The sequence below is a fragment of the Venturia canescens genome, chromosome 8 (assembly GCF_019457755.1).
Source record: "Venturia canescens isolate UGA chromosome 8, ASM1945775v1, whole genome shotgun sequence".
Lineage (NCBI taxonomy): Eukaryota > Metazoa > Arthropoda > Insecta > Hymenoptera > Ichneumonidae > Venturia > Venturia canescens.
Genome location: NC_057428.1, coordinates 10,319,426 through 10,443,549, shown reverse-complemented (window position 1 = coordinate 10,443,549; position 124,124 = coordinate 10,319,426). Strand labels below are relative to the sequence as shown.

Sequence of the window (124,124 nt, the reverse complement as noted above, 5' to 3'; positions counted from 1 at the left end):
CAAACCGTGTCGAACATATTCAATTTCGAAAATTGCAGCTATCTCTCTCGCACTCACGGTGGCGAGATAGCGACTGCTCCATCACCTTAAAAACATCCTCATCATATTTTTAGTGTTCCGAACATCTCTCATTTCAAAAAAAAATTTTTTTCGAAAATAAACGTCGTGTTTTGAAAATGTGAAAAAGTTCTAAAAACACCATGATACCATATAAAAAATTTCAAGCCATCACCCGTATATAGTGGGCATATTATTTTTTCAGTGTTTTACAAGCTATTAGCGTTCTTGAAGTTCCGGAAATTTCTCAAATAGTTCACCTTCAGCCGATACTAAACTATTTTGGTACTCAAATTAATTTCGTTGATGGTTTTCGAATAATCTAATACGAATTATAAACCTTAAAATGAGCATAATGCCTAGGTGATGCCTGAATAATGCTCCACAACATGATATAGCATCTGGAGTTCTTGATGTTTTTTTCAGAATAGGTATAAAAAATTCTATTTGTAATTATTATAATTATATAATTATAATAATTAATTATAATTATTAGGTCAGATTAATTCATGAGAAATAGGTTTTTATCGCAGCATGCATGTGCATGAAGGAAGGCATGTTACTTGAAGTATATTTTAAGGTATAGCTGGATGGATAGCTCGACCAAAAATTATATCTGATTGGAATTTCCATACTTCGTGATGCAATAAAAATCTGAAAAAAAGCTATGAACAACAATGATCAATAATAATATTGCCCAAAAGTTAATAACAAATTGTTTAAACAATTAATTATTCAATAATTTTGCGGTGACCCATTGTTTTTTTTTTACGAATCAAATGTGTGTATTTTTCCGAATGCTCATGAATTTTTTCAGAATTTTCATGGATTTTTGAAATTTCTTGAAAAAATTTTGAAAAAAATTTTAAAAAATTTGAATTTTGGGTATGTTTCAGAAGACATATTTACCATCAGTTTTGAAAAGTCTCAAGGTTACTGGATCAAAAATGTACAAATAGAGCTACTTAAAAAATTTAAAAAAGGCAATTTCAAAAATCCACGAAAATTCTGAAAAAAATCATGAGCATTCAGAAAAATGCGCACATTCGATTCGTAAAAAAAAACAAGGGTTTACTGTAAAATTGTTAAAAAATTATTTATTTATACAATTTATTAATAACTTTTGGGCAATATTATTATTGATAATTGTAGTTCATAACTGTCCAAACGTTGCTGATTTTTTTCAGATTTTTATTGCATCACGAAGTACGGAAATTCCGATCAGGTACAATTTATCGGCTGGGCTATCCATCCAGTAATACCTTAAACCTGACATACAGCATGAATATTGTAATAAACTATAGACAAGTACATTTATGGTTTTTGAGCAGTCACCTGTAAAATCATGGAAATCAATGGTTGGAAGACTTTTCATTCAAGAAAGAAAACGTTTTTAAATAAATACAAAAGTTGCCAAGTACATGGGATTACGAACATGAATATGATTCCATTTTTCAAAAAAGTTTATATGGTTAATGTGTGTTTGATTCAATACGACTATACTGAAAACTCCGTAAAGTAGCCACAAAAAAAATTAGAAACACTGCATCATACATTTTTCAATATCGAAGCACTTGGGGTTGTGTCATATTCGGCAGGCTGTAGAGAGTGATGGAAGTTTGGGCCAAGCAATTCCTCGAAGCGGGTTGTTCTGGATATAAAGAACTACTCTCACTTGAATTTTTGTGAACATCGGAGTTGATAGAAATCCGTGGTGGACGGTCAAAGTTAGCGACTTTTCATAAAATTTCAAAAAAGACCAATTTTAGAATGATATTTCTCTAAGCTTCTTTACGTGATCCAAATTTTCCTCATGACTTACTTAAAAGACGAAAAAAATGAGCCATATTAGAAGTTAATTAAGCTAGAAATAAGCCTGTAGCATCAATTTGAAAAAGGTCATTTTATTGAAATTTTCAATTCATTTAACTTGATCACAATAAAAGGCCTCTTGATCTGGACGACTGAACCACGTTTTTCTATAATCTAGATGGTATACTAAAGGAAATGGAACCAGTATTATTTGACTTGAGCGTAAAGTCTTCGTGAACAATCATCTTACGAGGCAAAAAATGGACATTTTTTCAACTTTATAAGGCTCGTTCCCGTGACCTTGAGCACTTAGAGAGTTGAAATTTGGTAATTGAGAATAGTTTTTGAGGTACTTCGAAGTACTCAAATTTGAGTAAAATCGAAAAACCCCTCCCGAGAAATTGGGCGAAATTCAATGGATCTACTCATATATATATATATATATATATATATATCGGTTCTCACCTGACAGTTGACAGATACCTAGCCTCCAAACTCGCCGGCTATCACGAAAAGTATACATATATATATATTAGGGTGGCCCTTAATATGGGTGAAAAAAAAAATTGATCGCGCCGCCCCCCAAAACGGTTCCAAATGATAAAAAAAAAATCTACGCAAAGCCGTAGCTATGTCCGGTAAGAGGAAGACGTGCCTGTAAGCATGAACTTGGATTTAAATATCAATTTTTCTGCATGATTTAGTAATTTTTAAAAATGTTGTATTTCAGTGAAAAATGGTCGTATAGAGGTCTAAAAAAAATGCATTTTGAAGCTTCAGGTTTCTATTTTCAAGATCTTATGACGAAAAAAATGCAGAGCTACATGTTGTGCGCAATTTTGAGAAAAAGTGCGAGAAAAAAACAGCAAATTTGTATGCTTTTTTATCAATCCCACAAGCGTAGATTTATTTTTTTCAACTAAGCCATGGTATGGACCGGATAGCTAGTTTATTAAGCTTCAATTTGCTTTTTTACAAACTTCGGTAGAACCATTTTTTGCTGAGATGTTGAACTTTGAATTAAGAAGAACTCTTTTGTCTTTGATCGACGATATCTCAGCAACCAATGGTCGCACAGGAAATTCAAGGGCAGTTCTGAAAACTGGAATGAATGTCCTACAAGATTCCGTTGGGATCTTGAAGGTGAAATTTTCCTTTCATCCTTGTCGTGAATTTAAAAAAATAGGAAAAAATGTATTTTATGGTTTTTCAGAAAGTCAATAGCCAAATTTCAAATAATCATGAAATGACTGATGTTGAGTATGCCATTTACAGCTCAATATACCCCCAAAAACCCTGCCGAAGTTACATTTCGATCTAACCAATCGTTTCTTCGTTGCAACCGATCAAACATTAATCAAATTTGAGGGTCACGTTTTTTACGTTAAACGAGTCATGATCATGACAAAAATGAAAAATGAAAAATTTCCAAGTTTTTTCTACATTTTTCCCATAAATAAGGTTGAAATATACAAAAAAAAAATTCCGAAAGTTTTTGATGAAAATTGATTGTTTTTCTTAAGGCTTCCAACATTGAGAGCTTCTAAAAAACCATAAATTACCTTTTTTTTCCTATTTTTTTAAATTCACGACAAGGATGGAATAAAAAATGGATCTTCAAGATTGCAACAGAACCTTGTAGGACATTATTCCAATTTTCAGAACTGCCCTTGAATTTCCTGTGCGACCATTGGTTGCTGAGATATCGTCGATCAAAGACAAAAGAGTTCTTCTTAATTCAAAGTTCAACATCTCAGCAAAAAATGGTCCTACCGAAGTTTGTAAAAAAGCAAATTGAAACTTAATAAACTAGCTATCCGGTCCATACCATGGCTTAGTTGAAAAAAATAAATCTACGCTTGTGGGATTGATAAAAAAGCATACAAATTTGCTGTTTTTTTCTCGCACTTTTTCTCAAAATTGCGCACAACATGTAGCTCTGCATTTTTTTCGTCATAAGATCTTGAAAATAGAAACCTGAAGCTTCAAAATGCATTTTTTTTAGACCTCTATACGACCATTTTTCACTGAAATACAACATTTTTAAAAATTACTAAATCATGCAGAAAAATTGATATTTAAATCCAAGTTCATGCTTACAGGCACGTCTTCCTCTTACCGGACATAGCTACGGCTTTGCGTAGATTTTTTTTTTATCATTTGGAACCGTTTTGGGGGGTGGCGCGATCAATTTTTTTTTTCACCCATATTAAGGGCCACCCTAATATATATATATGTATACATTCTTGGACGTCCGTGGTCGAGCAAAGCTCTCATGCGCGTATATATGCTGTAACGACTTTTTCCATAAGTCGCACAAATACTCACTCTCGACAATTTCTGGGCGCCAATTTACGAGATTTCGTAAACAAATTTTATTCGAAATTATCGAGAATGAGTTCTTTAATTTTTCCCGGTCGTAGGCTGTAATTAAATATCAATTTGGTAGAAGGGCGAGATCACGATACTTTCGACAAACAAATCACTTCTGAACCAACAAGATCCGGAATTACAAATGTGATTTATTAATTAGAACAATTTACAATAAAAGAAAAAGTTTCCGAAAAATTTCGTTTCTGTAACCATTCAAGGTCTCTGTTATAAATTACATAATATTCCAATTACAATTTTTGACGATAAATTCGAGTGACTTGATAAATCGATACGTAACGTACTTTTTAACAATTCATGATCGCAATATCGAAGCAAAACATAACAGAACATTCAACTTAAACTATGGATCTTGAGATTGAACACAAAAAAATAAAATAGAATTGCTCTCGGTAATTCAAACTAATAAAGACAACGACTAATCGCGAAAGATCAAAATCGCATGACAAGACGTGACTAGAATTTCCAAAACGCGTGCGTACCTCGAAACAATATCGCTCTTTTTACTCTCAAAATTTTCTCCAAATATTACTCGCGAGTTCAACGAAATATCGAACGAAACGATACGAAATAAGAGCGAAACGACGACTCACCGGTACGGTTCCAGAAGGACGAGATCCGGAAAAAGACCACGGACTCGCTCCATCGTCGGGGCGTCGAATTCTTGATCGGGTACGGCAACGAACGGTACGAGAAAAGACGTCTTCCGTCATTGCTATCCAAAACTCGAGTCCTCGATAATTGCAACGAGAGCATGTATACGAACCGAGGTTTTTACCCTCCACCTTTAGCCTATACTCGCGAGAATAATCTCAACTGTCTCTTCTAAAATATTCGAGAGCCTTCTCTCGCTGACCTGATCTCAACGATATGTTTTGAATTCGACGATTATTATAGCAATAATTTCGACGTTACGCTAAGCGACATTTCCTTGTTTCGTTGAGTGGCTATTTCGATGATTCATTCCATTTTTTTGGAGATTTCGGGACGAAGTACGGAGATCCTCTAGATGCTGAGAGACGCATCCTGAGTTCGGCAGCTAGGGTGGAGGCATGAAGTTCTCGTTGATCTTGAATTTTGTTATTCAACATGCCAGGAAATCCAACTTTCGGGCCTAGGGTCGTAATATACTATTTCTACATTCCGAAAGGTTTGACGTAATTATTTTTTTTACTTTTGACGTTTGACGTTTGAACTGATATTGCTTACGTGTTTTTTGAAAGCAGGTTGTGTCTAGTCATCCGCAAACCGTACGAATAAGGTTATGTTATTCATTCGAAAATATGTTATGGAAATGCCATATTATTTCCAAGCACTATTATCAAAACAGTACTATACTGCTACAAATCCGAACAAATAACATACATTTATCCTTCCAGATAAAATCAATGTGAAAGCCAAAAATACAGTAACCAGACTGATAAAATGAATATAGTCGTTCGGAATAATGATCTATTTTCAGGTTCATAGGAATGCAAATATTCATATTAATTATCTTTGCTAATCTTGTTTTTTTGATGCCTGCCCCCCTGACCAGCAGCACTCGCTTCGCTCGTGCAGCAAATGTCGGGGCAGGCTTCAAAACATCTTCTATCGATACATGCATATTACACACCTAGGGCAGGAAAATAAGGAAAGTCCCGAGGTGTGTATACGATTTTTCTGTCCGACGCAGGCGGAATGCGGCAACTTCGGCCCGGAGGGCAGAAAACGTACTTTCGACCGGTTATGAAGAAATAGTATATTACACCACAAGGGCAGAAAGTTTGATATTCCTGCACTGCGCGTCACAATGCCCGAGGCGAAGCCGAGGGCATTTGACGCGCAGTTCAGGGCTATCAAACTTCTGCCCGTATGGTGTATACTATTTTTCTTCATAGCCGGTCGAAAGTACGTTTCTTCCGAAATACGCAACTATCGATAGAAGATGTTTTGATGCCTGCCCCCGACATTTGCTGCACGAGCGAAGCGAGTGCTGCTGGTCGGGGGGGCAGGCATCAAAAAAACAAGATATTAGCAAAGATAATTAATATGAATATTTGCATTCCTATGAAGCTGAAAATAAATCATTATTCCGAACGACTATATTCATTTTATCAGCCTGGTCACTTTATTTTTGGCTTTCACATTGATTTTATCTGGAAGGATAAATGTATGTTATTCGTTCGGATTTGTACTGTTTTGATAATAGTGCTTGGAAATAATATGGCATTTCCATAACATATTTCCGAATGAATAACATAATCTTATTCGTACGGTTTGCAGATGACTAGACACAACCTTTCAAAAAACACGTAAGCAATATCTGTTCAAACGTCAAACGTCAAAAGTAAAAAAAATAATTACGTCAAACCTTTCGGAATGCAGAAAAAAGTTTTTGCTCCCGCCGAGACAAATGAAGCGCATGCAGCTTTGACAGCACAGAAATGTTATCTTTCGACTAAGGTGTGCAGAGAAAAATTTTTGCTCCCGCTGTCACAGCGAGCGTGTTTTTTTTTTACCAATGCAGGAATGTTGAACTTTCGGCCCTGAAATCGGGGCCGAAAGTGCGTACTTTCGACCGAGGTATGAAGAAAAATAGTATACACCACATGGGCAGAAGTTTGATAGCCCTGAACTGCGCGTCAAATGACGCGCAGTGCAGGAATATCAAACTTTCTGCCCTTGTAGTGTAATATACTAAAAATTTTGGAACGTGAGCTCTGCGACGGGTTCAAAAACGACTCCGATGTTCTCACCACCATAAAGGGCTTCCCGTAGGGGATAACGAGGTTCAGTGACATACTAATTTCTTCGTTTTTTTTACAGCGAAGACAATGGTGCACGATAAAATCGTATTTGGTGGAGATTTAATGATGAAAAATGTACGAAACTAGAAAAGTTAAACATTTTTTTTCACCCTTGCCGGTTTCTCGATTTTTTTAAGATTCTATCATCACGCTATTCAATTGGGAGTCACACTGGGAATAACGAACACCACTGAATCATGGAAAAGCTTTTTTTTATTGCGCTGTATATTTGTGTATAAATGACTTATTTTAATATTTTTTATTAGCAGCCACAACTTTGGGAGCGCGCTTACTTTCCGCTCCGCTCCGAGCCTCCGGCCTCGAGGTCTGCGAGACCCGGTTATCCTGCGGTTTTAAGTATCAACAAAACCGGGTCTGTTTACATTTTTATTAAAAATCAAACCAGATATTCGAAGTTTGGGGGAATAAATATTCGTTGGTTAGGAAATCGAGGGATTTGCGTCTCTCCGGGTCTCTCAGACCCGAGACAGCTTTCCTACACTCATAATTATGGACTGAGACGGGAAACGTGATGATTGGATAAAACTTTCGTTGGATTATCGACGGGACATTTGTTGACTCAACGACCCTTTCGTTTTCGTGAGCAATATTAAAGCCAACGCATTGAGCGATCGAGTCAATAAAATTTTTGTTGAGTCTATGAATTTAATTGACATTGATTCAACGGAACTTTTGGTGATTTGAACCAACAAGTTTCTCGTCTCGGATTGAAAAAACTCGTTCTGCACCGTACTTGACTTGTACATTGATCCTTGATTCGCAATAATCAACGAAAAAACATTAAATTATAGAAAAATCGATGATTCCTTAAGAACCTTCATTCGCAACTGTCATCGACGATGAAAACAAAACGAACTGAATTAAAAATCAAGAATGCGATGATCGAATTACTCGTTCAACTAAATCGATCTTACGAAGTCTACACTTTTTAGCCTCCGACGAATTTTTCCACCTTAAATCCAAATGAACGACCAGTACAAAATATTGAATATGAGGAAAGCAGCGGGAAAGACGATCCTGCTGCGCTTGTCGATCCATTGGGCGATTTGTTGAGGCGTCATCGTCGTAAAGTTGTGAAGCTTCGCGAGTGTCGGTCTCCGTGCGAATGATTTCGGTGGCGGGGGAGCCGGCGCTGGCGGTGAGCTCGACTCTATCGTCAATACGCTGCCGTTCGAAGTATCCTTATCTTTCTCGTCTTCCTCTATTTTTACCGACGGAATGTTGATCGTGCTGGGAAAACTCTGCCAAAATTATTCGGAGGATCAAAAACCGCACTTTTTTCTATCCACGCTAATTCGTCAAAATAGATGCTTGAATTTAAAAAATCAGCTGACCGTGGTCAAACACATAACTCCCGGCTTTTGCCCGTGCGGGTAGACGCGTAACCGTGCAGTCGGTTACGTGTTTAGAATTTTTTTTGAGAATATCAATTTTGAAAACACGATCGAATATTGAGCAGCGTTTCAATGCTCGAGGTGAAATTAAATTGAGAAAAATGATAAAAACGATCCAAAAACGCGAATATGGTGAATTTCAGCATAATCGATGCTTCTATTTAACCCATTGACGCCCAAGCGTCCCGATTTTTAAGCAAACTTTCAACGCGATTATTTTTTATGTTATCGGGGTTGAAAAAATGTTGTTTTCAGACATATCGACGTAGAATTTTGTGCTCTTTCAGACTACTGGTTCAAAATTCCGATTGGACAAAAAGAAGAAAAAAAATATGGCCGATTCAAACGTGAAAAACGTGAACATTTTTGAAAAAAACATTTTTCGCATTTTTTATGACGGCAAGAACGTAAATATGCTACAAAAATAAGTTAATTTTTTTCTCGGAAACTATATCGAGTTTAGCACAAATTATTGAGGAAGAAGAATATCTTAGAATTGGTCAAAGAATACCCTCAATTTTTTTAAGAAAAAAATGAAATTTGTCAATTTTAATTTTTTTTTGATATTTTAGAAAATAAAAAATCATCTCAAAAAATTTTTTAAAAATTTGAGGATATTCTTTGATCAGTTCCAAGACATTTTTGTACTTGCATAATTTGAGCTAAGCTCAATAGTTTACGAGAAAAAAATTAGCTTATGTTTTTGTAAAATATTTACGTTCCTGCCGCCATATTGTAAAAAGGAGTGATTCAATTATTACATGAAAATTCCTTGTTAAATTTTAACTATCGTAATCATTGCTAAAAAAAAATACAAAAAAAGTTTTTTTTCAAAAATGTTCACGTTTTTCACGTTTGAATCGGCCATATTTTTTTTTTCTTCATGTCTAATCGGAATTTTGAGCCAGTATTCTAAAAGAGCACAAAATTCTACGTCGATATATCTGAAAACAACATTTTTTCAACGCCGATAACATGAAAAATAATCGCGTTGAAAGTTTACTTAAAAATCGGAACGCTTAATGGGTTAAGAAAATGAAATTTTCTCTCCTTTGACTCGCAACTGCACGCACGTGCAATGCTGATTTTTACAAATTTTGCTAATTATTTTTCATTTTAGTAAAAGTTTTTTTGAAAAATTTCAATTTTAAAAACACGATCGAACGTTTAGCAGCATTTCAATGCTCGAGACGAAATTGATTGGAAAAAAAATGGCAAAAACGATCGAAGAGCGCGACTGTTGTGAAATTCGTGAGGAGAAAAATGTTTTTTTCTTCATTTTTGTCGAGTGATACTCACGTGGACCGTGAGGTAATTCTGATAGGTGTAATCCTGCTCCATAGAATTAGCGTTATCGAGGGACGACCAAGATCGTGATCTCTCTAGTCCGGTTGTGTTTTTGTGGAATTGTTTCCTCGCGAGGCGTGGGGTGAGGGTCGATTTGAGGATATATTTGCTGTTGACCTTTTTCAGAGGCACGTTTTTCCTGAAGGTACGAAAAATCTTATCATGAAATCGGACAAATTTTGGAGCCAGTGAAAAAAGGTTCTCCAGCTACGTTCTCGAAGTAACTCACTTCCTTCGATAAATCGTGTTGACGAAAGCGAATTCGACCATCGCAGCGAAGAGAAAAATAGTGCAGCCCAGAAACCATATTTCGCTCGCTTTTATGTACGAAACCTTGGGCAGCGAATTTTCCACTTTCGAGGCCAGTGTCATGAACGCCAAAATAGTGTTTGTCCCTGAAAAGCGAATCCCTTAATTTACGATTTTTCGTTCGAACCGAATTGAAATTTCGAAACGCTTTTCGATTAAAATAATCCAACAATAAAGGAGCAGGCACCCGAGGCTTCTTTTCTTAACGATCTCCCATGAAAAAATCGCGTCGAATCGCCTCGCGATTCGAATTAAAGAAAAAATTGGTAGGCTTTAAAATGATTTTTCTGTCCACGTTGAAACTCGGCGTTAGTCCCTCGCGCTCTCGAACTCACCGAGCACAATTCGTGGTGGGCCAGCGTCCATGTGAAGCCAGAACGAGACCCAGGATATGACAACGATGAGTATCGAGGGGATGTAATAGTCCATCATGAAGAAGCCCATTTCCCTAGCGAGTTTGAAAGTGATGCTTATCGAGCTGAAATTTCCAGCTGCAATGCAATTCGTTAAGTAAAACCGAAGAAGGAAATGCGGTGAAAAAAGTGTGTCATTCAGAATTTAAAGGAGGTAACGCGAGCGTTTGAAATTGTATAGAGCCTATTCGGGGGAATCCAATTCGTGTGAGCAAGCGATGGCATCGGAAAGCGTTCGAGTTGTAAAAAGAACGAATAAAAATCATCGAAAACGCCGCTGAAAAAAGTGGCACGAATCGTTACCCTCCGCGAGTGGATGGTAAACAACGATAAGAGCGCTAAATAATTACGGAAAAAATGCTAAAATCCCACCAGCAAAGAAAGAGAAAATAATTCAAGCGCGAAAATAAATTTTACTCGTCAAAATAATGGAGACCAAGAATAACGAGGAACTAAAATCGGTAGACGAACATTACGAGCGCAGCTCAATTACCGAAGTGGCCGTAGTGCTGTTGCGCCGCAGTGTAAGAGACCGCGGACTTATTGACCCATTTCTCAACCAGTCGATATTCGGTCAGATGCAATTCATCGGCCAGGATTATCGGAGCCTCGTCCCAGTCCAGTTTCATTTCCTGGATGTTGTGGGTCCCTTTGGAAATCAATGCAACGAAATAGTGAAAAAAAAAAAAATAAAATAAAACTTCAGGCTCAAAAACCATTTGAGAATCGATCAAATACTATAAAAAATATTTCAAAGACGAAAAAACTTCTTTGTGGGTTGATTGAAATGGAAACAAAAATTCGTACAGCTCTCGAAAACCAGTGGGCACTCTTGAACATCGAATGGAAATTTTTCGAGACGCAGGCCACAGTTCAAAATCGCCTCGAGTCTGTAATCAAATAAAACGACAACCATGGGAGACGTGAATGAAAATCGTTGGAGTCATGAGAGAATAAAATTCATTAATTGGAGGCTTTTTGACCTCGTATTTAGGACAACCATTCCCGAGGGGTCGATCGATATCAAGAGATCTTTAACGCTGTTTCCCATTATGACGGAACTGCGCTCGTTCGCAACGAATACTGTGGGCGTCCATATTAAGTCGTGGGCCGACTGACCTCCAAAGATTTGCGTGAAACGAGGCGCAATGTCGGAATATTTTAAGCGGGGATCAAGATAACGAAATTGTAGCATCATGTGGACGTCGAATTGCTGGAAAAATAGAAATTTTATTAAAGAATTATTGTGATGCCAGGCTCCGTATAATTCGCCATTTAAATTTTTAATAAATTTTGAAATTCTCGACAGTTGGAACGCGGACCCTTAAACGGCGTCGAAAATTATCGGATTTTTTTGTGTCAATTTTTTATGACGGTCACTTTTTTTTCACGTTTTTTCAATACCTTTTTTTCATTTTATGAAGTTTCCATAGTTACTTGTTCACCAAAAACGTCTTCTTAGTGGACCTTTTTATTCGTCATGAAAAAACTAATAAAATTTTGTACAATTCAATCGTATTATCGCATTCACGAATTATATTATCCCCCACAAGATTTCCAACTCTTTTTCGACCCCTTTCAAGAGCCCACGTTCCCAAAAATCGATTTTACACTTCCAAGTTTAGCTTTTAACCATACTAGCATCGATTATCGTCTCGAAATCCAAGAATTCTATGAAAATTGAAACAAAATGAATTTTAAGGAGGATCACGCGTTATTTGCGATACAAAAAACCAACTTTTTTGTTCTTTTGATGATCGAGAAGAAACGATCAAAATTTATTCTCGCAATTATTAAAAGTATGTGTAACTTATTTGTTGAGATTGATAAATTTTTAATATTACGATAGCGGTTTAAACACTTTCGTAGTAAAATCGTCAAGCAAAATGTGACAGCAGCCATTTTCTATTTACATGTGTATTAGGTTGCTTAAAAAAAATCGATTTTTTTCGTGGGCCGAAGAAGATTAAAAAACAAATATTTAGCGGTCCCTCAAACGATTTTTCTATGTTTTTTCCTATTTTAAGGAAAATCGTCATGGAAAAACTCTTAAAAAGTCATGAAACGTTATGCAACCATAAAATGCACTTTCTTTCTTGAATAGGGGAAAGAGTAGGGCAAAGCGGAACTCCCACCCCCGCCACACCGAAAATTTAGACCATTTTTTTCCATCGAAAATCTGCGAATTTTTATAATTCGGCTGAGATCATGCCAGAACATTGTATTCTCTTATTCTCGTTTTTGGCTCTCTAAAGTTGGGAGGATCCTGTTTCATGAAATCCAAATGCTCGCCAGGAAGTGCGCCTGCCATAAGAGCTTTACCCTTTGAAAAATGTGATTTTCGTTAATTGTTTTCTCGACAACTAGACGGTAGATCTCTAGCACATTTAGAAATTTCAACTTTTAAAGTTGGATTTTTCGATTTCCATTAGATTCGCGTGATCTTCCTTAAGCTTCGAAGTTTTTGAACATCGACAATCGTCTAGAAATACAATAACTTTGTAAAAATGGAAATAATTTGAAAAAATATAATTTTCTATAATTTCAGGAACAAAATATCACTGAAATAATAACCAATGTCTTGGCCATGTTGGATTTGATGGTGTAAATATAAGCCCTGGAAACCACGATGGTCGGATCACTAGCGTTGACTTCTCCAGGCGGTCGAACCATTTTATCATATCGACAGTCGTTTGTGAGTTCCTGCAAAAGCTCCGTCTGAGTCAAGGTACTTGCCATGGATATCGCGGGACAGCTTCCATCGCTGTGAATAATCATTGCAAAATCCCATCATTTTAGTACTCGAAATAATGAAATTTTTCGTTCGTTTTTGCTTCCTCATAGAGGAAGCTATCTGACGATGAAAATTTTTTCTTCCCAGTTTTCAATGTCAATGTGCTCAAAATGTCCAAAAACATCAAAAAATCATATCTAGAAAAAATGGCCGGATGCGTGTGTGTGTGTGTCATCGCACTGCAAAATTCAAACGCTTATAACTCGAAAACGATTTAAGATACAGGGCCACCGTTTTGCATAGATGTTAATCTGAACAAAGCTCTTCGTTCTCTGATAATTTTGTCAGTATTTAAAAAAAAAATCCTACGACGTCTTACGACGATTTGGAATTTTTAAAAAAAGGGTGTCGACGCTCAAACTCCCGGAAATTTTAAGATTTATTACTAATTTTTTTTTTATAAATAGATTATCATAATAGGAAGGTTGGTATTGAATTTGAGAAATATATCGGTTGAGCGGTTTAAATTTTATGATTTTTGGAATTTTACGAAAATATGAGTTTCTCGTAAAATCGGCTTTAATTTTTGGAAATTAATTTGGAGAAGTTAAAAGTCGATTAATAAGTTAAAATTTTATTAAAAAAAAAACTCAAAAGTAACAAATTGCTTTCTCAAGCTTTTTTTAGAACAATGCTTGAAGCTTCCTCTATGAGGAAGCCAAAATGAAAAATATAGCATCTCATCGTGCATCTTGACCATCTTGAGGAAGTATTTTGCAAATTTTACCTTTCGAGCATTTTTTTTCTAGAATTTTTTTGTAGAAAAAATCTGAGAGTTTCGTGGCGAAGAGAAAAACAGGAAAAAGTAACCGAAAAGCCGTCAGTTGGGAAATTTTTCTTGAAATTCTTTGCAACCCCTCAAAATTGGCGCATTCTTTAGGGTCGACAACGCAACAGTGGAAATACTCCCGAGGGATGACGTTCAGGCCAAAAGTTGAAATCCTCGGCCCCCAAGACTGCTGAATGTTGAGCCAATGAAAAAAGTTTGTTATCGACGTTGGAGGAAGAAGAAAATAACATAGTTGGAGTGTTTACAAAGTTGATGTCGTCGGAATTGAGATGCACCAGCTGTCGAGAGCAAAAGTTTATTGTTCGCATTGTTTGTCTGCGGCAGAGGCACGCGCTCGTCGGGACAACAATGAGACAAGTGGTGGAAATTGGAAGTGCGCGCGGAAGAGGCTCGAGGGCGTCACATGTTTCGTAGTTGCGGCAGCGCGAGGCGCTGACGACTTAACGGAATATTCGATGAATTATTAATACGCGACACAATGAGCTATTGAACGGAGACAATGATCTCGTAAATCTCGTCGGTAAAAATTGCCGGAGAGGAGGAAGGAAATTCCTCAGTCACGCGGACCCGTACAAAGCGCCGCCGCTGCGCGGATAATAATTTTCTCGTCTGTATTTATTTGACACACAAACGCTTTGTTTTTCGCTCCCGTATCGGGGCCGCTTCTTCTCGCCTTATCACGCGCGATATTTAAACTTTCAGCGGCTGAGATTTAAAGGGCACCGCCAGCCGAGCCTTTCCGATGTCTCCGCGACAACGAATTACGATTTTCCTTCATTTTCTATGTGCATAACGCTCGATTTGCTTTTCTCACGGACACGAGCTTGTCAACTGACATTTTTTTGTCTCCTCGGAATAGTGTTTTGAGGTATCCGGAGACGAAATTTGTCCTCGCAACAAATTGCTTCATTGTTGTAACGAACTTTCGTCACAGAAACATTCGGAATTTCGTTACCCGAATCAACAAATTTTCCTGAATTTTTGCAATAAAATATTTCGGTGATTCAATCAATTTTATTCGGGTGGGGATCAAATGTTGGAATGACTAAAATTTCGAACAGCTAAAATCTCGAGTTTATAAATTTCGAATGATAATATGGAGACAGGTAGATTCGACTAGAGGTTTGAATGCCGAAAATAAATAAAGCAGAAACTGCAAGGTTCGAAGCACGTTTACATCGAAAATAGAATGTAACAATCGCCCATAGGACGATGACTAAAATATCGATTTTTCGAAAATTCGACTATCACTCTTTCGATTCATAAATTACTACGGTCAGTGATACTGTGAAAATTTACAATTTTGAAAATATCATAACGAAAGATCAAATATTACTGAGGTTGAAATACTGAAACACCAAAAAGTCGAACAGTCAAAATAGCGAAATGTTAGAAAGTCGATCGATCAAAATCAAGAAATGCAGCGGAGCTCCAAATACACGCGTCTCACTCACTCACTTACTCAGACCGGTGATCTCCAATTTTAAACATCGCCATTTCGACTTTCGCCTTTTCGAGCTATCGTTATTCTGCATATCTAAGCTTTATAGGCTCGAAAAATTCACTTTCGATTTTTTGCTACTCTATATTCTGGTCTGTCTGTAAAACAATTACTCTCCATTTTGAATTCGAAAATATATGAACTTTTGATATTCGGATGGTCTGTTTAAATTGCATTCGAAATGAAAACATTCGAAATATATATTTTCGAGTAAATACGAATTCAAAGAAGAAATTTTTGATTAAACACGCAATCTGCTGAATAGTCGATCGGGAATAAGAATTTCGAATTACTTATTTTTCTCCAAACTGATAGGAGAACTTTAAATATTTCGAAATATCGACCGTTCTACAATTCAGTTATTCGACGTATTGAGCCCCACCCTTTTATTCTCAGGGCTTAGAAAATTTGGTTGGATTTGTGCAAAAAAAACGTCAAAGTTCAATCGGATTTGAGTGTTCCGAAATTTCGATACTTCAAAATTTGAGCACGTGCAACAAAATGTTTCAACATTTTACCGGAATTTTGTTTTTACTGCTCGAGTTTGAATAAAAAATTTTTGTCCAGGGTTCATGGCCATGGAATTTTCCTTAATTTTTGGTTCTTCGCTCCCCGTCAAATAATTTTGAAAAATTCTCAAGCCAGCAAAGAGACTTTTCCTGGCTCAAATTTTATTGGAAAAATTGCCCGTTCGTCTCAGTGTTTTTCGATCCACGTTGCTCTAGTCAGTCAGAATTCTCGCACCGTAAACGTCAGATTTCAACAATAAAAAAAATAAAAATAAAATTCTTACTCGCAAATCTTTGCATAAAAATGTTTTTTCGCATAAAAAGAATCACGATCTTCGAACAATTTTTTATTTTCCAGTAAAAAAATCATTATATTTCTACGTTTTCAGGAAAATCGGTCGAAAATTGTAAATTGAAAATGAAAAATTTGCCCATCTGCATGCAATCGTGGAACACGAGTTCGAATAAAATTATGATTTTTGAGAAAAAAAAAATATTTTTTTTTCCGCCAGAAACTCGAGAATAAAGAAAAAAATAAGTTCAAACCCGTTTGCACGGCGAGGCTCCAAAGGGGTGGAAACGCTCGAACAGTCACACGAAGGAGCGAAACGCGGCTCGCACCTGTTTTTGTACGTATCCCGTACGTCATTCGAGTGGATTAATTAAATATCGACGAAATCTGTTTGACTTGGGTCGACGTCGTAGTCTCGGATGATTTTTTTTACGTTGCCCTATCGAGGTGAAAATTACTACGAAGTTGGGTTGAGTCACGAGATAAAGGCATTTGCCTACGGAATTATATTTGCGTGCTTGACACAGTGATTCATGGGCCGGAGAGAGGGAATGCGTTCATGCTGACACGATGAACATGACGTGCGGTCTAAGGCACGTTTGAAATTAAAATTATTATAATTATCGTTGAAAATGTTAATCGTCATTTTCTGTTTGGTTTTGGGGCGCTACGTAATTAATCAACCTTGAATTCCATCGATTGCATAATGTGTAAAAAGCGGCCTGATTTTGATCATAGAAAAAAAGAGGGGAGATGAGAAAATCGGACGATTTTATCAGCGCTGCATGGTTATAATAAATTTTCGAACCTTTATCGGTCTCGGCACGAGGCAAATTTATTGCCCTTAAATATTCTCCCGTTGACAGAGACGGCGATGCTTTTTCGATTTAAAAAAAGCCTTGTCGTGACGTTTTACGGAATTTATAAAAAGATAATAGAAGACTTTGATATTAAATTTATTTCACTAGCAATTATGAGAACGATCGCACGACGCTTCGAGGCTACACATCTTCGCAGGCATCCATATATAATGGCTCGTATCGATTGATCAAAACGGAAAGCAAATGTCTATTTCGTTACCCTCATCGTTATACCTACTCCGGTGTCAAAACTGTCGTTGATTATTTACACGTCTTTTGTTGAACGAGAACGAAAAATATGGAGAAATATTTCACAATTAAATTCACAGGAACGAATTACCGTGGCACCGCACTATCGATATGTTGAGGATTTTATGCATCGTCAGGGAATGAACATATGTTCCAATTTTTCTTCGTTTTATAAAATTAAACATGACTTCAATTCGGTAGTAAACACGGAACAAAACAGGCTGCCATTTATTCATTTCATTTATTCAAAACATTCGGGTTTTATAGAAATCGTTTTTATTCAAGCTTTTTTAATTTCGGCTCATTGAAATTTAATCACAAATGATCAACGAAAATCCTACCGAAAATATTTTATTTACACATCGCGACTCTGGGGAGAAGGAACGTTACGCGTTGCTTCCGCGCGCCATCTGTGCAACAGCCTAGATCCCTATAACCGTTTTTTGCGGACGTGAAACGTATACACGAGCTCGAAAACAACCCCCCAAGCTGCCCAAGCGTCTCGAGCTCGAGATGTTTTCTGTTCGTGATAATAAAATTAAAATTATAATTAAAATTGATTTAACGGAGCTTTTGATGTTTCAACGATGTTTTCATCGCAGTGAAAAATATTGAGCCAACGAATAAAGCGTTCTAAACATCCAAATGTTTGTATGGGTTTACGGATTTCATCTTTTGTTTGCCACAAAATTTATAGATGCCGTGTTTGGTGAATCAGCGAACCGATTTCTTTGGAGCATTCTTCGTCTTTGAGCGAAGAGAAGCAAGCGTGATTGGTTCGCTTCCGTAATGGATATTCTATGCCTCGTACTTGCGGTGAAGTGAGAAAAAAGTGCCGAAAAAAGACGGAAAAGCTTTTCCACTAAAATAAATGGAAACCTAATTCAAAAATTTTGTAAGAAGAAAAATAAAGAAATGAATTATTTCATAAGATTAAAATTCTTATTTGCTACCATTTAAAATGACGTTTAACTCTTTGACAGGTTATTTTCATCACTTTACGATATTATTCTTGACATGATTGTAATTAATAAATTGATTGGTATACGGTGATGATGCAGCATTTCCCATTTCATATATAGTAGCTTCCCTCATCAACCTCCGAGATAAAGTATTCCAATGATTTCATTTAAAAAATAACAATTTTTTTTCTCGAGTCCTCGACTATAGTACGCTCCAATTATTAGTTTTCCTTTTAATTGAATTTTCGAGTTGTACCGAAATGTTCCGGGTACGGAGTGTGTTCGATGCACGGATGATCGAACACGAATAAGGAGCGCGTCGCCTCTATTAGGCCTTCGGCTTCCCGCTCTCCCTCGTTCTTTGTCTTTCGCGATAATCCGTCGTCACAACACTTCCAAGGAAAAGAACAACGGTTTTGCGGTTAACCAAAAATTTATTGCGGGCTTCATATCTTCTTTTTTGTTCATCCTCTTTTGCAATCACAACGAGTTACGATAATCTTGTGGTCTTGAAAAATAAAGGCTAAGTTGTAAATCACGAGGCCGAATAGGAGGTTATGGATCATTAAGACGAAGTTTCTTCGATGTTTTGTCATTTTTTGCGAACTTACGAGGGAGCACTCGGTTACGAAAATTTACTTGGCCTCGACCAGCACGTTTTATGTTTGTTTTTGTCCCTTCACGATTGTAGTTGACTCCATTTCACATTTCATTTATTTCGCACGATTTTTTCTATCAACAACAATTTCTCGGTCGATTATTTTCGACTACGCAATTCCTACAAAGTTTTGTCATTCCCGAACATCTTGTTTGTCATGATTTTGCGAGAACCTTCGATACGCCGACCGTAAGTATCGTACCGTGATACAATTCCACGTTGAATCTATTGCAGTGGCAGGACAAGAGCGCTTCCTTTGTAAGCGTGCACCACTTGCGACGACATTCATACCGAGATAATTATTATAAAAGCCCATTTACAAGATACATTAAAGGTGCGTTCCACTTATCGCCCGTAACGCCCAGACGACGGCTACTGGGATAGGATATTGGGGCATTTTGGGCGTTTTGGGCGATAAGTGGAACACACCTTAAATAAGGCACTTTTAACAACCGAGAGCAAATCGTATAGCAGAGAAAATGTGAATTCAAAACAAATAAAAAATGATGCATATTCATATATTGAAATTGAAATTTTGCCCTGAATAGTGTTTTTTAAAAATGTATCTTACTCAATTTTATAAATTTCATATACAAATATTCATTGAATAATCTAATGACATTCAAATTATTATAACCTATAAATATTCATTATGAATTCACATTCGTTATGAGTGATTCGTCCCTCGAAATTTTATTTCCTTTCGCATATATTACTGATAATAATCATTGTAACGAATACCATAACTATTATTGTTTCGGAATAAAAATAAGGTAATGAGTTTTATCTGGAAAACCATTAGAAAAACTGATCGTCCGTGTCGCAAAATTATTTGTCAACAACTTAATTGTTTTTGCAATTAAAACGTAAAATAAATGCGTAATATAGAAAAAAATGGGAAAAATATTCCGTAGAGATAAGTGATTTGAAAAAGTACTCGCGACTGTGTTCCTTGACCGGAATATGCAAATGAATGAAGCGGTGCGATAAAATAGTGTTATTTAAAATTCGAATACTTACAATTTCGTGGAAACACCAGTGACTCGTGTTAATCCAAGAATCGTGGTTAAAGCGAAGGAAAAAGTAAGGGATTGGATACCGAGAGTCATCCTAGGCTCTCCCTTGACAATGAACCGACGATTCGCCGATCGTTCGAGTCTCGCCGTTTCTCTGCGCGAGAAGACAAAAGTGGTTGAAACAGAAGCGTTCGAGCTAAACACGCGGTTTGACTCTCGCGAAAGACACAAATTTACTGAAAACCCCGAGACGTCGAAATACAAAAAACCTTGCGCTTGAGCTGCTCCCACTTGGATCTCACAATTACAAACAGAATTCATCGGTGGCTTTTTTACCAGCTCGGTAAATACGCGCAAGAGCATACAAGACTTATCAAGAATTAAGTGTGCGTCTACATATACAATTATACGTAAGTAACCTCAGCTTCACCAAAGTTTGATTAAACAATTAATTTAATAATAGCAAAGTAAACTGCTGTTCGAGCTTTAAATTACTAAGTCATACAAACTTCCGATTTTTTTTCACTTCAATAAGCTGCTCTCGTGATTTTTTTATTTCGTTCAAACCGTTTTAAAGGGAAACTCGTTCGACGACTGGAGTTTGATTCTCTTCTCAGACTGACAAAGATTTTTAGCATTTTTTTCTTCGAAAACGTCATTTCCTCATTTTTTATCATAATATGTTGCAAAAAATTTAAACGTTGGCTCTGTGAGTTTTTCCATGAACTTTTAGGTTCAAATGTGGAAAAATTGTTGAAACCTCCCAGACTGAAATATCCAATGGATCACATTGGACGACTAAAAAATTGTTTTTATCAGGGTAATCGCTTTTTTTGAGCATTTTGAATTGCAGAGTTTAGTACTTAGAGTAGAAAATGTACGCTTTCGACAGTGAAAGTCACGAAATTTTTTAGAATCGATTTTCCTCATGAGTACATTTTTTTCTTCTCGAGAAGCAGAAGAGAGAGTTGTATTACCGAAATAAGGGAATTTTTAACCGGATCACAAACAACACTGATGAAACAATTTTTTCAACACTTCCCAAAAACTTTGTGCTCCGGGACTTGAAACGAGGATTATTTACAGTGAAGGAAAAAATGGGGTTGTTTCGTTTGATTCGAATAAAAAGTAAACTTATAATTTTATCATTTTTAAGATATAAAAAAAAATAGTGAAAGTGGAAACCAAATCATGTGTGTTACGAGTTATTATTCCCGCTTGTTCTGTACACAAAGGAGGAAAAAATCGTGTAATAAATTCCTCTCAATTAGTTTTTTACTTAACATGTAGATAATTTCGACGCGCAAACCGAAACACGATTAATTGATGAATATATGAGCACCCTATTTTTTCGAAATGTGTTTTAATGACTAGACAAGTGATATCTGTAGCACAGGCACATTTGAGGTCGCTCAGGGTGAGTAAAATCTCGGAAGCATCAATTAAGTACATTTTTTTGGCTTTAAATTATGATCACACGTCGGAATGATTTGTAAAAGTTGCAATAAATGTTTGGTTTTGGAATGTTTTATGGAAGTTTTTCAAATTATTCCTCATCGAGATGAAAATTGCAAGTTTTTTCAAATGATTTTTTAACGAAATGGTATTCGACACGTACGGCGATATTCGTGAACCCATTTTCGAGTACGCCACGTGATATTGTTTTAGTGGAAAAAACAAACTTGAAAATTTGACTTTGCGGAATTTTCTTGGCACGAGTGAATCAAGGATTAATTTTTAGTGCGCGAAAAATGCTTCGTTTCATTAAGGTCAACTGAACTAATGATTATTCTTGTTGCAGATTGTTTTGGCACCAATTTCTTCACTCGAAACACCTCAGCATCGAAGCCTGATTGCAGTACGTGATTATGAACTCGCAGGGATTCTGGTGCCAGGGCTCACCGTCAATTTGGACGGCGCAGGAATCGAGTAGCCTCACCTGAATGGTTTAAGAAAATTCAATTAACAAGTCCAGATTTTTATAAGATCGGTTTATATTAAAATTCTCATTATCAATCGCACAAAAACGTCAATTCCTTAGCCGTTTTGTTTTATGAAAATTCTCAATGAGGAATTGAACGATACATTTTTTTCAGATAGCAACAGATATTCGAAATGCTTCAGTGCCATCTTTCGTTCATTATTCAAGGAACATCGACAACGACAAATGCTTGAGGATAAAAATGATGTTTTGCAAACTCAAGTGGTATGCGAGCCCTCAAGAGTTGTTAACGTTTCTAAAATACCATAAAAATCCAAGTTGATTTACCTTGACTGTGTGTGCTTGACCGAGTCGGTGTGGTTGTGAAAGTCCTACTTGCAACTGGGCAATGTGAAACGACGAATAAATAGCCACAACTTCTAATTTTCCATCGCTGATACTTTGCACGCCAACACCTTCCGTTCCTGTTTATACGGAAAAAAATATTCGGGTAAAACCATATTTTTTTGAGCGAAAAGTTACGAGTTTTTTTGACAGTTGAGATGGAATATTCATACATACAGAAACAAGAAACAACCGCGCATTTTTATTTCAGTATTATGTAGAAAAATGTAAATTTTCGCAGCAATAAAATGAAATCTGTGAATAGAAGGCCCAAGGAAGTTTGCAATTCCTCGGAAATAGTGATAAACGTTCCTATTTTTTTTTCCAATTTCAACTCGATTTATGTTTTCTACCTTCGAGGCCCATGTCCCAGAGCTTCACTCCGGCACCCCAATATGGAATGTTCAAAATAACGATGCTCTCTATCGAGGGAAGTTCAATTTGTTTGCCGTCCAGGTAAACCTCAATTCTCTTGTCCAGATCTTTGCATTCTCGCTCGACGACTTGCTGAGTACCAAAGCCAAGATACAGCAGCTGAAATGAAAAGTGTTGGGTTCAATTTTCATAAGATACTCGAACGTTCATGCTGAAAATAATTGGTATGGAAAAGAAACTTTGTATTTGGAAGATTTTGTTGGGAAATTGTAAAGTATTTGAAATTTTTCTAATTTTCGTATGCTCATTTTCTGTGATACGCGAGACTTTAAGTTTTCATTATAGCGAAGGAGTTGGTCGTTTTCAACGAAAATAGCGATTTGACTGGAAAATTTCGATTGAAGAATTTTTCGTGTCAAGCAATTTCATAACGACATGATCTGAAGATATTGTAGTTGCTTGAGTCACATGGAAATGAGCTTGTGGAACTCGCAAAGAGGGTCTCGGTTAATGAAAAGCGTCCTGACGCCCGCAATAACTTGATGGTTCATCAAATTACGTTGTACCTTGTTGAATATTCTGTGACTGAAGATATAAAAACGACTTTCCCTGGTACGATGAAAATTCAAGGTGACCTGGGCGTCAACGCCGACGCTCATGTAGTTGTACATAAAGAGGCGTTGCTGGGAGCCCCTGAAGCCTAGGCTCCTTGTGTCAGGTTTTATCGTCACAGCCCACCTTGAAAAATACACTTTAAGTAATATTACATGATTTTTGTAATAAAAAAAATGAAATATGGATATTTGAAGATTTTTTCGATTTTAAGTGTCTGCATCCGGCCACAAAAATATCTATTGCCAATATTTTCAACCGTTCAATGTTCTCAACAAAGGTAATCGGTAGCTCATTGTTCTAGTATTCCACGAACTTACGTTACTTAACAAATTCAAGCAAACTAGAATAGAAAACGGAAATAGTGATGTTGAGTAAACAAAAATCTGAATTGCAAGTCTAAAATGGATAAGGAGAGTTTTTATTGGTACCTGTCCAATTTGACGGGTTGGGCTGTTTGTACCCGATGCAAAATTTCCGTGGCTTCGAGATCGGAGCAGTAGCCTTTGCCCCATCCAAGGACGCGCGAGAGATCATTTCCGGTTCCGAGTGGCAAGATCGCGACCGACGGCACGGGCTGTTAATGGTTTTTTCGTTCGTTTGTTTTGTTCTTTCGTTTGCGTGCAATATTGGCAAACATTTCACGACGTATGACATTTATCCTGTTTCGTTCGAGGGACTTTGCTATTGAATTACCTTCAGACGAAGTTTGTGAATGGCGTTGAGGAGCCAAGCGACCGTTCCGTCGCCACCAGCCACGAGAACTTTGCAAGGGTTTTCGCCGAGTAAACGACACCATTCGAGAGCGGCCACCGGATCGCGCTCCGAGAGATCAACCACTTGTGCCGGATTCACCAGACGTCGGAACATCGACAAAATTGTAGCGCCATCGTTGTTCCCAGATTTCCGATTCGCTACACATTATTTCATCATTTACTTTTTACACTCTCGATGCTCTTTTCGTTTGTCATGCGTTTCGGTTACGTTCCTTGCAAGAAATTACTTTCACGCGATATTCTCTTACGGTTTTTAGTTTTCATTGATAAACCGTACCAACGATAATGAGTGGCTTCCAATTGGGCCAAACTGGGGGAACGATCGATCGAAGTCGCAATCTTCGTCTCATCGTGCTACGTTTGTTCACCACTTCCAAACTCCCCGGGGGTATTATCATCAACTTGAATTCCCCAAAATCGCATTCCTGAAAACAAAATTATTTTTACTTTCTCGTTGTTCGTCATTTGAAATTGAATTAATTGAAAATCCAAAGGTAAATAACGAGATTTGAGACTTGCCGAAGAAATTCGTGACACACAAGATTCGTGGACAGAGCGTTGACACCAGCAACAACTATAATTCACTAGTCCAACTTCAGCGTCACATTCATCATCGCAGACTTCGCACATTGCCAGAGGTGGGAGATTACCTGAGGAGAATATTCAAATTTAGATATCTTTGGATTTTTCTCCATGAATGAAGTTGACTGAATTTGTGTCACGGAATTCGTCTGAAAAAATTTCTGGAACGATAGAAACTAAAAAACATTTGAAAATTCAGTCAACTCGAAGTTGGAGATAATAATTTCATACAGTAATTAATACTAATATCATGCTTGGAGCAAAATTAAATGTATGCAAAAAGGAGGATGAGAGTTAGTCAACGATAAAAGTTTATACGAAAAATGAATTCATTTGGGTTGGCCAGCAGCTCTACCTTTCACCCAATGATGTTTCATGGGTTCGTCATGTGATAAAGTTATGGCTTTACATTTCAAGCTCTTGTCTGCAATTTTTATACAACCTCGGTCTGAGCAAACGCCGCATGAATCGCAAACTACACCATCCATATTGAGAATTAGGGCTTCGCAAATACTGCAGTAATGAGCCTATAACGTGAATAAACTCATGAAAATACAATTATCTCAAATTTTGAGATTCATCTGTGTACAAGTATGTGTTCAAAGTTTTCAAAGTCCATGAAATGGTGAGAAAAAAATCAAAATGAAAGAAAAATATTTCAGATTCTAATATAACTTGTAAAAAAAATTTAATGTCAAGGGTTGAACTTGGAATTGAATTCTCGTTGTAAAACTTTCGTTGTGAGCTTTTTGCCTTAAGCGCCATTGAATTTTACATTAATCAAAAGTACTGAAACTTTGTTTCGTTTTCTAATGTTCAGTTAAAATGAATTCAGTTAATAATGCATAGACTGAAAATAAGACATAAGTAAACCAAAAAAATAGATGTATAGAAATAATTTTAGCAATTACAAATAGAATCGAGTCACAATATTAATTATTTGTGAAATTCTGGCGTACAAACTTTAGTACCAATTTTTCATATGAAATAGATTTTATTGTATCCCAAATCAGAAGGTCAATTGCAATTTTTTTCATCACAATTATGGTGATTGAGTGTCTTAAAGGTGTTTGGTTATTGAATAATATATTTGAAGTAGCAAATCAAGAAAAATTACCTTATTGTTGCCTGCTATAGTAGTCCAGTTGTGCTCTTTAGAAACGTCTCTTAATTGCAGATGAGAATCGCACATTAAATATTTCACTAGATTTACCGTAATAACAAAAACAACGAGTGTCGAAACAGTCGGCAGAATCACCGTACCGAATCCTGCTTCCCACATCTTGACGTATCTTCAGTTGTTTCGAGTGCACTAAATATTTTTCACTGTATGTGTGAAAATACTTATCTCGTTACAATTTCAAATTTAATCGAAGCCTCCTATAAAAATAAAATCAAGCAAGCATACAAATATTACCGAAAATCAATACAACAAAAACAAGTACTCGATGTCTTTTAACGTTACTACAATTAGTTTTTGTGTAAGAATTACGCTGAAATGTGACGGCCTAGGTTGATTATAAATATTTTATTGCTAAACAAATTGAAACGGTTTTCGCGATCATTTCGACGGATTTGTGTTTTCTTTCACGTCGTTTGAATATTGCCTGTCATTTGTATAGTACACGACGAACTGTCAGTGTCAGTCTACGGTATGAAATAAGCAGCTTCTGAAACCACCTTCAAATCGTAGGAAAAGAAAGAAAAAAACATGCGTGAACGAGGTGGAATAACAACAATAAAAATTATCATAATTATACAGAGATGGTAACAGAACGTTCATTTTTGTATCTCGAGTATACAATCATATTTTTGTTTCAATCGACAAAACAATTTAAACTGTTTGAAAGTATTTATTTATTTCGGATATTGTGGACTCACTAACGATCAAACAGAATTTCACCGCTACTATTCCGCACTCCGTTTTATAAATTTTTTAAATCGAGCTACGATACATACAAAACTCTCAGCCAAGTTCGTGGAGGTAAACTTTCTACTAAAGTTTCATTTCGTGGCGATTGATACGCCACCTGTCACATGGACCTCGATCCCGATAAGTTTGAATTTAACCGAACATAACGTATTTGTTTTGATATGTGTGTTGTATGTAACCGTCGAAAAGACCGTGGTCGAAAATGATGCTCGCCGGTCAAAAATTTGACACGATGAGAACTTTGGAGCGTCCCAAAATGACCTGCACCGGGGGTAAATACTTGTCTGGTATTTTTACAAAAAAATTTGTAAGAAATACTGAGAAAATATTCAATCAAGTGAACTTTTGACAGTATTGTTTTCGTCCTTGCTTTCGCTGTTTTTTTTTTATTACCTTGTGTATTTCTTATCGCCCAATAATTTACGATGATCAGATTCCCCGAATCACTTGCATACTCAACAAGTATTAAAGTATCAAATAAATATTTTATCAGCAAACGATGCCCGTCAATCTGCCGAGGAAATGGACCAACAAAGACAAAAGATGATGGCTTATGAGTACCTTTGTCATTTGGAAGAAGCAAAAAAGTACGTCTTCCCTCCAAAAATTTTACTGTCAACATTATCGATTTTGTTTCATTGTGATCACAATTTCTGTAAACTTTCAAACTTGTTTTTTTTTTATCAATTGCAAAGCATATAAAAAAATGTATATACGCAACGATATATACAATTTGGTATCTCTTTCAAAATATAGAACAAAACATTCCATGTTTTTTCTGAGCAAAAAAGATTGTGAATTCCACATTGCATTTAACATTTTTATTAACTCATGCAAACATCGGTGATCCTATATCAATGATAATTATTTCAGAAAATGTAAATTGAAATCATGAATAATTTAAAAATATGCTGTAGGGCATGGTGCAAAGATATTAATTGGTCATTTATGCACTCATAGTTGGATGGAAGCTTGCTTAAAAGAAAAACTCCCGCCAACTACGGAGCTTGAAGAAAATCTACGTAATGGGGTGTATTTGGCAAAATTGGCTCATTTCATGGATCCTAAGATGCTGCCTCTGAACAAAATTTATGATGCTCGACAGCAGCGATACGAAGCAGCTGGTTTGCAATTTCGTCACACAGACAATATAAATCACTTTTTAAAGTGCTTGAAAACGATGCAATTACCACTGGTATTTTTTTTTTTCACTTACAAATGCTTGGATTTAGTACTTGATAAAAACTATTGATTCAAAGAATTCATTAAAATTTGACATCTTCCAAAGCAATTTTTTCCCATTTTCTATCGGATACTAGGAATATCTTGACAATATATGCTACATAAATGAGTAAAAAAATTTCATTCGCCTCACAAATTAGAGCTAAAATGGCTTTACCTGCATGAAGTTATGCAGGTCAATAATAAATTATTCTGTACATGTCAATTGGCATGTTTTGTCTTTTTTTCTATTCGAGACAACAGTCAATAAGAACCAACGAACTAGAATTCGTCGCACTCGTACGTAGCAACTGCAAATTGAAACTGATCTTTATTGAAAAATATTGAATAATATTTTCTTAGCATAAGATTTACAAAAATTTTCTGTTATTCGAAAGTATCATTTTTGCAGACTTTCCAACCGGAAACGACGGATATCTATGACAAAAAAAATATGCCTCGCGTAATTTATTGCATTCATGCATTGAGTACACATTTGTTTAAACTCGGAAGAGCACCGCAGATTCAAGATTTGTATGGCAAAGTCAATTTCACAGGTAACAAATATACAAAAACAAAATTTTAGCTGTTATTTCTGAAGCAAATGCCAATGATTTGTACTTTTTTAATTTTCCAGATGCTGAGATTGATGCTGTCAGCAAAGAATTGAAAAAGTATGGAATAGAAATGCCTGCATTCCAAAAAATTGGTGGCCTCATGACAAGCTGTATGGCAGGAGATACAGCAGCATTACACGCAGCTACGATAGCGATCAACCAGTCTCTTTCGTCGTACGATTCATCGGGAGTTCTTGAAAATTTACAAAACGTTGCAGCACGTTTGCAGAATGTGGTACCGGAACATGCGACGTATTATCACGAAGCGTTGAAAGAGGCGAAAGAGATGAAAACTCAAGCAGCTATGAATCGATCACTCAACGATAGTTACGTACCGGATGCGTATGACGAATTGCTAACACCAGCAGAAATTCAGGGACATATAAATAACGTAAATGCTCAATACGCGTTAAAGAATATTATCAAATGTTTGGACCTTTCTCAACAAAAATTCATTGCTGCGATCTCTACACCAACTCTGCAAATTCAAAACATTTATCCTGACAATGCGAAATTCTATAAAGAGGAATTGACCACATTGAAATCGGAGCTTGAGGACGAATGCATGGAAAATTATCGTCACTGTCAAGAATTCATTCAAGAAAGAATCAACGTTGCGAATGAGATTGCAGAAAAAACGAATAACCGACAAATTGTCGTTAACTTGTTAAACGATGCATTAGAACAAGGTTGCTACGAAACATTCATAGAAGCACTGACGAGTGGGAATTTGGGGCTTAACGATTACGTGGATAATTTCGCTCTGCCGCTTTATTACTCTGAGATGAAGGTCGATCGCGCTGAATCTAAAAACGATTTATCGTACAGTGACATTGTCGTCAGTATTCGAGTTTTGTCAGCAATTGCCTACATTACGAAAGCTGTTGATACCGGCGATCCTGAGTTGACATACGAAGCACTTTCCGATCCGGAAGCTCACATAATGGAATTGGAGCCTGAAAACAAAGTGAAGTATTATAGAGCTTTGGTCGCCGTTCGTTCTGACAAAAAATTCGCTAAAGAAAATTGTACTTTGTTGAATTACATCGATATTCAGGAATGCGTTGATGTCGTTAATCAAAAATGCAGCAAAGACAACGAGATTCTTATCGCTTTGGAGCAGTTGAACCGATCAGTACTGATGAACAATCGTGATGATTTGATGTTTGCATTAAACAATGAATCGCTTAAATTGCAAACGCCGATTTCATCAAGCGATGTCTCGCTTTATTTGAAGATGTTTAAAATATGCTTGAATGAAAAAGACGAAATGGGCTCTGAATTGTGGCTCCAAGACGTGGAGAACGTGGTTCAGTTCGTCGCTAGTGAAGCCGAGCAAGTACAAACAGCGTGCACGCTGCTATCGAACATCAACACAGCATTACAGAATAACGATCCTCAATCGACTTTGGAGTGTCTCGAAGCTGCGGGACTCGGAATACCGGAAGAGCAGCAATCCGAATACTTTACGCGATTAAAAAATTTGAGCGATCATAAGAGAGCCCATTATGACTATCCTTATGTTAAATACGTAACCCCTGAGGGTAATGAATCATTTCTCAATTTAGAAAATTGCAGTTACACTTGGGAATCACCGAGAAACATTTCCGAGAGTCTTTACGTCACGAAGGAAGATATCGAGAACATCATTAAGGACATTGAAACGGAAGAGAGCGATCGTGAAGATGCTATGTTCGATGAACGAATGATCGTCAAGTTACAAGCGATTGCACGAGGATATTTGTTACGGCAAAAAATTGCATCACGATTTACCCATTTCCACGATAATATCGACAAAATCGTTAAAATTCAAGCGTGGTGGCGAGGCGTTTTGACGCGGAAAATTTTTGCGAAAATATTGGAAACCAGATTTAGACGATATCCTAAGAAAAATTTGCACTACAGACGCGTGAAAAACAAATATCAAAACACTTTTGATTTTTATCAACAACACGAAGATAAAATAATCAAAATACAAGCCTTGTGGCGAGGACGAACCGCAAGACGCGCTTTCCATGCACTACTCCGATTGGAAATGCCACCGTTTCCTGTTGTTCGTCACTTTTCCCATATTCTCAATTTTAATGCCGAGGATTACGACAAAGATCTCCAATTGCAACAACTCAAAAATGACGTCGTCCAGACCATAAGACACAATCAAAAACTTTCGCAACAGTTGGACGAAATGGATATCAAAATTGGGCTGCTCATACAAAATAGAATCACGCTTCAAGTAAGATTATCTCAAAATATTAAAGATTATGGATGATAAGATGTTGGAGTATGTTTCAGTTCACTGTGATTGAAAATTACGGTGTGATTCAGAATTATCAGTTATCGAAGCATTTTGCAAAATTTTGAAGCAAAAGGTCACTGCTAAATCTTAAAACAATCAGTCGTTCAGCTGACAGTTTCATTTCCTTTATGACATGGTTGAAATAGGCAAAACGGAAAAATTTCGTCAATTTTCATTAAAAAAATTTGTTGTGAACAATTTTGTCTTTTACGTCTTTTTAAATAGAAATTTAATGAGTTTTATCCAAAGCAACACTCGCTGAGGAAACTGTAAAAGTAAACGCAGAAAATAATCAGCCTCAAACTGTGAATATTGCATCAATTCGTTTTTTTTTTAATAACTGAAATATTTCCCAGGATGTCATTGCTCACGGAAAAAATCTTGAATTGTTGGCTAAAGATAAAAGTGGCAACAGATCACGAAAAAATTCAATATCGGAAATGGTGACATTAAAAGGATTGAAATCTTTGACGAAAGAAGGACGAAAGATGCTAGAAGGTTATCAGCATTTATTCTACGCGTTACAAACAAATCCTATGTACTTGTCGAAATTGTTACTTTGTTTGCCGCAGAGCAAAACTAACAAGTTTTTGCAAAACGTCATTTTCACGCTTTACAATTTCGGTTCTAATTTACGAGAGGAATACTTGCTCCTGAAACTGTTTGGGCGGGCACTGGAGGAAGAAATAAAGTGAGTTTCATCGTGATATAATGGGAAATAATAATCCATTTTATTTAAGAATTTATTTTAATAAGTAACTCTGATTTCAGGTCGAAATTCGAGAAACCATCGGAAGTTGTAACCGGAAATCCTCTCGTATTAAAAATGGTCGTTAATTATGCGAGGCAACTCAACGGTCAGAGTGCCCTGCGTCAAATCCTTGGACCGATAATTGAAAAAGTTTTAGCCGATAAAAGTATCAGTATCGAAACAAATCCTGTCGATATTTACAAATGTTGGCGCAATCAATTGGAGATGAAAACTGGCGAGACGCTGTAAGAGACAAGATTCGTTCGAATCGGCTGAAATATCGTTTGAAAAGTTATAATACTGCGATTAATTTGATTGACCTAAAAATTTTACAGGAATCTGCCATATTCAGTAACGCAAGCTCAAGCCTTGAGTTACGATCAAGTTCGGAAACGATTATCCAAGGGAATAGAAGTGCTGCAAAACACGGTACTTGTATTCCTTAAAAAAATAACAGAATCACGAGACCTGATACCTTACGGAATGCTGTACATGGCCAAAGTGTTGAGCGACACGTTGTCCAAAAAATTCCCTAGAGCTCCGGAAAAGGACATTCTCAAGGTCGTTGGTAATCTCATATATTATCATTTCATCAATGCTGCGATCGTCGCTCCTGATGCTTTCGAAATCATTACGTTACCGATTGATCGATCGCTTTCCACGGATCAGAGAAGAAATTTAGCCAGTATCGCTAAAATATTGCAGTTCGCAGCTTCGAAAAAAGGCGTAAGAGTTTTTGTACACCTCGCATGATAGATTTTTTATGAAAAATTTGAGATGACAGAGAAATCAATTTATGAATAGCAAAGAAACAATGTCTCGAAATTTATCCCACAAATTTTTTTCAGTTTGGTGAAGAAGCGCCTCATCTGATGTGCCTGAACCCTTTTATCATCGAATGTCACGAGCGTTTCAAGAAATTCTTTCGTTCCTGTTGCGAGATCGAGGCTCTCGACGAACACTTCAGTATCCATGAATACACCGAAGCGACTTTGATACATAAACCCGAAATTTACATATCTCTGCAGGAAATATGCGACACTCATTCTCTTGTACTGGAATATTGTGCCGATATAGTGTCTGGTCCGAATGATCCTTTGCACGAGTTATTGAACGATCTCGAATGCCTGCCCACCGTCGCTTCTCTGTTGGGCATAAGTGAGTAACATAAAAAAAATATTTTCAACGGAGTCATACTTTTCTATAGTGGGATTTAAGGATATATTGCACAGGCGATACAATGTTGCCATGCTAAACCATGCTAAAAACATAAAAAAATTCAAAATGATCAGAATTTTATAAAATTTGGTGAACATATTCTTTAGTGCCAAATTTGACAATACAAATTTTTTAAGATTTTTCTTCTGTACAGTTATCGAGTAATTGATCACTAAAATTCACGTGTATAAGCATAGCGTTTCCATATATATAGGTATACATTCCGGGCATAAGAAATCTGCTTTAATGCGTAATTACTTGATAACTAAGCAGAAGAAAATTTTGAAAAAATTTGTGTTTTCGCACTTGATGTTGAAGAACATTATCACCAAATTTGATCAATTTCTAATTATTTCGACTTTTGTATCATTCACCCTTAAGACCTTTTATCAGTCGTGCAGGACCGCTGATAATTTAGCTGCACATTTTCATTGTTCAATTTTCGAGAATATAAAAAATTATACTTTTGTTTTTTATTTTAAAAATTTAAGAAAATCTTTGAAAAATCATGAAAAATACAAGTCACAGAAACGTTGTTTTGAAGACAAAGCTGCTTTGCTAAAAAAAGTACTCGAATCATGAAGAATTCCGAGTCCTGTTTGACTCAAGGAAATTGAAAAATACCCGAATACCAGGATGTCAGAGACGAAAAAACTTCAATTTCGTAAATGGATATAATGGAAAGTGGTTCTGGTTCTTTTCACAGCCGATCCAAAGGGCGAAGCTAATATAGCTCGCATGGGAAAAACTGAACTCTGTCTCGTACTTACGAACAAATTCGAAGTCCCAGAGAGCGATGATCAAAATCTCAATAAACTTTTCATCAAGACTAAAGAGTTGTTGGTTTCGGTTTTGCAATTCTTAAAAGGCGACACCCTCGTTGAAGCACTCGAAGCTACTTCCTCGCCGATACAAGAGCGACTTTACGACGCTAAATGCTCTTCAATGACCAACGCATTGAGTCTCATAACTCGCAGGTAAATCGTTAGAAAAAATAAAACGTTTTTGCCTCATTCCCTGTTTTCGGCTCGTAAACTCTTTAATTTTTATTTTCACGTCAGAAAACTAGCGAACTTTATTTTATATCTCGTGTATGATCCAATTTTCCGGGCTGATAACATATTTTTATGCCTGAAAATGATTTATTTTAAATGGTAATTTTTTTTTCTCCACTCGGTATGGTCCTTCAAATTCGGACAAACAGCAGCTCATCCCTTAACGACTGTAAAGTCCAACTGCGTGCGTATCTCTACAAATTGGAGTTGGGTAAATGGGTTTCCCAAAACGATGGATATCAAAGTATCGTGACAGCAGTGGCAAAGGATTTGTGCAACAAAGGAAGATACCGTGTTGTTAGAAACAAAGAGTTACAAACACTGCGGGCAACGAAACAGAGACTGCAAGAGAAAACGAAATATTATCAGGAACAGGTCGACTACTACAATGAATATACTCAACGGTGTTTAGAAAACTTGCATACAGGGAAAGGGTACGTAGAAAAAGTTGGTTTCGTCGATAAAAAGACCAAAAAAAATGTAAATTGGAAAGTATCTGAGAATAAATTTCGAAATCAAATGTTATTTCAAAATTTTGCAGATCCCTTTGGGCGGTGAAAATTCTCCAAAAAAATACCCACGGGAAGCTAAAATCGAAGATAACATTAAAATATTCAGCAGCAAAATTACACGAAAAAGGTGTTCTATTGGAAATCGATGGGCTACCTCAATCCCAGTTTAAAAATGTTCTATTTGAGATCAGTCCGACAGAGAGCAACGGTATTTTTACGATAAGAGGAAAATTCATGGGCATCGAGATGGAGAAAATTGATATCGACATACAAAATTTGTTGAAGCTTCAATTTGAGGGAGCACCGATAATGGATATATTCGGTAAGGCGAAGATCAACGTAAATCTCTTGTTGTATCTGTTAAACCGAAAATTTTATGGAAAAACTTGAATCGAACGATTGCACCAACGTAAAAAATGGGCTTCAACGCCAATTTCCGGTTTTCATCCGGAAGTTTCCATAGTTTTCTCGTCAAGTTTCCATAAAAAAAAAATGCTCCGCGTATGTCAGTTACTCCTGAGGAGCATTGTTGTGTAATTAAAGAGACAATTGAAATTTTAAAAAACATACTGATTCAAATCTAAATATACTGGGAGTGACATTTTTCCCAATAATATTGTAACTAAGAACGTGTTATTTCATACTTGTAAATATCTCTATTAATAAGAATTTGTATTTTTATACTACAATGTGGTCTTATTCGATGAGAAAATTGATAATCGTGACAAAGAATCATAAATAATCGATAAAATACGACAATTTCAACGTATTTCATTGTTCCTTAAAGAATATCATACTACAAATTGAATTCTACAGTAATTCATTTTAATTTGAACGAGAGAAAAAAATGACAAATGTCGACGATAAAAATGTTTGCGTAAAAAAAAAGAAATGATTGACAATATTATTTTCAGTATTTAAATAGTTTTGCTCATGATTTAGAAACTCCTTCAAGATGTACTCTGATCAATTGAACAGCGAATAATAATCAGGCAGATGAATTTTAGTAATCGCGATTAAATATTACACCTTTGACAAGTAGAATAAAGCGTGTCCTTATTGTAATACGATGTAATAATTATTTATGTGTATAAACTATCGCATTACGTAAATCCAATTAAATTTATCATTTTGTTTGAATGGCCCAGTCATAAATTTCTCACGGTCACAATTTTCTCTCTGTGTCTTGAAGTCCTTCTGTATTGTTTTTATTCATTTATTTTATTATAAAAATTCAAGGTATGCCATGAACTTGTAATCTTCGTTCAATATTTATAACGTGCATGTAAGAATGTATACATTTTTATATATCTTTCAAGTGGACGTCAATAATCGAACTTACACGCCATCAGGCTTATCTTTATAAATTAATATCCAACATTGAACTGTGCTTGTCATTTTTTTTTTCATTTTTCATTCTCTATACAAGTGGACCAACAGTATCAGTTATTTAGTATATGTTAAATCTTCAAATATTAATCGAGCAACAGGGAAATAAGGCTTTTCAATGAAAGTTGCATCATTTATCATCCATTGAAATTGAACTTCTTTTTCTTCTAAAATTCATTTTAATTAGATTTACAACTGAAAATGTGCAAGTGTAACCTTTATGACAAAGCCTCGATTGAAATGTGTAGGGATTTCATTCCATCCCGTAATTAAAATCATAAACGAAGTGTATATTTGAGTGCATATATTTATTTATATAAATATAAATGTTTTCATTATATTTATATTTATATAAATATATACATACCAGGTTTGTTAACGATATCCACAATAAATAGCACGATAATATTAACTTTTTTATTTATATACGGCGTCGGATCTTCACTGAGATCACAGCCGCACAGCGTAGGTAATACCGGATGCGCGCGGACACAAAATTTTTCTCAAGGGTTATCGCTTGTTCAAAACATTTGCGAATTGCCTTATTTTTGCTTGGAATTCCGAAATTTCGCATAAACATTCCTCCATTGCGATACGAATTTTGCTCAAATCTGGCATCTCTTCGCAAGACTCGACGTTCAACAGCTGCGTGAAAAACATTTCCCACACTGTCTTTTTCGCATATCTATAAAAAAAATTGAAAAAAAAAGAATAAATTAAACATGGGATATCATTGTGAAAATTAAAACTTTTCTGCCACTTATCGATCTTATATTACAATTGAATAATTGGCCCGTTTAATGGTAAACGTAAATGTTTTAAGGTGATCTATCAGTTACAAGAGTGGGCGACTGGTAACTGAAAAGTATACACATGTTTCTATTGGACACTTGATATTTCGAGGAAACAAATGGTTAAACATTGTTCTCGTTTTCTCGAAATATGAAGCGTCTGGGAAAAACCTTCGAGAACTCGCCCGGGTTCTCGCGGCTGATAGATAATGTCAAAAACCTATCTAACAAATATTGAATGATTTTTCGAACGTCAAATAACTTCAGAGCTACATTCACCCTACTTAGAACACAAAAAAATTCTATAACAAATCAATATACCTTGGTAGTTTGGAGTTTATGGACCAACGGTTACCGTTGTGAGAAACCCTCATGTAATTTCCGAAAAGCAAACAGTGGCTAGAACCAGCTAAGCAGTAAAGATCTGTTTGATAAGTCCACGGCCTTCCGGTTTGCATCTCGATACAAGTGAAGTCCTGAGTTTTTATAATTTGATGGAATTTAGTATCTTCAGGTAAAAGACTCATGTCTATACTGCACCCAAAATCTATAAGCTGTATTGTTGGTCTGGCGTCTTCCGTAGGTCTGTAAAAATGAAAATTCGCAAATTAAGTTTCATGACACGCGAATAACTCTGAAATATTCGTTTCGTTTTTTTTTGTTTTTGCGAAACAACGTACAAGTGCATGAGGAGGAAATTATCGGGCTTTATATCACCGTGGATGATTTGACACTTGTGAAGATATTCAACAATTTGGAGCATCTCGATGGTGAAAAAAATTGCCAGACACTCGACCAGTGGCTTTCCCGTCGCTATTTTCACTTGATTCGTCACTGCCAACAGTGTTCCATATTTTGAGAATTGAGAAACCAATACGCTGCCGTTGTCCGTCACATACGCTTTTGTTATATCCATGAAACCTCGTAACTGCAAATGCCAATGTTTTTCACAACCACTTTTTTCTATACTCTTACGGACATCAATTTTGTATAATTGTCTCAAAAAATATTCAATGTTTTTAAATGATTATCACTATTATTATAAGTGAAAATCAATAATTATTAAAATCAGAAGAGTATTTTCAAACAAATTGGCTAATCGCAAAGTTTGGAAATTTTCATACAGTGATATTCTTGGCTGGGATCGTATTGCCTAATGCTAGATTCTTGAGAAATGATTTTTTACCATGTGAGGATTCGAGAGTCGCGCCTTAATTTCTCGGGCGATGTAGAATTCCCACACCCATGCAGGTTTTTGAGTTTTCAAAGCGACGACTTGTCTCGTTTGTAAATCGGTCGCTTTCACAACTGTTCCGTAAGTTCCTTTTCCAAGGCACTTTTCCACGTCATACGCTTCGGTCCCTACGGAATAATATGAATAAATTTCACTTTGAACCATAAATTTCTATCCAGAAGTTGAATAGTGTAAAACAGCACTAACCCAGCGTAATCATACTAGAAGGCACAATTTTGTTTAAATTAATGTGTAATCTGACGTATCCGTCAGAGTGTTGTGACTGAGGGAATTTAATTTTTCTCAAAAGACCAGCAATCAAGCCTTTATCAAAAGGATTAATATCACCAGTTGGCAATACGAATTCTTCCTCCTCAACTTCTTCCATGGGCTCCTGGAACTCGCAGTCCATCGTGTCGACTTTTGGCTCTTCAGTTTGTGGTTCATTATTGAGTTTAAATGGAATTCTGAGGTCACAATTGTTCTTGATTTCCGAAGTTATTTGATCAACATTGCGCTGCACCGTTCGGGGACTCTGAGCGTGGACCGCTTGGATTTTGGCACGCATCTGATCATCGTAACTTTTTTCAGGCACATGTAAAGTATCGCTGCCTTCGTTCTCTGCAGGAACAAATTAAAACCAAATTATCAGCTTTAATTTGACATTTAATTTTCGTGACCGAAGACAATCTGGATTATTTAGCAATTATTTCGAGAAATTCGATTGAATTCTGAATTTATTAACGAAACCGTTGATTTCAAAGAAAAAAAAAACGGAGCAGGGGCAGATAAATTGAACCTTGAGTCGTGGATTGCTCTTTTATGGGCAAAAGTTCTTCTCGAGCAGAGGCGAATCCCATTCCCGCAGTTCTTGTGTGTGCACTGCTTCCGGAACTACTGGAAACGTATTCTCTCGTTGATTCCATGATAACGCTCAACTTTTCAGGTTCACCCGCTGTTGAATCGGATGGTCTACGCAAAAGAGAAATTTTTCATGAATAAATAAAAGTCATTTAAGAATAACTGCGTCATGAAATGAGGTGAAATTATGCAGTTGTGGACGAATAATACGGTCAAATAAATTGATTACTTGATATAATAAAGGGAGTAAAAAGCTTTCTCACCCTTGTTGCGGCATCATCGAGACGTTTTGGGTTGGATAAGAAGGCGCAACTTCTTTCGTTCTATACGAAGGTTTAAATTGGCTGGTTAAAGGTGTTGAACTCGTAAGAGGCGTGGTAAAAGCCTCGGTGAAGCAAGTATCATTGGCACCTGCGAGCGGAGCTGTACCAAGGCTTTCGTCGACGTACAAATTTTCCTCGGTTTGTTTGGGTACTTCAACAGAGTTGTTGAAATCAACGGGGACACTGGAGTTTTCTTTGTTGTCAGCATTCTCGAGATACTTTAAGTCACGACGATTCATACCGGGGGATTTGATATAAGGCAATTGATCAGGCATTCTGTAAGGTTTGTTGGAATCCGCCTCAGTTTCGATATACGGAGTGAAGTGGAGCGACTGTTTTTCGTTTTCTACGCTCTGTTGATTCGGAGAGCATTGCAAACCCATCGTATACGGTGGCTGGTGATAAGCGTTCATATTTGCCGGTGGCATAGACACTTGCCCGTACATGTGTTGTTGGTGATGAACGTGAGACGCTGGCATGTGCTGCGAATGTGGAGATTCGAGAGATTGTTGGGAATGACGCGAGTGATGCGCCTGCTGTTGCAGGTGCGACGAATGATGATGAAGATGGTGATGAAGCTGCGGAGATTGGTGAATCTGCGGAGGCTGATGCATCTGCGGAGATTGGTGAATTTGTTGCTGGTGCTGACTATGCGAAGTGTGATGCAGCTGATGATGCTGCTGAGATCCATGAATTTGCATTTGCTGAGACGGACTGTGATCCTGGTGCATCAGGGAATGCTGTTGATGTGGTGATAAAATGTGAGCTTGATGCTGATGGTGTTGGGCCTGAAAAACAAAAAGAAATGAAACAAATCCTACTGAAATATTCATATTTCAAAGTCATTACTGTCAACATGAGAATGTGTAATGATGGAACTTGCAACATTCGAACCCCCTTTTTAGCCTTAAGTTCCACAGCGCCCTCAAGCATTTATGTGAAAAGCAAGAAGCTAGTAACGCTTATGCGTTCCCACACCAAATAGCAAACACGAATCAATGTCTACCCGATAGACGCTATTTTTATTACGATAAAAGGATTTTGTTCTGCATATTCGGGATTCTGCAGAAGTTTGATGACGAAAAATTTTTCTAAATAACTTTACACGTAATTTCGGAGCTATGACTGTATTAGGTGAATGAAACTGTACCGCACGACGAAAACAATTATACGGAGCGGAAAAACATTCAAACTGTGTGAATGAGCAGAATTTTTCTTCTCATACAGAATGAATAAGTGACTACTTACATTTCTATCGTTGTGTTGGTGGTGATGTTGATGCTGATGATGAACTCTGTGATCGTGATGTTGCAAAGGTACCTGATACTGATATGGATCCGGAATTCCATGGGTCGTATAAGGCTGAGGTTCGTGATTGGAATAAGAATTGTGATAATGTTGATGATTTTCTTGATCCTGATAACTTTGTACGCGATAGCTCGGAGTGCTGGGGTGATGTTCACTTTTTGTAGCAGACATTGCGTGTTGCTGGGTCATAGAGCTGTCCATGTGTATGTCGAAGGAGAGTTTGGTACGAGTTTCAGGAATCCTGTGAGTTATCGGACGATTTATTATCGGTCCAGGATTTTGTAAGGACGGTGAATGCCAGAGATCTTGGACAACTGACATTGCTTCTTTCGTATTCACAGTCAAACTTTGTCCGAGTAAATGTTCTTCGGATTCAGCGGAAACGGAAGGAGTGTGATGCCGATGAAGCAAAAAGCTGGCAGCTTGCGGTTTTCGCTGAGAATTTTGTAACTCAGCCTCCATTCGTTGGGCCTCGATGCGCTCAGCCTCGATTCTCTCTGCTTCTATGCGTACAGCTTCCAGTTCTTTGAGCTGTTTTGCTTCGTACCTTTGTCTCTCAAGTTCGGCCTCGCATCGTTGTCTCGCAAGTTCGGCCTCGCGTCGTTGTCTCTCAAGCTCCAATTGCTCGTTTCTGCGTCTCTCGATGTCCAACTGCTCGTTTCTACGTCTCTCGATCTCCAATTGTTCGTTTCTACGTTGCTCAAGCTCCATTTGTTCATTTCTACGTCGTTCAAGCTCCAGCTGTTCGTTTCTGCGTCGCTCAAGGTCCAATTGCTCGTTTCTTCGCCGCTCGAGCTCACGCTGTTCCGCCTCTCGCCGTTCTTTCTCCATTTTCAAAGTCTCCGCTTCGTAACGTTGTCTCTGTAACAATTCCTGCTCTGCCTGTAACCTTTGACGCTGTAACTCGTATTGCTCCAAATCCCTTCTCTGCTGTTCCATTTGCCGTTGCTGCTGTCGTCGCTGTTGCGCTATTTCCTCTTGCTCAAATTTTCTCTTTTCCCGTCTCTCAATTTCTTCCGCCTCGCACACTTGATTTTTCATACTGTTCCCACCGTTCGCTTCCCTTTCATGCCCCACCACTAAATTCTCCACCAAATTTTTCCCGTCACAATTTTTGGAGTACCTTTGATGAACAGATAGAAATTAATTTCATAACCGAAAATCCATGTCATTTTTCCACGACAAATGGAAAGGCTTTTTCGAAAAATCATTCCATACCTTTGCATATATCTTTCTGCGCGTATTTCCTCCATACTACGATCAGCATTATTCATATAAACTAGTTCTTTGGGATAGTGAGGCTTCAACATAAAACCAGCGTTGGCTGTCTCTGGCACGAATACCGGAACCAGCGCGTGCTCCGAATAATTTGAGCCGTCAAAAAATGGCGTATGATTCGGAAACAACCGCACGTTTTCCATGTCAAAACTTTCGTCCTGCTGATCTTCGTGAACTAAATAACGAATAAATTTACCGAAGTCTTTCATTAACGTGTCGTTACAAAAGCGAAATTTTTCCCGAAGTTTCAATATTAAAAACAAAATTCTTTGAAAATGTTTTCGAAAATTTTCCAGTTCTCCAGTATATTTTTCAATGTATTTTTATACCATTTACTCGCGTTACTATAAAATTAAGTCGAACTATGGTTGCTCTATTAATATATTGATTGTGTCTTTGAAAAAGACTGATCAAAATGTAAAGAAATGAGATTAACGAGTGTTGGAACATTGGAAACGCTGAACAATGAATTGATGACATTACCTTTGAACGCAGGCTTTATACTCGAAGGGATGAGCGGACACTTTTTCGCTCCGTTGTTCCACGGTCCTGGTTTAATCGTATTCTCTTTGTGCACCGTTTCTTCGATTGGTACGTGATCCAAAATACTCGCTCCTTTCGGCTCCACGGTGGCAAGTTCATCCTGAAAAAGTGGCTCCATTAATTACACAGACTAAAAAATGAAGAAATCCACCAATGAGTACATTGATGGATAAGAAATTATTTCTGTTCAATGCGAACGAGGCAGAACTCGATTTAATTCTCGTTGCTCGTAATCCTAAGACGTAGAAAGTGCTTGTACAAAAATATAAAATATTTGCCTGATAAATTTGAATTCTCGAGTTCGATCGAGCACCATGATTTGTTGCAGCGGTTTGTGGTACAACTCCCGGGAGGTAATCTCGCACACGATGCCCGGTTCGTACGTTTGCAACTCGTTTTCCTGCTTTAATGGCTCGGAGCGAACTAAATGCTTGGCGTTGTTCCGACAACGGTATTTCATTTCTGTCATCGTTACGACCCAGCATTCTTCGACCCAGAGCCAATTGAAAATTTCTGTCAACGCAAAAATACAAATTTATTCGACGCTTAAAATCGCCACATTTTGTAGAGTTTTTGAAGTGTTTCAATTGTGTGATTTATAAAAATAAAAATCGAATTGGGAATTTTAATGAACTATCAGACGGTTTTCGTGTAACAGATTTGATTATGATATTTTATGAGTGAGACAAGGAAAAAGTAATGTAAAATGAAAATATTACTTGTGTGCGTAATCAAGCTCTTCCCGAGGTTCAGCAAGGGCTGATATTCCCATCAAGTATACCTCGTCAGCACGTTTGTAATCCTCTATTTGTTCCAATTCGAAAGCCCATGCTCTGTACATATCAGCAACCATTGTTCCAATTCCATTGTTATAAAGGAGCTGGTATAACTCTAATGGATTTTTTTGCATGCTTATCTGAAAGTATGTAAAAAAAATTGTGATAGTGTTCAGTGCATTTTCAATTAAACGACTAAAATACAGGGTACATGGTAACGACCGAACAGGTTTCAATATACATTCCTTGACTAAAAATAATCAAGACATATATAAAGCAAGAGCTGGGAACACAATTTTGCTGGTGTTGTTTATGAAGCTTGACAGAATTACGTTTTTTAACTTACGTAATTGATCCACAGTCTGACATATCGACGATCTTGATGATACTTAGTGTCTTTCTCAAACGTAGCCAAACATTGTTGAAGTATCTTGCCAATATGTGATTCATGACCACTTTTTGGGTAACTTTGCTCTGTCCACAATATATATTCGTACCAATTCTCCAAAGGATCATCCCCAATATAATTCTTTATCCCATCTTCGTACATCCTGGAATAGAAACACAAATATTATCATTTGACAAATGGTATGGTTTGAAATTGTTTTTGGTACAAATACTTTCACGTAAAAAAATAAAGGGATAGAAAACATTTTAAGCAAACTCCACAAAAAATGTTTCATACTAAATTTGATAATTTGTTTGTTTGTTGACAGTTTGTTAAGAAACCATGCAAAAAATTAACAAAAAAATATCGGAAGATATCAGAAACAAAATATTATGAGCAAGCAGAAACTAAACTTATAGACAAATAATATAACCACAAATGTTATATTCTAAATTAAAAAAAATTCATTTCTAAAGCAGAATTAATGGTTTGAATGAACTGGTAATGAAGGAAATTTTGGGAATATTTATTTGTCATATCAATCTGTAACAAATTCTTATAGACATTGGTATTAAATTTGGATTTGATTGGTCCTGAAAAATGAACTTTGATTCAATTTTTAATCTTGCAAATTATCATGAAGGAAGGACACATCAATTTTATAGATTTCTCACGGTGAAAGTAATCTCGATGAAATTGTTTGCTTTATATGATTACTCTCACATGTCCAAAAGAAAGAAAAAAGAATATCATTTACTGTTTTTCCTGCATGAGCATCTGTTGGGCTTCGGAATCTTCTTGGGCACGAAGAGCAGTACCCAATTGCATGGCATTACGGCCATGACGCAGCGGTTGTATATTTTCTTTGCACAGCGCTATGGCTGTAGCTGGATCCATGTCTCGAACTATACTCTCTTCTATCAGGTTGTTTTTGCTAAAAATATGCAGCACAAAAATGCCAAAGGTACCAAAATTTTTATTTAAAAGCATCGTCTAAAATGTGGTATACCAAACACATTTTGATCATTATTAAAAAATTTGGAATTAAAATATATCAATGTTACTGAAAATTAGAAAATAAATTTCAATATGTAAGAAAATTTTAAGGATGTTCAAATTATAGAATCTTCCTGAATCGGATAATCAAAGATGTAAACAAAACAAAATTTGAACAATAAACGTGTACAAATTGTAGGCGTATCTTTAAAAACACCACAGCCAGATATAATACATTAAACGAATACTTTCGAATTAAAAAATTTCGACAGAAACACACTTTTATTTTCAACTTACCAAAACTTCTCATAATATCCGTTAAGTTGATAACTGGACGTATCGTTGTTTTCTGTAATTTTGAAGTTTGAACGATGGACTTGATGTTCGAAAAAATTTGCAAATGAGGACGCTATGCACTGGCGAAAAGGTTATGTCGCAAAGCCCAACGGCCACTATTCTGCTTTCAAGTACATTCCGTATAGCGACATATATACATATATATGCACCTAATAGACCGATATAGATACACACATATACGAAATAAGGCCTCCTCAAGTGCGGTTTTAAGCTGTCTTCTGCTACACAGAATTTATTTAAAAAAAAAATAATGCTGCTTTATCTTTGCTACGATGATGATAAAATGAGAATCCCGTTGTTCTGTTCAACACCCAAAATTCCCGAACCGAGGCACTCGTATGAAATTGTCGTAATTCAACTGTGTATATACAGTTACAATTCTTAAGGAGACGAATAAGCAAAAAAACTCCGGGTGTGACACGAGGTTTATTTTCTTTTATATGTATATGCGGTATATACTTTTTATTATTAACAGTATAGAATTGAATATAAGATGGAGGGGGGAGGGAGAAATTGTCAAAAAATCTGCGGAAGCTCGTACTATAGCCCTAAACTGCCTACAGCTGCTGCGGGCTGCGGTTACAATCGTAACAGCACTCGTCATTCACCAATGGAGCAGATGATTGGTCGAAAAACCTTATCCAAAAAAAAATAGTTCGTTTCTCACACAGTTCCCAGAAATTTCCAAAAAAATGTTTATTAAGTCTCTCTCTTGATCGGTTTTTCCTTCTTCGTATTATTTACAGGTTCTAATTATTACATGATTTTCTGCCTCCGTTCTTTAATCAGAGACCTTCCGTAAAGTTCGTAAAACTTGTACGGTGCATGATGCAGAATGCAACCGGGGTGCAACATGCAGTAAGAACTAATGCGATTGGCTCGTTGAAAGAACAGGAATTTATCCAATGGCAAATAAGAGCTTGGATAAATTGGTACCGAAAACGGCCACACCAACCAACTAACACCAACTACAACTATACATAGGGATTTTGTTCGCTATAGAGGAAACTAAAAAGGAACGAGGACTTTTGTGAAACTACTGGCAGAACTTTGACCAATTTTCAATTTGAATACCATTGCCCTATATTTCTCATTTCAGGAGCAGTTGCTTTCGGTGGCCAAAAAACTTTTGCCTCATCGAAATCCCATTCTACCCGGAAAACTACTATTCAAGCCTCGGTAAGCCCCAAAGAAATAACGTTTATGCAAACCAACTAATATTAAATATGGACCGTTTTCATATATAAAATGTTCATTCATTGTAAACCTTTTCTGCGTATATGTTGATCATTAAAGTTACCATTTTTTGTATATTATTAATGATTCATATATTTGTCCACCTCAACAATATGGAGATTAAACTGAGATACAGTAAAGCTTATAAGGGATCATATTTTTGAAAATAAGAGAATTAGTCTTACCAAACCATTTTCGATGCAAGTTTTATTGTTTATTAATTTCATAGCGTTTTTATAGCACAAATAGTTTTTATTATTCAATTGACAAATAAAAAACGATTGCTCCGCGATTAGCGGTACTCGGATCTCAAATATAATTGAAAAAAAACGGCTGAACTTTCATACAGGTTTTTGTTAAATATATTTTTTTTTGACAAGCGTCGGTTTTGATTCTACAATCACCAACAAAACTGCGACAAACTAACTAGATAAAAAAAAATTTTAGAAATATAAAATTGTTTAACCCCTTTCACCACCGGCATAAGGAACGAAGTAGATCGGCGGCAATCCCAAAGAGAGTGGCGCATTAGGATAGGAATAATTACCATAAAAATGGTTCCCCCCGACATGGACAAGCTCTCGTTAATATTATCATCATTATCATAACAATTTTTGAATACGTAAGCAAATCGTCAGCACCGTGTACCTGATAAATGAATATTTTATTGATGTACGTATACAACGAAGCAGATATTACTGCCACGTTGCCCCAGAAGAAAAATTCAACAACGTGTTAGCTCGCGATCGTTGACGTTTATAACCTCTTAAACAATATTTTCATACTTTCTAGGAGAGTTATGAAAATCTCGTCGAAAATACCAAAAAGTAAATTATTCGATTTCTCTGGGTGAAGAAAAAAACGGACCGTACTACGTCTGGTGTTATCGACGAAGGGAAAAAATGATCAAGCCTCTAAAGATGTCATTTAAACGATTATTAAACTTGATCGTTTGTATTTTACTCGCGACTCAGACATTTTTGCCCGGTGGTGAGTGCCTCGAAGTAATATACGCTATCAATTCTGGAGGTGAAGCACATACTGACAGTCATGGAATACGGTACATGAGAGATCCGTTAATGGGCAAAGTGGGCACAGCCTCTGATTATGGTAAACAATTGATTATCGGCCGGGCCAATAATCAGGACCAGATTCTTTATCAGACAGAACGATATCATCACGATACCTTTGGCTATGACATTCCCATCAATGGTGATGGGGAATATGTTATGATACTTAAATTTTGCGAAGTTTACTTCAATTCCCCAAACATGAAGGTACGCATATTAGTTTCCATCAGATCTTACAATCCTTTGCAGTCAAAGTATAATTATGGTCCAGATCACTCCAAGGAAGTTTCTAGCTAAATTTGATCTTGAGGTTTTCTCAGAAATTACAATTTTTCATTATGTTCAGAGTATTATGAGACTTAAGTAGTTATTCAAGAACAAACATTGTCTTTGGTATATTTGTTGTTTAACATATGTTTACCGTGTGAGCTCTCGTACATGCCTCTGATAACTTATTTAAATTGTTGCCTGATATGATATAAAGTGATAAAATTGCTGCCTCGAATATGCTTTCTTATTCTCAATAAAATCCCAAAATCAAAGCTTTTTCAGTCAGCAGTGGAAATACTTTATGTTTTTCCATTTACCAAACATTAAGAAAGTACAACTAAACTATAATTTTAAAATAGTCGAAAAATATGCTCGGCTGGATGTGGATTTTTCCACTCATTTGCCAATGTTGCAAGAAAAATTATTCAATATAAATTTAATAATATTATAAAAATATCGACAGACCTCATTAATCATTTCTTTTTATTGAGCAACATTTAACTAGTTCTCAGGGAGTTCAGATCCTTCACAACCTTTTTATTATTGCAGAGAAGTAAATATTCTAAAAACTGAAAATAATATTCAAAAATTGTTTGTTTCCACGTATTTAGGTATTTGATGTTGTGCTCAACGGGGATCATACAGTTGTAACGGACCTTGATATCTTCGAAAGAGTGGGACGCGGTATTGCTCACGACGAATACATTCCCTTCAAAGTTCAGAGAGGCAAACTAATTTACAATGACGAAGAGTCTGATATTTCGGGTGGGAAGATAAGAGTTGAATTTATCAAGGTAAGCCAGACAGGATGATCAATTTCATCGATACTCGGATGAAAAACCGATAATAACGACTTATTTTTGTTATCAGGGTTACCGAGATAATCCAAAGGTGAATGCTATAGCTGTTATAAAAGGGCAAATAGAAGGTGCGAAAATTCGATCGCTTTATCGATTCGTTTCACGTTGATCTGCTGATTTCTACACGTTTTTCTTGGAGAATCAATGTAATAATATCGCTTTTGATGATTCAGACGTTCCTCAGTTGGGTCCCATACCCCAGGAACCCGAGGAGTACCAAGGCATGCAGGAAGACGAAGAAGAGGCGACGGTTCGAAGTCGACATACGAGTGGCCCACGAACACCCGATCCATACTCCATCGAGGACTCTTCGATAATGCTACCGGTATTCGTCGCTATCGGAGCTTTTATACCGCTTCTTTTCTGCCTTTGTAAGCTATAGAAGCTGCAGAGTCATCTGATATCTATAAAAGAAGCACACAAACTCAAAAGGATACGAATTTATGTACTTAAAAAAACAAAATGTTTTGTCTGATTGTGCATTACGATTTAACAATAATCGCGAGCCGTTCACTCCCGTAACGTCGAAGTTTTGAGGCACTAGGCACGCTACATCTCATAACATTATTTAATTTCATGAATGCGAGATTTACGTACATAGATTTATTTATTATTTATTTTATATAATAACGTGTGAAAGATTATAGTTAACGACGCGTAAATATACGCTTCGATCACGAAAAAGGCTGATTATACTCCGTTTCCACAGGAAAAACAAATAATAAATACCGGAACATTAAATTTGCAATTATCTCGAATCCTGTGACTCAATGGAATCCGTTGAACACTGTTTCGTGGATTTTGCAAATTTTTTCTTCCCAGTCAACAAAGTAAAAATAAAGAGAAAATAAACTCTGTTGTTACCGAAGACGTTATCAAATGTACGCTCACTTAAAATGCGACGATTCCTTATCGTTGTTCGTCGGACAAAGAGAGAGAAAAGACTTTCATAAATTGCGTAACTTTTCTTAATTGTGATTTTTTGTGTTCCTCGATTCTCTCTGTCAGAAGAAAAAAACGCTTGCGGTACAAACTCCAAGCTCGATCGTGACCAAAGGTACGACTTCAGAAGATTTTTGCGAACGGAGACATCGACTCGCTGACTTCAAGGTTTTCCCAAGGCAAATTTTTTCATTCGATCGGAATAAATAATTCGAGTCCACGCAGAAACAACCGAAGAGTTAAATCTTATTCCGATCCAGCGAACAACGTGGACACATCTTCACTTGAAAATTTGCGGACATCAATTAGGTCCGTCACATATCGCAGCTCAAGGCTTCAAAGAAAACCAGAGTTCTGTTTAATTCTCTGGTGGATAGAAAGAACTTAACAGTGCAGGAGAATTTTCAGCAGGATTTTTACCCATTTTAACGACCGCTGAATAATCGCTTTAGGACAAATCTTCGTCGAAATTTTCGAGGAAAGGAAATATGATCTTGGCATGTGTGTGTGTGTGTGTGTGAGCGCGCGGCTGTAATGCACTTATCGAACACGCCACCCTCGTTGGGCGTATTATTAATGCTCTATAGAGAAGTTACCGAGTACGTTAATTCAATCGTTCGCGTACAACCGGCTAGACTCCTACACAAATACGAATGTACAACTGTGCGACTTTATATTCATGATGGAGAATATGAGTTCATTCATGCGGTTCTCTTGTAGTTGGGTCTCTTGTACAAAACTCGTCTGACGATCGCGTTAGCTCGATTTACAGCGTAGCATGTTCTTTGATGAGAGGTACAGGCTCGAACTCTTCGTTCTTTCCTGTCGTCGCCACCGCAGTGGCAATTAGTCGTTCAATTCGTGACTGGTCTCTTATTATGTGGGCTCGTGAATTCCCAAAGCCCTTTTTTATCCACTCGTAATCGTTAACTGGAGTAGCAAAAGGATTTTTATTTCCTATTTAAATTCCAAGGCCGAAATAATATGAGAGTAAAACAAAAAACGAAAATATGACGATTCTATCTATAGCGACGTATGGATTTCATTTGCGTTTAAAATACGGTAGAAATCAGTTGAACGTTTCAAATCACGTATCAGATAATCGTTATCCGTAACGGTAGCGAGTCAAAAGTACGATATCGACGAAAACAGGACTTTTTTTTTATCTGGTCGATTGATGCATCGATTACAGTCCAAATATTGATCTTATTCTTTCGTGATAAAATTATTAAAAAAATGCTCAACTCGAAAACAAATAAAAAAAACTGCTTTACGGTTATGGATTCTTCTCAGGAGCTTGATGTTGAAAAAAAACTTTTTTTTCTGCCCACAAATAAATTTGATCTCGGTTTCAATTGGACAATTGAATTTTGCACATTCGACAGAACTAATTCGGATTATTCGCGAGGCCTGAAAAAATCACAAGGAGAAAAGGGTCTTTGAACGACTCTCCCTCGCTTGCCACCCCCGCGATGTTCCGGTCAATGTCTGCTCAAGGCTGAGAAGAGACAGAACGAGAATCGATGGAGGCTGTGGACGTTGGGAACGCAGGCAACGATGACGATGAATGCGTCAGACAAATAGTTGGCGATTGACCGAGAGACGGATGGAGGGGCAGAAGGGAGGCTGCTGCTTCGGAACTCTTTGAATGACTCCCTCTCGAAACATCGGTCCCCCCAGTTTGGAAAAGAGAGAAGGGAGGAGAGGTCTCCCGATAGCTTAATCTAAGGATCAGCAAGAGAACGACGGCGACGTTGACGACGGCGACGACGACTGAAGGCCTTCGGATAGCAAAGTTGCATAATCCAGGGAGTGGGGTGGGCCCGGATGGCTTATAAAAGCCGTGTGCAAACTCGGATCATTGCTTCATTCGTTGCGAACGATTTTCGAGTCACACATCAACGTTCGGTTCGCGTGAAATCTTTCCTCCTCGGTTTATTCATTATTTTTCAAAGATATTAAAAAAAATTCTAGTTAAAAATGGTGCAAGTTGTGGGAAAATACGAGCACGTTAAGAGCGAAGGTCTCGAAGAATACTTGAAGACGGTCGGTGGTGCTGCTCAAGCCGAAGCTGCCAAGGCTTTTGCTCAGAGCAAACCGACCCTTGAGGTCGTCGAAAAGGGTGATGAATTCGTCATCACAGTCACGAACGAAGGTAAAACTTCCAGCACGACCTTCAAACTTGGAGTTCCTTATGACGAGACGATGCCCCACGGTGCAGTGCTCAAGGTTCGTTAAAATTTCATCCACGATCCTTCGTATTGTACATTTCTTCACAAATTGTTACACGAATTTCTCCTCTGTCGAAATTCAAAATTTTTCCGTCAATTTTCACGATCTCTTTTATGTTGACCCGATGAAATGTGGGACATTTGATTATTGGTGACATCTCAAAACTTGGACATTGTTGCTCCATCATTTTGGGATGTTCCAAAGGGGAAATAATCCATCATTTCCCCTTCCAATGTCTCAAGGATAAACACACATTGCCCGAGACTCTTGGAATCGTTGAATTTTAAATCTGCAATAAAAATCAATATTCGGATGAAGCAAAGCCGTACAACACAAATACGATTTATAAACAGTTACGAAGAAACAAAAAATGAATTTTTACCTGTTAATCGTAGAGCGTGACGACTCGTGATGGTGACAAATTCACGACCGAAACCGACTTGCCCGATGGCAACAAATCCGTTCGCGTGTACGAGTTCACCGACGCCGGTATAACTGTGGTAAGTTGAAACGTTTCTTCTTTTCGAAAGCAACCTCCATCATCAAAAGAAATGAGACAAAAAGCGTGGCTGTTAAAAAGAGCAGAAATATGAAATTTCGTGAATATTTTTAAGTCGACGAAAAAAGATAAGCCACAAAAAAGTTAATCTCGAGTCTCCTTTTCGTTGAACTTTGTCACAGCGATTGTGACAGCATACGTGACCGCGTGTACTCGCGGTTATGAGAATTTTTTTTCAAACATATACAAATATCAGGTAACCGTTACGTGTTCTTTCCTTTCAGCACTTGTCCGACAAAAAAGTGGGTGTCAAGGCTGTTCGTCACTACACCAGAGTCTAAGAAAATCATCTAAAGAGACAAAATCCGATGATTTTTTTCTTACTTTTTTTCTACGCACATAACGAATAAAGGCTTTTTTGAAACAATGATGAATCTCATTACGACCTCTCTCCTCAATATCCCTCGCGAATATTCTCTTTCACAGACAATTTTCTTTTTTCCACTTTTCCGATGAAATTTATTTAATAATAAGGTATCACATTAAATCATAAAAGAGCTGTACATAAGACGGTATTTTATTCGAATATTATAATAATAGTGTAATGGTTCGACATATTTATTGTTTTTTCTTTTTTATTTATCATCGTTCTTCGTATCGTTTAAGTATTTTTTTTCTTTTTTATGTACTGAACTCTTTGAAGTTTAGGAACAAAATCAAATAAATATTAGGCGTCTCGTTGTTATTAACTCGTTTACGTACAAACTATTATCATACGTTTCTTGTATGCGTATGTGTGTGTGTGTGTGTGTGTGTGTGTGTGTGTGTATTTGTATTTGTCAATTAGATAATGCACATATAAAATTAAAAAATATAGAAAACGTTCAGTTTCGTTTGTGTCGTTTGTTTTTGTTTTTATTTTAACTTGTAATAATCATATATACTGACGACTCTTTCACGATGAAGCAGTTTTTTTTTTCAAGTTTTTTATTTTGTTGTTTTTTTTATTTTCTTTTCTATTTCCATTCATTCCATCTCTGTCTCGTTTAGCTCACGTTCTGTGTTTCCCTCTCATTCTCTTTGCGACGGATTAAAACTGATCGACCCCGATTGCCGGACATCCGTTGGTCCGCGAACATCGGATCTATCCATTTTAATTTCACTTCGTTTCGTCGTTACACACCACGCAACACACCGGCTTACGGAGAGCACCACACAAATCTTGCGGTCAGCTTCGTTTTTTTTTCTTCTTTTTTTTTCCCTTACTATTCTCCTCACGTTTCAACATCGAAAACATACGCGAGTAATTTATTAGTTTGTAATTACTATTTAGAATAGAAAAAAAAAACCAATTTTCGGCTTATTTACACAACGAAAAAAAAAAACGTTCAAAAGCTCTCTTTGATCCGTCTCGCTCTTTCACTCACTTTCAACGTTTCTCTTCCCATTTGTCTCCTTAGCTACTCTCAATTCCGAATGATCGTTCTTTTTGTGTCTCATAGTCGAATTAAGTATTTCGATAAAACTTTGCAGCACAACCCAAAGCAATCGAAGCGACATTACTAATACGCATAATGCTAATACGATTTATTATTTTATTTTTCTTTTCTTTTTTTTTCCCCTCTTGGTCTCCCTCTAAATATTGATGAATTTTTCATTCGATACATGTTCATATATTATTTTTAATCTACGTAAATATAATTAAAAAAAAAAGGAGAGAAAGGAAAGTCCAAAATAAAATATAGTCGAAGTAGTTTAGAAGAAGAAGAATGAGACAATAAATGAGTGTACTCGTAATTTTTCTTGTTCCTTACCGTCATTCCAATGGGCATATAGTAATCGCGCTACAAGCGTTCGACCGACATTGCATTTGCCAATAATTCAACGTATCAATATCGAATGACCTTAAATCTGTAACCGTTTGTTCCTTTGCTTTATCCGCACGAAAGGGGGCAAGGAGAATGGGAAAGATTCTCCCCCGTTCAATCGGTGCAACGTACAATTATTATAAAAAGCTATATCGTAATTTTAACGAGATTTACGAGCGCCATTTTGCGGGGATTCTTAAATTTTTCTTTTCGTTTTTGTTTGTTTTGTTTATTCACGTTCAATCGGCTGTTACGATGAGCTGATTGTCGGTCGTTGGTTCGATGGGCGAGACATCCTTCTTTGGGACGTCTTCCTCGTTGCTATTATTCGTCATGGTCGTCGTCGTCGTCGTCGTCTCTGTCGCAGTTGTGGAAGTTACAACGAGAACGTCTTGTTCCGCGTTGGAAACGCCGTTTTCGACAACGACTTTGGTTTTGCTAACGGTCGTGGAGCTGCTCTTCGAGGAATTGGTTTTGCCGTTGGTTGTCGGGTTTTTGGGAGCAGCCGATGCGAGCCGGGAGACCGAACCAGGCTTTTTAATTGGCGGTGGCATGGCCGGTGCTGCGGTATTGTTCGTAGTCGCGTTGCTCGAGGTGCTGCTTTTCGTAGCGGTGACGCGTCTCGTTGTGGAAGAATTTGCTGTGCCTCGGCTCGATTTGGTGCTCGTTGACGTCGTGGTTGTGCGAGACGACGAAATTTGCTTGTTGGCTGTTTCCTTTATTTGTTTTTCTGTGATGGGAGATTTAGTCGCTGCTGTTAAACGTGATTTAGTTGTGTGACTGGAAGCAGTGGATGTTCCCGTTGCAGGGGCGGTTTTCGGCCTTTGAGTCGTTGTGCCAGTGCTTCCTGTTGACGTCGTTGTTTTGCTAGTTAATCTCGACGATCCTGTTGCAGTTGTCGAAGCTGTCTTGGGCCTAGAACTCGCGCCCGAGGATGCTGTCGTTGTTGTGGTCGTCGTTGCCGTACCGTTTGCTCTGACACTGCCTGCTGTCGATGATTTCAGAGTTTTCGTTGCCGGGGCGGATCTCGTATTCGTTGAAGATACTTTGCTAGTCGTCGAGAGAGATGATTTGGTGGCGTCTCCGTTGCTCGTTGGTTTTTTATCGCCGGGAGCTGTTGATTTCGTTGTGGAAGTGGCTGGTTTGGCTTTGAGTCCGGTCGCGGAGGTCGCTGTTCCCGTCGATGCGAGGGAACGTCCGGTCGGCTTAGCCGCCGCTTTCACTGTATTTTTCGGAGCCGTTGTGACGCTCGATTTCGCGCTCGGGCTAGCCGAGGCGCTCGTTTTTCCAGCAGTTTCTAATTTGTTTGGACGCGCAGCCAGCGACGTCGCAGCAGTTTTTTTCGCGGCTCCAACCGCGCTCGATGTTCGGGCTGCCGAAGGCTTCGTCGGAGACGTCGGTGTCGATTTGTTGCCAGCGGCTCCGGATTTCGTTGAACCAACTTTTGGAGGGACTTTTCCAGCGGGTTTTCCTTTCGTTGTTTTTGGGGCTGTCGTTGTAGCGGCGGCAACGCTCGCTGCTCCAACAGCTGCAGCTGCTACTACGCTCGCTCCCAACACTGCGTCAGCGTTATTCGCTTTTTCCGTCGACTCGAGCTTCTCTTCGATCGCTTCCGTTTCCGTCTCGATCGCTAATTCGCTCATTTTCTTCTCTATCTCTTCGGATGCCGGCGGTGGAACTGGCTCTTCTGGCGCGGACGTTTCCGCTGGTGGATTACTACTACTAACTTCCATCAAATTATCGTGAGTCTCGACCAAACCGTTGCTCACTTTTTCCGGGTTTAACTGTTGCTCCAGCCCTGTGAATTCTTGAAGAGACTCCGATAGCTTGAGACCGGCTGAAACGTCGGCCGTTTCTTCGGTAGCAACACACTCAAATGGGCTCTCGTCCTCCAAAGAATTCTTCTGTTCTGACAAATGCTCTTCTGCCGAGGGCAATCTTTCTTCTTCTTCCTGAGGCTGCGAGAAACTGACCAAGTCCATTTGGTTAAATGAATTGATTGGTCTTTCGTCGATCAGCGGTGATACAGCGACATCCGGACTTTCTGGAACCTTTGGTATCTCGGAATTCGCTCGAAATGAGTCATCCTCGAGTATAACATTATCCTCTGCAACCGCGGACGTTACGACATGGAGGTCTAACGGATTGTGCATAAAAGACGCTTGCAACGTAACTGCGTCTTCCTTAGTGCAAAAATCTTCGTGAAACTCTGTACTTTCTTTCGTCTCGTGAGATTCTAATGTATTGGATACATCAGCCGAATGGTGTTCGTCGGGTAAGAGGTCAGATTCGCCGGTGAGATTCTCTTGAAACGCGGTAGACGACAATTGTTTAATTGGTTCCTCGCCGACCCCCGTTGCCGTGCATTCGTTCGCCTCCGACTCATTCTGCCATTTTTCGTTGCATTTTTCAAATCCACAATCCTGAGAGCCGCGATCTTCCAGGTCCATTTCCAACAATTTCGAAGAAACGTCAGTTTCGGCGCGAACTTCGGGGACGAGGGTGGAGGTTGGTTCGTTCGATTCGAACTCGTCGAATCTGGGAGCGTTTTCGACCGGAGTTTCCTCCACTTCGGGCTGCACGTCCAAAACTTTTGGCTCAGTAAAATCGAAATCTGAATGAGAAATTGGTGCGTTTTCTTGAACTCCGGAATCAGTGGGTGTTTCACTGAAAGAAGGAATATCGAGCATCAACGGACCAGCATCCAAAAGATGGTTGGATTGAGACTCGGCGAAAGGATCGATCTGTGATTGATCAACCTCCTCCAATTCCGTATCAATTTCTATATTCCTACGATTGTTTTGTTCAATCTTTTCAGATTGTTCGATTATACCGTCAGCCGGTTGGGAGACTTGACCCTCGTCGAGCATGAGATCCGCGTCCGTGAGGTCGTGTACGGCGTTCAAATCAACCGGATTACCAAGAGCAACGAAGTCACCGGGACCAAAAGATTTAGTCATTGGATCGACGATCGTTGAATCCTCGAACTCGCTGTAAGAACCGGTGAAAGAACGATCGAAATTGGAAGTGTCAGTTTTGTGAAATCCACCGCTCATGAGATAACTCGACTCGTCGCCGAATTCTGCCTTGGTCGAGGAGACTTCCGATTCATCGAGATTAAGGGCCGAAGCTTCTTCCATAACGGGAGGTTTCTCTGACGCGCTGATAGCCGCGGTCGCGTCATCACTTTCGAAAAGTTCACCATTCGCGCATGATTTTTCCTCGATTTCGTGGGGACGATTACGTATTTCGTTCTCGAAATCGCATCTGCTCGGAACGAGGATATCGTCCATGGGTGGTGTTTGTTTGAGGGGTGAACCGGCGATTAATTTGTCGAGACACATTCTCATGGGCATTGTCATGTCGTCCATGGGCGGTGTTTGTTTCAGTGGTGGTCCAGGGATGAAGCCGTCGTTGCCTATTCTCATCGGCACGAGAGTCGGGGAGACGGGAACGAATTCTGCGGCGTTAGGATTCAGTTGGAAGTCCATGTTGCTTCCCTCATCGGCTTCTTTCTTTCCCTCCTCGTCACGGATCTTCTTCTCCATGTGATCGTCGAGCTTTTCCTCTTCGCTGTCGGATTCGAGGTCTTTCGGCGCGAGGCTCGTTTCGAGCGGATGAGTTACGGCGCTTATCTGCGAAACCAAATTTTCCTAGTGATTCTCCACTCGCTTATCGCGCGCAATTAAAAAACTGCCCCGGCTCCGGAGTGCTTACCTCAGATTCAGTAAGCACGTTGGCCCGTACTTCTCGGGCGCTGTCCTCGGAATCGCTGTTCGAATCCCCCGCAGCGTTATCGGCAGTCTCGAGTGATTTTTCCTCGCGTTCCCTGGGCTCTGACCCGGCGGTGCTTTTCTCGAGTGGCTCGTCTCCGGTTTTTGCCACGGGACTGAAACCTGCAGCACCGGCCTCCTCGACGTCGGCTTTTTCCTTGTTGGGATCGATGCGATAATAATTCCACTCGTCCTCGGAGTCTTCGCTGTCCGCTACATTATCCGCATCAGGGATCACTGATCGCTTTTGGGTTTCTGTAAAGCCAACAAAGCCATTTAAATCGAACGAAATAAAAATTGATGAGGGAAGAGTGAATACGACTCCGGGACGAATCTTCGGTTATCGTGAGCTCTGCGCGAGATGCGTTGCAGCGATCAAGTGCACCTGGGAGATCCTAGACAGGAACGGGAGGAGGATGAGAATGGTGAAAGGGGGGCGAGAGAGAAAGAAAGATATTCCCCCACTGAGGAAAATGCGAACGGCCCCGAATATCGATCCTCGGGTTACCGCCCACCTGTCGTCCGTGTAGCAACAGACTGGAGCTCGCGTATAATATCGAAGCGGCGTTAGGTGACAGACTCGCGCAGTTTAATGGCACAAGCGTCTGACAAACGAACGTCGAGTGCGAGTGCGCTAAACAAACATACAAGTATACAGGCATTCGATCCTTCTGGCAACTTTGCACTCGCTTGTAAATTAATATTCAGCGGGTGTAAGCATCGGGGAATCGCGGTTATAGGTGCGATAGTAAGAACCTCGAGGTTCTCTCCGTAGAGAGCGCCGTTCGAAAAAATACAGCTAACCTCTTGCGGAGGCGCACACCACACGCGCGGCTGAACGAGTTTCGAACTCGGAGCGAGCGAGAATAAAACAAAATAATGAATTTTAAAAATACGGCCAAGACACGATCGACCCACGCTCTCATTCCCGGCTCTTGCACTCAGCGCATTCGTCGTTCCTTTTGACTCAAGAAATATTGCCGCACGAATATATTCCAGCGTAATTCCGAGATTTTCGTCAGTCCCTTTGCTTTTGTGCGGGGAAGGATGCAATTAAAAAAACGCTTCGGCGTTTATTTTCCGAAGGGCCAACACGCTCCTTCGTAGAAAAATCCACTTTTTTAATCGCTCCGTATCTTTTCGAGCAGCCCTCGCGTTCCTCTTGTTCTACATTTTCTCCCCTTTTTATTATTTTATCTTAGACGAAACGCGCACTGCTCTTACAACGGGTGTGCACGCTTTGTCACGTGCTACAAATGTCTCGAGACCTCCCTTTCTCTCTTTCTCTTAATGCGGTTTTCGACGTTCGAATAAAGAGAAGATTTTACATTTACGAGGCTGAACGCGCGCACCGAGATTTTCGAGGCATCGCAGCCAGACATCGGTCAGGTCCAAAAGCCAGCACGTACATACACACGAGCTGCCCCGTCCGCGCGGCCGCACGCAAGCCACACGCATGCACAGGCCAGCACAGGAGGCCGGGCAGAGCTAATTTTATACGGGAGTCTCACACTCCGCTGCTACCGCTATTCAAGGCCCGGTTTGTCCACGATTTCTTATTACGCTTATTTCCTCGAGAATACACCTCCGATTTGTATTTTTCTCGATTATTCAACGCCTTGAATTCCTTTCATCCGCGGTTTAATTGCTCGAGGAAAATTTTATTTGTCTTGACGAGTAGAATTGTCACGAGAAATCGAGAGATAAGGGGCTTGAAAAATGCTGCGACGACGATCCCGTTCTAACGGGAGAAAAGGCTCGATTCGGTCTTGCCGAGAACGAAAGATTTCTTTCTTCCTCCGATTACGTTCTGATCGCGGAATTACGACGGCTCGGTGCAACTGCTGACACGACAGCACGAAGTGAGTCACCGAGATACCTGCGTGTTGGGGGTTACGAAATAATTTTAATGCTCGGACTCTTGGCTGAAAGAATAATATTCCTCTCGGTATTTTCGTTTCGAGTTTGCGAAACGTCGAGCTCTCCGATCGAGATTTTTAGTTATTTCGTCGCCCGACTCCCGGACCTGAATCATTTCGAGACTCGCATGTTTTTAAAAAGGCCTCGCGTCATAATGAGCTCATTCGCTCAAGTTCGATGTTAAGCCGGCTCAAAGGGGCGCGTCAATATCCAATTAACTCTTTCGTAGCTGTGAGCTTACGCGAGAGACACGACGGTGAAAACAAACGACGATTTCAGCTTGACCTGTTACTCGCATCGGACCATAACCTCGAACGTGTGTTTTGTTGAATTTCGAGGCAGAAACTTTGATAAGGATAAGCGATTGTCAAATTAAGACAGTTAACATGGGCTTCGGGGGAGTTTTTGAAAAAATGTCCTCGGAGACAGGCCGACTGCTGGGGAATTGTTCGAAAAATCACACGCTCCGTGAAAAAATAATTCGTCACATCGTTTGTGCGCGTGACGGATGAATTGTCATAGATTTTTTCAAGCCCTCGAGGCTGAGCGAGATTTGAAGAAGCAGCACGCATTTAATTATGTCGATGCTACGGTGATTTCATCGAGTAATGAGATCATCGACTAATTTTGAAATTCTTGGGACCATTCGCGGTGTGTGGGTGGGAGAAGAAAGGGCGGCACTATCTCTAATCAACGTTCGAAATTCAAAAGTTGCGAAGGGTGTGGAAGGCGCGCGAGGTCGCGAAGCGTGTTTTACATCGAAGATTATGATCCGCCGGCCGGCGAGGAAAATATCCATTTTTCGAAAATATTATCGCACCAGCGACGAGTCACGAAAAGGTTGAGGAAAGAGAAAGCAAAAGCGGGTAAAAGAGAAAACCGGGATTGGAGTTGGAACGTACCTCTTCGGGAAACGGTAGTTGTCCTGAGCGAGCACTTTAAGGTCCCGAAAAATAAAAACAAAAAAAGAAGCCTCGTCGCCGGTCGAATCACGAATCGTACGAGCCTTTTGGTCGTTCTCGCGCTCGTTCCGACCGAAAAAAACACTCGTACTCGTTGATTATAATAATTTTGAACGGTGCCTCGGCAAATATCCCAATTTCGTCACCTTTTTATTTATTTTTGTGTCTTTCTATCGAACGCAGTTAACAAATGTTAGCCGCAGCAAAATGTCCTTGTGCAACTGCGTGAGAAACTCTCAACTCTTGACGGGAGGGGGTCAACCGCCGAAATCCCCACCACACCAAAATCTCGGCTCTACAGCGGCTACCGATTGGACACGAGAAAGCGAATGTTTTCACTACGCGAGTCGTGCGCGAGCGCGAACCCGACCAATACTGAGCTTCGCATTCTCCGCGGCGAATTTAAACGGGATTGAATCATCGAGCTGATCCTGCATATTTAACGAAAATAATTCGAGGGAATACCGAATTAGGGCTAATTCCCATGAGCCTCTACGGCTCATCTACGTTTCAACGTAAACATATAAAAAAGTATTAAACAATTCGGAGTAAATTTTTCAAGTATTTTTCACTCTGAAAAATCTTATCCGACATTTTTAATTTTTTGGAAAACAATGTTTTAGAAAAATTTCAAGTCTTTTTTCACAGCTGTGATTTCAACTCGTCATCCATTTTGAAAATTGCTGTTTTTCAAAAACAAAAATAATTAATTATTTTTTAGACATTTTCGAACCTTTTCATGACACAGAAAAATCAATTTCCAGCAGTTAGCAAAAATTCCAAGTGTCAATCAAAATCCTCAAATTTTACGACGATTTTTCATTACCGAATTTTTTTCCTCTCACATTTCAAATGAGTGAAAGTCGATTCGAATCTACTCCGAAAATCGAATCAATATTTTTCGACATTTTGTGGCATCTTCATCCACCAAAAGTCTGGAATTATAATAAGCAAAAATTTGTATGCCAATCGAAAAATTTGATGAAACAAGTAATGAAAAAAAAACGTGTTAATTTTTGAAGCTCCCCAATAGGATTCTCCATTGAAAAGAAACATTCTGTCGGGCGTAGAACCGTCCGAGATTCGATAATCATAAATTTCAAACTGATCGAGCGTCGAGTTATCGTTAATTAAAATTCAGTATTGATGATTCCCCTTAACGAATAGGCAGTGCAAGCTAATTAAAAATATAGTTGTTCTGAAAGTACAGAATGGCATGAATGGTATGTAGCCCTGGGAGGGGAGGATCTTCAGCAGGCCGTGTATCGAGTCCAGGAGGCGTTGAAAAGACACGAAAAATCGCGCACATTTTCTCGCCGGTAAATTATAATTGAGTAGTGATTAATTGGCAATTATGCGTAGGTGGGGAGGTGGGGATGATCGTTGTACGATCGTTGGAGCGAGATAGTGCACGTTGAATAAAGCGTTTTTATGGAAAAGACGATATGCTGCTTGATGATGGTTGTATGGAAAAAGGAGTAAGCGAGTCGGTGGAATCTGGTCTGATTCACCGCAGCAGGAATATGTACGGCTGGGTAGGTACACCGAGTGAGAGGAGAAGGAGAACAATCAGTGCAGGAAGTGCAGTGACTGGCACAAAGCCGGTGAAAGCTAAAAACTTTTCACAAACTCGGCCATCGCGAAACAACCTCGCTGGAACATACTTCTAAATGTAACAATTTCGATCATTCAATGCGAGCAAAACTGCCATTTTTCTTAACTCTACGGGGCTCGGAGTACTGGAATGGCGATCGAGTGAAGAAAATAGGGGAAAAAAAATGATGACTCAACGAGAAGGAGTGGAAGAAAAAAAGTTTTTGTTCCCTGGATCGATCGAGTCGAGAGAGTCGTCACGTGTTTAAATAATGATGGGAAATTTGGGTGGTGTTGAACTTTGGTTTGGGGAACTTTGAGCACTATGCAAACCGAGTAAGAGAATTGAAAGAGGGAGCGAGGGGAGGGGGAATGGAGAACTAGTGTAGGATGGAAGAGCGGAAGGGCTCGTGAGAGCGGAGCGTGACGATCCGCAGACTTTGTTCAAGCGTACAGGAGAAAAAAAACGTCCCACTCTTTCTCTCCCTCTGTTTCGTCCGCGAGCATTCAATGCCGTATCGATATGCAGCGTGAGCAGAGATACGAAAGAAAAGAAGGAAGAATTTAAAGGATAAAGAAGCGCTGGTACGTGTTGGAATTATCGGTGAATTATTCTATCGCAAATTATGAAACGTATGTAAGAGAGGAAGAGAGATAATGGGAGAAGGGCGCTGCTTGGGAAGTCAGCGCGGAGAGGCTCTTGGCGAAGCGTGAAAGAACCGGTCGTAGTTATAACGGATGGTCGACAGGTATTTTTGTTTTTTCGTTTTTTTCTCCTTCTTCTCCTTCTTCTTCTTCTTCTGTTATTCCCTATGGACAAAAGAGACTCACGGGTTGCGAGGTTTGGCGAGGGTGAAGAATCCTCGTCCATGCACTCGTCGCTCCGACATAGCTCGCTAGGATCCGGCTTATCGGTGAAAAGCTGTCGCGAGACGTCGGCGAGGGTGGCTGGTACCGGCTCGGAAACATCATCGACCGCGTCAACGTCAGTTTCCGGCCCGAGATCGTCGTCGTCGTCGTCGTCCTCCTCCTCCTCCTCCTCTTCTTCCTCCTCGTCGTCCTCCTCCTCCCCTTCGCGGTTGTAATCGGCAACTTGATCGTCACCGTTCTCGTGACCCTTACTACCGTTGCTCGATTTATTGCTATAATTCCCGTACTGATCCTCCATCGTCATATCGGAGGAGGAACCATTGTTACCCGTTGGCTGTTGCTGCTTTACGAACGCCGAATTCACGTCGTATTGTCCATTCGCGTTCGATAGATATCGATTGTCAGGCTCCATGTTGTTCATTTGAACATCCGCGAGTAGGGGATTTCCGTACGTTGACCTCGAGGCTATTTGTCTTGGAGTCGCGAGGAACACGACGATGACAGTTATATTGTCGATCGAGCCCTGATTCTTGGCGTACTCCACCAGCCGTTGACTCGTTGAACCGTAATCGTCTGCAACGAAATGAATAATTTTATAAATAAATGAATCGCTTAGACACGAGAACATTGGTACATTCGGTATTGCAGGTATAGACAACTCTTTGAAATTTGCATGACAAATCGCGTTTCACGGTGATGTACATGGGGAGGGGAGCCAGACAGCTTCGGGGGATTTAGCAAATTGTTCTCCACCTCGTTAGAGCTTCGAGCGAGCAATTATCCCTGTGAAATCGACTAGCAATTTCGGTTAAATAGCCTTCTCATGAAGGAAATGAAGGAAGGAAATGAAGCAACGGAATACGATGACCGTTATTGCGAGGTCTTCAATCCCAGTTTTCATCCCGTGGACACTCCCTTTTCTCGTATCCGTTTTCAAAGATGGATCGCACAGGGAGTTTCTCCCTTTCTCGTTTGCTCGTAGGAACGCTCAATAATGATTCCGAAGCATCGCACGAGCCGTTCCAACTACTCGACTCCGCAACGCTGTGCGCGGTTACGCGTAGTGCCCTGCATATGAATTTATTCAGGAGATAATCGAGGGGAAAAGAAAATATGAAAAATATTCTCTCTGCTGCAGGAGCAGGTGTAACTTCGTAATCGTATTGAATTTCCCTCGAGATTCTGTGTGGTACGAAAAAAAAGTTGGCTCAATCCGAGCCAGCTGAGTGTAGATGATTTCTCGATCGATATTTATCCTTCTACCCCGTAGCAGGATTCTGGTCAAGTGGTAAGATTCCAAAGAAGATTCTTAGCGAGGCTCTCGCTGCCCGGGTACGTGATGTACGTGCCATTAACACGATGTACGAGAGCGAGGGAGCATCGTTCATCCATTCGTTGCTAGTTACTCCAGGAGGCAACGAAACGGTTTCACGATCGTACGGAATGGCTACGTTGGCTGACTTAGGTGCGTTGACCTCGAACACTCATCACCGTACGCCACCACGGGACAAAGAACGAGGAGAGAATAAATCCTCTTTCCTCTTCTTAAGGCCTCTCTATTTCTGGGATAGTCGCTTCTTCTTCCTCTTTTTCTTCTCGTCTATTTCCCTCCCCTCTCAGAGACGTTTCTCCTCGGGAGTAGCTGACGGGGGGAAGCGGGCGAGCGAGAGAGAGAGAACCCGTGCGCTCCAGTGACTCTGTTCCACGATGCTCCATAGCCCGCTCGTTAATTGTCATCCTCGTGTTTTCTCGTTTCTTCATTCCCGCTCATCGCGCCCGTTCTTCTCCATTTGCCGGCGACAATTCCACGCGGAATCTTTGTCTTTCCTCGGTCGTCGGGGCGCTTTCGTCGCTTTCAATTCCTCTCATTATTCGTTTGAAGGCTCGAGCTTCGAGGCTGTTGAAAAAGAGTGGTATACACTTCATTTCTCGAGAGACGACTCGATGAAATTCGCAATTTGCGAAGCAGCTGCGTGCCCCATAAATCGCGAATCCTCTTGCGAACGATTCCGTTTAGCAATGAATCTCGAGAGTGCCCTTATGCCCGAAGATAAGCTCGGGATTCTCTCACTCGTGCATGACCATCCCCGCGAATGACCTTATCGAGAGCTATCCAAGACGCACACTCGCGCACGTCCGACGATGCTACTCGAAGATTCTCTTATCTTCCAGTTTCTTAGGCTCTCCGCTCCTTCGCGGAGACATGAATCACGATCCCGGGGTTGATCTCTCTCCCTCGCTGAACAAAGTATCGTACATCGAATTGCCGAGAGCTGTGAAGATGACGAAAATAAAAATGAAGAAAATAATAAAGAAGAATAACAGGCTAAATTAGTAATCGTAAGAGGGACGAACAAATCCCTAAGAAAATACAAAGCGATGAGGAATCCGCGGTTGTGTTGATTGTTGTGCGAACTAGAGAGGAAAATGGGCAGCGGCGGGGGCGACTGTACAGACGGGGGCTCCACCCTAATCGAAAGCGAGGGATCGTCCCGAGGAGAAAAACGAGTCGCGTGCGTCAGCCAACAGTTTTATTGCTTTTGTTGGCTCGCTTGAACCTGTTAACCACTTTCTCATCACGGAGGGCTACGACTCGTGCGAGCCAACACCCCTAATACCATGTCAATATATTTTATGAGAGATACAAGGGGGAAAATCTCATCCGATCTCATCGTTGCGTGTCATTTCACGTGACTCGACTCAACCCACCCCTCCTAACTTTTCCGACATAATATTCACTCGATGCGTTGCGATGTGCTTGCGATCACTGTCATCAGAGTCTTCAAATCTTCTACAATTACTGTAACTCTGACGTTACAGTTATTCGGGAATTGCCTACTATATTTATAACGGAAATAAAAGTATCTTTCGAGTCGTTGAAAAATAATGATGCTCGATGAGGATGTCAAATGCCTTGAAAAAACGTTTTTCGAGATTTCATTGAACGAAATGTTCAACGTTCACAATAATTGGCGTGGAAAAATGTGTTATTCTTTATGAATCGAACGAGTTGCGTATAATATAACGCTCGAGTATCTTCCATGTTCTCCTTACGCAAAGAGTGTATGATTATACAAGAAACGAACATACGTCCTGACGTGTTCATCCAAGTGTCCCTCCCGCTCTCTCTCTCTCTCTCTTCCTTTTTCTTTCCTTTCTCTCTCTCTCTCTCTCTCTGTCTCGAGCACCAGCCTGGGCATTGAGTTACAAGGAAATATTGTATTACGGTTACTCTCCTTCTCCCCCTCCGACGAACACTCCATTATCACAAAACGGACAATGAACCTCTCGAGTCTCCTTCGCGGGTAGATCAACTTTTTAGAATCCACAGGAGGCGATAAATATTCGGCAAAATAATCATCACCGAGACGAAGAAATGAGGCAAAAGTGGGTGGGTGGGTCGGTTCGTTCGAGTGCGCTGTCTCGTCGCAAAGCCAGGTGGCTCGTTCGAGTCGCGTGCCAGCTGTCACACATATCCACATACACGCAGCAAAGCCTTGTCTGCTATTTCGCCGGCCGGCCGGCTTTACCTATGTATTTGCCCAAAACAAAAATCGATAACGCTGAGAATGACTAACCAAAACGAGTCACCGGGACATCTGTGACTAACCGAGAGTCCATCGAACACTAATGAATTTTCAAAAATCAAAGGATCCCATGATCAGCTTTTTCTCAATTTCCACGCTTTTTTTTCGTCGCTCATCCCACGCATTCGTTACAAATGTCAAAGAAGCTCTAATCTGACTCGGAGCTATTTTCGTTTGTAAACTTGTCGAATGAAAACGCGGGAAAGAGAAAAAAATCCATCACCAATGCTCGCTACTTTAGCTCGCTACAATAGATTCCGGAGGATCGTACCGTGTGTGTATCGTGGGTTTCCAAGTAACGACGAGAGTATTCCGTAGACGGAGGTTTCTCACACACTTTTTTCAGGACGAATATCAATGGAGGAGAAAAATAAAATTGAGGGAGAAGCGCACCGCGCGCGCAAGGTCCCGAGAAACGAGTCCTTTTCCACCGCACCGCAACCACGAGGAAACGTCAGATATAAACGAGAAAAGAGTAACAACGGGGAGTTACGGGCGTGGCGAAGTTTCGCGATCAACTGCCGGCGAGAGACAGCGAGTTCCGTCACGCACGCAGCCGCGCGCGGTTCGCTCTTACTCCTACGTGACTCACGCCACCCCCGTCCATTCCACCAGCCTCTCCTTCTCTCTCTTTCTCACTCGTCCCTTCCACCACTCGGTCATTTCATGTGGTCACACACCGTTTCTTCTTCGCGCCCCTCTTTCTCGCTCCCTCGATTCATCATCGCTGCTTTTTTCTTTCTTGATACGTTACGCGTTTCAAGGTCCCGGAATATCCAGCGAAACTCTTTCTCCTCCTCCTCGAAGATTCGGAAAGTCGTTCCTCAAAACGATACGAATCTTGGTAATTTTGTTTTCTCCGACGGTTTTCTCTCTTGCTCGTGTGTTCCTCGCCCCCGTCGCGATCGCTCCGGCTGCTGTACTACACGAGGCGTGTTCCCCGGATCATTTGCCACATACACCTCCGCGCTCTTCTCCTCTCAGGACACACACGCGTTCTCGCCCCCTTCCATACCGATTTCCATATGCATGAGAGACTCTGAAAAAGCCAACAACTTACTGTACTCTCTACGATCCATACATTGTATATTTGGGCATGCACGTTATCCGAAGAATACAGCGACATACAAATTGTCTGTGCATTTTGCTTAGGTACGTAGGAGTTTGTGCACCGGTGGGCGTCGACCAGTCACCCCGCCGAACTTCCTCATTCTTTATCATGTATTTATGCATCCTTTTATTTTTAACCCATTCGGATTTTCGTCCACATGATTCGCGTCGTCGTCTCTCTCTCTCTCTCTCAGTCCTTCTCGATTCCCCGTTCATCTCCAGCAACGAATCGTCCCAAGATTTACGACGTGACGTAACTTCCGGATAAGCGCTCGTCTCGGCGGGCCGTCAGAAATGGAAGCGAATCGAGCGGCCCCTCAGCTATTGACACGAATCGCTCACTCGCGTACAAATTTCTCGCTCGATACTCTTGGCTCGCTACTCCGTTCGGTCAAGCAAGAGAGAAAGAGAAACCCGGCGACGCGGAGAAGGATTAAAAATGAGCCTGAAAAAAATTGCCTCATTGCGCATTCCTTGGGAATGAATCAGCTTCGAGAAAACGTCTGGCACCGACTGTTTTCATACGCGAGGCTCTTCGAGGAGTTTAAACCGCCTCGCCGGGACTTGTCCTTCGACGTTCGTCGTCTCCTCGCTTCACTGCGCTTCATTGCCAATTGAAAATCCTGTTGGCCCAATTATCAGTTGAAAATTGAACGTGTGTTGATTCCAAATTTTTTCCTCTTTTCTGCTCTCGTTACGAAACTTTTATATTTTTTTTTCCTGTTCTCTGATCTTAATCTCCACTGGCCGAATCCTTTCTGCAAAGTTTCTCTAAATGTTCATTAAATTATAAAAACAATGCGGCAAGACTCATTTTTGTGCATTCCTTTTGAAAGTTTTTTTTTCAAGATTTTTTTTAGAAGTTTTTTCGAAGCTCACACAACGTGGAAGAAGCACGAAAATTGTCGATTTTTTAAAAAAAATACTCCGAATTTTGAGAAGCGACGTTCTCCAAAGTAAAGCATCACGCAAATCTGAATCCTTCGGACACGAATACCGAGCGATATTTTTGGAGCTGGCGATGATTTTTTTCGTGCGAGAAATGTGCATAGTTTCGTTGTTTTTTTTTTTTCGGGAGTTTTTAAACGTGTGTTTACGACTGAGTTGTCATCGCCCCGAACGAAATAACCAGATGTTCGAAAACGAAGGTTCTTCAAATTTCGTTTCTCACAACGAGTTGGAAGGCAAAAGAAGAAGAAACGCCATAATCGATGTTCCGAAAGAAAGCAACAAAGTTTGAGCACCAAAGTTGCAACAAAGACGATTAATAACGTAATATATAAAGAGGGAGAGAAACGATGATTGTATTGTTCGATAGAGGGGCAGAGCGCACCTTATGCCCCCACCACCACCACTCGGATTAACCGAGCCAACGGGTATTTGTAATGAAGTAACGCACTCGAAGGAACGTGGGCGTGAAACGATTCTTCCTCCATCTCCTCGATCCTTAGCCTTTTTGTTTTTTTATTATATTTTCTTTCTCTCGATATTCCTTTTGGTTTCTAGGGTGTATTGTATCGAAGCTGAAAGAGCCTTTGGTGGATACGATAACGATCTATCTTTAATGGCGGCGAGAGCTTGTCGGCTGACTCACGGTATAATTGGAGAATAAGCAAGTACAGAGGTTTGAGAGAAGGAAGAGAAGTGGGGGAGAGAGAGAGAGAGATTGGCTATGACTTTTCGATGCTGCACTTTCCGAGCGTGTTTTGTAACGTGGGCTAGAAATTTTCGAGGGGAACGGCAGGAGGAAGAGTCTCGGTTAAAACTCGATATTCCTTTGTAGGATAGAACTCGAATCGTGAGTCGATTGGAAAGAGAACGGATCGTTGGTGTTGAGCGAGAGGTGAATGAGAGAAGGAAAAATGCACGAGGAGGCGGCGGCGGCGGCGGCGGCGGGTTCAGTGGCTTTCAGTGGCTCTCGTACAAGGGTTAAGCATCGATGGAAGAGAGAGAGCAAGTTGAATGCATCACCGACTCCGTTTCCACCTCTTTCTCCTCGAAGCAAATAAGAAAAAAATGATGGAGAGTGACAACAGCTGCCGAAGCGGCCTCCGACACTGTTCCGCTTCGTGCAAGTCGGAGGCTCCGAAGAATCGAGCTCGAAGGAGGCCACGAAAATCGTCCTTTTCATAAAATCCGAGCATATTTGCAAGCGACGACAGATTCCTTCGCCTCCATCGATCCCTCGCTCCTCTTCTCTCTTTCCTTCACGACGCGTCCGTGAAAAACGATACAAAGTTTTTAGCCGTCTGAGAGAGAGAGAGAGAGAGAGCTTCGGATAGAGCCTCCTCGAAAAACGAGGAAGGAGGAGGAATGAGAAAAGAGGAAGAGAGGATTACTCGTCCGACGAACTCATCGATCCGTCTAGCTCCGCTGGTGGGTGTACAACGCTCGGGGTTCGCTGGCAGGCCTTTTCATCATTTTCATCAAGCCTCGAGTCTCGTCTCGAACGAAAGAGACGGCGATACCGGCGGAAGGATATTCCACGCAATGCTTTCCCGATCCTGAATATCTCGCATAATCTTCCTACACCCGGGGGGCGAATCGTTCCTCTAAAAAAGACGAAAAATTCATGTATTAAATTGAAATGCGAATAATCTCCGATCTTTTTTCAAATTCCCATTGTTCCGAGTCGTTTGACCATTGAATCGTGGTACCCTCGTCGATAAATAAAAGGTCGAGGGCACACGGAGCTTCGTAATAATAGGCACGCGCTTCTTCTCGCTCTCTCAGGCTTGAGAATCTCAGACGACGTTGCGCGAGGTCAGTGTCGCTCTATTTCCGGACAGCAACGAGCGAGAGAGAGCGAGGACGAAAGATAGACCCGCACGACGATGCACTTACACACACACACACACGCACACAGAGGTGCGGAGAAATAGTTTAAAGGTCCACAGATAGCCACGAAAAGATTGCGAGGAGAAGAAGAAATAAAGTAAAACGAAGATTCTCACGGATGTTCGACGCGCTCGTCCGTTTACGATCTTGCTTTTACTACTTCTAGGAGCTAACAGAATATCTCTGCCACCGATAAATCTCTGTTGGAGCGAGCTTCGTTCTATTCCTGCCAAAAGTACTCATTAAGCACCTGGAAAAAGAAAAGAAAAACAGGATTAAAAAGCAGAAAGAAAGGAAGGAAAGGAGGGAGAAGGAAGTTTCCGAGTCTACAATGTCACACAAATGTGCGACCGCTGGACTCGGCGAGATGACTTTTCCCAACAAGTGGATCGTCAGTTGCTCTGTCGCATGCGACATAGAGCACCGAGGAATTCGCGTTGCGTAGCTCGCTCCGAGGGGGGACCGAGTGAAAATGGAGAAATAGATGGAAGAAGCAGGCACGTGGTGTGAAAATAACTTGGGATATTCGTCGCTGTCGGTTGAGCCGGTTGGTTGCCAGGCCGAGGAAACATCTTGTCCGAAAATGAAATTCATTCTCGAGTCGTCCCGCGAAATGGATGGAGAACGCTCGCGCCTCTGACTCATCCGCGGTTATGCGTGGATATGTAGCATGGGAAATAATATGGAAGAAAAAGAAGCAGAGAGAGAGAGAGGAAAGTGACAGGAGCGGGGATTTCTCTCTTTCTCTCCTGGTCGCACTCGCGCACGAGTACATGAGACGGTGCTATAATTAAAACTCTCTCTCGCTGGCTTCATTTAGTCTGTGTGTGCGTGTACGTGAAGGAAAGAAAAAAAGGCGTCGTGAAACCGTTGGTCGTTGTTGCACACGCCGTGAAAGCTCATCCTCGTCGACGCACTTTACGTACAAGACCAACTTTGTTAATTAGTCGGGATTATAACGGTGTTTGTCGCTAGCAGGACAACGGAAAGGAGAGAATTGATTACGAGGATAGAAGAAAAAGGGGGGGGGGAGGGAAGGAGATAAAGATTGAAAGCTCGAAGGTGCGTACGACATGTGGCGCTTCGCCTCGAAGATCGAGCACACCACTTACGAGTTTATCGTTAATTCATCTGCGTTGCGAAAGAGTTTCAACGTAAATGGAGAAACGGAGGAAACGAGTAATCACGACTATACATTTTCTCATTTGCCAATCGATAAACTCCTTTCTTCGATTCTCACGAATAAAATGATAAATGAAACGGGGATCGATTACGAAAGTGAGTGTTACATTCGGGTAATGAATTATTGGAACGAAGCTCCGTACACTCGATCATTATTTTCGTCATCGTACGAAATGCTCGTGCTCTCGGAATATTTAAACGGTTAACGAGCCGCTCTTTCGTACGATCCTCCAGTCGTAAACCCTTCTGTAGGATCTCTCTGGCTTTATGTTTTTCTCTTTCTCTCGCCCTCCGGTGCTCGCGATGTTCGTATGCGTGCGTGACACGCGTCTCGAATTATTATTATCCTTGAGGGGAGGAAACTGGGCGAGGCGCGTCGCAAATACTGGCGCTGCCTCGTTTTTTTCTCTCATTTTATTCCTCTTTCTCTCTCTCTTTTTCTCGCCTTGAACTCGGATGTTTTGCCCTCTCCATCGGCTTCCTATTATAGCTTCGGAGGGAGGAGACGAAACGCGCGAAAAAGCCCTCGAACGGTAGGGCACAGGAGATAAGCATCTTTTTTATATTCTCCCTCGAAAGATTCGTCATTGGACCGTGATCGGAGGAAAAATGTAACATCTTCGTTGCAACTCCTCGTGGAAGGTTCTCGTCCTTGGAACGATTCACCCAAGGGTCGCGTGCTTCGATTCGTCGATCCTCGTCCCGAAGTTCGCCTGCACAGGACTCAATTTTTCTTCTTTCTGTCTCACTCTCTCCGTTCATATCGTACTTGAGACAGTGATTCTCAAACTCTGGACGGTTCGATAGATGAAAAAGTAGGATCCAAACGACGATTGTTTCCTCTTTCGAGATATTTGCCCCGACAGATAAGGTCTCGCTTGAATAATCGACCCGGTCTTGCTTCAGCTACTTTTGCCATCTTTTTCTTTCTTTTAAATGCTTTGACGATGGGGGGATATTTTTAAGCAGCGAGAGATCACGGAGCTCGAGGCGCGCGCGAGTTGACTCGTTGTTGCCAGGCGCTCTTGCGCTCCGCTGCTTTTTTCTCTCTCTCTCTCTTTCTCTCGCTCTCTCGCTCACTCTCCCGTTGACGAGCTGCAGGCGAAGGAGCCAGATGTTCTCAAGACTGAAACGTATCGCGATCATCCTTCTGCGTTACTTTTCTCGAATCTCTCGATTAAAGAGGATCTTCGAGCTTTGAGGAGGCGCTCTTCTCGTACTTATTCTTCGGCCCCTTTTTCGACATCGGCCGTGTCGTTTCTAGCTCCTGGTTCCTGGTCGAGGGCCGTCGAGCGTTCTTCTTCTTCTTCTTCTTCTTCTTTCAAGACAAATGACGATTTACGAGCGAATAATTACCGGTAGTGGAGCGCTTCTCTGACGAGGAGAGAATAAATTTCGCTTTACGTGTGGAAAAAATGGCACGCATAAGTCACGGTGGTATAGACTCGAGTGAAAATCCAAAAGCTTCCCTTTACGTTGCGTATTACTTTTCTTGCGAGTGCTCGGGAGTGTTTAGCTGTCTGGCACTGAAAAAAGAGGAAAACAGAGAAAACGGTGCACGGAAGAAAAAGAAGAGCATGGCATTTGAAATTGTCAAGACGCATGCACACTCACAATCGAGCGCGAGTTGAAGGACGCTCGGTCCTCAGTCTGCTGAATACCACGCCCACTGCTTTATCTCATTTACTATTTTTCTTTTTTTCTCATTAAATTTATCTCAGAGAATGTTATTCCGGACGTCACACGTTGGGCGAGCCCGAAGCAACACAAACGCGGAGAGCAAAGAGAAAAAGAGGCGATGGATGATAAAGTCGATTTTGTCACAGCGAGTGAAAAAATCGGTAGGAACATTTGAGGAGCAACTTACCGCTGGAGGGCCGCGAGTCCGGGGCTACAACGAAAAGCGCAATTATCCTCTCGCGGCCTCTTATCTCGCGGCGAACTCTTTCGATCAGAAATATTAAGCTTGACACTGATTTGACAGGCACTCTTGAGTCACTCACGCGAAAATGATCGTCAAACGTGCATAAATTCGGTCGGTTTATCGCGCTGGGGCAAGCGGGAGGGAGGGAGGCTGCGACAAAGAATGCGAAGGATGTGAGTCAGGTTCCACGGCGGCACGTGCCGTCTCGGGATAACTCCGTTGCACAGCCGACTCGGTGAGTCCAAGACGAGCGAGTGAATGGACCTTCGGGTATTCTCATCGAGAAATCGGCAGTTCCTCCGTCGTGCTCCCTTCCGATTTACACCCCGGCGATTCTAAAGACCGACGAGGCTTCGGTTAAGCGTTACGATTTCTCTATTGCTCTTATTTCTTTATTCCCTAGCGCAAGACAAATCCCACTAAACATCATGGAGAAATCATCGTTGCGCAAAATTTTCGCAATTATCCGTATAACGTCCTGAGATCAAACAAAATAACGCATTAACGAAGAAGACACAAAAAAAATAAACAAGAACAGTTCTCAAGCTATTGCGAAAGCAATACTGAGACCTGTTGTTCGCCGCCGAGACAACAAAACCAGAAGAAACTTATTACAAATTCATGCTCACATGGGTTCCAGTAGAGATGCCGGTAGACAAGCGTCGCGGCCTCGTTCTCGGTGACGCAGTCCCACAGTCCGTCGCAGGCGATTATGAGAAAGTCTTCCTGGCCGTCCAGAGTGATGCATCGAATTTCCGGTTCCCCAGTGACGTATGGTTTGTACTGTGCGTCACCTGAAAATCGAAGTTAATCATTATTGCCTGTTCCAGATCATTCTCAGTCGCGATTTAATCGCGTGGGGAATGAAACTCCATTCGATTGTATTATTTTTCCTTGCAACGAGATTGCAACCTGTCCAAAGGGTTTTTTTCCCACCAAAAGAGAGCACGGCGAAGTGACCCTAACGCACACCGAGGCCTTGGTAACGTAACGAAGCCGGATGGGCGACCCCGATAATCAACACACAACAACAGTTGTCGTCGTTGTTATTATGATTTATTTATTATTCGCGATTATTGTTATTGTTCGAGTTCCATCGTGGCCTCCCCAAGATCGAGAAATACTCGTGGTTGCGAGGATAGCACGCGAAACTCGCAGCTCCGTGGCTCCTCGCTCACTTGGCTTCTATTCTTAATTAAATCTAATTATCTAATTAATGGATGCGGAGCTCATTTAAATAATGGCGTCCGAGGGTAGCGTGGGCGCTTCCGGTTATTACATTATATGCGTTCTCTCGTGCTGCTGACGTCTTTTTATTTTATCATATTTCACATTCGGGCGAGAAACTCGCACGAGTTAAGTTCTCGGCTGCACGCCGTACGATTCTTATCGTTAACGACAAAGACTCTCGAAATAATGACGCGCGGGGCAGGAGGGAGAAACGAAATATAGAGGACGAGCACGTGCCACGCCGGACTAATATCGATATTAATTACATATTCGTAACGTGCAGCGTGTGCGGACCTCGCTAAAAACTAATGTGTGTGTACGTTCAACATCACGTACACCATTGTTGTGCTCACACTTCTTTTTGCTCTTCTATCCCCACTCTTGGCTATTCACCGCACAGATAAGAGGAGCGAGAGAGCGTTTCCTTCGGAACGGAACTAGCGGATACGGGAATACGCGCCGGGAATTTTCAGTCTACCGTAGATGGACAGGCTTGACCCAGAGCCTCGCCGTACTTGGCTCTCAGGCGAGAGTTCGTGCGAACATTCGCCGAATGAATCGAGCCTCGAACGGAATAATAGCGACGAAGGTCCTCGAGGAAAACACATTCTTCCTCTTTGCTTTCATTCTTCCCTCGGCCCCCCCGCTTCGTCGTCATTATAATGACTGACTCATGGCTATTTAGCCCCGCGTATAATGAGACTGTATGTAATCCTCGCTTCATTGTCATACGAAAGACTCAGCACCGGCGAAAACTCGACGACGAAAATTACGGAGAAAGAAGAAAATAAGCGGATGGCGACAGAAACGTGGAAAGAAAGAGAAACATGATCGAATGTGCTCGAGATTCAACCAAGTGTTACGCGCACCGGACGCGTACGAAGAACGCTACAGTCGCTTCGGACTACCGTCGACTCGAATCGCCTCGCGTTACGGAACCGCAAAACCACAAATTCCGAGTACAAACGATACTCTTCGAGGGAAAAGAGAAAAATAATGGACACTGAAAGAACGCGAAGTTGACGCGATGTTACGAACCCCCCGAAACGCCTTGCTTCAGCTCCCAAATATAACGATTCTTGGAAACTTTCTTCGATTGGAATTTTCGATGACTTTTTTACAGCCACTAAGATATTGCTCGCTTTCCAAGTTTCCTTGCCTCCTTCTCCTCCTTCTCCTCCTCCTCGTTCTTCTTATTCTACTCTATAGCCACACGGAGGTTCGTTGAACCTCCATTCTTCTCTCATTTAGGTCGTTCCAATATGCACAATAGCTTTCGTTTCGCCAGTTGTTGAACGTTAATTAGTTTGATGATCGTTCGGATCGTTGTGCGCGTTCCCGTGATCGCTCGACCGAAGTAATATGCGACCTGGCTCTATACCGACGTGTGTTCGCCATTCTCAATATCTTTCACTGGACATCTTTACTCGTTTCTCTAGTCTTCCAATCGAATCTTCTTTGCTCACCTATCGCTCGGGAAACCGCAAGATTACCGTTGACGCGCCAAATTCCAAGGTGCATCACCGTTCCACCCATTTCTTCGACTCGTTCTCGCTCGTCCTGAAACCCATTAGAATAACCGTATTAGTTATCGCTCTGCACATGCCATTTTTTATAAATCTGCATCTTTGGCCAAGTTCAAATTCAATTAATCAATCGTCACTTCGGAATGATTATGGATCATTGACTCCGAGCCCCAACTTTTCGGTCAAAAAACTTTTTCTCGACATTTTTGAAAAAATATTTTATCATTAAATATTCAGGAAGCGTGACTTTATCCCGATCCACGCTCTTCGTTATCGAAAAACGAAGAGAAACGAATGTTATCAAGTCCCACTACTATCGCAAGCACGTAAAGTTTCGTTGATCGAGGGCTGTTTGAGAGAAAATTGGAGTTGTTCCCGACCTGGTTGAAGGATTTACTGCCGGAAATAAAATCGACTGATTCAAGGTTACTGTTGAGACGAAAAAATAAGAATTCAATAGAGATTCGATATAAATTATATAAATTTGCCCCAATACCGCGAAAAAGGGTTACTCAAATGTATCAATGAATGAAAATGTGGCGCCGGGATCACGGAGTTCTTGAAAAATCGACAATTATTCGTCAAATTTCATATTCGTATTAAAAATTTGACAAATCGTGTCTCCACTATTCCCGTATACTCGATGGTCTACTTCGTAGGTTAAAATTTGAATGATCAAAGGGTAAAGAAAAAATTATTTCGAGCAGCAATCGAATCTTATGAAAAGTTATAAGCATTTTGACAGATGGGGGCTTACATTAATTCGATTGTTTTACCGGACATTTCAAAATCCTGCGATGAAACACGTCATTCGATAAGAAAATTTTTTTTTAAAAACCTTAAATCTCTACGATGGCCAACGTAATGGAAAACCGTTTGAGTGGGGACCGAAATTTATTGATGTTCAAGAATTACGAAGACTATCTCGATTCGCTAGTTAAATCAACCGATCTCGGTTATCTTGGAAGTTCAAGATTGGCTCGACAGATAGCGGAGATCGGTTATTGGACAGCGGGAGAAACGCTCAGCAGAGAATCCTTCCAGAAGCGGGCACGAGCCGCGAGAGAACTGCTCTTCCCCGTGTATCGTGCGTACGTACTGGATTCCGAATTGACAATACCGAGCGATGAGTTTGAGCGTGAATTGGGACTGAGAGAACGAGCGAATCGCCTCGGTGTCCTATCGACGATAATCTACGTTCGCATATTGACAAAGCTCAATCACGGAATCTCCGCGTACATTGATTATGCCGACAGATTAAAAAATGAAAGTTGGCAGCAGTTTTTCAGAGGGGAAAAAAAGCTATGGCCGAGAAAAACCGATTTAGCTTATTACAATTGGCGCCTGGATAAAATTGTGCTCAACGACACCGCGAATTATCGTCCGATAATCGATAAGAAACGCGGTTTATGCTTCAGCAATGTACACGATCGAATTATCGTATCCGTTGATCCCCAATCGATCACTCCCGGCGTCGCTACCACTCGAGTCCGCGTTTATTCTCCCGAGTACGATAACATCGTTCTTTATGATCACGCGGTTCGTCAATGAAACTCTCAATCATCCCAGCCGATCGATCAATCATCAGTATTCTTACGTTTCTGTCCGGTTTGTGCGGATTTACGAGCTGCGTGACTATTCCTCGTTTCGCCAAAGCTGCCTGGGAATCTCCGGCCCAAGCCACGTAAAGCTTTCTGTTCAATATTAATGCACAAACTGCCGTTGTACCGCTCGACAGTGTCTGTAATAAAAAGATTATCCCATATTTATTGGCTCTTCGGCTATGTTAAATTTCAGTCTCAAAGTGCACTTGGGAACCGAAATGACCTCAGTAAAGTTCGACGCAAATTTTAACACCTCTTTTTCCTATCCTGATGTGCTAATGTATTTGTTTCAATAAACACGGACCGTTCGTTCGTATCTCGGTGTGGAAATTAGATACAAGTTTTTTCGAGCTGCAATATTCATCATTTTTAAATTGACAATAGCTTTGGTGCCCATTCAAGAATAAACTTTTTATGATCACATTGCGTTTTTATTACCCAAGCTATTTTAAATTGATGCCGCACCGATGGATCATGGGTTCAATCAGATTCCAAAAACGAAAAAAAACGAGTTGACAAAAATATAAAACGTAAATAGTTTTTAAACATTTTCCAACTCTTTCGTCATACGATCAAATTAATTCGAAACTGTGAAAACAGATTTTAATTGTACATATCGTTCAGAAATGTTATTTTTCAGAACTTTTATCCACTAAACGTTTTGAAACTCAAACATTATCAGATTTCGTACATTTTTTTTCATTGAAAGTGCAGCCCTTCAGAAAAAGGTTTTTATGATTTTCGTACAGAATTTATTCATGAAATAGAAACGATTTTTTTTCAATTTCAACTTAGAAATAATTATTTTTAAAACTTTGAAAAATTTTGAGACGTTTATAATAAAAATTGTTAGTCGAAAATTCTGAACGATATGTACATTTAAAATTTGTTCTTACAATTTCGAATTAGTTTGATCGTATGACGAAAGAGTTGGAAAATATTTAAAAACTATTTACGTTTTATATTTTTGTCAACTTTTGAGAGTATCAACTATGATTGTGTTTACTATTTTGAAGAAGAAAAGATTTTCCAAGTAAAAATTACTGTGTCAAAGAATTTTACGTTCTAGTTTTCGGATTGAATACTTGAAACGATGAATGTGAGAAAATCTCTGATTGCGCGACCAACGTTTACGATGCAAGTAGCGTAACAACGTAACCAACCATGGATAAATACGATCAAACGGTCTGATTATTGAAAAAATACCTTAAAACATTAACAAAAATTGTAACTGGCTTCATCCTGGATATTTTCAACCCAAATTGTTTATTTTTAAGATACAAAATATCGCTGTGAAGCTGTTTCCCGTAAAAATGTAAATACTCCAAATCCGTACATTAATGAAAGTTATACAAATGAAATCCCAAAACTTTTAATCTGAAAAACCTTGAAGTTTCATCTCAAAGGAATTGGAGTTTTCAGGGTGACTGAAAATATTCACCGAAATGGTGGCTTCATTGAGAAAAATTCAGTGCTCACTTGTCTCGTTGATTTATCTATGAATCTCGCGTCAGTATTTAAAAATGCTTCGCGTAAGGCACCCTCTGGGTCTGTAGGATAGTAGAGGCTTTCTGCCAAATACTGATGAAGGTGTGTAGCGCAAAATACAGCGGCCTGATAACCCGCATGTCCATCGAATACTGCATAATAACTCGCAATAGAGTCGTGCTGTAAAACCAGATCAAATAATTTATCAATCACAAACGTTATTAGATATGCGTTAAAAGTATTTTATGGAAATTACCTTAATATTAAAAATAGTATTTAGATCGTGCAATATAACGTGACGATCTTCCATCTTCCGTCTATTATTTCTAATGGCAAAAGCTGTAGCTAAAGGCATTGGTGTCGAGGGAGGTGGCGGCAACAACGCCAATCTACTATTTTCCAAATATCGTTGGCAAATCTCATTCACTTTACCCGTTACCGCTTGCATGAGTTTCAGTGGCGCATATGCTGAAGAATCAAAATTTCATTAGTTTCTTGTGTAAAGTTGCTCGAGTACAATAAGATCATTGGAACATTCGATTGAGCTGAAAAACTCACTTTTGCTGTCCTGGCGAAAGCCACAGGTCTCTGGTTGTTTTCTGCATGTTGCTTTTATTTCTTCGATAACAAGTTGTGCTATGTAACATTGTAAACTTGGTGGACAAAGCCTGGAATGAAAACAGAACAGAATGCGTCAACCTTATCTTTGATTTATCACAAACGGTGCAATAGTCGTGAGAGATGGTCACACTAAAGAGTGGGGGAAAGATCTGATAGGAAATGCCAGAATGGAGTTATAAGAATGACTGGAGGAGGGGGTAATGAGTCAGTATACAGTATGCTAGAGAGATAGTTCTTTGGAGACTATTGTGACAAATTATTTGAGCTCCTGCGAACAAAGTTTCTACTTTCTTTGCACTGTTTTTATCTTTCAAATATGGTTCTCATAACTGGAAAATATTTGCACGAGCGCAATGAAAACATAGATGAATATTTTAAATCTTTGGGTGAGTATGAGATCACGTAAATATTTGTTTGTGAAAATTTTTAATTTACTAGCTACATATCTTTGCTATCTTATCCATGATTCATGATAAATAGACTACGGCGCAATCAAGTACAATTTTAAATTAGATTTTTGTCCTTCATTATATCAAATGACAGGGGTTCCGTATTTGGCAAGAAAAATGATGGCAGTTTCACACCCAACTCTGGAAATATCCAACGAAGGGGATAAATGGACGATGAAAAACGTTACGTTAATTAGTACTCAAGAAGTAACTTTTTGTCTGGGAGAAGAGTACGAAGAAGTTTTGCCATCTGGAGATAAATTACGAGTACAACACAGCACCTGTCATATTTGTCAGATTGATCATGCCATTTCAATTCAATTGTAAAAACAAATCTTTAATTTATTTCAGAGCATTACAACATTGGATGGAAATACCCTTGTAACAATCTCAAGGTATGAAGAAGGTAATAAAATTACACGAAGATACGATTTTGATGAAGCTGGAATAACATTGGTGAGTAGACTTAAAAAACATGATGTGTCACTTGGAGTTTATTTTTTGTGAGGAAATTCAATTTTTCAGACAATGTCACACGAGCGGAGCAACCAAATTGGAAAAAGGTTCTATAAGCGCAGCCTCTGAATCCAATGAATTGCAGAAACTTTTTTTAGAGAGTTAAATAAATATTTAACATATCATTACCGTTTTAACCCAATATGTAAATTATGATTTGAATTGTACGAAACGCAACATAAGTGAAAAAATATCAATTAAAATTTCAATAGGAGAAAAAAACTGTACTCACTGTTGATCAAGGTACTGAAGAGTCATGTGAACAATCTCCCCGACAATTTCTCCCTCGGTAACATCGTGGCCGCCCGTCTTAATGGGCAGCTGATCATCCGGGTTGACTTTGCCAAGAAAGTCAACAAAGAATCGGCGATAAGCAGCCAAATAATCTCCATCGCCGATCTGGGATGCCATTTTTCAAGTTCGCTTTTATTTGTACGAAGAGGTACACGTAATTCTAGGAAAGTTTGCTTTGGGTGGAATACCCAACGAAAAAAAAGCCTCTTATTCGTATCGCGATGATCAAATCGATTTCTGTTTTTATTTTTCTATTCTCATTCCTTGTTATAACAATAACATTACGTGTTTAATCACGTATTTGCAGAATAGAACAATGAGGAAGAAAAATATATGTCATTTATAAACGTCAGTGATGGTTGCTTCTTTTTGTGAGCTCGTGGCATGCAAAAAGTTTCGATGACTTTGTAGTGAGGTCCAAAACAAAAATACTTCGTTGATATGCGATATTTGTACTTTAGATTGCGTCACAACGGCGCAAGCACTCTTTCTCTTTCTCTCTCGTACTCTTTCACACGCACCACACTTATTCCCGCACAATGTGAACACTCGGTCACTGCACACCGATATATTTCACCGAACAAAAAAATACGAAAAAAAGGTTATCCGATATTGAATGTGCGTTTTGAGAGATTGGCCGTCAAGCGTGGGCAGTAGCAATTGAAGCGGCGGCAGCGGCGTCTCGTCTTGTCTCCTTCTATTCTTTTCCCTCCTTCCTTTCGCGAACAACGTAAACAAATGGGCCCCTTCACACACTCGTAGTACTACTGATCATTCTTTTTATCTTCCGTTCATTTTATTTTTCCGAATGACACAAACCACCCTTCTTCTACATTTAACAGCGAATCAAGTGCACGACAAAATTACGGCCGTGCTTTATCGCGCATGCTTAAAATGGCCGTTTATCGTGTACAATACATACACGTTTGTTTTCTTTTTTCCCTCTTTTCACGTAATATGCTATTGTTACGAAGTATACGTCATCCCAAGAGAAAACAATTCGTCAGACTAATTTCGATTTTTCTTACTCGCAACGTTCACTGATATAATGCGAACTGAATTTCAACAATTCCTCATGTAAAATCAATATTTTTACTTCCCCGGGTAATCGGTCTTTAACAATTTGGAATGCGAGCGCGTATTTTCTTGGTTATCAAAACAAAAAATGTCAGTATATATATATCTATATATACAATTCTAACGCAAGTGACCTCTGCAGGTAACACGTGATAATTTTAGCGAATGACTAACGTAGTTTACTTCCGATTTGATTTGTACCCGAAGTGTTTTGAAAGTCTTCGTTTCTTAGTGTTGTATGGCACTTCCAGACAATGTGATTTAAATATTAGTCATGAATGAATTACGTAACTTTCATTGACTTCATCGAGCCTGATGCAGGAACAGCTGAGTAATGGTTTGACAAGGATTCAAATAATTGGATATATTTTTGTTGTAATACATATATTACACTTTATAAACAAAATTTTCATATTTAATATGCTACAAAATTGTACACCACGGTATATTTACATCCAAGTCGTTGACTTTACCAGTTTCAATCCCTTTTTGTTTGTACTCTAGCAAAGTACCAGAAATCTTTTTATTCATCCAATCTGGTAAAGGTTTGTTCCAGTTTTGTGGTGGTTTGTCCCTTTTGGTCCAAATGTCGTTGGAATAATGAGGTTGCAGTCTTTTAAGCCGTCTCTTCTGTTCACTAGCGAGTAACGCTTCCTATCGTAACAGCAAATTTATCGATTAATTTTCTAATATCTCTTCAAACTCGACACCCAAATAAAATTTGTTTACATACAAAAGCCTTGTCGTCATCCTTGCTTTTCCAGAGCTGGCAATTTTCGTAGTCTACTTTCCATTGTGAACAGTCTAATAATTCACCGTACACAAAATATTGATTGAAGCGAGCCCTCATACATTTGCAGTCTTTGTATTCGTCTTTGTACATTTCACAGGGTTTCAACTGCAAAATTAATATGTTTTAGGAATAAATCAACTGGATTTGAACGTTGAACTCTTTTTAATAGAAGAGTCTTCTATAGATTATTTTGAAATATTCGAAACATCGCAGTGCTCTATTAGAAAAGGATGTAGCACATAATTTTGGTTTGAACTAAAGATAATGTATTTTTAAAATGAAGCTCAATTCTAAACATGCAATTTGAAAAATTTCTGTGTAAATCGTAAATTATTTAGACATTTATTTAACAAAGATTTTTTGCCCATGAAACCAGATATTATCTCAAAACTAAGAAAAACTTGAAAATGTCAGTTAAGAAAAGTCCAAAAATTTGAATGTCACCTAATACTTTGTGAATTTCGGTTTGAGTGAGACATTTTCAATAATTTAGATTATTTTGCACCAGCCAAGAGAAGAAAATCCCGAAAGTCAACCGGTTTTCAGTGTTCACAATGTTTTTTCTAAATGAGCTGAAAACCAATTGTATTGATTTCAAAATTCTCGTTAGAACTTACCAGCCATTCCAACTCACGTTCTTTCAACTTCGGTTCTTCATCGGTCATTTTTACTACCTTCTTATTTTGTTTTTCGCTATTATTTTTTGTTGAATCTCGTTTTTTCAACTATTGCTATACGAATAGAGGTTAGAACAGTACCTACTCGAAATTAAGCCGAATAGGAATTCTCTTTTACAGCACTGAAATCGAACGATGCCGGCATTTCCATTTACCGATTGCTGCTCCTCTGAGTTAACGTGACCTATCGGTTGTTCAGTCGGTAAAAATCCTGCTGCACGTTTTATTCCGAGAGTAGGTTGATATTTGAAAGGAAATATGAGTTACACGCTATTCTCATTTTATTAGAGAACAAGGTGTAACTTTTATTTTTCTCAAAAAATCAAGGATGTTCGAGTAAAACATGTAACCATTTTGCAGCTATCTCTCTCGCACTCACGCAAGCACCACGCAAGTGATAGATCACCTCAACTCCTCCAAATCAAATATTTTTTTATTTTTTTTAAGCAAATTTTTTGGGGGTCGTACAGTGGTTCGTGGTGGCGCAATTAAATCGTTCAGTTTGGTGAACCATTTTTTCAAAAAATAAATTTCAAAATTAAGATGATGGATCAGTCGGTAATCACACCTCGAATTTTTGAAATTGAAACTCTTTGATATCGTTCGTCCGATTAAAATAATAAAAATGTCATCGTATGCAGCACGATCGCAAAAATCCGATGACATTTTTATTTTTTCGATCAGACGAACGATGTGGAAAAATTTCCTTTTCAAAATTTGCAGCTATCTCTCTCGCACTCACGATTGTTATTACCGACTGATTCATCATCTTAAGCCTCTCAGTTGGCCTCCTCAAATCGATTTTAGTGGATTTTATTTTTACAGATTTCTTAGTTATCGTACAGTGGCTAATGGTGGCGCGATTAAATTGTTTAGGTGTTGTACACTGCTCAAGAAACAGGCGCGAAGAATCATGCACCAAAGAAAGAAACAACTTCAGGCCGTAGAACTTCAGCCGAACCGTGGGCCGAACCGGAGCCGTTATCCAGTGGGCAGGCTCTAGACCTCTAGACTCACTCACCGTGCAGCCGGGAGTCTAGTCGAAAAGAAGAACTTTAGGCTGTACAATGTGACATGTGACAGGACAGGTGACACAACACGCTGTGAGTACCGTTAGCACTGGTACACGTACTGCAAAGCAAAAATGGGTTGAAATTTGCCAAGGAAATATTATCGAATCCAAAATTTAGCGAGCGTGGAAAGATTTTGACCATGATAGGTCTCACGCGGAATCGTTTAGGATGCAAGGAAGCGGCTCACGTCCCATGTTTGTTCGCTCGTTTACGGTTTTTTGCAACGCTTCGACGAGAAATACGATCCAGCTATCCAACGCACTGAAATGGGTCAAGGATAATATTCAGAGCCTCAGAAATTTGGCTCCGAGATCAGACCCGCCGGACCAACGCAACGCACTTCCTAAGTTTTGTCATTTCATGTCATTTTTTGAGGAACCACAACAAGACAGCTCTTAAAATATCACATACTTCTCGTAATTCTCTTATGGTAAGTCTTAATTCTAATAGTATCGAGATACCCTAGAGCCTATTTTCTTTCAGGTATCTCAACAAGTATGGTGATTAAATATGCGATAGTGACTGTTAAAGAGACTTAGTCATATTTTTCATAATCCAAGCGAATACTTGATTTGATAGCTGCTTTATTTTTGTTCTGTCATCTGAATCAATTTGTAAGATCGTTTGACTAAAAGTTTGAATAGAGTAATTCCATATAGTAAATGAAAATCAGAAAAAATCATTGAAAGTAATTTTCTAACGTAGCCAATCTCTCATTTGTTATGGAATAGTCTGTTTTTAAATACACTTTGTTTTCATAACGTTATTGTACCAATTTTGCGAATTAACATATTTCACTGTGAGGATAATAATGATTTTCTTCTTTTTTTATAATTTAGCGATATAGGTAAAATGCGAGAAACAAGAGTGATTTCGATTCTGATGGCAATTAGTACCTGTTGAGGAATGGACGAAGCAACAACTCATGAAATTAGGACAAGTGGGATAATTGAAGGAAGAAGGAAGTAGTGGCATGACTGGTTCAAGTACAACCAGGCTCGACTTTGCAAGAGATGTAATAACATATCTCACTTTGGAGCTATTCAGTCACTTATATAGTGGTAGCATGTTTTTCGACGGTTATGACAGGAAAGTAACTTCGATAGCGTTGTCGAAAGTCCTTGACCACAGTGTAACGTACAATGACACGAAATTGAACGAGAATACTGTCAAAGGTGAACAGATATTTACAGATGCGCGGATTTTTGTTTTTGCCTCAAGTTCCACTGAGAAAAAAGTAATGAGCCAATTTTTTTAGATATCAAAGACGGCAAGTAGAACGAGGAAGAAATCTCTTCTGCAATTTTATTGGTGGACTATCATTCTTGTACTTGTAAAAATTTTGTAGCTCATAAATAAATTGTCTGCTGATACGAAATCGACCGACACGAACGACGACGAGGTTCGTATTTTTGTATTTTTTATCTTTTGTAAAATGTCAAATAGGCTGAGTTTCATTATTTATAAAGTATTTTGCAAGCTAAGCAGGCCTCGGATAAAGGAGGTGACGGGGACGGTAGAGACATTATACTAGATCCAGATAAAAAATTTGATTTACTTGGTATTTCCCGCCCTTTTCAAACTATTTACAAGTTTTGAAAATTCTATGTGTAAAGTTCTCACAAATTTGAATATGAACAAACCTTGTTCGTGAAAATGATAAGGATAAAAAATGAACTCAAAATTAGTGATTTTCTGCTCGGGCGGAAATAACCCAGCGAAGAATATTCGTGAAAAATGGTTCAAAGAATTTTTCATCTACACTAAGAAACTGGCGATTTCATATTTTTCGTCATTTTTTCAGATCACGAATCAGATCGTCACGGAACAAGCGTCGCTCGCGATTTCCTTCAAAGAACGAGTACTCGTGACTCCTTCACCGCCTCAGTCTTCGTCACTGCCATCGTCTCTGAATTCGCAAGTTTCCGGGAAGTACCGGGCGAGTAGTTCACCATTTCTGACGCCCCGAAAACATCGACCTAAATACAAATACTAAAAAAAAGGTTTCGAAAAATAGAAGAAGAGACGAAAAAAGACTGCAACTCCTGAAAATAAAAAAAAAAATTGTATTTTCTTAGCTCTTTTTTTCTATATAAAACCTCGACCGAAGTCGTCGTTCGGTAACAAGAGACGCTAAGAATTTAAATTCTTAGCTTAGTTCAATTAATTCTTATCACTATCCGCTTTTTTCAATCTTCTCGATATTTTTTTTTCTGCAAAGATTCAAGGACTGATTATTTTTTATTTGTAAATAGTTTCCAGTTAGTCGTGAGCATTTATATCGATAATTCCTATGAAAAATTCAAATAAAACCATTTCAATATTCATGATAACATGGAATTGGAATAAAAAAATTTATTTCACAGAATATCTAAATTTCCGACCTCTAACTCCTACATTTCTGCATATTCGTGACAAAAATTGGTTCTGACGCTTCTCATTTATTTATCAACATTTTTATTAGTAAAAATGGAATTTTTTCTCAAAGTATTGACAACTTTTGTACAATAAATATTGATATGAAATTTATTTTTCTCAGTTGTCAAATTCTCGTAAGAAATGAGAGAATAAAATTCGATACATACATCGGTTTAACCGTAATTTTGGAGCATATAACAAAATTTGCCTCTTTGAATCGAAAATTCATGTCTTTTCAGAAATCAGATATCTAATCAATATTATTGATTGCAATTTTTTAATTTCGATTCAAAATTCAACAAGAAATTCGTCGGATTCATTGTAAGCAGGGAACAGTTTAAAAAAATTCAAATTTTGATGGGAAAAAAATGATTCAATGATCGAAACTTTGAGACAATTATCGATTTCATCCTGATTGAAAATTTCTTTGAAATTCGAATCATTGACGTTTTCCTGGACATTTTTTGGTTGGAAAGGTTGGAAAGATCCGCCGATCGTTTTCTCTCGAGGATCCTGAGCTTTGCTGGCCTTCGCAGCGGCAAATGGGATTGATTGATTGATTGATTATAATTTATTAATGCCATAGCTAGGCTTTGGCATTAATCTTACAGTCTACATTGTGAATAGAATGTCTGATTAGGAACTTCGTTTGGCCTTACCTGTTACTCCAGGGAATCGTTTTTTTTCCTTATAATACTGCTTGATTATTTCTTTCTCTTCGGAAGTTGGAAATCTAATAATATTGGATGCAATCGATACTAAAAATTGTGACACTCTTGATATTATTTTGTGCAAAGTGCTCAGAGTAATGCCAAATCTATCTGCTTCGTCTCTGTAGGATGCAGTTTCGTGTCCAACAAACCACAAGTAGCACAATATGTTTTTTTCGGGTGTTATTCGCTCATATCCTCCAGGACCTTCATGAAATTAAAAAAAAAAAATAATGCTACATTGTAATTTATAAATAATAGTATCACGGGATGATTGTCCATTAAACTTACCCCGTAGAGATGCATATATTGGAGATTTCTCAAAACGATCTACCAAAGGATACACAGTTTGATGAGACAAACGAAAGTGCATGATAATAGCTTTTTCAATATAATTTTTCACTTGGTGTTCAACAAAATTGACAGTTTTTACACATTTTTTTTTTACAGATTATATGGAACAATATTCACCGAAGTTTTTTTTTACGTGTTTTTCTTATGGACAATTGAAGTATGCGGTGGGCCGGCTGAAATAATTTTATTTCGAGCTGTCTTTTTGGCTAGCTTCATCGTTTAGCATTATAAGAAGAAAAATGCTTGTGGAGCCCGAAAAAAAATATCAATTTTTTTCGACACATCCTAATATATATAGTGATATTGGAACTCACGAAAGTGCAGAATAATGCAGAAAGTTCAGCCAGCGCGAACAGACTTATTGTCGCGGTACGCTGACCGCAATGACTGTCGTACGAGTTGATGATGATGATATTTTCATGATCTTTAACATTTAAATAAAAACTTGTAGAAATAGAATTTTTTTAATCCACTTAACATCAATTGTTCATTACAATTAGTTCAGAATCACGTTGAAAATTGTTTGAACAAACAATATATATTATGTTTTCAATGATAAAAGTGATAGAATAGTTTCAATCAAAAATTATTTTTAAATGGAAAAAATGGTATTTTTTCATAATAGTACATTTTCTTAACGATAGTTGGTTCTAGAAGTTTCTACAAAAGTATGTATCAGTAAGAATATGCAATAAAAAATCATTTAAAATTCAAATCCATTTCCATAGATTTTTTTTTTTTATTATATATTTCTATTTACAAATTATATATGCAAAACATTTTTTGTAAAGGGTACTTCGCATGAAACATTATATCAAACAATTAGTACTAATAATTGCGTAATGCATTTATCGTGCGTCTCTCATTACTGGATCACGTAAAAGAAGATCAGGTTACAGAAGATAAGACGATCGCTACTATGGAAAAATATGTGTTATAAACGTATTTAAATAAGCAGGTAATAATTCAAATTATTTTCTTGTATCATAGGGCAAACTTGATTATACGTATTTACGTCACTTGGTGACTCAGATAAATATAAATATAATTATTTTTTCTCTACGTGGTTGGCTCCGCAGAGCATCATGTTATAAGTATGCTCGAACTATCGCGGATTTGTTGTTCTATAGTGCGGCTCATGACTGAACTATAGTATGTCATATTTGAAAGATGAAGATGAGTTATTTTCTTTTTTAATCAGAGATTGATATTTCTTTCTTTTTACAAGCAGTATTGTTAGATTTAAAAAACTTGAAAACATTTATGTATGTGAATTTCCATTGAATTTCGCCCAATTTCTCGGGAGGGGTCTTTCGATTTTGCTTAAACTTGGGTACTTCGATGTACCTCAAAAAATATTCTCAAATACCAAATTTCAACTTTCTAAGTGTTCAAGGTCACAAGAACGAACCTTATAAAGGTAAAAGAATGTTCATTTTTTGCCTCGTTTTAAGATGATGGAGATGGTTCACAAAGACTTTACGTTCAAGCCAAATAGTACTGGTTCCATTTCCTTTAGTATACCATCTAGATTATAGAAAAATGTGGTTCAGTCGTCCAGATCAAGAGGCCTTTCATGGTGATCAAGTTAAATGAATTAAAAATTTCAATAAAATGACCTTTTTCAAATTGATGCTGCAGGCTTATTTCTAGCTTAATTAACTTCTAATATGGCTCATTTTTTTTCGTTTTTCATACCTTTCAAGCAAGTCATGAGAAAAATTTGGATCACGTGAAGAAGCCTAGAGAAATATCATTCCAAAGTTGGTATTTTTCGAAATTTTACAAAAAATCGCTAACTTTGACCGTGCACCACGGATTTCTATTGAGGATATTTGGTACAGGCTTACAATGTTGCCATGCTAAACCATACTAAAAATATAAAAAATTTCAAAATGATCAGAATTTTATAAAATTTGGTGAACATATTTTTTAGTGGCAAATTTAACAATACAAATTTTTTAAGATTTTTCTTCTGTACAGTTACCAAGTAATTGATCACTAAAGTTCACGTATATAAGCATAGCGTTTCCATATATATAAGTATACACTCCGGGCATAAGAAATCTGCTTTAATGCGTAATTACTCGATAACTAAGCAGAAGAAAATTTTGAAAAAAATAGTGTTTTCGCACTTGATGTTGAAGAACATTATCACCAAATTTGATCAATTTCTAATTATTCAGACTTTTGTATCATACATCGTTAACTCCGATGTTCACAAAAATTTAGGTGAGAGTAATCCTTTATATCCAGAACGACCTGCTTCAAGGAATTTCTGGGCCCGAACTTCCATCACTCTCTACAGCCTGCCGAAGATGACATAACTCCGAGTGCTTTGATATTGAAAAATCTATGATGCAGTGTTTCTGATTTTTTTTTGAGGCTGTTTTACAGAGTTTTCAGTACAGTTGTATTGAATCGAACACAAATTTACCATATAAATAGCAGTACATTTTTTGAAAAATGGAATCATATTCATGTTCGTAATCCGATGTACTTGGCAACTTTTGTATTTATTTGAAAACGTTTTCTTTCTTGAATGAAAAGTATTCCAACCATTGATTTCCGTGATTTTATAGGTGACTGCTCAAAAACCTTAAATGTACTTGTCTCTAGTTTTTACAGTATTCATGCTGTATGTCAGGATTAAAATATACTTCAAGTAAGATGCCTTCCATCATGTACATGCAAACTGCGATAAAAACCTATTTCTTATGAATTAATCTGACTTAATAATTATAATTAATTATATTACAAATGGAATTTTTTATACCTATTCTGAAAAAAACATCAAGAACTCTAGATGCTATATCATGTTGTGAAGCATTATTCAGGCATCACCTAGGCATTATGCTCATTTTCAGGTTTATAATTCGTATTGGATTATTCGAAAACCATCAACGAAATTAATTTGAGTACCAAAATAGTTTAGTATCGGCTGAAGGTGAACTATTTGAGAAATTTCCGGAACTTCAAGAACGCTAATAGCTTGTAAAACACTGAAAAAATAATATGCCCACTACGGGTGATGGCTTGAAATTTTTTATATGGTATCATAGTTTTTTTAGAATTTTTTCACATTTTCAAAACACGTTTTTTTTTTGAAAAAAATTTTTTTCTGAAATGAGAGATGTTTGGAACACTAAAAATATGATGAGGATGTTTTTAAGATTCAATGTGAGCATGTAAAAAAAATCAAAGAAATTCGAGTGGGTCAGGGTTACGGGTTTACACACTTGGACTGGAATACCTCATGTATTTTAAGAATCTTTTTGGTTTTTCGTCCTGAGATGTTTCATTTTTGAGATTTGCTGTCAACACCGATTCCAGGAGTGCTATTTTCAACACACCCTTATACAAAAAATGCCATGGAACAAATTAAAAACAAAATTTTTCCAGTATTTCTGAGTGTGTAAAAGAGGTGTACAAGGTTTTATTTAAATCCATCTAACCAATTTTTATTTATAAAATAAAATAAAAAAACCCTAAAATTCCAACTTTTACACTGTTCATAGCCCTTCAAGTGGTCTTACACCTTCATCCTTGCACCATTATTGTTTACCATACAAAGAAATGAGGAGATATTAACGCACCTTTCAATATTTCATATAAAGTAAATTCGAGAGTAAATCAAACTGTATTATACACGGCTGAAACATTATTATGTTTCACATGGTGAAAAAAAAAAGTGAAAAAAAAAATGAAATATTTTTTTTTAAATACATATGAAAATGCTGTGTATACATTAGGGTGGTCTTTAAAAGGGGTGTTTTCGAATTTCTTTGCTCCCAGGGGCTCAGAAGCTTCCAAATTAATAAAAAATAATTCCCTTAAAATTTAAGCTCTTAATATTAATTCTAAGATAGTCCGCATTCCAATCTAAGATTCTTATGGAAATAACATGAGAAAAATTCCTTTCGTTCTTTAGTATTTCATAACTCTGGGACAAATAAATTCAAAATTTCGAGACATACATATTTTCATAGAGAATTTGACGCTCTACAAAAAAGGTCTCTTATGATTTCTAGCTAAGTCTAGTTTAAGAGTTATTTGAGCTCAAAGTTTAATTTTTTTTCTCATTATCAATATTATCAAGGATATTCATCAAATCCTTAGGGAAAAAAGGTTGGGACAAGTACATTGATGCTTCCTTGTTTTCTGATCACATTGAGAAAAATGTAATGAAAATTCCTTAAAACAAATTATGTAGCCAACTGTAAATAATTTCAACAGAACAATTTCAAAAAAATTTCACAAATTTTGAGAAAAAAATTACATTAAAAAAAATACAAATCTGTAATTCGTTTGTAAAGTGAAAAAAATTCAAATAAAACATGAGAAATAAAAAACCGAAATATCGCGCTTCAAAGTATTTTGAAAAACGATGCCCCATTTTTCTTATCTTATTCTAACAACTAAATCAATTAAAAAAAAATTCCATCTAAGTTACTGACAGGATTGAAATTAATAATATCAATTCGAGGCCAAGTATTTTCTAATAAATTGAAAAAAATTACCATTTGAGTTACGTGCAGCACTAAAATTTATGATATCAATCGAAGGACAAGTAATTTATGAGTAACTCCAAATTTCAACATTATGAAATTGTTCTAAGAAGCTTTTAAATCCAAAAAAATCACATGCAAGCTAGTCATTTCTTATGGCCGGACAAGTACTTTTAACTCATATTTAAACATAATTTGTATCGATCCAATCGACGTCGAATATTGTGAATAATACTAGAAGATCCTGAATGTCTGAAAAGAATCGATTTTCTTATAAGCCTCTGCCACCATAGAGTAAGAAATGACTAGCTTGCATGTGATTTTTTTGGATTACTTAAATTACTTGTCCTGCGATTGGATATCATAAATTTTAGTACTACACCTAACTCAAGTGGTAACTTCTTTCAATTTATTAGAAAATACTTGGCCTCGAATTGATATTATTAATTTTAATGCTGTAAGTAACTTAGATGGAATTTTTTTTTTAATGGATATAGTTGTTAGAATAAGATAAGAAAAATGGGGCATTGTTTTTGAAAATGTTTTCAAGCGCGATATTTCGGCTTTTTATTTCTCATGTTTTATTTGAATTTTTTTCACTTTACGAACGAATTACAGATTTGTATTTATTTTAATGTAATGTTTTTTTCAAAATTTGTGAAATTTTTTTCCAATTATTCTGTCGAAATTATTTACAGCTGGCTACATAATTTTTTAAAGGAATTTTTATTACATTTTCCGTGATATGATCAGGAAACATGGAAGCATCAATGTACTTATCCCAACCTTTTTTTTCCCTAAGCGTTTGATGAATATCCTTGACAATATTGATAATGAGAAAAAAAATTAAACTTTGAGCTCAAATAACTCTTAAATCAATAGACTTAGCTAAAAATCATAAGAGACCTTTTCTGTAGAGCGTCAAATTCTCTATGAAAATATGTACGTCTCGAAATTTTTAATTTATTTGTCCCAGAGTTATGAAATACTAAAGAAAAAAAGGAATTTTTCTCATGTTATTTCCATAAGAATCTTAAGTTGGAATGCGGACTATCTTAGAGTTAATATTAAGAGTTCAAATTTCCAGGGAATTATTTTTTATTAATTTGGAAGCATCTGAGCCCCTGGGAGCAAAGAAATTCGAAAACACCCCTTTTAAGGACCGCCCTAGTATACATATGATTCTATTTATCGAAAAATGTACTGGAGTACTGGTGTTTATATAGTAAATGTGTGTTCGATTCAATAGAACTATACTGAAAACTCCATAAAACAGCCGCAAAAAAAAAATTAGAAACACTGCATCATACATTTTTCAATATCAAAGCACTCGGAGTTGTGTCATCTTCGGCAAGCTGTAGAGAGTGATGGAAGTTCGGGCCAAGAAATTCTTCACAGCGGGTTGTTCTGGATATAAAGAACTACTCTCACCTAAATTTTTGTGAACATCAGAGTTGATAGAAATCCGTGGTGCACGGTCAAAGTTAGCGATTTTTCGTAAAATTTCAAAAAAGACCAACTTTGGAATGATATTTCTCTAAGCTTCTTCACGTGATCCAAATTTTCCTCATGACTCGCTTGAAAGGTATGAAAAACGAAAAAAATGAGCCATATTAGAAGTTAATTAAGCTAGAATTAAGCCTGTAGCATCAATTTGAAAAAGGTCATTTTATTGAAATTTTTAATTCATTTAACTTGATCACCATGAAAGGCCTCTTGATCTGGACGACTGAACCATGTTTTTCTATAATCTAGATGGTATACTAAAGGAAATGGAACCAGTTATAAGCAAATTTCTATATTTTAAGTTTGAAATCGGTGAGGATTATTTTATTGAACAAAACGTATCTAAATCAGGATGGAGAATATAATTTCACATTTTATATAATCTTAATCAAGTACATGGATGTTAACAGAGTAATTATTCTCACATCGACGAGCGGGATTAAATCGTGAGATACATTTGAACAAATAAATGAACTTATCTGGTAAGGAGGTGTAAATTCGCTTTGTCGTCCCGGGACCTCGATTTCCTTCCGATGATCAAAATGAATAATAACACGATATCATTATATTCCAAAATCGAGGATGGCCAGTCCGGGATTTGATTACGTGATTATAAGTGAAGTGATCGGTTGACGGTCCCGGCTCGAGTGATCACAAATTACAGGCGAAGAATTGTCGGCGAGAGATATTTCGTACATCCGCCGAAAGTGGGGATTTGTACTTTGGAGGGGAGATTTGGAGCGGCGAATATTTAGATTATTATTATTTGAGTTGATAGTCTCCATGAGTTTCAAATCTCACACAGTATTATTTGACTTGAGCGTAAAGTCTTTGTGAACCATCATCACGAGGTAAAAAATGGACATTTTTTTACCTTTATAAGGCTCTTTCTCGTGACCTTGAGCACTTAGAGAGTTGAAATTTGGCATTTGAGAATAGTTTTTGAGGTACTTCGAAGTACTCAAATTTGAGCAAAATCGAAAAACCCCTCCCGAGAAATTGAGCGAAATTCAATGGATCTACTCATGTATATTTTATTTTTTTCATCATACAGATTTTCAGAAGAAAATTGACATTTGAGACAATTTATGATTAATGGTATAGATCCATCGAATTCGTCAGTATTCGTTTTTTGATAGTGTTTTCGACATCGACGATAACTCATGAATCCTCATCGATGCGTCATTCTTCAGGAAGTCTATTCCATACGTCGTCACTGTCCTTGAATGCGTACGCTAGAATAAATTCTTGAGGAAGACAAACGACATCCTCCGTCTTCATTGCTCTCAGACTTCCCAATATAGCGAAGATTCTTAAGGATCGTGGAAACGGTGAATTTTCAACACCATGCTTCAAATACCATTCCTTCAAACGTTTAACGTTTTCAAAGGCACAATTGTATTCGCGTATCCCATTATGATACTTGTAATGCTGATATATTGGTGCGGGTAATTTTCGCAATGCGGGGCAACCCAAATCCTCCATATTAATAATCAACCTTGAATCTCCTATAATATCGGTGATCCACTGCTTTTTTCCAACCCTTTCACATAAACAAAACTCACATGTTTTAAAATAATGACAAATACGTTTCTTAGTTCATCATAAGGAATATCACTGGTATTCCATGGGGTACTGTGATGGTTATGTTCACACCACTTATTCTGACTCTTATACTTGGCTGGTAAACTATCCCATTCACATGGAGGCTTAACTAGAAGGCATCCAAACTCCTCATAAGCTTCTGCACTGGGATAGATTTTAATGACTGCCAGCTTTTTCAATACGAACTTATTGATAGGCATCTTAAAACCTTGCAAATCCAAAATGGCTTCCATTGCTTAGCTTGTTTTTCACGGTATCGCAATACTCAAATATTTACCAAAAGTGATTATATGATGAGGGGAAAAATCTCCTTTTATAGGATATATCCCCACTATAACACACATTTTTCCAGAATTTTAGAATCGGAACTCTCGAGAGTATTTCAAATCGAGATGACATCATCAATCAGATTTGAAAATTCTTGGAATGTATTATTATCAGGAGCAGCTCCCTATTAATTGCGACATCTACGGTCTCGTCTAACATGCACATTTTTTTGAAATTTTCAGTCGGCAGAACAGGACGTCTCATAAAACATTTCGAGATGACGTCATAATTCTGGAACATTCGAGATGATGTCATCATTCTGGAACATTCGAAATGAAATCATCGTTCCAGAAACGTTCGAAATGATGACGTCATCGTTCTAGAACGTTCGAAATGATGTCGTCAGCGTGACTTGGTAAAATATCCTGGAACATTTGAAATGACGTCATCTGATTGGTCATTTCCGTTGGATCCAGCTCGAAATGACGTCATCACTAACTCTGATTCGTGATTGGTCATTTTCGTTGGATGCGGAGTATCCAGAAACGGTGTTGTATATCAACTTGTTTCCATTTATGGAACGTATTAGGATATTTGTTGGTAAATTATAAGCAGATCACGAATAAAATTCATAATGCTGATATGAGTCACAAAATCTTAATTGAAAAAAAAATTTAAAGTAATGTTTCCGTATTTACTTTTATAATTGAAAAAAAATGTCTTGAGAACCACTCGTCCAAAAAGAGATACAATAAAAGTGGTTGAAGATTTCATCGAACACTTCACGACTGCACAATTACCGCGGTACACATCGTATGTGTGGGTCCTGATGAGCCAGGCCTCGGGGTCTAAGTGGAATGCCCACAATGTGTATACTGCAGTGCGCGACGACTGTTGAGAAATTTTGACCATCACCTGCGAGAGAAAAGGTATTGTAGTACCTTCCGGTGATCTGCAGAACTGTTCCGCTATCAATGATGATTCTTCTGAAGAGTCGATCCGGACTGACCCCAATTTCGAAATAATAGACAACCCCCATTTTGCATCCATAAAAACGTTGTTTCCTCCGGTCTTGGATGCAGAAACATGGAATAATATTAAGCCAGAAATTGTGGAATATGGCCCTGGAAAAAAAAATATATGAGATGTTAGCTCCTAATAAATAGACGGACATAGTTTTTTACGCATTTTTCACGAGATACTGGTTTCCTTACGCGTATATATTCAAACGGGTAAAAATTCTTGCCTCAACGGATAGTAAATATTATATTCTAATTTATGGTATACACAAAAGTAAAGAATGCGAAAACCCATTCTTTGGAATTGTTGAAAGCCTACCACGGGTTGATGAAGGTTTGGAGATCAACGTGAAAACTCGACACACTTCGCTCGACAACCATGAGAAAGTAAAACGCCCGCTCCAAGGCTCGAAAAGGAAGGCGATCAGTCGACAAGTCGCGATTGAAGGAGTCTCAAATTACCGGAAAAGAATTGCCTGGAAAAATGTTCGGATTGACGAACTAGAGCTTCCGAATTTTTACAAATCAATCGTTCTTGACCGAGCACGTAAAGAACATGTGGACGAACATTTTGACATGAAACTTGAAGATGGGTACGACATAATTAAGACGATAACTGAGATGAAAAGAACTTCACCGTACGTCGGATCGATTCTAAAAGTCGGGGCCGATTCATTTTTTGTGCTGTAAACGACGACGCAACAAATCCACACGCTTAATGAGTACTGTTGTCTCGAAAAATGGACTTCCGTAAAAATCGACTCTACTGGAAGCCTGATAAGAAAAATTAAACGGGCGAACAACTTGGAATCGGGCCATTTTTTTAACAGCAATCGTCATCAACTTCGGAAAACAGACACTGCTGGTTGGCCAGATGATTTCCAAAATTTTCATCATTGAGTTTATTGAATCGTCCTTAAGAGGATGGCTACGCAGCGGAGCTCGCATACCTAAGGAGGCCGTCTATTCACGGGCATTGTTATCGGCGATGTGCCTCGCTTTTAACAATCAGACCTTAAAACAGTATATATATGAGGAATTCTCTGTCAAACCGGCCACTTTTTTTTCGACCATCTCAGAGATCTACCTCATAACTAGTTATATTAAAGTACTATTAAAAGGCACTCTATGTGAATTTTTGCAGATTTTTAAATTCATAATTTTATAAAATATCGTTTTTTTTCAAATGAATATATCTCGGAAACTTCAAGTAACTGAAAAAAATGTTTTCACATAAAAGTTGTAGTTTCGTGTTAGCTATCGAGCAAACGACTCGAAATATTTTTTACGTTTTGGTAACAATGACTTTTTACGAAAAATGGAGAGAATTATGTTTTTATTCAGAAACAGCCATTTTTTTTGGCTGAAAAAATTACAGAGTTCTCCAATATATCCGACGATATCGCAAAAAAATCGCCAAATTGGCACGGATCGAGGTTAGAGGGTAAAAAAAAATGAAATTACACAAATTAATTTTTTCATACCGGTATCTTGATCCGTACCGTCAAATATACTGAAGGACTCTGTAATTTTCTCAGTCAAAAAAGACTGGCTATTTTCATTAATTTTTATCATTTCATTTTTTTTACCCTAGAACCTCGATCCATGCCACTTGGGTGATTTTTTTGCGATATCGTCAGACATATTGCTCAGCGAGTATAGCAGCATCAACAAACTTTGTTGTAACATTTTTCCTAGATGAGTGAGTTCTTGTTTCAATACAATTCGAATCGCCAGGACTTGTTTCCAATTTTACTGACATCTTTGTATCTGGCCTATCGTCGATAGTCCAGATACAAAGCTCCAGATACAGCTAGGTGCTGTTGACACGGTTGGGCACTTTGCACAGGGTACAGTCGCTACGCTTGGAGAGTTAAACAATTCGCGTCTGTGAAATCCTAGAGATGGCAGCACTTCGAGCTGTCAGTTTTGAACGGAAAGGTGAAGGAGTTGGGCTGTGACAATGGAAGTACTAGAGAATAATAGAAAAATAATTGATTTTAGTCAAATGACTAATTTTGTTGGATCTGGAGAACGTGCATACGTTGAGGGCGAACGTGTCCTCAACGCGAACCATACTTTATTATGCGGAATATTAGGTAAAACCGCCGAAAAATTGCATATCTTTGCGCTATGCTTGCAATCAAGTATCGTCAAATCTATGCCGCACGAACTTAATTTTATTATTAATAAAATTGAAAATAAGATAACCGGACAGTGTTCTTGTCCTGCAGGAGTCGAAGGAAAATGTAAACACGGAGTCGCAATTCTCATGTTTTTGAATAGGTAAGTATTAACCTCAAATCAGAAAAAACAGATATTGGATATTTTCATTTTACAAGTATTCAATTTTATTCAGTATCTGATATTTAATCAAAACATAAAGTCCTTTATTTCAACTTACTTCTTGGAAAATAATCGCCCTCGGTGAAGTGTGTACTGCATATACCGGAGTATGGGGTTATGTTTGTTATTTTTATTTTGCACACTTTACACCACTTTCGTTTAATTTTTTCGTTTTTTGGAAAATAATGAAATGATATTCCATTTATAGGAATATTTTTGCAGCCCCGAATTAAACATCTTTTCCGCGTATTCACCATAATTCGCTATTTTTTAATCATCATGACATGTATTCGATCGAAAATATCACCTTTCCGAAGGTTACTACTTGCACCACCAGACGGCGACTGATTCGTTTACGGTCGCGAATAGCGAGTTGCGCGGCACAGTTTACACAGTAGAGAGTAGCTCTGAGTCGAGCTGACACCCTGCCGCGTATAATAACTGTCCGTTTGACTCGATAGGACAAATAATGCTGCGATGTGTCTTTGATGATAACCGGTATGCAGCAGCTCTGGAAGAATCTCAAAATTCAACAGCAAAGTTTATCATGGATCTTACTAACAAGGTACTTTAGTGCTCGCCTCCGACTTTGATAATTTTTTTATATGTTCACGAAAAATAAGAGACGTATTTTTTTTTTATTGGCCGAAAGTTATTTTTAAGGAGTGGAATCAACTCCCAAATTTGGACATGTTTTGCGTCTGGTAGAGTGTTTCATATAAAAGTACTCAACCGATCGAAACGAAACCAATTGCAAAATATTCTGCATGTCAAATAACCTATATGACATGTCCAACTTCTCAGGCACTCTTACTACAAAGGAGGGAACCATTCCCGAACATTCAGAATTTTTTTGTATAACACAAACTTATGATCCGACTTTAATAAAACAAACGCCATTTTGCGAAGCAAAAAAAAATTTCACATGTTTCTGGGTTTTTCTTGGATCAAAAGAATTAAGGGAGTAAAACACCCTTGAAATGTGAAATTTTATTTTGAGCACGGTCCCCTTTCGATTTCAATATTTTTTTGAAGAATGTAGCTTATATAGAAATAAGATACACATTTTTTTTATCAGCTCAAATTATTCTTAAGGGATGAAATCAACCTCCAAAGTTGGACATTGTTTAACGAACGTCATGAAACCACGTCATTTAGTGTTGCGAACTGCAGATGAATGATCAGGGAATTTTATGCAACTTTTCTCACCTGATTAAGGAAGTTGGGGCCATACAGTCATTTTTTTTACTCAAAAGTTATGACCTGTACCTTTCAAAAATTAGGCCAGTTTACAGTTTGGCAATGCTGCATACACTTTAAAGAAGAGTTGGGAAAGAAAAGACGAAAAATTGGTGAAAGCTCAGTCGAAAACGCGGACGGTGACGATCCTAGCCTCAAAAAACTGCACGGGAAACAGATTATTATTAATACAATCTCAGCAAATCTAATAAATCTGAAAAAATTTACATTATTCAGCAAGCCTTGCTCATGTTGCCCAAAACATTTTATATTTTTAGCATAATTTTTAACGGAGATATCATTGAATGTCTTGACTTCCATAAGGTTACATGTTATTTGGCCTAAATTGTTATTGATTTTTCTCATCAACAACGCTTCTAAACTGTGTGAAAATTTAACTGATTTTTTTTTACACTTCACTTTATACGATGCAATCGGTTTAAAAGCGATGATATAATTTTAATTCTAATACCTCAACTTCCTTAAAAGAAATTGAAAGATTAATGCCAAATTAAAATTGAAATAAAATTGATTGAAAATTAATGAATAAATCAGGAAACGTCCGCGGCCCCGGCATTAGAAAGCAATTCACAAAATTATTAATCCGATATCATAATCAATGTGAACCAAATTGAGTCAATAATGAGGTAAATCCGCGGCTCTCATCAGCCTTGTTAATATGTTAAAGAAGATTAACATAATAAATCTACGGCCATCACCAGCCATTTTGTTATGCCATAATTCATTTTAAAGACTTGAAAATTCCATTGCTTAAGACTCAAGGAAGCACATAAATTTCAGATAAATAGAAACAAAAATAAATTACCTGAATGTTTCTAGAGAATTTTCACTTTATTAATGAACAACAAATTGATTGCTTGTGATCCAGATTCAGCTTAACAAGTTTCATTATCTTAAGTTTGCTAAATTTAACGATAAATTAATTGATGGGATTAATAACAATACTGTTTTTATGAGATAATAATTGCAATGATGAGACCTGAATACTTCCAGTCAGTCTCGAATTTATGTGACGAGACTGATTGGTTCCATTATCATTGCGTATCGACTTATATGCTAAATGATATTTATTTCACATTTTCATCGGCTGCCATCATAATCATATAGAGAATCATATAGGTAAAAGAGTCGTAAAATCTTGAATTTCACTTTGTGCCGATCGTCCTTGATAACTCGTCCCTTCGCGACGATCTTCGCGGACACAACAATCGAAATGTTTACATTCAATTCAAATGGTTCTATTATCATTGCGTATCGACTTATATGCTGAATGATATTTATTTCACATGTTCATCCGCTGCCATCATAATCATATAGAGAATCGAATACTTTGATATGCTTTACGTATGTACAGAAGTGTTAGTTTCCGTTTTTATTTATATAAGTTTCTATTTTGAATGCTTTACGAAAATAAAATAAAACTCAAATATCAAGCGTCGCATCGACAATCCACCGCCCAGAATGTAAACAAGCTGACTCAAGCCTTGCCATATTCTTATTCATATCAAGAACCGCTATAGCGGCTCGTAGCCCAGTGTTCTTAAAAAAGCCAGCTCGCTCAGGCTAATGCTTGAGAGATATCCGAAAATAAAAAAAAATTCTGTTTTCGTGGTGATGTCAGATTAAGCCACCCACTCAAGATAAAGAAGCTAAAACTGACTTTATATTACTCCAGAAGTTTAGTTGCTGTTTGATTGTTGATCTGTTACTATCGTGTCCGCTATTGTGAATAACGTATCGTCATTAACATGTTTATCAACCCAATGAACGTAATAAGACTGTTGTTTCTTACATTTGAAGTAATAAACATTCCTGACAGTGCTGTTATCAATAATAAAATGGAATTGAAAGAAAGTTTCGAGAGAATTCTGAAGGCTCCTGTGGCAGAGTTCAATCAGTTAGAAATCGTGGAAGATACGACATTAGATTTTCAAGAACTTTTTAAAGATGTCATAGTAGAACCTGTCGAAGATCATGACATCGAATGGGGTCTTGGAGAATCTCCATTAAAGCCCGGAAACGTGTACTGATGATGAAGAAGATTTGAGCTATGAGTACAAACAAAAAGCGGTAGAATGTTGGAGAAGTGCAAAAACGAAACGAAATAGGAAAATAGAAACAGTACAAAAGAGTTTCAAACTTGTCAAGTCGGTGCTGCAGTTAAGACACTGGGCTCACCAGTTGAATAAAGGCGGTACTTACAAGGAGAAATTGTCGCCTATTTCTAAATATACAATTAATAATTAATAGTAATAAGTAAATGTAGCAAGTTAATGTAGATTTAAATTATAATCAAGTAACATGACACTGTCGGGAAAATATCTCACATAAATTTTCCAAATTTTAAATCCGAAAACAAAAAGAGGCTGAATGTTCCCCGTCGTCCCTTTTGGTATAATCATTGTAACAATCTCTTTATTATGCGGTGTAGCTTCGTCGACAATTCTGGGGCAATGTTCGCTCCAAGAGTCAATCAAAAGGACACTTTTCTTATCGATGTTTGGGAAAAACACTTCTTGAAGGCATGTTTTAAAATTTTCTGTAAACAAATGCATTTATTAAATATAAGTAGCAGATCTATTTTTCACAATCAAAGTATAATATACAAACGTACCTGGTGTTGCCTTGGTAGATTTCGAAACACTTATGAAGACATTGGAAGGTTGAAAAATAGTTTGCTCTACGATCGGTGCCAACCGTCCAGAAAGGTCTTTCAAAATTATAAGAAGTGGTAACAGCACTTTCCCTTCCGCGGGAATTGTTAGCTGTATGGTATAACTATCCGATCAATTGTTAAGCCTGTAACGCTCACCTTCACAAATCGATGCACAATGAGTCCTGCGTCTATCGCGCTTTTGAAATTATTAATTGTGTATTCAGAAATAGGCGACAATTTCTCCTTGAAAGTACCGCCTTTATTCAACTGGTGAGCTCAGCGTCTCAACTGGAGCACCGACTTGACAAGTTTGAAACTCTTTTGTACTGTTTCTATTTTCCTATTTCGTTTCGTTTTTGCACTTCTCCAAAATTCTACCGCTTTTTGTTTGTACTCATAGCTCAAATCTTCTTCATCATCAGTACACGTTTCCGGGCTTTAATGGAGATTCTCCAAGACCCCATTCAATGTCATGATCTTCGACAGATTCTACTATGACATCTTTAAAAAGTTCTTGAAAAGCTAATGTCGTATCTTCCACGATTTCTAACTGATTGAACTCTGCCACAGGAGCCTTCAGAATTCTCTCGAAACTTTCTTTCAATTCCATTTTATTATTGATAACAGCACTGTCAGGAATGTTTATTACTTCAAATGTAAGAAGCAACAGTCTTATTACGATCATTGGGTTGATAAACATGTTAATGACGATACGTTATTCACAATAGCGGACACGATAGTGACAGATCAACAATCAAACAGCAACTAAACTTCTGAAGTAATATAAAGTCAGTTTTAGCTTCTTTATCTTGAGTGGGTGGCTTAATCTGACATCACCACGAAAACAGAATTTTTTTTTATTTTCGGATATCTCTCAAGCATTAGCCTGAGCGAGCTGGCTTTTTTAAGAATACTGGGCTACGAGCCGCTATAGCGGTTCTTGATATGAATAAGAATATGGCAAGGCTTGAGTCAGCTTGTTTACATTCTGGGCGGTGGATTGTCGATGCGACGCTTGATATTTGAGTTTTATTTTATTTTCGTAAAGCGTTCAAAATAGAAACTTATATAAATAAAAACGGAAACTAACACTTCTGTACATACGTAAAGCATATCAAAGTATTCGATTCTCTATATGATTATGATGGCAGCGGATGAACATGTGAAATAAATATCATTTAGCATATAAGTGGCTATGATAATGGAACCATTTGAATTGAATGTAAACATTTCGATGCGCAAAGTGAAATTCAAGACCTCGCATTACGAACAAAATATCGCACTACGAACAAAAGAATTACAAAAGAAGAAAAATAGTACACAACAAATTACAACCACAAAGAATACAAAGACAAAACATTACAAAAACAAATTGCGACTAAAAAAAATTAAGATCATAAAAATTAAAAAAAAATTACCCACGGAAAAAAATTATATACCAAAAAATTGAAACAAAAAAAATTTGGCCGTTGTACTTGGCGTTCTTTTTCTAGCTAATATTATCTAATGTACCTGTATCTTATACTCACAAATTCGAAAGTCGAGTAAAACGCCAAGTGCAACGGCCAAATTTTTTTTGTTTCAATTTTTTGGTATATAATTTTTTTCCGTGGGTAATTTTTTTTTAATTTTTATGATCTTAATTTTTTTTAGTCGCAATTTGTTTTTGTAAGGTTTTGTCTTTGTATTCTTTGTGGTTGTAATTTGTTGTGTCCTATTTTTCTTCTTTTGTAATTCTTTTGTTCGTAGTGCGATGTGCTCGGCAACTTCTGCATTTATTTAACGTTTTGTTTCTTGGATTTAAAGTCTTACGACCATTGATTTCTATGATTTTACAGATGACTTCCCAGAGGGCATAAATGTACTTGTCTCTAGTTTTTTTACAGCATTCGTGCTGTGTTTCAGGTTTATTTGACGACTTTTTGTGTACTCGAAATCTGAAATTTTATGGGATATATTGAAAAATTGAAATAATGATCATAAAATTGAAACATCTGATCACCCAATAAAGCAGTTTATATATTCACCTACACCCAATCTCTCTCTATAAATTTATTTTGACATGCTGAAGCCGAATTCCAAAATACCGTGAAAATAGGTAAAAATTGCGAAAAATGGTCGTTGAGCAAAATTTTGTTGACCTAAATCCGTTCTCGTGTTTTTGACCTAAAATTTCTCGTGTTTTTCGAAAGTTCTGATAAACAAGGTTTCAGACAATATTCCGGATTTTTCGATTCTCACAAGTGACCCATGAATCCTCGCATGAATCTCATTGTCAGTATCCACTTATATATTTGAAGCCCCTGGCTCAAGGAATGTCTTGGTATGAATCAGTTGAGATTTCACACAATCTGGACAAGCGATGAGAATTTTTATTATGAGGTCCAAAAGCTTGGAATATTTCCACGAGGCGTCCGAGACTTTGTAAAACCGTGTTGACCAATTGATTTTGTTCTTCCGAACAGATGTACCAATATTGCGATCGTAGAAAATCACTCCATATCGGTTTGAAGTTAAAAGTATTATTAGGAAATTGTGCACCCTTTCCACTGCAAAATCTATCAACGTCAAAAAATCGAATCGAAACTTAAATATTACTTCAGAAATCAATTGACTGTAGAATTTTAATTAAAATTGAACATGACGCTAAACGAGTTTATCAGTTGTGCAGTTTACATTCTGTTTTAGGATGTTTTATTAAAAGGTAATGATTAAAAATGATGAATACAACGTTTTTATCACTCCTTCTTTCGGATCAACAAAATCTTTGCCGGTTCGTTTGCCTGTTTTGCTTTTGAACCAGGCAAATTTCCGGGTTCCTTCCTATTATTGTATCGGAAAACAAGACTCTGCAAGACCGGAAACGAAAAAAAAACATGCATTAGTTTTGCTATGGTTGAATTTTCAAAAACCCAAGATTTCGCGATGTTGAGGACGAAATGAACGGTGGTGTGAAAATAATATGTCAACTCGAGGAAAATACAAGAAATAATTCCTTGTCCGTCGAGTAAAGCTCGAATGACCGAGGAATGACCTTCCACAAGAAAAGCGAGTATAAAGTGTACGTAACAAGTTCTAATACTTTGGGAATCCATGAGCTTGGTTCGTTACGACAAAGTCTCCAAAACTTCTGTGTGAAATGAAAAATACCACCAAGCGGAACCATCTGACATTGCTCTGACTCGATAGCATACCATGAATAAATGATGATTCTGAAGTTTGCATCGATGGAAAAAAACGAAAAAAAAATTTCAAATAACCAGGTTTTTTATTTCGGGAATCACTTTCGGAGGCTAACAGAAGTATATGACCAAAATTTTAAGGTAGTTGAAATTCCGGAACACACCCTTAGTGGGGGTTGGAATCTTCGAAAAATACTATAATTTTTCCTAATCAAATAACCAGGTTTTTTATTTCGGGAATCACTTTCGGAGGCTAACAGAAGTATGTGGCCAAAATTTTAAGGTGGTTGAAGTTCCGGAACACACCCTTAGCGGGGGTTGGAATCTTGGAAAAATCCTATAATTTTTCCTAATCAAATAACCAGGTTTTTTATTTCGGGAATCACTTTCGGAGGCTAACAGAAGTATGTGACCAAAATTTTAAGGTAGTTGAAATTCTGGAACACACCCTTAGCGGGGGTTGGAATCTTGGAAAAATACTATAATTTTTCCTAATCAAATAACCAGGTTTTTTATTTCGGGAATCACTTTCGGAGGCTAACAGAAGTATGTGGCCAAAATTTTAAGGTGGTTGAAGTTCCGGAACACACCCTTAGCGGGGGTTGGAATCTTGGAAAAATACTATAATTTTTCCTAATCAAATAACCAGGTTTTTTATTTCGGGAATCACTTTCGGAGGCTAATAATAGTATGTAGCCACAATTTTAAGGTGATTGAAGTTTTGGAACCCACCCTTGGCAGGGGTTGTAATGTGGGAAAAATTGTAACATTTTTCCTATGGATATAACCAGGTGTTCCCATCAAATAATCAATCTTGTTGGCTTACAGAATAAGTTTAGCTAAAGTTTTACGAAAGAAATTTGGAAAAATATTACAAAAATTGTGAATTTTTTCCTATGGATATAACCAGGTTTTTTCTTTCGGAAGTCAGTATTGCAGGCTAATAGAGTAAGGTAGCGAAAATTTTGAGGTCGTTAGTGCTTCGGAATACACTCTCAACGATGGTAAAAAAGTTGGAACAATATTTAAAAAATTCCCTCGATACTTACCTATGGATATAACCGGATTATTCCTTTCGGGAATCAGTATTGCAGGCTCACAGCATGAGGTAACCAACGTTTCCAGATGGTCGATGCTTAGAAGGGTTGTCTTAGCGAGGGTATGAAAGTTGGACAAATCTTACAAAAATCTTTAAATTTTTACTACTCATATATGAGGGATTTTCTGTCAAACCGGCCACTTTTTTTTCGATCATCTCAGATCTACCCCATCAGTGATTATATCAAAGTACTACTAAAAAGCAGTCTATGTGAATTTTTTCAGATTTTTAAATTCATAATTTTAGAAAATATCGTTTTTTTATTAAATTAATATATTTCGAAAATTTAAAGTAACTAAAAAAAATGATTCCTCATAAAAGTTGTAGTTTCGTGTTATCTTTCGAGCGAACGACTTGAAATATTTTTTACCTTCTGGTAACGATGACTTTTTACGAAAAAAGGGGAGAATTTTTTTTTTTATTCAGAAACAGCCATTTTTTTGGCTGAAAAAATTTCAGAATATTTCGATATGTCTGACAATATTGCAAAAAATTTACCAGAGTGCCACGAATCGAGGTTCTAGGGTAAAAAAAAATGAAATGACAAAAATTGATTTTTTGTTCTTAAAAATTGTCCTTTTTGACTGAAAAAATTACAGTCTTTCAGTATATTTGAAGATCTCGCAAAAAAATTGCCCGAGTGGTACGGATCGAGGTACCGGTATAAAAAAATTAATTTGTGTAATGTCATTTTTTTTACCGTAGAACCTCGATCCGTGCCACCCTGGCGATTTTTTTGCGGCAGTATTACGATATCTGTGGCCTCAAGTTTTGACTATGTAGTCTTTAAATTTTACCCAAAATAAGACAAAAGAAGGCAGTTACAATTTGGTGGTGGTCGGTTTTCTGGAATCCACCCTCAATTAGGTAAGAAAGTTGGAGAAATGACGTAAAAATCTTCGATTGTTGTCGATATAAATCGAGTTTTTTCCTATATCCTGGAATTTTTTCTATAGATAGAATCAGGTTCTTCATTCCGGGAATCTGTAATGGAGGCTCTCAGAATGAGGGAGCTAAAGTTTCAAGGTATTCAATGCTCCGGAACGTAACCTCAGCGTGTTGTAAAATTTTTAGAAGTTGTAAAAATTTGTAACAAATTGTGCATTCCTTCCTACGGATATAACCAGGTTTTTTTTTGAGAGTCAGTATTGTAGGCTAACAGAATAAGGTAGCCAAAATTTAGCAGTCGTTGGTGCTCCGGAATACAGTCTCAATGGTGGTAGAAACGTTGGAAAAATATTTGAAAAACTTCCTCAATCCTTGCCTATGGATATTACCGGGTTGTCTATAGGGAGTCAGCATGTAGGTTCTCAGAATAAGGCAGCCAAGATTTCGGGATGGTAGATGCTCTGGAACATACCCTAGGAGGTACAATGCTCTCCATGCAGAGATGAATGGGTTAAACCAGGAACGCAATAAAATGTGGACTGTAAGCCTATCAAGTGACACGGTAAAGTCTCAGAGCACGTACATTGACGGCCCTGTCGTTTGCTGGTTCGAGACTTGACCACATTTAAGGAAGTACCCTCGGTAAATCAATTAACAAACAGAAAATTATAAAAATTTGTAAAGATGTCAAAATTTTTCGAAAAATGACTCAGTTAAAATTTTGTGACCTTTGATTGACTTTGAAAAGAGATATCAATAATTTAATTTGAAGCAGTTAACATGGAGTTTTATGTGAATCTGTGATTCAGAAGCACTTTTTAATTTATAACGTTGAAGTTAACAAACAGATTTTGATAAAATTTGGAGAAGATATAAACGAATGTCCAATGAACATTTTTCTTTTTGGAAAACATGCAAAGCTTGCTTGTGTTCTAAGAAATGACTGGAAATAAGACAAGGTTTTTGAGCAACACGCAAATGTGGCAACACCGCAGAATTGTAGGTTATGGCGCTTCATTCGAATATAAGTTACAGCAGCACTTTCGAAACCGTCTGAACATGCGCAAATTGAGTCAACGATAGAAACACAGTATTGCAAAAGAAATATTATACATTTGTAACGAACATTTTGTGTGTTTTATGCATCAATTATTTTCGGAAACAATAAGAAATAGAAAATATGAAAAGAAGACACCGTCAATTTAATCATTTTTTAAATCTTCTTTGAGGTTAGGGATGTTTCTTTTCCCGTACACACTTCGGACTTCTTTACCCACTGATGAAAAACGAAACACGCAGAAGCTGGGTTTCCTATACGCGACTATACGTAGATTCAATGCTTATACGTGAGCACGTACACTAACCCAGGGGCTACGGTGTTGCCGAAATATATACTACGTTACTCATATTGAAGACTAAAACTCTCTGACTCACTACGTACCGAGGGTACTTCGTTAATATATACGGAAAAATATATATATTTTATTTCATTGTAATGAGTAAAAATCTTGTTTCAGAAAATCCAAGCTGAAAGGAAGCACGTACGATATTTGAAATCTAAACTAAACAAGATAAAAAATAATTTGAAATAAGTTACATTTTAATACTCATGTATTTTGACAATTTAATAAAGTTGAAAGGAAGATGACTTCTTATTTATTACTGAGTTATTCATAGATGATGAACTTGAGTACTCATGTCAATAACGATATCTCGCTCTGTAAGAAATATATTTCAACATTTTTTGATTGTTGCGTGAATGTACTTTCCTGAAATAAATACAAAAAAAAACGAATTCAATACAAAAATTTAAGTTATTTCAGAAAAATCATAAATTTTTACATTTTTCACATTTCTAATTTTTTTTCTTTCGAAAAAAAAATTATATTTATTGCGGACATGACTCGGCTAGTTGTTTATTGATGACACTGAACTTTGCAACGTCGGAGTCCAATGGAATGATCTAAAAAAAGCCTCGAATAATTCTAGTTATTCTCCAATTTTCTTCCCTGTCAAATTTCCAATTCGTAGTTTTTCAACCTATATCTTCCTGAAATAAGAAATTGCTCAATTACAAATGTTTTTTCATTCATTTCGTTCATTTCGTTGGACTCCAACGTTGCGAATTTCAGGGTCGTGAATAAATGACGAATGAGAAATAATGAAGCTGCGACAAGCCTCTTCCACATTTATCAGCACTGGGGATCAAGGGACGCGGCAGCGGCTCGTATTGTTACAAGATTCTGCAATCGAAAACATGCAATTACTGTTTTACTTTGGAAAAACGTTTATCAGAAAATCTTTTAATCATAAATGACATTTCAAATGATTTAATTCCATCCAATAGTCGTAAGACTTTTAAAAGTTCTCTTTAAATTCAAGTCAATAATGAACATTTTTCTGCTTACTTGACAACTATAAACTACATGGCAGAACACACAGCACAGGCATTATTAACATTTTTTTTATAGATGTATCTAAAAGTCCGAGAATTTCAAAACCATTGTCACCAGCCTGTATATATGCAATTACAATCGCAAGATCTCTATCATCATTTTCTTTTCAGACCATCAGAAATTTTCTCAATGCGTCGAGCCCTTGACTAGAATTAAACTTTCTTCTTAGTGTTTTTCCATACAATGCGTTTGCTTCTTCGGTAGATATTTTTGTAGTCCTTGATCTTATTCGTCACTCCTATCTTGGGTTATTTTATTTATATTTTTCAATGGAATCTATCCAATTTTTGATAAAATAGCATAATGACAATGATAATGATCATCTACAAATCTGATAATATTCAATTTTGGAGAGCTGATGAAAATTGTCGCTATGACAAAGATGCAGAGGCATGGATTTATTTATTTATTTAAATCTCCTTTAAAATGTAAAAGGATATTTAAAAACCAATTTCTCGTGAATTATTGAATAAAATGTTTTCCATATGATATAACAAATGAAACGAAAATGGAATGTGTCGGGAATTGAAATCTGAGAATATAATTAAACAAATATCGTAGAGGAATATAAATTCTTCATTTGTTATTAAATAAAATGTTTTCCATGAGAATTGAATAAAGAATCAAAAATGTAATGTGTTAAATTGAATTATTGTAAAAATAGATATATTCAACAAATATACCCATCTATAATATTCAATTCAATTCTACACATTTCCGTTTGGATTCAATATTTCTATCATACACAATACATTTTATTTGAAAATTTATTCCGAACTAGGGTGCATTCCGTGCGATTAAGCGTGTGAATAGTTTTCTTGTAGCGCTGCAGCGCTACTTTTATTGCAACAGCATCTTCAAGCCCACCAATCTTGAAGCAGTTCAATAAGAATAAACAGGAGTACAGGGGGATGGCTCCATAGTTTTCGATGTCCAGGTATATTTCTCAAGAGTTTTTGATGTCTAGGTATATTTCTCTACGGCTTTCGATGGCGAGGTCAACGGCTCCATAGTTTTCGATATTTAGATCGCCATAGTTTATGGGGTCGAGAACAATCTCTCAAGGATTACCATGTTAACACTGTTATTGTCATTGTTTTTCGATGTTTGAGAGGACGTTTCCATGTTTCATTATCTTTTTCGTCTCGTATCATGTTTCATTAGGTTCCAGTATCTAGATTAACAGTTTCATGTTTATCAGTGTCCGGTGATATTTATTCACGATATTCTGGGTTCTTGAAATCTCCCCTGTTATTGAAGACCATGGAGTTTTCGATCAGGATATCGATAACCATGATGAAATATATCCAGACATCGAAAACCATTCAGTCATCGACCTCGACATCGAAAGCTACGGGGAAAATACCTAGACATAAAAAACTGTGGAGCCGTCGACCTGGACATCGAAAACTATAGAGCTATCGACCCAAACTTTGAAAACCATGGATCCGTCAACCTAGACATCGCAAACCGTAGAGAAACATAGCTAGACATGGAAAATTATGGAACCGTCGACCGGGATAGCGAAAACTATGGAGAACTATACCTGGACATGAAAAACCATGGAGAAATATACCTAGACATCGAAAAACATGGAGAAGTATACCTAGACATTAAAAACTATAGCTCCGACGACCTGGATAACGGAAACAGTGGAAAAAAATATACCTAGACATTAAAAACCATGAAGAAATATATTTGGACATCGAAAACTATGGAGGCGCCGACTTAAATGTCGAAAACCTTGCAGTCGTCGACCTAGACATCGAAAACTATGGAGCTGTCGATCTGGACATGAAAAACCATGGAACCGTCGGCCTAGACATAAAAAACCATGGAGCCTTCGACCTAGACATCGAAAACCATGAAGAAATATACCTAGACATCGAAAACTATGGAGAAATATACGTAGACATCGAAGACTATGGACAAATATACCTGGACATCGAAAACCATGAGGAAATATACCTAGACATCGGAAACTACGGACCCATCGACCTAGACATCGAAATTCTTGGAGCCATCGACCTAGACATTGAGAATCGTGGAGAAATATACTTAGACATCGAAAACCATGGAGAAATATACCTAGACTTTGAAAACCTGGGAGAAATCTATCTAGACATCGAAAACCTGGGAGAAATCTATCTAGACATCGAAAACCATGGAGCCGTCGACCTAGAAATCGAAAACTATCAAGCCACCTACGAGAGATGGATTTTGCTTGTGCCCTTGGTGAAAAGGGGTCGAGATCGTTTCTCTACTGCGTATACACCGACACATCATTCTAACCTCGTACGATGACGCGCGTAATTATTTTTTTCCTGCAAGCTTTGCTCATACAAAAAATAAAGAATGTACGAATGTACATTTGGCGCATTCTTCACTTAAATTCACTCCAATGCTTATCATCAACGATAAGCACGAGTAAAAAAAGCCCAATCCAACGATTTACTCGATAGCATCATACCTACTAAAAGAACATTAAACGATAGCATCACACCTATAGATATATCACACCTAAAGAACATTAAAAAAAAAGATTCGGCCACAATACGTGACTCAGATTTCTTGGTAAAACGAACATGTGGTATCCTTTAATCCCTGAATGATTCGATAACATTTCGTGAAATTGACAGTTTAAATTTTGAATACAACGGGGAACTGTCACTTTCCAAATTTTTGAAGCATGAACAGATTCATGGAAATATATAGGTATACAATTTGTATTATGGCACCAGAAAAAAACATATAGATATATAAAATGTATTATAGCACCAGATTTGTCACTAAAGAAAAAACAAATAAACATCAAAAATGTGTGCGAAAAAATGCAACATTTTTTGATGAAATTAAAAAATAAATAATTAATATCTTTTCAATGCGTTAAGCTACAGAGTTCGTAGAGGTCGCGATCGAAAGATAAAAAAAAAACAAAAAATACGTCATCTTGCAGGATTCTTTGGAATACTGTAATTATTCAGTTATTAAAGAAATAAATTTTGAGTGTTATCGAAAACAGCTGAAAAACACTCTCGCTCCGGTAAAGACTGAGTATCCAGATGGTTATCTGCAATGAGTACCCAGATAACCAGCGTACTGATGGGTACGAGATACTACCATGGTACTGGTACCGTACTGCAACGAAATTACGAGCACACGCCGTACCCGTACGGTGGCAGTACGTGTTACTGTTACTGTACCCGGTACGGTACTAGAACGATGTACCGAATGGTATTTCGTATACTTGCGTACGAGTTCCACGAAAAGGACTGTACCGCAACAGTACTACGTACTGAAAAAGTACGGTTCCTATGATACGGTTGGTACAAACTGTATCGTTACGAAACTATGTACTATAATTATTTTATTTGCAATCTTTTAAACGAATGTATACATGTGAATAAACAATGCTAGGGTATAATGAATTTTTTCAGGGGATAAGATACTGATTTTCCCTTTTCTTCGCATATTTTTATTATATACGCGCGAGAACAGTCTAGAATCACGTACCCGTACGATACTGGTACATTTGTCGTACGGCGTACCGGGCGTTTACCGTGGCGCCCATGTGTCTCGTCGAATCACGCAAGCGCATAATGTGGGAACGAAGTAAAAACGCGGGAGTTATACACGTTATACTCTCAATTTGTGCGAATCTCATACGAGTGCGCGCGTGCCAGTGACATAGTGTTTCGTTACGAAAAACCGTTGGGATTATCGACTTTAAAAGTGTTTTGCGAGTTTTTTTCGATTCCATCGGAAACTATGGCGCTCATTGATTACGGATATCTCTTTTCTCATTAGTTATTAAGAGTTTAATAAGAAATTTTCAGTTTTTTTCAGTTAGAGTCTTCAGGACCATCACCGCTTCAAGAGGACTGGGACGATTATAGCCATCGAAAAAAAAAACAATCCAAGGTAATTTGATCTTTTTACCTTTCATTTTGCGTTTTTTTGTTTAATCGTTTCTTGGGGAAACGTAAGATTGAAGTATCGCGCTTGAAAATATATCCTAATTTTCAACACTCTCTTTTCTTACAAGTCCTGTAGGACTTGAAGCAATTTTTGCGATTACTTCTCAAAAGCTTCTAGAGATTTTTTTCTCACATTAGGGTTTTTTTGAGGCATGACAGCATGTCTAATTTTGCCCATGAGCTCGCTATACTCCGGTTGAGTCTTGTGAAACTAGATCGGAATCTAGTCTCCGAAGAATATTTGAGCGTTCTTAAAAAGATCATATTCGCAGCTAAATCATTGCACCTTGACATTGTCCAATTTTCAAGAGAACATTGATATCCCTCCATTAATTTTTTGAAAAAAGGAATATTTCAAAAGATTTTCAAATTTTATATTCGCAGCTAGGTCTTTGCACCTCGACGATGCCCAATTCAAAATACAACATCAATTTCGATCCCTGAATTTTTTGAGATGAGGAATATTTGAGAAAGTTGCAGATTTTATATTCGCAGCGAGGTAATTGCACCTCGACGATGCCCAATTCAAAATACAACATCAATTTCATTCCATGAATTTTTTGAGTAAACGAATATTTGAGAGATTTCATGGGAACATAAATTTTACGACTCGATAATTCTTTTAAGTCCCAGTATAATTTCATGACCTTGAAGAATTCTCATAACTTCTTGGTCGTCAGATACCCTGCTCCGAAACTGTCTCTTTATTTCATAATCGTGTGCGATGAATACTCAATGTCACGAATAACTATTTGAGTGCTATATAAACCTGTGTAATTTTCCTATCGTTCCTCTTCTCGCACATCAGAATGACATTGATCCATTTCGATTTATGACGAATCTATAATCACTGCGATGAGTGTTGGGAATACTTATACCTCTTCGAGAATTTTTCTTCATTCCATTATTTTGTGTGTGGAATATTTAACACTGTGAAAAACTTCTTGACTTTTTCATTCACATGTCAAATTTTCCTATCGTCTCTTCTCTATCTCCCGCACGTGTATATGGCATAATATCAATGCTGCTTACTCTGTGGAAAATACTCTCTTTGCTTTTGCAGTCCACTACTCTTAATGATTTTCTTGTGGTCGTGTGCCATGTTCGTTTCCATTGGATTGCAGCACGTTGGTTTTGTACAATTCATGCTTGCGTTTTATATATATATATATATTTATATATATTTTTTCCTTTTGATATTTTTTTAATCTCACAACCGGAAAATCCATTTATTTCAGAATATCACCATCTTTCCCCGAAACGACTCATCTGCCAAGACCCATTCTTTCGACTGCTCATATTTCGGATATCCCATTCTTCTTTCAATTTTTATAGCAATGTAGAATTGTGCAGATAGACGAAGTCGGAAACCATATTCTGCGTTATCATCAAATTTCCGTCGTCGACTAGATAAAGCCCAAAGAGCAGAGAGTGAAGCGTATCGCAACTTAGAAAGAAATAATTCCTACGTTTCCGATTCATCGATAGATTTAGAATCGTTTGAAGTTTCATCAGAATGCAGCCAACGAAATAGTGATAGAGATTCGATTCAGTGTGATTCAATACGGGATGATATAAGAAGTTTAGGGACTTCCTCAGATGAAGGGGTTTCGATTCCAAATTCTTCTGCGGAACAGGATGTAACACCTGTTAATGAGACGAATAGATTCGGAACACTTCTTGCAAAAGCTTATGTAGATCATAATTTGTCGCATATCCAAGGAAATGCTATTCTTCGAATTATTCGGACGCATGATTGTTTGTTTTCGTTGCCCAAAGATTGCCGGACCCTTTTGAGGACCCCAAGGGAAAAACATCCCACATTTGACATTGCTGGGGGTGAATATCTTCATTTAGGAGTCGAAGCAGGGATTTTGTCCATTCTCCATCGAACCCCTGACGACTTACTTCCCTCTGGAAATTTAAAAATAGATTTCAGCACTGATGGTGCGACTTTGGATACTCAGGGTAAAATTCAGATGTGGCCGATACAGATTAGAGTTGCGATCATTCCAGATAGTAAACCTGAAATCGTCGGTATTTGGCGAGGATAATCGAAACCAGAGAAACCAGACGAGTTTTTACATTTTTTTGTCGAAGATTATTTAGAGGTCAAGGATCGTGGTATTCGTTTTCGGGAAGAAGTTAGGCAAGTTGAATTGAGATGTCTTATAGCGGATTCTCCCGCTCGAGCTGATTTGTTGTACCATAGAAGCCACGGAAGCTCTTTTCCATGTTCGAAGTGTTAGGTTCAGGGTGATTGGATTCGTCAAGGGGTGGTTGTTTATCGTGATATCAATAATATGCCACGTACTGATGAAGAATATAGACAACGGCTTGATGGGGAACATCATGCAGACTCGGATTCTCCTTTGTTAGATATAGACATGGATTCAGTAGAGCAAACTATTTTCGATGGTATGCACGTTGTTTTGTAAATGATTTGATTGATATCTTGTCGGATCGCTTATGGCAGATCGCATGTTATTGTCCAAAAGAATTTTCACGCAAACCACGGTCTTACATACAGGTCTTGCAACTCTGGGTTTCAGCGTGGGTCTCTTGACAAGCCAAGCCGCTGGCGTCGCTACGCTCGAGGGATACACGGTGCGACAAAGATGGCGATAGTTGCACATGCGCATCCGAAGTATCCTACGAGCACCGAATTCTAACCAAAACATCTCGTTTATTATGACTCTTTCTATAAATTTGTTTCATAGAACAAAAGATGTTTATCGACTAACATAGTCAAAACCAATTCATATTACATTAGCTAATAATCAAACTTCTTTCTATAATCAACTTGCTCTAAAAATCAAGCGATTATGATAAGCATGAACGTATTTATATAAATTTATTTATATAAGTTCATCGCGTCTGTGGGCATTGAGGCGTAAGATGTCATTCAAATATTTTGGGTTCAAATCCCGGAAGAATTTTTTTTTTTCAGGACTCCATGTAAAAATTCGTCAAAATAATCATAAAGTTGTACGTGTATTTAAATACTCTAAATTATTCAATTAAATAATTGTATTTTTGTTAGTATTATTGAAAATTTCTGCCGAAATATCAAATCACTCCGTTTTCAACAAATTAGTATGTCCTACGGTGTGTCAATATATATTTATACTTTTTCACATCCACATAAACATATTCTTGCAATAATTTCGAAATTTTCAAACAAATAATATTTCAACAATTGGAAACGCTATCGCTCCGGTAAAGAGTCTCTGGCAGCAACTCGTCATAATATAAATGTACTTGTCTCAGAGTCGTTGCCACGACTCTAGATAATCTCGATAGCTTTCCTAGAGAAACAGTGGAATAGAAAATATTATAGCATCGGTAGAAGAGGTAGAAAGAAAAGAACACATGTGTAATCGAGAGAATTAAGGTTTTATTACTGATTTGTTAGCTTTGATAATTTTTTTTAACAACAAACTTTTTCGTTGCTTTCATGTTTTCCTGATGTGAAAACTGTCGCATTCTCAAACGAATGTAATAAACTATGGCAAAGGCCAAAATGTCAGAGCTGTGTTTTGGACAGGGAAAAGAAAAATTGTACGTTTCTAAAACGTCCTCGAGTGTTAAATCAAAAACATGAAAAGCAGAAGCATGCTTTGTAAAACACGATTCAACATGTCGGATGAGATGAAAGAATCTTAGATTCGGATGGATCAAGCCACAACGAGATTTTATGTCGACAAATTGAGCGACAGAAGACTTGCCACCACAATTTGATCCGACAGCTTCTCGACAAGCGTGACAGGAACCATATCGCTTCAAGATCTGCTTGCATAAATATCCTGGAAGTGTGTACAATATAAAAAGATTAGAACATAGCCAATGATTAAGCGTGACCATTTCGATGTGAGGAAAGTAGCATGCGAGCCTAGAAATACGTACAAATTTTATTAATTTCCCAGTAAAAAGTATCTAGAAGATCGAAAAAGCATCACTTTCGATATGATATAGCAATTAGATATGCGTATTACGGAAAAATTGGAGAGTATTCTTTGTACTGGGATACTAGCATAACAAACTGAGAAGATTAGGCAAAAAGAGGTGTTAAGGTGTTCTACAGCTACCAGCGTTGGGTTAACAGAAGATAAAAATGTTTGAGAATGCTTAATCAAAATAAAAGACCTGTAACATAATAAATTATGCAGTCTATCGCCGGAGAAAGGGCATAATCATGCTCAGGATTGAACTCAATGACATCATCAGCCTCCCATGACTCGTTTGTCAAACATTTATCTAATCTTTGGCGGATTTCCTCTTTGCATTTTGCCATTTTAGATTCAGATTGTTTTCCATCCTCTCCATTTAAACCCTTCAGATCGTTAAGTGACACTAATATTCGTGACTCCGGTTCTGCTGTGACGGTGCAATTACCGTATTTTGGAGGCTTTATCACGCTGTAGATGGATAGCAATTTATACAATTGCAGAAAAGTGGGACAATTAGGGTGGTCATTGCAGCCCGCTGCCTGCCGGATTGTGCTAAAAAATTTCTAAAACAGTTGAGTTATAAATATATATTAGAAAAATATTGATAACACGGCCTTCATACATCGTTTACAAAGCTGTTCCTCATAAACTAACCAATTAACTCAATGCAATCACTTTTATGAATTTTATTTACCTCCAGATCGTCCTGATTCACTTTGCCAGTCAGCAAATATTTGAAATCAAATTTGTTTATAAGATAAACGCACATGTCCATGGTCGATGTTAAGGACAGTCGTAAGCCCGTAGACGTGTCCTGCGTTAAGAATTCATCAGAACTCAGTTTGCCAGCGAGAACGTCGGACTGCCAATCGTTAAGCCACTGCAAAGTATCTTGTAGTACCTGAAAAAGTATAACCCAAATTTGGAAATACATATTTCCCTTACTGTCTTACCGTCTATGTGTTTTTTACTTTTTTTAAAATTTTACTTTTAAATTTTATCGTAGGAACTAGACGACAAAATCGAGAACGAGAATGGAGGAAGAGTCTTGCAGCGACATCGATCAGGGTAAGTAATGACAAGAATTTAAAATGATCAATGACTGTATAATAGTTTGACAATTTCCAAAATTGAATAAATTATATGAAAAAAGAGGTTCTAATTTTCAGAGTTAAATTGAACATATAGTTTTTCCGAGATAAAAAAATATTTGGTTACCTTGAAATCTGGAGATTGAGGTGTCAGACCTTCATTTGGTGTTTTGCGATTCAATGCATCAAAAGTATCGTTGAGACGCTTGCAGAATGCAATTGTTTCTTCGCAATCGGCCAATGCTTCAAATTTTTGCGACGCATAAAACGCTAACCCCTGCGCCACGGAATTACTGAAGATCTGTAAAGAAACAAAGAATATCATTAGAGCAAAAAAAATATAAAAAAGCATTTTTACAATAGTGAGTAAACATAAATAGAGAATGCAGTACCTGAGTTGCTAGACGAACACGCATCTTAGACGTGTTATCTAATTCGATGTGACGCTTAGACAACTTTGGACATGCTCTGGCGTTTCCAACGTGTTGGGTGTCCACATTGAATAAGGCTTCGAAAAATTTCCAGTCGACGTACTTTTTATCCGGACTTGTCTGTAATTTTTTTTCATAGATCCAAATATAAAGCCTGACCCAAAACAATTATTCGTGAAATTAATTGAACTAATTATTTTGCGAAATACTATAACGATGACGAGGACGAGGATAAGGACGACGACGAGGAGGACGAGGACTAGCTTTTGATGCTTGTGCTATAAATTCTATAAATAAGAAATTGTATTGTAAAATATTGTGTAATCATGAAACGTTTGTAAAATTTTATTTGCGTACTACTTACCCTGAGGCGACGCTTGTTGTATAAACGATTGCGGATATTCTTGAAGACATGAGGTGCGTCAGAAAAAACGAATACTTTTCGTTCGTTGTCGAGAGGGTGAGTGAACCAGGATTTCGTATTAGAGATGCCAGCTCTTACGTCCAGGAGAGACCACATTTTTTGGTTCGTCTTAGCGCCATCCGCAATGACTCCATGAATTTTTGCACCACAATTTTCTAAATAAACAATCGCCTTCACGACTAGTTTTGCCAATTCGTCGCCCTTCACTGAGTTTTTTAACGCAAATACAGCGATGGGTTGCGTATATTTGTCCGCCAATGGTTGAAACATCATAACAAGGCCATGAGTTGCTTGTTCTTCTAAATTTGTAGCTTGTGGTCCATCGTCGCCAAAGTCCGTCAATCCAGAATACGTAAGATTCTTTGAACAAACGGCTACAGATTTCCTCAGATTTATTTCGTCTAAAAGAAGTATTCCGTGTCTTTGCATCGCAGTTTTCTCGTCGAAGTGTTTTTTTAAGAGATGACTAAATTGCTCATCAAATCCGCACTTTGTATTAATAAGTGAAAAGTACGAGCGAATTGTTCGTTTCGATGGCAATGGCATAACATTGTTCTTTCTTAAAAACTCGTAATATGCAGGTGACCGTATGTTCATTATCAAGCACAACATAATCCAATCCTCGGAGTATCTTCTTCCTTTCGGATTTTTCGCGGAAGCAGCTGCAATTATTTCTTTCATGGCTGTTTTGTGAGTCGCTGGCACCAATAATTCGGAGCATCTCTCTTCTAGAGTTTCTTCTTTAATTGTAGCGATTTCCAATTGATGAGCTTTCAAGGACTTCCGTAGTATCGAAAGTTGGCACATTGCTCGATGTTTTCCCCGTCTCTCACATAGCATTTTCTTTTTCATCATCATCAATTTTTGGTCGTCAATAGGGTTCCGTAAGCGAGAAATCCGATTAAAAGAATGAGGATCCTTGGCTCTTTTTTCTTTTGCAAGAATATTTTTCCTTAATTTATAGCAATGCTCACATCTTCTTTTTTTCCAGAGCAAAGGACATTTATTGTGATGCCATTCATCGCTATAATTTTGGAAGCTATTCTCTGTTGGGACAAAATGAATATTCACCTTCCCTATACCGCAACACAAGTTCATCTGTTGAAACTTGATCAAAACATCAGGAAGATCATTCGAGGAATCCAATTTTTGTCGAAGATTTCCTTCATCGTTGTTTATCAGATTTCCGTGGACAAAATAACGTACATTTTTTTGCCTATCAACTGTAACAGCTCTGGCCGTTATAGGAATTTCGATTCCGTGTTTCTTGTAAACTTCAGGGTACAAAAATACGAGGTACTGATCTGGCCGTCCGTATAATTGACCAACAACCCAAGGCACTGGTAGACTCTTGACGCAATCCTCACCGATCTCAAAATATGTAGTTGACGGAGCTGCAATATCCCAAAATAATAGTTACATTAACGTATCTTAAGCAATACAGTATCTTAAGCAATATATTTTTTGATCGATGAAGAATCGCAGCAGTGGTTCGACTCCAAATATTAAAAAGGAAAATAAGTTATTTTCAAATGTTTAAAAAATTGAATTTGAATACAGTTATAAACTTACCTCCACTGATAGTGACCGACGATATGTCAAATGTGGTGTCTGTAACGACCTGGTGAGATGACAGATCGGTATTTTCTGTCGGAGTACCATTTATTGACTGGGAACAATGATCATGCGCTGTATATGAAAAAAACAACATCAAATATAAAAGTGGAAAAAAGAGCGAATTAGAGTATCAGATATTTATTATATACCTTCAGCGGAAACATCCATGAGTAAATCATTTGAAGGAATGACTGCGGCAATATCCATTGGCATTGGGAGTTCATCCACTGCTACACTGTGGTCATCGATCGTTGAACCCTCAACACAATTCTGTGTGCAATCTTCGACCGTTGAACTATTGCGTTCTTCAACAGTTTTAATGATCGGCTCATCAAATAAAGTTGGAATTGCTGATTCCACCAAGCGAGGATGCTTGTAATCAACCTGTGAAAAAAAATGAAAACATGAAAAACATCAAATTTGATGTGTAATAAATCATGAAAAATACGTATATATTAATGTTGTTTTTTTATTAGTAATTATACATTAAAAACAGTGCAGTAGTTACATATATGAAAGGAAGGAGAAATTACCTCTGCGATAACTTGGCCATTTGTGTCATGCTTGATGTATTTGCGAAGAATATATTTTTCTTCAAAATGTTTTTCACAAACAAAATGGGATGAGGTCAATTGCCTATTCGGAATAGCGCTTTGCCACTTTTTAAGTCGCTCGCTATTTGACGGCACTTTAAAAACTGATCGCTTAATTTTAAAACCTCTCGAACCCGTTTTACATTGCGGTACAGCACAGGGTTTCGTCATTTTTAAAATAAAAATCACTTCACGAATATTTGCACAAAATTATTCGGAATATCCAACACAAGTCACAATGGTTAAAAACATGTCACAAATAATTACTCCGTTGTGCTCCGTTGTATTTTCAAAAGTAGGTTATGTTTTGTTTACGTATCCCTCGATCGCTGCGCCACCTGGATTTTGTCGCGTCAGTGAAGTCACCTGCGCCCACTTAAAATCCTACCGAGTTGCAAGACCTGTATGTAAGACCGTGACGCAAACCGTATATGATCAGGAAATGCAAGGGATTCAAGGCAACGGAAAATCGTCAGTTAATTATGTATAATTCCCCTATTACATATTACGGACTCATCAATCCCGCGGCGTACCAGCATCTCCTTCTGCTACATTCCGCAATTCGGATTCTCCACTTTGATTCGCCAGCAGAATATCTCCTCGATTTTGCAGCAAAAGCGCTCGAGACTTTCGTTAAGAGAGCAGAATTGATTTATGGTTCACAATTTTTGTCATACGTCGTTCACTGTCTCTTGCACCTCGTTGATTCTGTCAGGAAGTTCGGATCGATGAATCAGATTTCTATGTTTCCTTACAAAAATAATATGCTGTACTTTCGGAAGGCTTGTCGCAAGCCTCACTTGCATTTGCAACAGATCGTTAACAGACATTCAGAGAAAGTTGCATGATCACGACCGGTTCCAAATGTCGTTGAACATGCAGCTCGTGCTAATATTTTGGAAATTCCACGAAATGGTCGTCAATTCCGTAATTTGTGCATAGGAAAACTGAACATATCAGTCAATGATTCGGATAACACGGTGTTTTTGGAAGATTCAAGA

The 124,124-nt window shown here is 38.1% G+C and overlaps 11 protein-coding genes and 2 long non-coding RNA genes across 19 annotated transcripts; 5 read left to right on the top strand and 8 right to left on the bottom strand.

The window, feature by feature from the left end:
* Window positions 1–7,244: 7,244 nt before the first annotated feature.
* Window positions 7,245–21,226, bottom strand: LOC122414330 (Secretory chloride channel). 3 transcript variants are annotated; one of them, XM_043425490.1, is made up of 9 exons: window positions 20,169–21,226; window positions 13,108–13,297; window positions 11,517–11,746; window positions 11,341–11,423; window positions 11,027–11,182; window positions 10,456–10,611; window positions 10,041–10,206; window positions 9,764–9,950; window positions 7,245–8,311 (listed from the first exon to the last, which is right to left on the bottom strand). In XM_043425490.1, the coding sequence occupies exons 1-9, from the start codon at window positions 20,525–20,527 to the stop codon at window positions 8,024–8,026; spliced, it is 1,815 nt and encodes a 604-aa protein (XP_043281425.1). In that variant the 5' UTR covers window positions 20,528–21,226; the 3' UTR covers window positions 7,245–8,023. The 3 variants fall into 3 exon arrangements, with proteins under 3 accessions (XP_043281425.1, XP_043281427.1, XP_043281426.1); XM_043425492.1 differs by lacking the exon at window positions 20,169–21,226 and adding an exon at window positions 17,228–17,305; XM_043425491.1 differs by lacking the exon at window positions 20,169–21,226 and adding an exon at window positions 16,674–16,708.
* A 127-nt stretch (window positions 21,227–21,353) lies between these two features.
* Dgkepsilon (diacylglycerol kinase epsilon) lies at window positions 21,354–26,486 on the bottom strand. Of its 2 annotated transcripts, none has more exons than XM_043425494.1 (11): window positions 26,253–26,486; window positions 25,953–26,161; window positions 25,191–25,362; window positions 24,773–24,903; window positions 24,531–24,678; window positions 24,174–24,391; window positions 23,909–24,054; window positions 23,432–23,603; window positions 22,844–23,024; window positions 22,434–22,570; window positions 21,354–22,103 (listed from the first exon to the last, which is right to left on the bottom strand). In XM_043425494.1, the coding sequence occupies exons 2-11, from the start codon at window positions 26,115–26,117 to the stop codon at window positions 21,987–21,989; spliced, it is 1,587 nt and encodes a 528-aa protein (XP_043281429.1). In that variant the 5' UTR covers window positions 26,118–26,161; window positions 26,253–26,486; the 3' UTR covers window positions 21,354–21,986. The 2 variants fall into 2 exon arrangements, with proteins under 2 accessions (XP_043281429.1, XP_043281428.1); XM_043425493.1 differs by having other exon boundaries at window positions 25,953–26,215; window positions 26,328–26,485.
* A 314-nt stretch (window positions 26,487–26,800) lies between these two features.
* On the top strand, window positions 26,801–35,444 carry LOC122414328 (ras GTPase-activating-like protein IQGAP1). Its single transcript, XM_043425487.1, has 13 exons — window positions 26,801–26,819; window positions 26,958–27,040; window positions 27,262–27,355; window positions 27,729–27,963; window positions 28,402–28,546; window positions 28,627–30,839; window positions 31,259–31,593; window positions 31,674–31,898; window positions 31,989–32,379; window positions 32,502–32,811; window positions 33,578–33,848; window positions 34,076–34,360; window positions 34,468–35,444. Exons 2-13 carry the CDS (start codon window positions 26,971–26,973, stop codon window positions 34,826–34,828), a joined length of 4,935 nt encoding a protein of 1,644 aa, XP_043281422.1. The 5' UTR covers window positions 26,801–26,819; window positions 26,958–26,970; the 3' UTR covers window positions 34,829–35,444.
* A 516-nt stretch (window positions 35,445–35,960) lies between these two features.
* BubR1 (Bub1-related kinase) lies at window positions 35,961–45,512 on the bottom strand. The gene is made up of 15 exons (XM_043425489.1): window positions 44,623–45,512; window positions 44,087–44,263; window positions 43,288–43,492; window positions 42,885–43,081; window positions 42,444–42,678; window positions 42,106–42,265; window positions 41,563–41,797; window positions 40,285–41,467; window positions 38,977–39,824; window positions 38,652–38,824; window positions 38,060–38,473; window positions 37,805–37,980; window positions 37,299–37,546; window positions 36,940–37,203; window positions 35,961–36,512 (listed from the first exon to the last, which is right to left on the bottom strand). Exons 2-15 carry the CDS (start codon window positions 44,224–44,226, stop codon window positions 36,338–36,340), a joined length of 4,653 nt encoding a protein of 1,550 aa, XP_043281424.1. The 5' UTR covers window positions 44,227–44,263; window positions 44,623–45,512; the 3' UTR covers window positions 35,961–36,337.
* Window positions 45,513–46,430: 918 nt separating this feature from the next.
* LOC122415367 (malectin-A) lies at window positions 46,431–48,986 on the top strand. 2 transcript variants are annotated; one of them, XM_043427451.1, is made up of 5 exons: window positions 46,431–46,590; window positions 46,711–47,195; window positions 47,870–48,052; window positions 48,129–48,186; window positions 48,292–48,986. In XM_043427451.1, the coding sequence occupies exons 2-5, from the start codon at window positions 46,821–46,823 to the stop codon at window positions 48,498–48,500; spliced, it is 825 nt and encodes a 274-aa protein (XP_043283386.1). In that variant the 5' UTR covers window positions 46,431–46,590; window positions 46,711–46,820; the 3' UTR covers window positions 48,501–48,986. The 2 variants fall into 2 exon arrangements, with proteins under 2 accessions (XP_043283386.1, XP_043283387.1); XM_043427452.1 differs by lacking the exon at window positions 46,431–46,590 and having other exon boundaries at window positions 46,598–47,195.
* A 1,926-nt stretch (window positions 48,987–50,912) lies between these two features.
* Window positions 50,913–52,218, top strand: LOC122415369 (fatty acid-binding protein homolog 6-like). Its single transcript, XM_043427454.1, has 3 exons — window positions 50,913–51,289; window positions 51,688–51,792; window positions 52,076–52,218. The coding sequence occupies exons 1-3, from the start codon at window positions 51,041–51,043 to the stop codon at window positions 52,130–52,132; spliced, it is 411 nt and encodes a 136-aa protein (XP_043283389.1). The 5' UTR covers window positions 50,913–51,040; the 3' UTR covers window positions 52,133–52,218.
* Window positions 52,219–52,679: 461 nt separating this feature from the next.
* Window positions 52,680–82,133, bottom strand: LOC122415365 (serine-rich adhesin for platelets-like). The gene is made up of 10 exons (XM_043427450.1): window positions 81,085–82,133; window positions 79,825–79,934; window positions 79,523–79,734; window positions 79,258–79,446; window positions 77,772–77,915; window positions 76,115–76,208; window positions 74,048–74,212; window positions 62,739–63,350; window positions 57,377–57,687; window positions 52,680–57,294 (listed from the first exon to the last, which is right to left on the bottom strand). Exons 1-10 carry the CDS (start codon window positions 81,261–81,263, stop codon window positions 53,899–53,901), a joined length of 5,412 nt encoding a protein of 1,803 aa, XP_043283385.1. The 5' UTR covers window positions 81,264–82,133; the 3' UTR covers window positions 52,680–53,898.
* Window positions 80,083–81,098, top strand: LOC122415370 (fatty acid-binding protein, liver-like). The gene is made up of 4 exons (XM_043427456.1): window positions 80,083–80,273; window positions 80,431–80,603; window positions 80,688–80,792; window positions 80,862–81,098. The coding sequence occupies exons 1-4, from the start codon at window positions 80,204–80,206 to the stop codon at window positions 80,919–80,921; spliced, it is 408 nt and encodes a 135-aa protein (XP_043283391.1). The 5' UTR covers window positions 80,083–80,203; the 3' UTR covers window positions 80,922–81,098.
* A 106-nt stretch (window positions 82,134–82,239) lies between the features above and the next one.
* LOC122415372 (uncharacterized) lies at window positions 82,240–87,129 on the top strand. Of its 3 annotated transcripts, XR_006261911.1 has the most exons (6): window positions 82,421–82,560; window positions 84,570–84,796; window positions 84,884–85,196; window positions 85,606–85,941; window positions 86,025–86,168; window positions 86,571–87,129. It is a non-coding gene; the product is annotated as an uncharacterized lncRNA (long non-coding RNA). The 3 variants fall into 3 exon arrangements; XR_006261910.1 differs by lacking the exon at window positions 82,421–82,560 and adding an exon at window positions 82,240–82,365 and having other exon boundaries at window positions 84,570–85,196; XR_006261909.1 differs by having other exon boundaries at window positions 82,420–82,560; window positions 84,570–85,196.
* On the bottom strand, window positions 82,573–83,808 carry LOC122415368 (UPF0545 protein C22orf39 homolog). Its single transcript, XM_043427453.1, has 3 exons — window positions 83,634–83,808; window positions 82,957–83,121; window positions 82,573–82,877 (listed from the first exon to the last, which is right to left on the bottom strand). Exons 1-3 carry the CDS (start codon window positions 83,679–83,681, stop codon window positions 82,647–82,649), a joined length of 444 nt encoding a protein of 147 aa, XP_043283388.1. The 5' UTR covers window positions 83,682–83,808; the 3' UTR covers window positions 82,573–82,646.
* A 642-nt stretch (window positions 87,130–87,771) lies between the features above and the next one.
* On the bottom strand, window positions 87,772–88,725 carry LOC122415371 (uncharacterized). Its single transcript, XM_043427457.1, has 2 exons — window positions 88,186–88,725; window positions 87,772–88,101 (listed from the first exon to the last, which is right to left on the bottom strand). The coding sequence occupies exons 1-2, from the start codon at window positions 88,265–88,267 to the stop codon at window positions 87,821–87,823; spliced, it is 363 nt and encodes a 120-aa protein (XP_043283392.1). The 5' UTR covers window positions 88,268–88,725; the 3' UTR covers window positions 87,772–87,820.
* A 12,844-nt stretch (window positions 88,726–101,569) lies between these two features.
* On the bottom strand, window positions 101,570–104,300 carry LOC122414825 (uncharacterized). Its single transcript, XR_006261822.1, has 2 exons — window positions 103,374–104,300; window positions 101,570–103,298 (listed from the first exon to the last, which is right to left on the bottom strand). It is a non-coding gene; the product is annotated as an uncharacterized lncRNA (long non-coding RNA).
* Window positions 104,301–118,394: 14,094 nt separating this feature from the next.
* LOC122415233 (uncharacterized) lies at window positions 118,395–123,294 on the bottom strand. Its single transcript, XM_043427219.1, has 8 exons — window positions 123,064–123,294; window positions 122,680–122,914; window positions 122,486–122,602; window positions 120,854–122,307; window positions 120,451–120,609; window positions 120,186–120,359; window positions 119,662–119,868; window positions 118,395–119,530 (listed from the first exon to the last, which is right to left on the bottom strand). The coding sequence occupies exons 1-8, from the start codon at window positions 123,292–123,294 to the stop codon at window positions 119,150–119,152; spliced, it is 2,958 nt and encodes a 985-aa protein (XP_043283154.1). The 3' UTR covers window positions 118,395–119,149.
* Between the last annotated feature and the right edge of the window lie 830 nt (window positions 123,295–124,124).

Coding starts and splice junctions, on each gene's coding strand:
- LOC122415368 (XM_043427453.1), bottom strand. CDS start 83,681: ATGACCGATGAAGAACCGAAGTTGAAAGAACGTGAGTTGGAATGGCTG. Junction 83,122..83,633: donor AACGTGAGTTGGAATGGCTG/GTAAGTTCTAAC, acceptor TTAATTTTGCAG/TTGAAACCCTGTGAAATGTA. Junction 82,878..82,956: donor AGGATGACGACAAGGCTTTT/GTATGTAAACAA, acceptor CTGTTACGATAG/GAAGCGTTACTCGCTAGTGA.
- BubR1 (XM_043425489.1), bottom strand. CDS start 44,226: ATGGATCCAGCTACAGCCATAGCGCTGTGCAAAGAAAATATACAACCG. Junction 42,679..42,884: donor GAGCTTGATTACGCACACAA/GTAATATTTTCA, acceptor TTGCGTTGACAG/AAATTTTCAATTGGCTCTGG. Junction 39,825..40,284: donor ACCAACACAACGATAGAAAT/GTAAGTAGTCAC, acceptor TTTGTTTTTCAG/GCCCAACACCATCAGCATCA.
- LOC122415365 (XM_043427450.1), bottom strand. CDS start 81,263: ATGGCATCCCAGATCGGCGATGGAGATTATTTGGCTGCTTATCGCCGA. Junction 79,447..79,522: donor ATACTATTTTTAATATTAAG/GTAATTTCCATA, acceptor CTGGTTTTACAG/CACGACTCTATTGCGAGTTA. Junction 57,688..62,738: donor CTCGCCAAACCTCGCAACCC/GTGAGTCTCTTT, acceptor TTGGCTTTACAG/AAACCCAAAAGCGATCAGTG.
- LOC122415369 (XM_043427454.1), top strand. CDS start 51,041: ATGGTGCAAGTTGTGGGAAAATACGAGCACGTTAAGAGCGAAGGTCTC. Junction 51,290..51,687: donor CCCACGGTGCAGTGCTCAAG/GTTCGTTAAAAT, acceptor TGTTAATCGTAG/AGCGTGACGACTCGTGATGG. Junction 51,793..52,075: donor CCGACGCCGGTATAACTGTG/GTAAGTTGAAAC, acceptor CTTTCCTTTCAG/CACTTGTCCGACAAAAAAGT.
- LOC122414330 (XM_043425490.1), bottom strand. CDS start 20,527: ATGCTCTTGCGCGTATTTACCGAGCTGGTAAAAAAGCCACCGATGAAT. Junction 11,747..13,107: donor CCAACATGGCCAAGACATTG/GTTATTATTTCA, acceptor CTATTTTTCCAG/CAATTCGACGTCCACATGAT. Junction 10,612..11,026: donor ACAGCACTACGGCCACTTCG/GTAATTGAGCTG, acceptor ATTGCATTGCAG/CTGGAAATTTCAGCTCGATA.
- Dgkepsilon (XM_043425494.1), bottom strand. CDS start 26,117: ATGTGGGAAGCAGGATTCGGTACGGTGATTCTGCCGACTGTTTCGACA. Junction 24,392..24,530: donor GAAGCCACTCATTATCGTTG/GTACGGTTTATC, acceptor AATAATGTGTAG/CGAATCGGAAATCTGGGAAC. Junction 23,604..23,908: donor CAACCCGTCAAATTGGACAG/GTACCAATAAAA, acceptor GTATTTTTCAAG/GTGGGCTGTGACGATAAAAC.
- LOC122415233 (XM_043427219.1), bottom strand. CDS start 123,294: ATGACGAAACCCTGTGCTGTACCGCAATGTAAAACGGGTTCGAGAGGT. Junction 122,915..123,063: donor ATGGCCAAGTTATCGCAGAG/GTAATTTCTCCT, acceptor TTTTTTTCACAG/GTTGATTACAAGCATCCTCG. Junction 120,360..120,450: donor GTGTTCGTCTAGCAACTCAG/GTACTGCATTCT, acceptor GTTTCTTTACAG/ATCTTCAGTAATTCCGTGGC.
- LOC122415367 (XM_043427451.1), top strand. CDS start 46,821: ATGATCAAGCCTCTAAAGATGTCATTTAAACGATTATTAAACTTGATC. Junction 47,196..47,869: donor TCAATTCCCCAAACATGAAG/GTACGCATATTA, acceptor CCACGTATTTAG/GTATTTGATGTTGTGCTCAA. Junction 48,053..48,128: donor TAAGAGTTGAATTTATCAAG/GTAAGCCAGACA, acceptor TTTTGTTATCAG/GGTTACCGAGATAATCCAAA.
- LOC122415370 (XM_043427456.1), top strand. CDS start 80,204: ATGGTTCTCATAACTGGAAAATATTTGCACGAGCGCAATGAAAACATA. Junction 80,604..80,687: donor CATCTGGAGATAAATTACGA/GTACAACACAGC, acceptor AATTTATTTCAG/AGCATTACAACATTGGATGG. Junction 80,793..80,861: donor ATGAAGCTGGAATAACATTG/GTGAGTAGACTT, acceptor TCAATTTTTCAG/ACAATGTCACACGAGCGGAG.
- LOC122415371 (XM_043427457.1), bottom strand. CDS start 88,267: ATGCACTTTCGTTTGTCTCATCAAACTGTGTATCCTTTGGTAGATCGT. Junction 88,102..88,185: donor AATATATGCATCTCTACGGG/GTAAGTTTAATG, acceptor AATTTCATGAAG/GTCCTGGAGGATATGAGCGA.
- LOC122414328 (XM_043425487.1), top strand. CDS start 26,971: ATGATGCTCGCCGGTCAAAAATTTGACACGATGAGAACTTTGGAGCGT. Junction 28,547..28,626: donor TGGCAAAGTCAATTTCACAG/GTAACAAATATA, acceptor TTAATTTTCCAG/ATGCTGAGATTGATGCTGTC. Junction 30,840..31,258: donor AAAATAGAATCACGCTTCAA/GTAAGATTATCT, acceptor AATATTTCCCAG/GATGTCATTGCTCACGGAAA.